The 143923-nt window shown below is 36.3% G+C and overlaps 6 protein-coding genes and 3 long non-coding RNA genes across 19 annotated transcripts in view; 5 read left to right on the top strand and 4 right to left on the bottom strand.

Moving 5' to 3' along the window:
• The window catches only part of LOC126828504 (uncharacterized), an 8347-nt gene extending 2850 nt beyond the window's left edge, over positions 1 to 5497 (bottom strand). Inside the window, exons 1-7 of the mRNA XM_050558295.2 lie at positions 5269 to 5497; positions 4068 to 4254; positions 2742 to 2874; positions 1927 to 2031; positions 1014 to 1190; positions 579 to 739; positions 143 to 386 (exon numbers count right to left, since the gene is read on the bottom strand). Coding sequence (XP_050414252.2) covers positions 143 to 386; positions 579 to 739; positions 1014 to 1190; positions 1927 to 2031; positions 2742 to 2874; positions 4068 to 4254; positions 5269 to 5288 — 1027 coding nt within the window. The 5' untranslated portion in view covers positions 5289 to 5497. The remainder of the gene's footprint in view (positions 1 to 142; positions 387 to 578; positions 740 to 1013; positions 1191 to 1926; positions 2032 to 2741; positions 2875 to 4067; positions 4255 to 5268) is intronic.
• Positions 5498 to 10644: 5147 nt separating this feature from the next.
• Positions 10645 to 43880, bottom strand: LOC126828491 (tyramine beta-hydroxylase). 2 transcript variants are annotated; one of them, XM_056102072.1, is made up of 10 exons: positions 43798 to 43880; positions 37472 to 37658; positions 16441 to 16573; positions 15650 to 15754; positions 14943 to 15119; positions 13753 to 13916; positions 13034 to 13277; positions 11934 to 12030; positions 11193 to 11653; positions 10645 to 11153 (listed from the first exon to the last, which is right to left on the bottom strand). In XM_056102072.1, the coding sequence occupies exons 1-10, from the start codon at positions 43818 to 43820 to the stop codon at positions 11050 to 11052; spliced, it is 1695 nt and encodes a 564-aa protein (XP_055958047.1). In that variant the 5' UTR covers positions 43821 to 43880; the 3' UTR covers positions 10645 to 11049. The 2 variants fall into 2 exon arrangements, with proteins under 2 accessions (XP_055958047.1, XP_055957928.1); XM_056101953.1 differs by having other exon boundaries at positions 10645 to 11653.
• Positions 17771 to 18718, top strand: LOC130013637 (uncharacterized). 2 transcript variants are annotated; one of them, XR_008788870.1, is made up of 3 exons: positions 17771 to 18044; positions 18304 to 18349; positions 18581 to 18718. It is a non-coding gene; the product is annotated as an uncharacterized LOC130013637 (long non-coding RNA). The 2 variants fall into 2 exon arrangements; XR_008788910.1 differs by having other exon boundaries at positions 18578 to 18589.
• On the top strand, positions 18723 to 26245 carry LOC126828551 (uncharacterized). Of its 2 annotated transcripts, XR_008788784.1 has the most exons (7): positions 18723 to 18834; positions 18954 to 19142; positions 19270 to 19545; positions 22641 to 22697; positions 24005 to 24129; positions 24390 to 24477; positions 25770 to 26245. It is a non-coding gene; the product is annotated as an uncharacterized LOC126828551 (long non-coding RNA). The 2 variants fall into 2 exon arrangements; XR_008788813.1 differs by lacking the exon at positions 22641 to 22697.
• An 18482-nt stretch (positions 43881 to 62362) lies between the features above and the next one.
• LOC126828451 (E3 ubiquitin-protein ligase DCST1) lies at positions 62363 to 70649 on the top strand. The gene is made up of 4 exons (XM_050558203.2): positions 62363 to 62398; positions 64357 to 65330; positions 66908 to 67110; positions 67864 to 70649. The coding sequence occupies exons 2-4, from the start codon at positions 64380 to 64382 to the stop codon at positions 69182 to 69184; spliced, it is 2475 nt and encodes an 824-aa protein (XP_050414160.2). The 5' UTR covers positions 62363 to 62398; positions 64357 to 64379; the 3' UTR covers positions 69185 to 70649.
• A 4509-nt stretch (positions 70650 to 75158) lies between these two features.
• LOC126828465 (monocarboxylate transporter 14) lies at positions 75159 to 103876 on the top strand. Of its 5 annotated transcripts, XM_050558214.2 has the most exons (7): positions 75159 to 75310; positions 83599 to 83768; positions 93595 to 93792; positions 95971 to 96114; positions 97396 to 98718; positions 100842 to 100892; positions 103627 to 103876. In XM_050558214.2, exons 3-7 carry the CDS (start codon positions 93597 to 93599, stop codon positions 103755 to 103757), a joined length of 1845 nt encoding a protein of 614 aa, XP_050414171.1. In that variant the 5' UTR covers positions 75159 to 75310; positions 83599 to 83768; positions 93595 to 93596; the 3' UTR covers positions 103758 to 103876. The 5 variants fall into 5 exon arrangements, with proteins under 5 accessions (XP_050414171.1, XP_050414162.1, XP_050414189.1 ...); XM_050558205.2 differs by lacking the exon at positions 83599 to 83768; XM_050558232.1 differs by lacking the exons at positions 75159 to 75310; positions 83599 to 83768 and adding an exon at positions 91545 to 91591.
• A 10313-nt stretch (positions 103877 to 114189) lies between these two features.
• On the top strand, positions 114190 to 125791 carry LOC126820800 (monocarboxylate transporter 5). 2 transcript variants are annotated; one of them, XM_050548933.2, is made up of 6 exons: positions 114190 to 114258; positions 120168 to 120365; positions 121250 to 121393; positions 121936 to 123210; positions 123460 to 123510; positions 124739 to 125791. In XM_050548933.2, the coding sequence occupies exons 1-6, from the start codon at positions 114222 to 114224 to the stop codon at positions 124843 to 124845; spliced, it is 1812 nt and encodes a 603-aa protein (XP_050404890.1). In that variant the 5' UTR covers positions 114190 to 114221; the 3' UTR covers positions 124846 to 125791. The 2 variants fall into 2 exon arrangements, with proteins under 2 accessions (XP_050404890.1, XP_050404894.1); XM_050548937.2 differs by lacking the exon at positions 114190 to 114258 and adding an exon at positions 114374 to 114580.
• On the bottom strand, positions 114240 to 114923 carry LOC126820834 (uncharacterized). Its single transcript, XR_007680158.1, has 2 exons — positions 114831 to 114923; positions 114240 to 114605 (listed from the first exon to the last, which is right to left on the bottom strand). It is a non-coding gene; the product is annotated as an uncharacterized LOC126820834 (long non-coding RNA).
• A 259-nt stretch (positions 125792 to 126050) lies between the features above and the next one.
• Positions 126051 to 138715, bottom strand: LOC126820823 (monocarboxylate transporter 14). 3 transcript variants are annotated; one of them, XM_056098289.1, is made up of 6 exons: positions 138562 to 138715; positions 135102 to 135296; positions 131207 to 131350; positions 129715 to 131037; positions 129099 to 129149; positions 126051 to 128177 (listed from the first exon to the last, which is right to left on the bottom strand). In XM_056098289.1, the coding sequence occupies exons 2-6, from the start codon at positions 135292 to 135294 to the stop codon at positions 128047 to 128049; spliced, it is 1842 nt and encodes a 613-aa protein (XP_055954264.1). In that variant the 5' UTR covers positions 135295 to 135296; positions 138562 to 138715; the 3' UTR covers positions 126051 to 128046. The 3 variants fall into 3 exon arrangements, with proteins under 3 accessions (XP_055954264.1, XP_055954265.1, XP_050404915.1); XM_056098290.1 differs by lacking the exon at positions 138562 to 138715 and adding an exon at positions 135626 to 135749; XM_050548958.2 differs by lacking the exons at positions 131207 to 131350; positions 135102 to 135296; positions 138562 to 138715 and having other exon boundaries at positions 129715 to 131138.
• Between the last annotated feature and the right edge of the window lie 5208 nt (positions 138716 to 143923).

Raw genomic sequence — 143923 nt, 5'->3', positions numbered from 1 at the left:
CATATTTCTCCCCATTAAGTGATTTTGATTTCAGAAGATTATATCTTTCAAATGATATTGGTAACGTGCATCATCGCCCTAAGGTATGTTTCAGAAAAATCCAACTGGGGGCATTTATATTGTCTTTGTTAGAGCTTCTTACCTAAATAATGCATATGGCTTGTCGCGGAAGCTATATACACCTTTTCTTTTACAGCAAGACTGGTACATTCTCCTGGACAAATGCCAATATATTCTGTATGCTTGGTTCGAGGCTGAATATTTAGAAATGAAGCCCCCACTGTCAAAATGCCTGCATCTGTGATACGCCGGTTTGTCGTAAAATACAATACTAATGCTGATTGGTCAATGTAATTCGTGCTTAAAGTTGGATTGTTCCAGTGAAACTGTCGATAAAATAATAACAAATTACCACTTGTATTGCTTATAAAAACAGTGTGTTTGAATGTGTAATACAGGAATGATTCTTGAAATGTTCAAATGAAAAGTCTTTATTTGGAAGAGCTGTTTTACTCCATATTTCTAAATACAACAATTTACGGGTAAATACACACCCAACTTCAGTATGTACCAATTACCTGTAATGCGGCTCTTTTAAACCCCTTTGTTCCAATTCTGAACCCGGTAGAATTGTGAATACAATCTCCACTTAACCCTACAGTCCATATACTGATAACCTGCTTACACTTGCTACTAGGTACCATGTTGCAAGATTTCGGATTAGGTTCTAACTGTGCGTCTGTAATTTAAAATTGAATAATGCAATGTTTGTTAATTGATGATGCCTATGGTATGTTCATGAAGCTATCCGTTTTGGATTGATTTTGGCACATGGATTTAGTGCGTCAGTTAAAGTATTCTTATATTCGAAAGAAATTTAAACGTTATAAGAATATGTTTTCCATAATACCATGTTACAACAAACAATGTTTAGCTATTCTGTCGACGTTCCCATTTACGACACAGTTCTAGCACAGTCATATATTTCGTGCAAACTAATATAAAGTACATACCATCTTCACATCCAAATAAAACAGCATGATGCATTATTTGTATATTGTCGATAATAGGCTGTGTCGCAACCAAATGGTAATCATCATCTTGTGGCAAATCAAATACGATGCAAATATAAGTAGTCTCTGCATTAGGTACTGCAGTTTTAGGAAACTGAATGGTTACATTCGAGATACCTGCAAATATATTGTCTGCTGTAAAACTAAATACAAAGTCTAGATTTCAGTATTAATCATTAACATTTACCGTGTATCATTAAACTACAAATCTACCACTTGTGGCATGAGTCTCATATTTAGCGTCTACGTATCTCAAACTGTAGAAGTAACACCAGTTCGCATAGTTATAATTCTTTTAAATCTCAGGCTTGTTAATAATTTTCTCAGAACCATAAAAGGGAAAGTGCGATCAGCAATAAAATTAAAGGAACATCTTGAAATATCCCCATGGATAAATTTACATGCATAAATTATGAAAATCTCAGATATCTTTCAAAGATACACTTTTATTACTATAAGGGTGTCTTTTGAAAATCATTAAATTTCTATAATCATTTCCTACCTTCAATCAAGTGTGGAGCTGTGGTGGGTCAGGACGTTGGCCCGCTAATATGGAGGTCCCCTGTTCGATCCTGACGTTGATCGAGAAAGTTTATCAGGATTTTTCGTATAGTCGCTCGGATGAGACGAAAAACCAAGGTCCCATATACACATTGGCGTATACATAAAAGTACCATTGGTAGTTGGGATTCGATGTAAGAACGGGTAGTAGCGCCGCTATCCGGGCAAAATTTCCCTCATAGAACACTGTATGGCGAATGCCCATCTTCATTAGCTCAGTCGGAGCAGAACAATATGACGTTAGACCCCATTTCATTGCATTTTTCAATCGAGTGTTATAAAGTACAATTACCTGCCTGGTTTATCGCATCGCAGGCAAATTCCTCTTTTTGACATTCAGACTCTAGCCATGCCAGCTGATGTTGACATTTTGGCTCATTCCAGGGTTCACATACACCTGGAAAAAACAGACAGCGGTGTAGAAAACATACTTTATTTTTAAAACGAAATTAAAATGATTATAATAAATCATAACCATTTTATTTTGTTGAAACCCAGGGGTAATAATAGTCGTGTAGTACAAATCATATAACGTTCATTAATGTATTGAGTCGTTATGCCATATAGTAAATATAGATTCAACAAAAACAAATCTACACGAAAATTCGGCCATGTTATACAAAACTGAATGGATATACTGTAACCAGTTTTGGAATAAAGGTTCAATTATATATAAACTAAATTACTAAAACCTGGTATATATAGACATTAAAAACTGTTGGTTTTTTTTACTAGACTTCCAATTTTGTAAAACAAATGAAGTGGTTGATACAAAATTGAACTCTTCATTACAAAACAGGTGTCTACATATAGCGGTCATATTTTCATCTATATTGCAATACTGAACGGATCCGAATACCTTGATTTTGTTTCCATCAAAACTACTTCCATAAACGTTAGATATGTCTGTAATATTTCCATCGTCAACAGTACAGATTGCATCATTATTAAGAACAATTATTGTTAAAATAAACAGGTGCAGTTTGTTTCGTTTAAAACATTGCAAATATGCACAAGACAAAACTTGCTGAAATAATACCAAATACTTCAATATTCTCTATACTGTTTAAAGAATTCTAGAGGATACCATTTCCTTCATATCTATACCTGGATGAGAAATGTCAGTATTTCGCTCAGGAAAACTTTCTGGGGACCAAATACAATTGGGATCGCCAAGTTCTTGTCCATTCGTTTTACCATCTCCGTCCGAATCTTTCTTGCACAAAGCGTCGGTCCATTGCTAAGAATGAATAATTATAGATCATAGCAATTATTCTCCGTACAAAGCAACAAATATAGATTCCCCACCAGCCTTTTGAAAATGAAAGGAGAAAAGAAGGTCTATAATAAAAAAAAATACTGTACAGCGTTTAATAACTTACGGTAAGGAGGCGATACCTCCACAAGATAATTAAAGGGCAACTCTATGTTCTGCAAGGCTAGTCTAAAAAGTTTGAATACAAGCCAAACAAAACCACGGAGTATTTACTAGGTTTTTGTAGCAGTGACACTTAACTCCACAAAAAATTGTTGCGGGACTCGATAGAGGTCTTTTTCCGTTGACTGGTATTTGGTATCTGTTTTGAAATTTAGAGGTCATTTTATCAGTGCTAAGTTAACATGTAGTTCTAGTGCAACAGAAAATTGAAATGAATGAAATGGGGTTAAACGCCTTACTTTTCTGCACCGACTGGGCTCATAAAGACGGACAGGCGCCATGCAGTGTGCTCTGCGGGAAACTTTGTCCAGACAGTGTCACTACTACATACTTTTATTTCGAATTCCAAAATGCATGTCAAGTGTATCGAGGCCTCGACTTTTTCGTACCACCCGAACGACTATAGATACTGTTCTCTGTCGGGTCATCAGTCCAGGACCCCTGACAATGGGAAACCAGCGGGAATATTTCGAGGAACTTTCTCGGTCAACACCGGAAGCGAACCCGAGACGCAAGGGGTACCATTAGCACACTGTGCACAACACAACGTCAACACTATTTAAATCAAATAGAATGCCTAACCACAGTAATATTACAAACATTGAACATAATCTATGTTTATAGTATGGACACAGGAATAGATTATTTATCGTCAATCTATTCATTGCTACCCTTTATAAACAGTTTAGAGCATAGTTTAGTATAGCGTTTCAAAGCTGAAATATGTAAGCTACCTACATGTAAAGTACTAAATCTGGCAATGCCCAGAAATCCAAATTGGTGGAAATTCGACGATGAGAACATGAACTCAGCTGTTTGTGTACGGGATTTGCGAATAACAGGGGTGTTTTTATAAATAAAATAAAAAAGAGGAGTTCATTCTTTAAAATGCATGTTATACAATTAGCAGAAGTTTAGGCAAAAACAATAAATTACAACCGTATTGGGATAATATGCCATCAGTTGAATATACACGCTGCCAGTAGGATACTTACATGGCCAGCCGAAGCAAAATCTTTTCCAAAGAAATTCAAGTTTTCTTTGCCCAATGCAAATTTGTGTCCAACTCCATGCCACAAGTGATTTGGTTTACAGGGATGTGGTACAATATTACCATTCGGTATATTGTGTTGATAAGTTTCAAATCCAAACGTCGGAATAACCATAAAACTTGCGACTTGGCTGAAACGTAAAAATAAATTGCTTAAAAAGATGATTTTGTTTTTGACTCTGCCAAATTCTATCATCCGCAATCGTAGTCCAACACTTTTATGTTTAATATCTAGATATGAATCTTATAGTAAAAAAGGTTTGATGACCAGGACAGCTGCTTCATTTGATTTATCTCTAATTTGCATCTGAAAACGTGTCTAAATATAATGCCGTCCATGGTAGAGAACTTATATCCATAGTTGAAATATATATATTGATCTTAATATTACTTTTCTTGGCTGTTTAACATTTTATTATCAAGGTATGGCGTAAAGTGTTTATTTAGACATAGCATTCAATTTCTAGTCTATACTAAAGAGAGAGGGAGAAATGGGGTTTAACGTCAACTCGACACAAATTAGGTAATTTCGGGACTAACACGTGTTTCAATTTTATTTCAATAATTCGCTTACGCGTAGGGTTCTTTAGCAGTAGGGGGAACCGGGGGGCTCGGAGAAAACCACGAGGTTGGACAGGCGACCCTACTCTTTGTCACGTACAACCGGGGAATCGAAACCACGCTAGTTGACTCAATGACAGACCTTATGATACAGCGCACACGTGCTAACCATTCGGCCATCCAATCCCCTTAGTCCATACTAAAATATTCAGGTGAAAGAAAAGGGACAAATTGCATAGACACAAATTTTCTTTGTTATGTAGAGCACGAAAACGACGACTATCAAATTCAAACTATTGACACATGAATGGCTATTGCGATAAATGTTGTTTTTGTCATATAAGCCAAATGAATGAAATTTGGGTTTAATGTCCTTCTTTCTGTACTGACTGGCGTGGGCTTTTGAAGACGACACAAGCAATACCTGCTCCCCCTTTCTGCTGGTTGTTAAGGGTTAATATAATGTTTGTCCTAAAATGCCACCATATTCCTCTTATAGTCTCGAGAATAAGCTTCTGGACAATAGTTATCTTCACAGTGATATTAAAACATGCATAAATAATATAAAATAAATATTTACAGACCAGAAGAGAGTAAAGTCCATAGTTTATGCTCATTGTTCGAGTTCCTTGGTAATACTGATTTTCTTTTAAATCCACATTATGACTTGTTTATATACAACATAATCATTGCAAATAGCAGAACTTATAAATATTATTATCCAAATTATGCAACGTGACTTTTGTTTTAGTTGATCAATTCTTTGTTTGCTTTGGAATCTATCCAGTCACGGGACTGTTGAGTTAACCGAGTTAAAATATTCAATATGTTTTGAATAACAGGTATGTCCTATTTAGACAGACCAGACGCGTGTTGTAGTGAATCGATATTAAGACCTTTATCCTGAATAGACATTATATTGCTAGTGTTAATAACCCGTACTTGTATGACTGCTGGCGCAAGCATATACAAGAGACTGCATTTATTCAGTGCAAATAGGAAGGATATGATGTACAGATAGGATTTCTATTTTACCTGTAGGTATTTTACCTATGATTTACAGACTATTAGGTTTATAGAAAAAGTTTGATACCCCTGAAACAATGAACCGTAGTCTTACTCTCTATTGATACTCTTAGCCAACAAAAGAAGGATAACTAATATTCATAAAGAGCGAACGGAAGATGGATTCTGGCCAGTGTCATATAATATCCAAAAAACAATTTCCAGCCATTATGTTTTGTTAATTCTTAATAAATAAAATGAATGTATGATTTAATGTCATACTTTTTTTTACACCGATCGGGATAATGAAGAATGAGCAATTCAAATAAGGAACACGTGTACGAGTTCTCTAGTGGAGTGGGGCTTTTAACTATTTATTATTTGTAGATTATTCCGTTTTATTTTATAGTAACATTATGACAATCGTATCAGAGTACGTATTGGGCATGTCAAAACAATTTCTCACAAGTATGCAAAATAAAATTACAGGATTGTCAGCCATCTGAACAATAATCCACCACCATCGCCCAAACAACCGGTAAATTGCATGTAAAACATTGTCGTGGTGGTGGAACGAACTACATAAACCAACGAACCTTTACAAAATTTAGATGGTAGCGTCAATAACATGTCGAAACATTTCGTATAAAGAGGCTAACAGACAATAATTATAATAGTCGCGGTAATAAAACTTAAGATACAGTAAAGTATATGTTTTCTGACATATTATTCCCCTAGCACACAAATGTAATTATTCAAGAATCACCTAGTCGTCAACGTACGAGAGTCCGGGACAGTTGTCAACGTTTGACGACAATGTTACTGGATAATCAACCATATAAAAAAGCCTTACAGTTCACTCATGGGCAAAGCTATCGATATAACCAAAAATATTTTTAAAAATAATAAGAGAAAAAAAATAACAATAATCCACTTAGTGTGCTGGATAGTTTTGTCGGAAATAAGATATTGAAATAAAATTGAACCATTATGTTAATCCCCTAATGGAATTGTAGAATTATGGAAGATAATGTAAAGGGAATATGCTGAAATATATTTGAATCAAATGTAAAGGGAATATGCTGAAATATATTTGAATCAAATTACTTCACTCTGTGCCGAGAAAACCTCAGTTCAATAACACTGTAGCCTCGTTTGTCATTATTACCGTTGTTACGATAATAAACAAACTCTCGATTTTCCATTTTTACGGTTAATTATGAACCGCCTTTGAACTGCAGATCGGATTCAAATCTGTTGAAGATCTGATGACATCGGAAGTTGAATATGGTCTTGTCTTGTCATGTTAATAAATGTCTAATTAAGGCCTAAAGAAAGACCTGCAATAGGAAGATTTAGATGTTGCATGATGCCTGTTTAATATGTTATAAGCTTGTACTGTGTGTTTAAGAACTTTATAATAAAACTATATACTGACTGGTAGACTAAATAAAGTCGATACTTTGTAATATTTGCCAATATTTAATGTATACAACCGGAATGACATCGGGGTATCTGAACCATAACGGGTTGGTGCAGAACAGCTAGACATTAAACTCCCTTTGAATTCTTTTCTCTTCATTACAATAACTCCCATTACAGTATTATTTAGTTTTTGCCATATTTATTTTAGGGAAAACTAAATATTTATAGATGCTTTGTTTCAGTTTATATATTTGTTAGATCTTTAACCTCGAATCCTATCTGAAAGAAAAGGTTTACAAATATTATAGTAGATATAAGTGGGGGGGGGGGAGAGAGAACTTACATAGGCTCTTGTCTGTTGTTAAATCCTATTCAGAATATCGAATAAATTGTTTATATTGTAAAATACTCTTTATCAATAAATTGACTTTTTTCATAAATATGGAATATTGTCCGTTATGTTTTCTGCATTTTGGTTTAAACCAAAGTTAACCAATACCCTATTATTTGCCGAGGATGAAGGCATCGGGTGCTTTCACCAATATTTGATTTTATGTCAACTTCACAATTGTTGTCGCCCGTCATTCGGTCATCCAACCAACAAGTTGGCGTATAGTCTCGTCACTGATGGAGAGTGGTTAACTTATCGTACTTTCACTACCAGGTACATACTTCAACACCTTTACTGAGTTTGGTCGAGAACATAGATAATCAGTTTGATTGCTGAATACTTTTGAAAACGATAAATGTGCAATTAATCAATATGTGCCATCTATTTATTTTGGGATTTCGGCGGGGGAAATCAGCCTCACGTAGCTTACTGTAGACTTGTTAGTATAAATATAGCATGTACTTGATGACGTTTTTAGTCAGGCCCTAAATCGAGTTATTGTTAACATTTTGCTTGGAACTCCTGACTGCAGGACTAAGTCATGGGATTGCGATTCCTGATATGCCCAGTATTTCGTTTGATTCTCGGGCCATTGTTTCAGGAATATGCCAGTATTTTTGAATCTGGTTCACCCTAATGTGCATCTGAGGTTACTGATTATAGCGACTTATGACCCAATTATAATGTATAATTAATCCATATTTTGCTTTTTGATACAGACCCCTGCTCAGTGATAGATCAACAGATTATGGCGATTTATGTTCTGACATTAAAATGTTTACCATTTTTCTGTTTCATTATAATATATTCTTATTCCATATTTCTTTTTTTTTTTTTTTTTTTTTTTTTTGGGGGGGGGGGTCATATATACCCCTGATTTCCCGGTTTGATTCTCCATTTGGGCACGGTTGCTAAAATGATATATATGTAATTGGGGTCCGTCTAATGGGTGCCATGTATTAAACATTCTGCTCTAGTTCACTTGTTGAAACCCAACTGTTTGTTATTAGTATGAATCATTGGTTTGGGTTTGTAGTCCTAAGACGGAGGCTATTGAAATGAGTATATTTGTATATCTGACAAACGTGGCGGGGCGCGATGATCTATTTCTAATTGAGGTGGTACGTTCAAACATGGTATAGATGTTCCTAAGGTAAATGACTTCGTCGGGTTCGCTGATGAGTATTGAACTGCCGGAGCCTTAGAGTAGAAAAAAATATGCTGGGGCGAGACCTTTTTTGCCCCCTCTCCTCCTAACAATAGTCATATCTAGATGATTCAGTTGCAATATACATGTTCTGGGGAATCAAAAATCTTTGTAAAAGGTCTGTGGACCATTTAGTCATACTGTCATAAGGGCATGCGCACCGACTGCACCCTCCTCTCGTGAGGCCTGTGTACTGCACATAAGGTAGCAAAACAAATAAGGTAGCGAGCCAAAATAAATAGATGACATATTAATTAATTTCACATTTATCTTTTTGAAAAGTATCGAGCAATCAAACTGATTATCTATTCTTAGTAAGCAGAAAATTTTCACGATTTAACTATCTATGAAGTAGATGGTAGTTTAAACCAAAATTATCTTGTCCCAAAATCAACCAATGAAATTGCTTAGATCTGCTTAGCTTTAGCGGCAAAAGTTGACCATTGAACTGAGTTCATGACAATCACCTAATGAACATCAACGCCAAGTTTAAACATTCTGCCTCAATTAAAAGCAGAGTTGATATGTTAAAAAGTCTTGACCAATGACAATGCTTATCGCTACTAAGCCCAGCAAAAGGCGAGTCATTGTGTTCCAGTGTCTCGTCGACCACTCTGATTGAAGTCTCTACTTGGCCTGAGCAGAAAATGCTCATCATCAAAACAGGGGCGGATCCGGAAGGGGATGGGGAGCCTCCCTCCACTCAGCTACATAAAAAAAACATTGTTAAACAACACGTTTATAAGAACAGTGACACGGTCGTGTGCTTTATCATTTTTCATCAGATTGTCGGATGGGATGGAAAATCAAAGCGCGAGATATCACGACTAATGCTTTGTATTAAAATGAGATTGAATCGCAATGTGATCCTATTAATTCACAATAAAAATTGACGTCAATCAGGTTGTTGGATTTCTCTCTTTAAAAAGCTCAGTGTGTATGTATGCCTACGTAATTTGGAGAGGATGAATGAAGGCATTATACATTGTAAACTGTTAAATTTCCTTAACAGAAACCTGACAAACCCTTTCCTGTAAAAATTTCTTGATTCGCCCCTGCAAACTTAGTCAAATTACTGATGTAATGAAACTATACACGAAGTTTCACCACTCTCACTCAATTAGAATCAAGTTTATGGAACCTCAAAGTCTCGGCCAATCAAATTTTTTATCGCTCATGCTTACCCTGAGCAGAAAATGCTCATTATCGAACTTAGTTAAGGTATCGATATAATGAAACTATACACCATGTTATATCACTCGCACTAAATTAGAACCAAAGTCATCGTTTCCCAAAGCATCAACCAATCAAATTGCTTATCTCTGCTTAGCCTAACCAACAATTGCTCACCTTCGAACTCCGTCAAGAGATTCCTCCAAAAATACCTACAACATGTTTGAACAGTCTACTTCAATTTCAAGGAGAGTTGTTTTGTTCCAAATTCTCGACTAATCAAATTGCTCATCGGTCTGCTTACCCTAACCAGAAAATGCTCATAACAGACAGATGGACCCGTTTCAATACCCCCCCCCCCCCAGCTTTCTTCGGAAGGCGGAGGACAATTACAACGCAATAAAAAATACTTACACCATGTTTGAACATTCTACCTCAATTTGAAGGAGGGTTGTTTTGTTCCAAATTCTCAACTAATCAAATTGCTTATCGGTCTGCTTACCCTGACCAGAAAATGCTATAACAGACAGGCCGATGGACCCATTTCAATAGCCCCCAACTTTCTTCGGAAGGCGTAGGACAATTACAACGCAATAAAAATATGACCTAGTAGCATTTTGGGTCAACAACTGTGCATAAAAAAGAGGGGTGAGTTTGAATTTCAGTATGGAATAGCCATAGAACCACAGTTATTGTTATGATTCAAAATCTAGTGGGAAGGGCTAACGAGATTACGGTAACGGGTGCAGTAACGGTCAGTACAGAAAAATACCACTTTATTTCAATTAGTTTGAAATTACAAAGATTTGACTACAATAACATCGTTAGATCTGCTTACAAATAGTAAATACAGTAAATATCAATATTAATTCAATAACAAAAAAGTATATGTCTTAAAAATTAATCAATATGTCATAAAAAATGGAATGTATATTCAATATAAGAAATATAAATATAAATTCAACAGCAAAAAGTAATAATTTTATGTCTCTAAGTTATAAATTTATCAACCGGTCATAAAAAATGGAATGTATATTCAATAAAAAAAATATCAAAATTATTACAAAAAGCAAGGTCATGATTTGAAATAATGGAGTAAAATATCTTTTAAAATATATATTTTATTTTATTTCTAAAGTGATTTAAGTTTTAAAAACATCCAACTTAAAATCTAAGCAGCGATGCTACCAAGGCAAATGACAATATCATCTTTATTGACGAAATAATCTGCTTGGCATTACCATTACCACCAACTGTAGAGGGTGTAGGCCTGGCATTACCATTACCACCAACTGTAGAGGGTGTAGTTGGTTTAAGGGTAAGCTTACCATCACACTGAGAAAACATTCGTTTCATCTCCCTGCCTATATCGGATGAACCATAGACCACGTCCATGTAAGCTCTGGGGTCACCTTTCAAGCATGGATTATTATCCAATAAACGGAGACATTCTGTAGTACACGAGTTAAAGCACGTATTATTCAGGTCAACATAAAAATTATTTGTTTCTGGAGTTTGTCTGGTATACTTGGATACCTCACATCCCTCGAAAACGTTGCCATCCTCAATTGCGCAATAAGGGATGCTTCTAAAGCCCGTACAGAATAATTGTCTGACGTTTTCTTTCGGGTAGTAGGTCATAAATCCATAACACATTTCATCACTTGTTGCGTCTCCCCAATTAGTGACTGCATCTCTGTTCATAGAGTTAAAACCGCACGTAGTAGTAAGAACATCACCTGGCCGAACTTCAATGGGCGTTGAAAATCTGAATAAGATAGAACATTGACAAATACATGTTATTCCTGTTTTATCGACATATATAGTAAGGAAATTGTTACATGGTCAGAAAGTGTGTTCACAAGTGAGTCCGGGGCTGAACACCCATCTCGGGGCGCGAAGAACCTTTTAGATTTGTTCAATGCAAATACTCGCTGTACAAATGGTCTTACACTTTTCGCACGTAACGACATTATAAATATATGTTTATCTCAAATGAAATGAAAAACTGTTTGAAAGCCTGGAACTATGTATGATTGGATACTTACTCATGGACAAGAGGACTGTCGTAATTATACTTTTCATCGTTAGTAATGTCTATTATTCTTTTTCCGTCGCGAAAAAGTTCTATCTTCTGTTTGGCACCTGCAAATAATGTAAATTAACTTAATGATATAACCTTATTGAAATTTCAAACGTGTGCCAGTTGTATAACTGTAGTTTTTGTTTACAAAATGCAGCCTTATGGAGCCTTAAGTTCCCTTTGTATGACATATTTATTATTCATCTGAGGAGAAAATAACAACTTCGTGACACGTACAATTGCTCAGAAGGGAACCTTTAGGCCTTTAAATCATTGCCAAATTAACTGGGAAGATAGAATATCCAACAGATATCAAAAGGGGCACAATTACTACAAGTATTCTACGACCTCAACAATCAAAGCTGTAACGAATAGCTGTCTTAAAGAGCCTTTCATCTTCAACCTGTTTAAGTGCAAATGTGACCGACAATAATATCTAGATTCTAGACGATAATATTTATGATTTTGATAAATAGGCGAGATGCTTCTTCATACAACCCCGAAGTGTAGTTATGTATAAAGAATATCGCCTTTACGGAGATGCACTTTCTGGGTAATACTCGTCTATTTTAAAGGTGCAGTTCGTTCGATCTTTCATTTTCAGTATAACTGATACCATAACTATACTTCAGACTGTATAAGGCGACAAAATATTGCCATGGTAATAAACCACACATAAGGATACATTTTAAAAGGTTTAACAATGTCATCTCATTTTTTTTATCAATATCAAAGATGATGGACGCTGGTTGTAGGGAGGTTTATCTTTGAGGAAGAAATCGTGAAACCCTAGGAAACGTTTGAGTGGGTCGTAGACTGGCGATATGGGGAAGTAATTGACGCCAATGTCAATAGGTTTAAGTCTCGTGCATTCGTGTAATATGCAGCGTTACACCTTTATCTTACTAAGAGAAGTTGTACTGCACCCCGTTGTTATTTCCTTACTCGTGGTCCACGGAGATCCCCTCATTTCTTCACAGATGACTTTAATTATCACTCGGAAATCAATTCTTTTGCTATTCGAAAAATGAATTTTAAAACCGTTTACCTGTTCATCTTGCTCACCTATATAATGCATGTGGTTGAATGCAGACACGATATAAATTTTATCACTAAGCATGGAGCTGGTACAACTACTAGGACAGTAACCAGTTAATTCTGTATTCAGGGTCCGTGGTGGCACAACAAAACGCTCTGGACCAATAGTCCATACACCAGCATCATTTTCACGCCTATTACTTGTATAATGTACAATTATTCCAGATGAATCGGTGTAATCTGTTTTCAGAGTAGGATTGTTCCAGTGAAACTAAACAAAATGAACAACTGTTATATACATATGTGTGTGCATTTAACTTCTTATCGTACCAGTCATGGTCGTTAATACAAAACGTGAATAAATATGTATAAGTAACGACACTGGGGCAATTAAATACAGAATATCATTGTTTTCCGGAACAGGAAATCTAATATATTCGCGACTTTCGGTTTCATGTACAATGTAGGTGCAGAGAGACTATTTTCCATAGCTGTACTTACGACAGTTGGCTTAACAGAAACTATCACCAGCGCGAAGTGAATACATCCAATACGGTCATACGGAAAAATAAACAAAAAACAAACCGAATTATTATAATAACAGTGTGCAAGGACCACAGAAGGGCGGGACGATTTACCCAATACTATCCAATACTACCACATACCACCTCAATATAATGATGCAAAATGGCATTTTAATGGATTGTTTTTAAAACCATAATTGAACGAATATTTAACTAACTGACCTGTAAGGCCACTCTCTTAATTCCATTAGTTCCAATTCTAATACCAACTTTGTCATGTAAACATTCGCCTGAACTTCCAAGGGTCCAGATACTCAAGATTTGTCCACACTCTCTACTGGCTACCATTCCACATTCGTGAGGTGTTGATCTAATGTCATGAGTGTCTGAAGAAGAAACACAATATATATGTTTAGTTTAATAAAGTGCACACGGCCGCGTGAATAGGTCAATTGTCTTGCTACTTATTTGAATTTTTTTCAGTCGGTACGAAATATGCGTTTTGCGTTATATTATGAAATTGAATGAAATGGTGTTTAAAGTCCTAATTTTCTACACGAGGAAAGTTATAACCTGACAGCCACGTTTCTGTCTACTCTTCGTCGATTTCCAACTGTCGAAGGCTTATTTTACTAGCATGTTAACAGTTAATTCGTTCTACTTTAACTACTATACCAGGGGTATAGGCGCACTATATACAAATTTCCGATAACTATGTTCTACTTTAGTCAAATATTACACAACAAAAAATTGTGCGACTAAAAAACATAGAATGAAAAATACATTTAAGATACCTTCCCGCGTACAAACTGGGTGATTTGATGGATATATTTGGACTAAACACATATTCAAGGTAATTATTCTATTAAACTTTTGCTTCAAAACATTATATTTGCTATAAAAGAATATATTAAAAGAAGTCATGTTTATGTCACGTGACCTGGCTGGCGCGAAACCTACCCACGTCCTTTTCCGTGGTTTTTATCTTAGGAACTGTTGTATGTTTAAGTCCCTCACTTTATCCTAATCCGCTCACCATCAGGTTTATCAACATATAGATCAGACATCCTTTGACGTTACACGACCAGACATTCATAACCGTCCTGTATGCGCTCCATGGGAGTTTTTCGGGGAAAAACGAAAATCCAGAGAGAAAATATTTCATAAATGTTTTGAATATCTCACATTATAAAGTAAAACATTCAGTTATTTGGCTGTACATAGTGCCAATTGGTCCACATAAGTAGAATTCTACGACTCTAGTATGAACGGTTAACTATAACATATATTACCAGCAACCATTCAAATAAAATTTTGAACTCTACCAATTTAGAATGGAGGCTTAAATATTACACAATGCGCACGGGAAAAATAAGCAAATATTCAATTCTATGTATTATGTAATGGCTTACCACTTGAACATCCAAATATAACAGCATGGTGCATAACATTGACATTGTCAACAATAGGTTGAGTAGCTACCATATGATAATCTCCAGTATTATCCAATTCAAACTCCATACATATATAGGTTGTTTCTTGAACGGGTACTGGTGTAGATGGGAATTTCATCGTCATGTTCTTTACATCTGTATAGAATAATAATAAAATTATAATGATAAGGAAAGACTATCAACTCTATTTATCAGTAGTCAAAATGCATCTAAAGCATCGTGACAGCCATGATTATTCTTTTATGGCAATTCGGATACCAGACAACGACCTCAATATTACTAACTAGCATGATTAAAGCACAGCATTTTGTTGATCTAAATATATCCCGAAAGCCTTGCAATAAGACGAGGTTAATGTTAGTTTGTTAGCCAATTCAACGCTACCAAGAAGATATTACACCATGAGCATACCCTAACTTTTCGGAATAATATGAGGCACAGTCTCCGTAAGTTTATGACTTTGGTATGTTAAATAACACGTTTTGGGGTGAAGAGGGGCAAGTTGCACCACCCAGTAGATTCTGTTTGGAATATAGAAATAAAATGTTATCGAAATCAGTACAAGATGTGTCAATATCCACTATAATGTTTGAATTTTATTGAACAATGCTCGTTAGATAAAGTAGGTTTTCTTTGGATAGATTAGTTTGAATTAGTTTACTTACCTATTTCATTTAGTGCATTACAGATAAATTCATCACTTTTGCAGGCCTCGGACACCCAGGACAGTTGGTGTTGGCATTTTGGATCATTCCATGGCTCACAAACTCCTGAAATTAAGGCGCTCATCTGTAATACGACACAGAAAATATGATGTTTCTATGCATGTATATGGATTGTGAGATTTTTAGTAGGATATGCAATAAAGAAAACATCAATAAGGAAATCAGTAGGTTTATTTATGAATCTCGATCGACATAATCTTTTTATATATATACAATAATATTTCATTCATAAATGAATGAATAGGATTGAAGAACAGGAATAGGATTGAAGAACAGGAATTGCCTGTGTAAGCCCTTTCCTTGCCAGTGATAGCTATTGTACGCTGACAAATGGAAATAGTCGGGCACTTTGACTTGCTCATAAACTAATTCAAAGAGTTAATATTCCACGAAGAGTATCCATAAACCTTGGTGTCCAGACAAACTTCATCCGTATGTTATTTTCAAAGGGATAAGGGTATTTTAGGCCATAAATGACAACTGGCGTATTGACAAAATAAGGTATAATATCATCCATCCTATGTGATATTTAAAGCGTGTTGATGAGATCGTATGAACTATTCTTATTTCAAATGGCCTTTGGAATATAATTATTGTAAATGAATTGATAAACAGATTTTATATATACATAAGGTCCACCGCGTTGTTTTCTGTCGAGAATCATCCTCTATCACTAAGTCATCGGGAATAAACTCAATAAAAATCTGGTGGCTGTTGATCAAATGTTATACCTGGGTGCGATAAAGTTGCACTTTCTGGAGATGGCTGGCCCGCCACCCAAGAACAATTTGGATCACCTAATTCGTAACCATTTGTTTTACCATCACCATCAGAATCTTTCGCACACAATTCTTTTGTCCATGTCTATAAATAAAAAAACGAGCAAAGAAAATTAAGGCAGTAATCGATAGGGTTCAAAACATCATACGCGGTAAGAAATTGGTTATAAAGTCTAGAGAGTGTGGAGGTGTCCCTAAGTGAGGGGGGGGGGGGTCGGGAAAAACATAAAAAGGGTCTGGGGTTGATTGCCAATACATACGCAGGTAATCAACTAAAATGCATTTTGGTGTAAGTATACGAAAAGGAAACGGGTTTCTTAGTGGAGTACTACTGTAGATTTTATTTGATTTTGATGAAATAATACCATGTATGTATAGAAAAAAATATATCTTGATTGCACCATGTAATGTCGAAATATCTTTTTAACTGTGGTTACATCGAAATCTGTTTTTAACACAAAAAGAATGGACTGTTTGTATGGAAGACCAAACAGCTTTTTATTCAGTGTTCTTAATTCTTAGTTCTTAATTCATCATAGTCCTTAATTCTTATTTCTTCATTTGTTGTCGTATTTCGACATTTGTACACTGAAATTAACATTTGTATTTTAAATTCAATATTTGTTTTACAAATCAGACACTTGTCATACCAGATTTGTAAAATGCATTTTTGTTTAATTTAATTTTATATTAATATAAAGAGAAAATTTATTTTAGTAAATCAAAGAAATAATCTACATTTTCATTTCATCATAGACATACAACGAAAAACAAATTTCTAAATACAAATCTCCAAACACAAATCTTGCAAAACATTTCTCCAAAAACATTTCTTCTTTAACATTTCTACAAAAACATTTCTCGAAATTCATCGAACCGGAACTTTATGACTACTTTCAATTTATTTTCTTTCTCGAAGGCCAGGCCCGATTACACTGAAAAAAAAACTTGTGTTGGATCTCAACACAAGTACTTGTGTGAAAATTATTCTACACAAGTTATGTGTTGTTTTGTATTGCATTAACACAAACTTGTGTTCTTTTTAATGCATTAACACAAATCTTGTGTTTTTTCCATATAATTAACACAAGTAATGTGTACCGTCAACAAATTTTTTTTTTTTTAATTTGAACTCCATACAAAGTCTTAATCCGGGGGTCCACAAGTAAGAGAAAGGTATTTTTTACTCAGACAATATAGCCAGACAGACTTGAATGCTAATTGGTGTTAAGATGTCTGTAGTTAAAATAAAATTGGGCCCAATAAACTGGTAGATCAAAGGCCTGTTGAGCGCTCATGCCCGGTGTGATTTTAACAATTGACTCAAAAAGCGTTGACAAGAAAATAAGTAAAACTGTTATTGAATGTGATTGGTTGATAAAATCAACGTACTATAGGCTACATTTTGTCTGCGATATCATCTCGGTGGAAGCGGACATTAAATGAAGTGATTTCACACAATTAATTTAACATTTAACAACGTGCTGAAATGATTTTGGAGCAGTGATATGTTTGACAAATGTAAGCTAATGGTCACATAGAATACAAGACCGCAGGTTTGTGAATATTTATATAAAAAAAATAATTCCATGTATGTAATTTAGCATCGATATTGTTTCTCTGTATAATATTAGTATTTCGTTTCCTTAAAAAAAACTCCAACAATTTAAACCGGAAGTTCATGTTTATAATATGGCGCGGTCAGGAAAAAAATTTCGGCATGTTATTATCAAATCTGTTCAATTTTTCTGAAATCATGCTTAATTAACATTAGTTGTTCGGCGCTACGATGTTGTTCAAATACTTACATTACAGAATCACATTATGATTAAAGCAGAAACGGCTCGACTTGAACCAGCAGGTAAGAAGAATCTGTTTTGAAATTATATCTTGGGAGGTTGGATTGGCGATGGAGACCCGATTGGCGGCCATTTTGATTCTTGTTTCATGATTTTTTTTATATTATAACAATTTTGCCAAGAGTAGACATAAACGCGGGCACAGACTAGAAAAAAATCTTTTTACACTTTTGTGTTAGTTGAATTGTAATCTAATTTATGTTTAAAAAAACAACCTTAAATCTAATAAGCAGACGGAAGATATGGACGAACAACAAAAAGAAGTTATGGAGGTCCCAACAACTGAACCTATGGAAGTAGAAGAATCGCTTACAGCCGAAACCCGATACGATGTGCCAGTTCCGGTCATGGAGTCCTCCATCTCAGACGATGCCGACGATGTCCGGCAACAGTAATCCAAGATGGTGATACATACCAACCAGGCTTAAAGAACCATCTTCACCCAGCAGAACCCGGTATACAGACGGCTACCAAGATAAAAGTTACAGTAGGTTTAAAAATTATATATCATTTAAATTAAAAATTTATATATGTGTGTAAATAAATAAAATATAAATAAACCAATAATATATTTGTAGTTTAATATGTTTTATCTTATCATTACAGGCAAAGCATGAAGCCAAAGGAAATGTTTTTACCAAGTCATGTTCCTCAATAGCGGAGAGAGTTTTATCCAGTGTCGGTTCTGCAGAAGAACCCATTCATAGCAGACCACCCATGGCAGCACTTGTAAGGTCGCTACAAAGAACCCGACAGACTCTGCGACCAAAAGATCCCACTGACGTGTCGTCAAGCGTAAGTACTCATGCAATTAAATACCCATGTATATAAGAATTTATTAACATGTAATTAAATGTACAATTTTATTTATTTATTAACATGTAATTAAATGTACTTTTTTATTTTTTTTTTTTTGTTTTAGCTTGACGAAGATTTCATTGATCATAGTGCACCGGGATTTTATCAAAAAAGAGTAAAAGTTGGGGAAAGGCGCCATCACATTTTTTGTACTGATAGACAGATGCAACTACTCGCACGCGCAAAAACTTGGTATATGGATGCAACTTTTCGGGTGGTGAACAAGCCATGGTCTCAGCTGTTTTCCATCCACGCCTTCATTAAGACTGGAGAGACCACCCGACAGTTACCATTGGTGTTTTGTGTAATGTCGGGTAAAAGCCAAGACGACTATTATAAGGTAAATAGCACTTACTGATTGAATTACTATTAATAGTAAAAAAGGACTATTATTTGGGACCTTGAAATTGTCACAAATGGGTCGCACTAACAGCGACATTTGTTTCAGGCATATTTGTTTCATCGGTGACACGTCTGGTGTCATGTGAATGCAACGACAACAGCCTGGTTGATTGATTTGTTGATTGGAGTTCAGATGTCTACATTAAAATCGACCACTTTCAGGTTGCCGTATTCACGGCCAGGCAAGACCGACTTGAAATTTCTAGAAATTTTTCTGGGGGAGACAGGCCCCAACAAATCCCCCGACGGTGCGTTTCACGACTTTGGCGCAAGACGGTGACCTTGAAGAGACGTCGAAAACCATTTAATAGACATAGTAAAAGTCATATCTTACGAGATTATCGCTGGTCTTGTCATATGACCAGTTTGTGTTTGAAAAATTTAAAAAGAAATTATTTATTCTCCCACCATTAAAGCACACTAATTACGAAATATCGCTCTCAGAAACTTCATGGTTTCTTTTGCAATTTGTTTGGGGTAAGACGTTATATAAATAATATCAATCTGTCTACCACAAAAATTTAACAGATACAAATGCATGTTATTCCACAGGTAGACAGACAGGGCCTCCTTTGAAGGGACTCAGTGAAGGGAACGCGGTTGGTTTAGAGTTTGTCTGACCCCTTTGAATATTTGCGTCTCATCTCCAATGAAAACAATCATGTTGCTCTCATGCTGTTCTCAACCAGAATCAAACATATATCGTACCCGAGATTTGTTAGCATGTTCCACACAACCCAACATTTATCGGCACCGGGATTAAGGGTGTATATCTTTGTTTCTAACGCTTATTGGGAATACGCCACGGAAACTACAATAAAAACTTATTTACAAAAACATTTTAAAGAGTGAAAACTGACATATTTCAAGCTTTACTGTATTTAAAGAAATAATTTAAATCAGCCGGCTGAAACCCCGTCTCCGCTATTTGTTCAGTCATTCTTTAGGTATAGTGCCAGTTTCCACCGACAATGATATTGCAAACAAGTGTCCAATCTATAAAAGCATACATTCCTACAAAATGTTTCTTTAGTCAAGTGAAACAATAAATTCATAACTATGCGAGGGTGTGGTGAGTAAATTCGTGGTAACAAGTCTGAAAAGGCTAATGTGACATAGAACAAGGTCACATTGATGTTGACAAATACGTAAGACGATATGAACATCAACTAAAAAGATATGTAATGTGATTCAGCTACAAGGTGATATATGCATATATGCAGCATAGATAATTAAAACTTCTATTCAAGTTAAACCAACTGTATCTATTTATTTAAGTCTTACGTCGAGCTGAATACATTTTATGATTTATTGTCATCTATTGGTGGTTAACAGTGTGTAACTAAAAACTAAAATTGGATCTTATTATTGCCAATGATATAATGTACATGTAATAGCAAGTGTATATATATTTTTTGTTCAGTCTGTACACAGTAACATATCTGAGAACCATATTATTATCATTTCTGCCCAAGGCTCCCAGTGCCTTATAGTTAGCAGTGATACAAGGCAATTACCAATTTTCCATGTTCTTGGCCCGAAGAAATAAAATAATAAAAGTCAAGTTTTTATTATTATGCAAGTGGAAAAATACAATTATTCATAGTATGATTTGAATAAATACAACTGATTTGAAGTTGGAATTATTATTTGTCTAAGATGACTGGGCATTTACAAATTGAAATAGCTACTCTTCATCAAGAAAATACATGAATATTTTTCCCAATTCACCTGGATTTTATTGTAGGTCTTTGTACGTAAAATAGCTTTATTTAACGTCCGCTACCACCGAAGTGATATTGCAGAAAATTAACAAATTCGGATTCCCTTTTAAAGGAAATTGACTGCACTATCGCTGGATTGTATTATATAGGTCATGTCAGTTTTTTTCAAAATGGCGCCCAGAACACAAAACAAACATTGCAATTCAAGGCGGACTGGTGTCGAGGCTGTATCCTAAGAATGATTTTTTGAATATTTAATCACACAGAAACACAAGTATGCACATGCAGTTATGATATAATATTAAATTAGCTTACCTCAAATACCTCGAAATATACTGTTTGGTCAGTTTGTCCGCCCGCCATATTTCTATTAGTCACACATCTTCGGCCAATTAAAATGGACGTATATTTTGTTTTAACCGAAACGAAAAATTTGCGTTATAAATAGTAAACGAGCTTGATTGACCGACCACTGCTAATGTTTTTTCGTGAAACGGTATAACTGCAATCAACACACGGCCGCCATTCTCGAAGATTGACAACTCACGTTTTTCCTCATCCACCAAAGAACCGTTAGGTTTCTTTGAACATACTGTAATAACATTGGGATTATCAGTTAATCAGCTTTAATTATCCCGCTTTGTTGCCATTTCTTATATTTTCCACAAAAAAACTTTGCCTTGTACGCACTAATTTATCAATTGGTATTGCCATCTACGACAAGCATGTCAACGTGCAGCTCACGGATTATCGTTAACAATTTCTAGGGGCTTGTAAAAAAAGATTGCATGTCGTGTAAATATTTATTTTGTTTTTTGTGTAGGTCATTTTCAAATAAATTCATCAGCATATTATTCGTTTTAAATAAATATAAAACTTTTATGAGAAACGATGATTATCAAAGAACCGTTAGTGCAACTAATGTTTTATCGTTTGGTTGAGCCTTTTACTAACCACGTGTTTCATGTTAATAAATATTTTCTTTCGTGTTTTGAATTGGCCTATTTCTAATAAATTATCCCGAGTCCCAAACGTCGTTAACCCGAGTCCCAAACGACGTATACCAAAGTCCCAAACGTCGTATACCCGAGTCCCAAATGTCGTGGTCATATTTTTTTGAGTCCCAAATGACATGTAATCCGTTGTTCAACCTCTGTGAGTCTGTGTAATATTTAATATTAGGCCCCATTTTTGCCTGATTCAGTCACAGTTAATAAATAACGGAACTAGAATCAGCCTGTGGAAGTTTCTCTATAGTTTTATTATTTTTTCCAGTCAGTTATGATATGTGACTCTTTCCACCTTCCAGCAATAATTATTGAGAATTTACCAAGGACTCCATTGGCATTGAATCGAAGAAAAACAGGTAAAAATTTCAATTAATTTTTATATTTTCTATTTTTTTTTTTTACCAATGTCCTACAATGATTAGTGTAGGTGAACATACAATCCAAAATAAAGTATTTATATGGCACTTACATGCAACAGAGAGAGAGAGAGAGAGAGAGAGAGAGAGAGAGAGAGAAATGACATATACAAGGCCTTACATGTACTTGTATTTGAAGAATCAAGTAGTCCATGCTGTGCCTATATGCATACCGGTAATCAACTACGACGAGGATTAGCCTACTTCCGTTTCCACCATTTCCCTGCACACTGTCTCATTCTACATGTATTAAAAATTGGTATGTTACTGTAATATTAATTATGCGCGAACCTACATGTAGAGTTGTTGCAAGATGGGTCCTTATATCTACTAAGCCTACAGACGCTAGGTCGTTTCGGGAAAAAGGACAGCTAAGGTTAAATTTAATATGAATAATTCGCTTGCGGGTATGGGTATTTAGCAAAAGGAGGAAACAAAAGGACCCAGAGATTAGAGAAGGTATGCTTCAATTTAATATGAATAATTCGCTTGGCGTAGGGGTGCATGTATTTAGAAAACGGAGGAAACCGAATGACCCAGCGAAAAAACTCAAGAGATTGGACAGGCGACTCTACTCCTTGAAATTGAAACCATGCCACTTAACACAATGACAGACCCTGTGATTTCATGCGCATGCATTACCTACTAGACCATTCCCCCCAGCCCCACCCCATATCGAATAAAAGTATGACTTATTTCAAATATGATATTTACATATAAAGAAAGCAGAGAGACTTCAATCTTACTAGAAAAATACTAGATTGCCTGAAATGAAATGGGGTTTAAAGACAACGTCCTACTGGTCAGCTCCGACTGGTCTAATGCATTGTGCTAAGTGAAAATGTTTGTCTGGGCAGCGACACTATGGCCTACTCTCATACCGAATTCAAACTGCCAAGAGAACTTTTATGTGTACGCCAATGTGTACATTGGATCTCGGGGGAAACCACTCTGCAAAATCAAGATGAGCTTTCTCGGTCAACCCCAAGAGATAACCTGTGGCCTCCATGCTAGTGTGCCAGCACCTAATTTACTCAGTCACCATGGCCGTCTTCTAATTACTGCGACAGTGAAACCATGTGACAAACAAGGATTATTAAGATAGACTTTTACGGCTTAGGTAGTTCCTTGGGATTAAAACTTTTGATACATATAGATACATTAGTTTCAATTTCATATCACACAGTTTGTATATATGGTAAGGTAGCTTTAATCGTAAATTACATATCATGTATTTATTTTTTCAGTTTCAATATTGGATGTATATGCAAATCACCCAGAAAAAGATCATGTAATTACAAAAGAAATTATAAAAGAAAAAAATGGAAGAAGAAATGGCTGGAAAAAATGATGATAGAGCAGCTTTTTCTTGGTGGGTAACTATTCAATTCTAATAGAAAAGATTGTTATGCTATTTTGAAATCTAAAATTCAGTTTAGTATAGTAAAACTGTACACGTCATGTATGAGCAGAGACAGAATCTTAGTTATATGTAGATATCACTGTCTCATCTGTGGCAAAGCAAACCAACACATGAAACAAAACAAATGTAATTAAATTAACATTTTTTTAATTAATCAAAACTGTCTAGTCAATTTAAGCCAACTAATACATTGCCAATTTTTTTTTCAGTTACCCACCTCGGAAGATCAAGTTGGAAAGGGCTATTGATATTGTGGAGACGTTTTCTCACAGATCTTGCTTATCAGACAAAGACTATGTAATTACCATGCATATTTGCTTTTTAAATCAGGAACTGGTTCTATACACTTGGTGGGGGGGGTTGGATGGACGTTAAACCCCATTTCTCTCTCTCTCTCCTAAATATTGAGATTTTTGTTTACTTTTAAACTGCATATATTCAAGGTACCAGGAGCTTTTTATGGCTCCCGTACAATTTTATAAACCTGAAGGACTGTACCTTTTGAATATTAAGCCATCAAATTATTTTATAATTTTGAAAATGAAATGAAATGGGGTTTAACATCCTACTGTTTTGCTCATAAATTGGGCTAATGAAGACGGGCATACGCCATACAGTGTGCTATGAAGGGAATTTTGCCCGGGCAGCGGCGCTACAGCCTACTCTTATATCGAATTCCAATTGCCAAGGAATCTTTTACGTGCACGCCAATGTGTACACGGGACCTCGGTTTTTCGTCCCATCCGAATGAAGACGGGCATACGCCATACAGTGTGCTATGAAGGGTATTTTGCCCGGGCAGCGGCGCTACAGCCTACTCTTATATCGAATTCCAATTGCCAAGGAATCTTTTACGTGCACGCCAATGTGTACACGGGACCTCGGTTTTTCGTCCCATCCGAACGACTAGACAGCTGCCCTTGTCAGGTCCTCCGTCCTGTATCACTGACAAGGTGAAAACACGCAAAATGTAAGTAACATATATATTTGTATTTTTAATCAGGAAGTACTTCTATACACTTGCTTGGTAATCTAGTTATTCTTCTTGGGGAATGCCTAGGACTCTGTTGTTTCAAGTACTTGGCATGCTTGATTTTTGCCAATCACATCCATTAAGTTGCGATAGGCCCTACATGTATGTGTATTTTTACAGTAAATAGCAGTAAAATAATGATGGACAGTATTTTACTTTCAAATAGATTTCAATAGATTTGAAAGGGTAATATCCAATTTGTTGTCAATGGAAATAAAATAAGAATGGGTCCAAAAATAATTAGACATTGCCAAGTAAATAGGTGCTGCCATGATGTAGTAGGGAATCTGGATTTGCAGACAATACATGTATGAAAGGGTGAATAGTTGACCTATTATGAGACTTCAGTCCCAAATCTCAAGACTTTTTTCTGACTTCTAACTCATTTGATTTGAGCATAATAATCTGCCTGGGTCTGTAACTGGACAAGACACAATAAGCATTACGCAAAGTTGAAACGAAATAGAGACTCGGTCTCGATGTGGCAAAATAAATTGTTTATTTAAACGTTGTGAACCATAGAAAGTATTCTTATTGCCTACTTTTTATTTTTTAGGCTGGAACACCATTGAAAGAGTATTTGCTGTATGATAACAACAAGAAAACCCAAGCATCAATTTATTTTATACTTCTGGGAAAGAATGCATTTGACCCAATTTTTAAATATTTATTTTTTGTTATTAATGTTAACTTTTCTTCCAAAACACAATTAGATTTTAATTCTCTTCAGAAATGTATGTATAATATAGCAAGTAAAGTGACATATAAATCACTTAGAATTTGGTCAGAAATCATAAAGTATTTAATAGGCATTACTAGAAACCAAATGTAGATCAAATACACCCGGAATTACAAAAAACCTTGACCTACATAAAGGTGACTTTCCCTTGCTTATGAAATGAAATACGGTTTAGTATCCTACTTTTCTGTGTTCTTAGAGTGATTCTGCCCTACACCCTACTCTTATATAAAATATTGCAACTGTCAAGGGTTCTTTAACGGGAACCCGGGGGGGGGGGAGGCAATGATTAACACGCACACATTTGATCAGGAAGTCTGTCATTGAGTGGGGATGGTTTCGATTCCGGGAATGGGGGAGGGGGTGGTGGATGGCCGAATGGTAAGCACGTGCGTGCGGTATCATACGGCCTGTCATTGAGTCAACTGGCGTGGTTTCGAATCCCCGGTTGTACGTGACAAGGACTAGGGTTGCCTGTCCAATCTTGTGGGTTTTCTCCGGGACCTCTGGTTTCCTCCCACTGCTAAAGACCCCTATGCGCAACGAATTATTGAAATAAAATTAAACCATATGTTAATCCCGAAATGACCTAGTTTGTGTCAAGTGGACGTTAAACCCCATTTCTCTCTCTCTCTCTTTCGATTCCGGGCTTGTACCCAATTATCCCTTGCCATATCCAACACTACTGACAAGTGGGAACTATGCCGGAAAATCCAGTTGAAATTTCTCGGCCAACACCTTATACTCACTGAACCACTGTGGCTTATGACTTGTGATTGTATATAAGTTTTTTGTACATATGATATTTTTTTATTTCAATCCTGTAATATTGATGCTTTGCTTCTTTTATTTACAAAATATTCATTTTGTTTGGGTTTTTTTTTTTTAATGAGGAAAAGGTTTTACATCATTTTATTACTCCTGCAAAATAGTGCATTTTTCTTTTGTTAGTTTTCTGTGTATATTTGTTATTTCTATATGTCTCACTAGGTGGGTAAGACGCTAGCTCGCTAGCCTGGAGGTCGGGTGTTCGATCCCTGCATTGGCCGAGAAAGTTCATCCAGATTTTCCGGCGTGGTTCTCCCTTGTCAGTGATGCAGGACGGAGGGGCTGACAAGGAAAGCTGTCTAGTCGTTCGGATGGGACGAAAAACCGAGGTCCCGTGTACACATTGGCGTGCACGTAAAAGATCCCTTGGCGCTGTCCGGGCAAAATTTCCCCCATAGCACACTGTATGGCGTATGCCCTTCTTCATTAGCCCAGGTTAGGAGCAGAACAGTAGGACGTTAAACCCCATTTCATTTCATTTCATTTCATACATGTCTCACAAATCACTTGTAGTGTGATTTTGTAGCACTTTTCAGTTTTTGAAATTGTTTCAATTTAGTGCATAATTAATCTTAGTGCTTGGTTTGGATGTTATTAAATTTAGATATTATTTGAATTATATATTTTGGAGTATGGGGTAGGGATACTGTGTACATATCTTTATATTCTCAGTTCTTGTTTTGGGGTAAAGAACAATTTATATAGCTATTTTATATTTTGTGATAGGTAAAGTGTGTGGGGTTAAGAACAATTTAAATAGCTATGTTATATTTTGTGATGGGTAAAGTGGGGTGTGTGTGTGGGGGGGGGGGGTCAATATATATAACACAATATAATTAGTATTAGAATTCTCTGTTTTTCTGTTAACATTTCAAATATCTATTTAGTTTTGATGTATTAATTTACTTTTTCCTATGATTTTATGAATAAATAATAATCTTACAAAAACAAAAAAAAATTTTGTTTCCTTCTTTTATCAAACTTTACAGGTCTAACAGAGCAAAGAGATGGGTCCTGCATAAAAAGGTTGCTATACTGTATATAAATTGGGGAAAAACACAACACAAGTTTTTGTGGATGGTTATACACAAGTTTGTATGAAACCACACAAGTTTCAGAAATTTTAACACAAGTTTCAGAAATTTCAACACAAGTTTCAAAAATTTCAACACAAGTATTGTGTAGATTTTCACACAAGTTTGTGTTGTTTGATAAATTTTAACACAAGTTTTGTGTTGTTTCAACATTTAACACAAGTTTTGTGTTGTTTCAACACAAGTTTGTGTTGTTAAATAGAGACACCTTACTTGTGTTGAAAACAACACAAGTTTGTGTTGTTTCAACACAAGTTTTTTCAGTGTAGCCATACCACGCACGTGATTTTACCAAAGCGGTCATCGAGAGATTTTTCTTATTGTTAGGGTGACCCACCATAAATAAATATCTCCATATATCTCGACAATTACGCCACAATATTTATATATATGCCAAGCCTCAAATCAGTTTCAAACAATTAGAGTCACTAAATAAACGATCATGTTGTACTTAATAAGCTATGACCATTAATCACGTATAAATAACAGACTGAAAACTGGTTCCAAGAGTCGTCCATAACATCCAGACACTTTTGAGTAAAAGATAGGTTACGTGCCCTTGTTTTGAAATTAGTCTCGCTTAACCAGTCTATCGACCATTCTACGTCTGATTGACAGGTCGGGATAATCAAGACTACTTTTTTACGAAACATAACAGAAAGCTAGAACAAGAAATTGAATTTAGAAATAAGCACGTTAGGTAGCTCAACAATCGTTTTAAGAAGCTTGTAAAAGTAAAATGAAACTACTGCTAGTATCATGTTCCTGCCTAACCCGAGTGATTCAGAGATATTATTTGTACTAAACCAAAAGATGCCGCTCTTAACGGTACAGTTAATGATAAAGCGATTTAAAAAATGAAACGAACGTAATTTCTAAATCTGCTGTAATAATCAAGAAGCTTAATTTTACTGCTATTCAAAATCGTCAACAATAAATTTTTTACGGCTGTAATAGTTGATAGATTTGTAGAGAATTGCACGTGCCATGGCTATTTATAGTATCATACTGTCAGAAAGTTTGTCTCGGCACGGCGAATGTGCACGCTTCAGTGGTAGTCTCGAACTACCAGCGGTGGACTGTATTTCTGTGAGTACATGGGTCACCCTATTATTGTATATATGCTTGCTCGATTCTCCTTTATTGTATGGTGAATTGTTGTATACAAGGTTGATTTCCGCTCATGTCGTCATAATATTCCGGTTCGATGGATTTCGAGATATGTTTTTGAAGAAATGTTTTTGGAGAAATGTTTTGCAAGATTTGTATTTGGAGATTTATATTTAGAAATGTGTTGTTCCAGATTTGTTTTTCGTTGTATTTCTCTGATGAAATGTAAATGTAGGCTTAATTTTTATTTTCTAAAATAAATTTTATCTTTATATTGAAATATAATCAAAATACATTTTACAAATCTGATATGACAAATGTCTGATTTGTAAAACAAATATTGATTTTAAGATACAAATGTTAATTTTAGTATACAAATGTCGAAATACGACAACAAATGAAGAAATAAGTACTATGAATTAAGAAATAAGGACTAAGAACACTGAATAAAAAGCTGTTTGGTCTTCCATATGTTTGGCTTTTATAAGTAATTTAGCAGATGCCCCCTGTCTATGCTTCCAGGGGAGCCACGGTCTCTAAGTGAGTAAGACGCTGACCCGCTATCCTGGAGGTCGCAGGTTCGATCCCGGTGTTGACCGAGAAAGTTCATCGGGATTTTCCGGCGTGGTTTCCCTTTGTCAGTGATGCAGGTCGGATGGCCTGACACGAATGGATGTCTAGTAGCTCGGATGGGACGAAAAACCGAGTCACGTGTACACATCTGCGTGCACGTAAAGGATCCCTTGGCAGTTGGAATTCTATATAAGAGTAGGTCGTGGCTACTAATTTCCAAAATATAGAAAGCCTGTCAAACACACGCGATGAGCCAACAGCCTAATTTCGAACATATATGGGCGGAATCAGCCATCAAATAACAAAACACATGCCCTTAAAATATGGCTGAGTGAAAATTTAATCCAATTATTTTTTAAATAATATACATAAGGCTTGTTTAAGTGGAAATGAGTAATCTGTCTGTAAACATACAAATTGTTAAATATACATACTAATTTCGAATTTGTTTTTTACTTGCTACCCTCTTGAATAATACCATTTGTTTATATCCCGATACGTTCTCTTACGATGAACTAAAACGAAGTTCACACATGCTGTAATTTGAGGAATTTTTACTTGCCTGTTCTCTACGATGACCCTTGATGGAAGACACTGACAATTTGTTGGCCAAACAAATATTAGAGAAAATTAAACAGAAACGGGTGTGGGATAAACTCCTTATTTCTTGCATATAATATAATATACTATAGCATAATATATACATCTATTAAATTTGAATAGTGTCATTACACTAGATGAACTGTGGGATATATAATCTCATAAATAGAGTTAATCCCCCGTTTTACCATCTTCTTTACCCCGCACATTCCAAGAAGCGTTCGTCACGTATATACAACAGCGTACATCGATTAAAACCCACCTCCTCCCACTAGACATTATCTGTAATTGTTTTGTCCATGTTACTCCTGCTTCGCTTTATATTTTTGAGGTGCCCCGATAGTTTGGCTTCATTTTAAAGACAAAGATTACTTTTCATTCGGCCGGCAATATTTCTACAAGCAGGTGGCAATGGCACGCAAACAAACATTTGAATTAATAACCTTTTCATTCCTCTTAATCACTCGAAATTAATTATTTTGGAACTTATTGTTCGCGGAATTTGCCATATGTGACATATATATGGAAAATTTGAAAATTGTTGATTAATATAAACCGCCAATACTATTCGTATTTTAAAAGTATATAAAAACTTTAAATATAATATTTTGTATTCAATCGTTCTTGTTATAAAATACTAAAGGCAATAAACAAGACTTTTAAGGTAGTTTAAGAAGAGTTATTTACCCCTACATTTGATTATCCCCCTTTTATAAATATGGATCTTATTATAGAAATTAGGCCTAATACTTATCATCAGGTTAATGTTAATTTTTAAATTGATTTTCCGTTTTATAAGCAGTCGTGGGATATATCACCTTTTTATTGCATGCAAAATATGTTAGGCGATTGAATATCGAAAAGGTCAGCTTTAAGGGTCATCAAGCGGATGTGTTGCCCTATAATCTTTAATGACCCCTAGGATTTCATGTATCCAAAAAGGAAATATAACATCTCACCGGTCAATTAATACACTACAAATCATGCATGATTGGTTAGTAAATGGTTAGTAATAAAAAAGATATGACACTTTATAAATACCCCACCCTTTTTAATTTTGAAATTTTGTGGAAAGGGTTAATTTTGTACCCTTTATTAAAACATTAACGTTAGCGTCCGCACTTGCCAGACACGGCTCTACATGATATACCTTGCTGCGGTGGATGCTTGTCACAGTTGTGTAATATTTATACAAGCGGTTGTAATGCAACATACGCCCACATTTTGCAAGAGATAGACAGAGAACGAGCTAAAAAAAATTATGTGCTTTTTGTACACTCAGGGGCCATAATTCAGGAAGTTACGGTCAGATATGCGCGAATATCCGAATGAACCGAGATCTTTTGGTTATAAACATATTTTTAAAAAAATTTTGAAATCGGTGACAATTAACAATTGTGACTTCTAGAGGGTCCACAACTTTGGTATTACACACTTTTACACTATTTGCGTACAAGGACCGACCATTTTTCACGCAATTCTAACTCAACCATCGATAAGGTATAACAGAGATATTTTAAAAGATTTTTAAAATTGAATAAAAAATTGTGACCTATAGAGCGTCCACAAGCTAAAATCGGTTTTTTTCGTATAATCAGGGGGCATAATCCAGGAAGTTGGAGTTTCATCAAAATCGGATAAAAATTGTGACCTTTAGAGGATCCACAACTTTGATATACCATACTTTTACACTATTATGGTGTAACGGTGATATATTTGAACGTTTTTATTAAATCAGATAAACATTGTGACCTCTAGAGTGTCCATAAGCTAAAAACCTGTTTTTTCGTATAATCAGGGGCCATAATCCATGAAGTTGTGATCTGATACATGCCAATATCGACAGGAACCGATATCCTTTGGAGATAAACACTAAACAGCAAAAAATAAATTGTCAGTACGATTTCAAAATCATAGAGACACTTTAATCAAATCATTCTAGAAAACGACTTACTAAATGGATCAAAGCAATTTTTTGTGAACAGTATGTTGACACATTAGTGATTAATTCATCACAATTCTAAGACATTACGAGAAGGTTTATAGTCTGTACACAGTCTATACATCAGTATCTGGTGTGTCCACCGCGAGTGTCAATAACAGCAGCGCAGCGTCTGTACATGGAGTGAACCAGACGATTGATGAATGCCATTGGCGCCTGGAAGCACACTCTCAGAAAAGCCTGGCGCAATCCATCGGCTGTGTTTGGTCTAGGTACGACGTTATTAAGTCTCCTCTGAATTTCATCCCAAAGATGTTCAATCGGGTTTAGGTCCGGACTAAGGGTTGGCCAGTGCATAACGTTGACACCGTTCTGCTGTAGAAAGTCCCAAGTAACTCTGGCGGTGTGGGCACGGGCGTTGTCATGCTGAAAAACGCTGTTTCGATGACGCGTGAAATGTGGTATGACGTCGGGTCTGAGAGCTTGATCGATGTAGCGCACTGCTGTGATGTCGCCTCCTCTCCCTGGACCAAGATTTTGAAACACAACAAGACTCACTCTCTGGTTCAGGTCGATTCCACCTCAAACCATTATACTTGGACCTCCCCATGAGTCTCGTTCCATGACACATTGGTCAGAATAACGCTGGCCACGTTGACGCCATATTCTGGTCTTGCCATCTGCAGTTGGTACGCAATACCGACTCTCATTTGTGAACAGAACAGTTCTCCATTGCCTGTGTCGGCAGTTCTGGTGTTGTTGTTGAGGACTGGTCCACGGTAAGGTCTACGGCAATGGATGTTCTCTCTGGTGAGATGTCGGCGCACTGTATCGGTACTGATGGGTCTTCCGTGTGTTCCCACATGCTGTTTCAGATGCCTGTGTGAAGGGATTCTGCACGTGCTGTCGCACAACATGGCGGTCTTTAGTATACAAATGTCGAAATACGACAACAAATGAAGAAATAAGTACTATGAATTAAGAAATAAGGACTAAGAACACTGAATAAAAAGCTGTTTGGTCTTCCATATGTTTGGCTCTTATAAGTAATTTAGCAGATGCCCCCTGTCTATGCTTCCAGGGGAGCCACGGTCTCTAAGTGAGTAAGACGCTGACCCGCTATCCTGGAGGTCGCAGGTTCGATCCCGGTGTTGACCGAGAAAGTTCATCGGGATTTTCCGGCGTGGTTTCCCTTTGTCAGTGATGCAGGTCGGATGGCCTGACACGAATGGATGTCTAGTAGCTCGGATGGGACGAAAAACCGAGTCACGTGTACACATCTGCGTGCACGTAAAGGATCCCTTGGCAGTTGGAATTCTATATAAGAGTAAGTCGTGGCTACTAATTTCCAATATATAGAAAGCCTGTCAAACACACGCGATGAGCCAACAGCCTAATTTCGAACATATATGGGCGGAATCAGCCACCAAATAACAAAACACATGCCCTTAAAATATGGCTGAGTGAAAATTTAATCCAATTATTTTTTAAATAATATACATAAGGCTTGTTTAAGTGGAAATGAGTAATCTGTCTGTAAACATACAAATTGTTAAATATACATACTAATTTCGAATTTGTTTTTTACTTGCTACCCTCTTGAATAATACCATTTGTGTATATCCCGATACGTTCTCTTACGATGAACTAAAATGAAGTTCACACATGCTGTAATTTGAGGAATTTTTACTTGCCTGTTCTCTACGATGACCCTTGATGGAAGACACTGACAATTTGTTGGCCAAACAAATATTAGAGAAAATTAAACAGAAACGGGTGTGGGATAAACTCCTTATTTCTTGCATATAATATAATATACTATAGCATAATATATACATCTATTAAATTTGAATAGTGTCATTACACTAGATGAACTGTGGGATATATAATCTCATAAATAGAGTTAATCCCCCGTTTTACCATCTTCTTTACCCCGCACATTCCAAGAAGCGTTCGTCACGTATATACAACAGCGTACATCGATTAAAACCCACCTCCTCCCACTAGACATTATCTGTAATTGTTTTGTCCATGTTACTCCTGCTTCGCTTTATATTTTTGAGGTGCCCCGATAGTTTGGCTTCATTTTAAAGACAAAGATTACTTTTCATTCGGCCGGCAATATTTCTACAAGCAGATGGCAATGGCACGCAAACAAACATTTGAATTAATACCCTTTTCATTCCTCTTAATCACTCGAAATTAATTATTTTGGAACTTATTGTTCGCGGAATTTGCCATATGTGACATATATATGGAAAATTTGAAAATTGTTGATTAATATAAACCGCCAATACTATTCGTATTTTAAAAGTATATAAAAACTTTAAATATAATATTTTGTATTCAATCGTTCTTGTTATAAAATACTAAAGGCAATAAACAAGACTTTTAAGGTAGTTTAAGAAGAGTTATTTACCCCTACATTTGATTATCCCCCTTTTATAAATATGGATCTTATTATAGAAATTAGGCCTAATACTTATCATCAGGTTAATGTTAATTTTTAAATTGATTTTCCGTTTTATAAGCAGTCGTGGGATACATCACCTTTTTATTGCATGCAAAATATGTTAGGCGATTGAATATCGAAAAGGTCAGCTTTAAGGGTCATCAAGCGGATGTGTTGCCCTATAATCTTTAATGACCCCTAGGATTTCATGTATCCAAAAAGGAAATATAACATCTCACCGGTCAATTAATACACTACAAATCATGCATGATTGGTTAGTAAATGGTTAGTAATAAAAAAGATATGACACTTTATAAATACCCCACCCTTTTTAATTTTGAAATTTTGTGGAAAGGGTTAATTTTGTACCCTTTATTAAAACATTAACGTTAGCGTCCGCACTTGCCAGACACGGCTCTACATGATATACCTTGCTGCGGTGGATGCTTGTCACAGTTGTGTAATATTTATACAAGCGGTTGTAATGCAACATACGCCCACATTTTGCAAGAGATAGACAGAGAACGAGCTAAAAAAAATTATGTGCTTTTTGTACACTCAGGGGCCATAATTCAGGAAGTTACGGTCAGATATGCGCGAATATCCGAATGAACCGAGATCTTTTGGTTATAAACATATTTTTAAAAAAATTTTGAAATCGGTGACAATTAACAATTGTGACTTCTAGAGGGTCCACAACTTTGGTATTACACACTTTTACACTATTTGCGTACAAGGACCGACCATTTTTCACGCAATTCTAACTCAACCATCGATAAGGTATAACAGAGATATTTTAAAAGATTTTTAAAATTGAATAAAAAATTGTGACCTATAGAGCGTCCACAAGCTAAAATCGGTTTTTTTCGTATAATCAGGGGGCATAATCCAGGAAGTTGGAGTTTCATCAAAATCGGATAAAAATTGTGACCTTTAGAGGATCCACAACTTTGATATACCATACTTTTACACTATTATGGTGTAACGGTGATATATTTGAACGTTTTTATTAAATCAGATAAACATTGTGACCTCTAGAGTGTCCATAAGCTAAAAACCTGTTTTTTCGTATAATCAGGGGCCATAATCCATGAAGTTGTGATCTGATACATGCCAATATCGACAGGAACCGATATCCTTTGGAGATAAACACTAAACAGCAAAAAATAAATTGTCAGTACGATTTCAAAATCATAGAGACACTTTAATCAAATCATTCTAGAAAACGACTTACTAAATGGATCAAAGCAATTTTTTGTTAACAGTATGTTGACACATTAGTGATTAATTCATCACAATTCTCAGACATTACGAGAAGGTTTATAGTCTGTACACAGTCTATACATCATTATCTGGTGTGTCCACCGCGAGTGTCAATAACAGCAGCGCAGCGTCTGTACATGGAGTGAACCAGACGATTGATGAATGCCATTGGCGCCTGGAAGCACACTCTCAGAAAAGCCTGGCGCAATCCATCGGCTGTGTTTGGTCTAGGTACGACGTTATTAAGTCTCCTCTGAATTTCATCCCAAAGATGTTCAATCGGGTTTAGGTCCGGACTAAGGGTTGGCCAGTGCATAACGTTGACACCGTTCTGCTGTAGAAAGTCCCAAGTAACTCTGGCGGTGTGGGCACGGGCGTTGTCATGCTGAAAAACGCTGTTTCGATGACGCGTGAAATGTGGTATGACGTCGGGTCTGAGAGCTTGATCGATGTAGCGCACTGCTGTGATGTCGCCTCCTCTCCCTGGACCAAGATTTTGAAACACAACAAGACTCACTCTCTGGTTCAGGTCGATTCCACCTCAAACCATTATACTTGGACCTCCCCATGAGTCTCGTTCCATGACACATTGGTCAGAATAACGCTGGCCACGTTGACGCCATATTCTGGTCTTGCCATCTGCAGTTGGTACGCAATACCGACTCTCATTTGTGAACAGAACAGTTCTCCATTGCCTGTGTCGGCAGTTCTGGTGTTGTTGTTGAGGATTGGTCCACGGTAAGGTCTACGGCAATGGATGTTCTCTCTGGTGAGATGTCGGCGCACTGTATCGGTACTGATGGGTCTTCCGTGTGTTCCCACATGCTGTTTCAGATGCCTGTGTGAAGGGATTCTGCACGTGCTGTCGCAAAACATGGCGGTCTTGTCGCCTTGTGGTAACCTTTGGTTTACCTGTTCGGGGGCGATCATCCGTTGGTAGCCCGAAAGCTTTGCGGAGGCCTGTAGATGGTCCGAACACTGACCTGGAAGTGATTAGCAACGGCTTGGGCAGTGTGGCCAGCGCCGAGTTTCCCAAGCGCCTGGTTCCTCTGAGCTGTCGTGAGTCGTGGCATGCTGCTGACGTTGTAGGGTGAATGATTCAACCAGGTTTGGGGTTGCATTTTATAAGGCTGGTCCCGGTGAATAGCATGTGCACCATGAGTTACATGAAAATCATGGAGAACACATTACCATCTCAGAAGTCAGGTAGCGTTTTTGGGAACATATCCTGGGTTCAGTTCTGTGTTTGGGAAGGAGCCTTATTGCTTAGGTAAAGTTGGAGATGTGGTCACAAATATACAATAAAAACATTTGACAAGTTTTATGCAATGCGCCTATTTAGATTAACATACCAACCTGACGTTTCCTTTGATGCTTAGTATATATTTCGTCAAAATCGAATAGAAATTGTGACCTCTAGAGTGTCCTCAAACAAATTGAGGGCGGGCGGACGGACAGTGGCGACGACAATATACGTCCACATGAAAATGTGGGCGTATAATAAAACGTATGGTTACGGACGGCAAAATCCTAGTCGGACCTCGCGGTACAGAATTTTTTCGCACGGCATTATGTTCATCGACCCGCCAGTCGTTTCCTCGTATCTCTGTAGGGATGATTTACTGTTTTATGAAAAGAGAATCAGTTATATACTTACTCGTTCAGCAGATGCGAAATCGTCACCAAACGGATTTCTATATCCACTTCCAGCTGATTTTTGGTGACCAACTCCATCCCAGATTGAGTTAGATTTACAAGGATGTGGGACTCTATTACCATTTGGTATTTTGTCTCTGTAATTCCCATAGCCCCGTATACAGGTCACACAAAGTATGGCCAACAAACTGAAATACATAATATGTTATAGTAATAATAATAATAACCTGTAAAAACACGTGGTTTATAATACTACTAATGATAATGATAGGCAGGAATAAGAGCCGTACAACAAAAAGAGCCCTCTAAGAATACTTAATAATAATGATAATAATAATAATAGGAGTCTTATAACAATACGTTTATAATAATAATAAGAGACTTATGTAATGGATAATGGCCGAAGACTGTCCATTATGTAAATAGAAAGAACAACTGAGGGGCGTTAGCATTTTTGTAGCTGAAAAGTGTCCAAAATTGTGTCAACTATCAAGTCCAAAACAAAATAATTCAAAAGTGTCCAGTGATTCCAGGGAAAGTAACATCCATTCTTCGGAAATTTCAATTTATTTAAAATTTTGTAAATGTTGAAAGGGAAATTAGTAATAAATGGACAGTTTGTTTTGATTTATTTTCAGTTGCTTAATATATAATGACTACACTTTATTATTAATGTATTTTTCGCTAATAATGGACAATGTCTAAAAATAATGGACTATTTCCATTAATAATGGATTGTTTTCATTAATAATGGACTGTTTGTTTACACATCAATCCATTCCTCATTATAATGGATTAAAAGAACAAGGGATGACATCATAGCTGTGGTTTAATAGTTGTTTGTGGACTCTCTACAGGTCACAATTCTTACCCGATTTTGACGAAACTTGAAATATAGCTTTATCACCAAAAGATTCGGTTGCTTTCGATATTGACATGCATCGGATCAAACCTTCATGGATCATGGCCCCTGATTGTACGAAAAATTACGTTTTTAGCTTGTGGATACTCTAAGAGGTCACAATTTTCATCTGATTTTGATGAAACTTACAATGCTAATGAAATGAAATGAAATGAGGTTTAACGACCTACTTTTCTGCTCCGAACTGGGCTAATGAAGACGGGCATATGCCATACAGTGTGCTATGAGGGAAATTTTTCCCGGACAGCGGCACTATGGCCTACTTTTATATCGATTTCCAACTGTCAAGGGATCTTTTACGTACACGCCAATGTGTATACGGGACCATCCGAACGACTAGACAGCTGTCCTTGTCAGGCCCTCCGTCCTGCATCACTGACAAGGGGAACCACGCCGGAAAATCGGGATGAACTTTCTCGGCCAATGCAGGGATCGAACACCCGACCTCCAGGCTAGCGAGCCAGCGTCTTACACACTTAGCCACCGTGATCCCCAAAAAACTTACAATGCATGTTTATAACCCAAAGATCTCATGGTTCCTTTCGATATTTGAGCATATCGGATCAAAGCTCGTCTCTCCTATATCCAAAAACCTAACTCAATTTATACTGAAATGGTACATTCATTAATGATACTGAACAAAAGAACTTAAGATTATCTTACGATAATCACATAACAGGTTACAGAACAATTGATGTGTGGCAACACAATTGATGTGTGACAAATGAACACATTGTAGTAAACGTAGCTAGCGGTCAACGTATTATCTGACTAAGTAACTTGACCACTATAGATATGCCAGCCGCTGGGCCTTTGTTAAATTAAACAATGGTATGGTCAATTAAAGGACATCGGAGATTGTATCACACAAGCTGTCATATGATGATTCTAATCTTTATTCGCTTAATCCGGTTTTGATAAAACTTGAAATACATGTTTATAACCGAAAGATCTTGGTTCCTTTCGATATTCGCTTAATCGGATCGTAACTTCTTGAATTATGGCTCCTGATTGTATGAAAAATGGCGTTTTAAGCTTGTGGTCCCTCTACTGGGAACAATTTGTATCCAGTTAAAAAAAAAACGTTTGAATATATCACCGTTACACCCTAGAGACAGTTGAGTTCGAATTTTGTAAAAATTGGACCAAAACTTCCGGACGAAATGGTCGCCCCTCGTACACAAATAGTGTAAATATATGGTACATATATATTTAGGCTGTGGACCCTGTACGATTTAATCCGATTTGGATGAAACTTAAAATTAATCTTTACAATCCAAAGATCTTGGTTCCTTTTGGATTTTCGTACATATCGGATCGTAATTTCCTGAATTATGACCCTTGATTGTACGAAAAATCGCGTCTATAGGTCACAATTTATATCCGATTTAAATAAAACCATTTTAATATATCATCGTTACACCCTAATCACATTTGAGTTTGAATTTCGTGAAAATCGGACCAAAACTGCCAGACAAAATGGCCGCCCCTCATACGCAAATAGTGTAAAAAAAATTATGGTATATTAAAGTTGTGGACCCTCTACAGGCCACAATTTTGATCCGATTTTGATGAAACTTTTAATTTATGTTTAAATCACAAAGACCTTGGTTCCTGTCGCGCATATCCAAACGTAAACTCCTGGATTATGGCCACTGATTGTTTTCGAAAAATCACATTTTTAGCTTGTGGACCCGCTAGAAGTCACAATTTGTATTCAATTTTAAAAACTGTTTACATATATCACCATTAAACATCAATGAAGGTTGAGTTCGAATTTCATAAAAATCTGACTGAAACTGTCGGTTTCAGGTTAAATAAACACGAAAGTCGAAGGACGTAATGTGTGTACTTTTTATTCGGCTCTATATACCAATACATGTTCGTGGAAAGCTATTTGTGACGTCTACATTCAATGTATCTCGTTTAGTTATTTTGTGGCCTTAAGCGTTGATCGTCGGACATGTTTTTCTAGATCTGAAATTGAGCACCGCAAGATGGCGTCCACCGATGATTTGCTACACAGCATTGGATTGGACAGGTACTCTGAACACTGTAACCAAACTACTAGGTATTGTTCATAAATTCCCGACAGCTACGGTGCATCGATCTATCATAACTGCTTTACATGACGACTGTGTGACGTTTGGTGACAAAGAGATCCAAAATAGACTGTTCACACTGACGACAAAGACTAGGAAGTTTGGTAAAAGTAAAGCTGTGTCCAATAAATCTATAAAACCATACGACGATTTTCTTGAAACTCCATTTTATCCTGGTATAGCGGACGAGACCCCGTCGGCAGAATTGATTTAATAAATAGAGAGAGTTGGAAATATTCCAATGTGACCTGGAGTGATTTAAATAGGAAAAATAGGTATTTGCGGTGACTGTCAAGGTGTCATGAAAGAACAATCGTCAAGTTAAAAGATCGATTTTGGACGACTAGAAAATAAATTATTCGCATGAAGGCAAAAATGAAAATAAAAAAAGAATTAAAAAAAACCTGTATAGTGGGGCGACAATTAGATTATGGTGCCACTCTTCTGAAAACAAAAGCTTAAATTCTACTTTCAGATCAGGAGAATATTTAAGAGCACGAATATCAGTAACGACATGATCTCCAACTGAGTTACCAGGTCTGATACTGCTCAAATATGACAATTGGCTATAATTTTTAAAGAATGTATGATCGACATATTTGATCTGATATTGCGGCTCCCTTCTGGCTGATCTAAATATATTTACGTACTCGGCTGGCCAACATACTTCGCGATTTCGGGGCTTATTTTCGATGGCAAAAGGAACGGAGTCCACCTCCATCCAGGTATGACCTTTCTCCAAAAACTTTTGAATTATTGTAACACCAGTTGACACCGACATGTTAAGGAGTGCGTTGGTCAATACAAAATTCAGGGTCTGATAGCAGCAGCCATCACTATAACGAATAATGCTTTTTGGTGGTTTTTCAACATTTTGACTAATGATATGCTGAACCTGGTCAACAATACAGGATGCGAAATTGTTTCCAGTAACTTCACCTTGGCCCTCATGCCAGAAATAGCAATACACTTCCCTAGTTCCTAGATTATAGGTAGTGGAGTTCTGGCACAAGACCTTTGTTTTGTAGCAATTGGCATTTGCAAAAATTCTTGGTCATAGAAGAACCACTTGAAGATCCATGTAAATACCACAATATCACCATCTCTAAACTAAGCTTTTTCATTGTCTTTCTTTTTTTTCTTCTTTAGCCCCTTCTTTTTTCTGTATGTGAAGCTGGTGTTCTTCATCGGATATGGTGTTGTACTTATATGAAAAACATACATTGCATTCGTCTTTTTGGGTTTAGTAATGGCGACATTGTCTTCATTCATCACTTTGCTGAGCACTTGGATAGAAACCTTCGGGTAATCTTTTGAGTCACAGTAACTTTGGAACACTTCATATAACTTTCTCTTTGTGTCAGTTGTTGTTTCTATGTAATGTTTGGATGAATCAGGGCGCGAATAATGTGATGACAGCTTGGGTGATGATTTAAGAAATTCTCTTGCAATACTGATCTTATTTTTGTTGGCAGTTGGTGTGTCTACTGTTTTCGATAGCTGTAACTCTCGTGCATACCGTATTTATCCTTCGCACAAAGGACCCAATTTCTAACAGACCATTCTTTCAGCCCGAATGTGTAAAGAAACATTCTTTTACACACATTAATCAACGCTTAAATTGTACTTAAAAGTTCCGGTCCTGTGCCCTCGGTGAGAAACATGATAATTAACAAGGGAAACTATACCCAGGAAACACAAAACGTTTTGGTAACATTCGTAATTGGTTCTAATATGGTTGCGGTCAGAATGTTTTTTTAAGCACGTTCTCCAAACGTTCGAAAAGGGTTCAGAGATAGACTGTTTAATTTTCTCTAATATTTGTTTGGCCAACAAATTGTCAGTGTCTTCCATCAAGGGTCATCGTAGAGAACAGGCAAGTAAAAATTCCTCAAATTACAGCATGTGTGAACTTCGTTTTAGTTCATCGTAAGAGAACGTATCGGGATATAAACAAATGGTATTATTCAAGAGGGTAGCAAGTAAAAAACAAATTCGAAATTAGTATGTATATTTAACAATTTGTATGTTTACAGACAGATTACTCATTTCCACTTAAACAAGCCCCCTAACTTTCGGGCAAGCTGACTTTTCGGGCAGACGGGAAACGTGAAAACAAAAATTTATTTCATCTACTTGGCAAAATAAAGTGCCCGAAATCTAATAAAACACTAATTTTACGGGCTGGAATAGCAGGAAAACGCGTTTGCGGCTGTCAAATATTCCAACATTTTCTTGCGGGGTCCATACAAGGTCAGTTCCGCTTCTTCGCCTCTCGAAGAAAACCGGCGCCGCTGTCTGTAAACCCGAATTTTTTTCGGGCATTTCTAGTTTTGCTTCCCTTACTGTTATCGAGCCCTAATATAACACTAATTTTACTTATCTTTTAATTGAATGCCACGAATTTGTACAGAGTTGACTATGGATTAAAAAATGTTGCCTGGAGTCACTCTACTTTGTGCGACATTTTTCGGGCATCGATTATTATTTGTGAATGCAGCTGTAACAATCTGATTGGATGGTTGGAATTCAGAGTGGGATTTCGGTTACAAAACCAGTGGATACTTTTGGAGTTTACACGTGCTAGAATAGCAGAAAACGCATTAGCGGTGGTTAAATTTTCAAAATTTTCTCCGGGAGGGTATACCCCTGAACCCAGCGACGATTGATTGGCTGGAATAGCAGGAAAACGCGTTTGTGGCAGTTAAATTTTCAAAATTTTCTCCCAAAGGACCTGTCTTCGTGGACTGTAAACGATTGATTGGAATTCGAGTCAGCCACCTGAGGGGGGGGGGGGGGGAACAAGGTAAGCTCCGCTCTCTTCGCCTCTCAAGGAAGACCGGCGCTCTCTGTAAACCCGAAATTTTTTTTTCGGGCATATCGCGTTCTGCCCCCCTAGCTGTCATCAAGCCCGTACGCCTATGCTGGCGTGCCATAAAACTCTTATTTCATTTCATTTCGAAATGCTTTATTATGTAGTTAATTTAAGAAGTAGACCGTAAGAGAAAATAATAAAAAGTTACATTAATGAACAGGGATCAAAGAACATAACAAAACCATTCATTAACGATCTATGAGAAAGAAACTACTGTGAATTATAAAGGTAAATTAACAGTGTCATCGTTGTATATATAATGGGTTCTCGGCAACGAATGAAATAGCAAATAAGAATATAATTTAATCGTATTCAAGAATTGGGTTTGTGATGCTATGATGTGGATTGGTTGTAAAACAATAATGAGAGAAAACCACCTATGTTGTTTTAAATATATTTCAGAAAACAAGACATAAAAATAGACTCACCATTTTAGATTGTATGTAACCATTTCGTCTAAAACCTGTCCGTGTCGCTTATGCGATATCACTATCTACCCTGCACAGTCACGTGACAATACGCAAAGCTCGCCTCGCCTCAATGATCTCTTCAATGATCACACCAATGTACTGAACTCGGCGACACGAATTGTGAATATACAGGTCACAATTTGTGACCTGTATATTCACAATTCGTGACTCACAATTGTATGGAGTACAATTACTGAGCGACGTTTCGACTAGGCTTCTCTGGTCATTATCAAGCTATGATAAAAAATGAAAATATGACAGGACAATATATACATGTACACAACAATACTTAGTTAATGCTGACAAACCAGAGATCTCCCTTAATTACGTGTACCTAAAGGTAATCTAATTTAATGAAGGCTAATGGGAACATTCAATAATACCAATTAACCTAAAAATTGACTAATTGATTAATGGATAAGTGTTGTGGAGTATATACAATGATTAGTAGGTCAATGATCCCAGCTCTAACCTATATATTTTAATGTGTTCACTTACTAAATGCCGTTCAAAGAACAGTGTATATATATTGATATACAACTGGCGGTAGTTTTTTCTTTGATGTCCATAGCAGTTATATCTCATAACAACCTGTCATGACGTCATCACAGGTTGATATATTCGTTCATATCAACCGCTGATGACGTCATGACAGGTTGATATTTCATATTAACCGCTAATGACGTCATCTCAGGTCGATATATTCAGCTCATATCAACCGCTGATGACGTAAATGATCGAAATAATACAAAAAAAACCACAGAAATAAATTTGTATTCTTTTGACAATTAAAATTTGTTATGGTACAGTTTCTAACATTCAGGACCGAAATAGATGGCGTACTTATCGACATACATGTATTTAGATCGGTTATCCATGTCTAAGACATCTTTCAGAATTTTCTTTTCGTCCACATTGCGATTATTTCTCCACACACTACAAGACTTGAAAGTATTTATCGCCCAAGAGTTCCTTTGTAAAGTGTTTTTGGGTACAGTCCACTTAAAACAGTCGGTCAAATCCTTCTCTGAACATACCGAAAACCTTCAATTATGGTTCACTGTCAGAATTCTTGGAAAAGAATGCCTTTTGGTCCAAATTTTCTGCAGGCTTTGGATAGATCCTCGTCGATATTTGCACTCACATCTATTCCATCGTCAATATGTTGGCTAAAAAGGATTGATTATTCATCTGACTTCGTATTACTATCCATTTTGTTTTTGCTTTCAATTCAATAGTCCAAAATGGCGACATATAAACAAAAACATGCACGTAATTGCACGTGATTACTTCGGTAATTTTCGGTATTTGGCGGAAACAATCGAGCAATTATCCAATCGTTGTTGCCTTTTAATGGAAGAGCCCATTAAATTTAAGGGTGAAATGGCGTTGTGTATGTCGGATATAAACCTACTCTCCCTCGGATTGATATGGTAGAGAACGCAAACGGCAAATACCTGGTGAGTTGCCGACAGGGTATAAAAAAAAGCACACGGGTATTGAACATATGTTATCTAGAGCGCCCTCTCAGTGGCTGCCACAATGTTTTGCTCTGTGTTATTTTATGTAATTTGAGGTGTTTTAGAACTTTCTTTAAACTATTTTATTCGAAACTACATCTGGTATATAACAAAGGTTACTTTTATTGTGATTATTTCTTTAAGTTTGGTTTGTACTGAAGGATATTTGCTGTTTTAATATTTCAATTTCACTAGTGTTGTTGATTTAAGGAGATGTGATGTGTTATTCACCATTGTACCAAACTAACCAACCATTGCAGAGGGGGTCCAGAGGTGGTCGAAATAAACAGAGATCAATTAAACCTGTCATATCTTTCCGAAAAGCTAACTACAAACCATGGTCAGTAAATCGGCATAATTGGATAGATTTAACATGTTCCACAAATAATTATGAACTTTCAACTACTTTAATCGAAACTATTGATGTAGTGATATCGGAACCAATAACTGAGACTTGTAAAAGACAGCAATCATCGATTAACCATAAAAACTTAATCAACGTTAAAACTATCCATAGCAGTATAAAAGTAAACACAAACATTCAAGTTGGATTATTGAATTCAAGATCAGTTAGAAATAAAACAACTGAATTGTATGACTTTCTTTTAGATCATGATCTAGATATATTTGGAATCACAGAAACATGGTTAACTGGTACCAGTGATTCAAAAACAATATCCGCTCTATTGCCATGCGGCTATTCTTTGTTACACGTACCCAGAGAATCTAGAGGCGGGGGTGTTGGCCTGATTTTTAAATCTGCCATAAACGTAAAACAATGTGTTACTGATAAATACAGCTCATTTGAACTTTTAGCATGTGATCTTTGACTATAAACAATCAGTCACCCCACATTGCAACAATTTATCGTCCACCTAATAATAGAAATACTGCCCAGTTTTTCGAGGAATTTTCTTTATTTGCTGATTAATTACTACTGAAGTACCAGAAACTTATCATAATTGGAGATTTTAACTTACATTTTGACAACAGTGATGATTCGCTCGTAAAACAGTTTAATGATATCCTTGACATCAGATCACTAGTTCAACATGTAACGGACCCAACCCACAACAAAGGTCACCTCTTAGATCTGATAATCACTAACCAAAATAGCTCTAATATATCTAATATTACCATTGATGATGTACCTAATCAGATCACTTTCCAGTTTTATTTAACAATGACTTTCATCTAAATATATAACAGATATTGTTAATTGTTGTTTCAAACAAGGTATTTTCCCTACTTTGTATAAAATTGCAAATGTTAAACCCATTATTAAAAAGTTGGACCTGGATATCAATATATTAAAAAATGATCGGCCTGTGTCAAATTTAAATTTTATATCTAAAATCATAGAAAAATGTATCGCCAATCAACTCATAGAATATGTAGATGATAATAATTTACAAGAACCCCTTCAAAGTGCATATAAGCGATTTCATAGTGTAGAAATTAAATGAAATGAAATGGGGTTTAACGTAATACTGTTCTGCTCCTACACTGGGCTAATGAAGACGGGCATACGCCATACAGTGTGCTATAAGGGAAATTTTGCCCGGGCAGCGGCACTATCGCCTACTCTTATATCGAATTCCATCTGCCAAGGGGTCTTTTACGTGCATTCCAATGTTTACACGGGACCTCGGTTTTTCGTCTCATCCGAAGGACTAGACAGCTGTCCTTGTCAGGCCCTCCGTCCTGCATCACTGATAAGGGGAAACCACGTCGGAAAATCGGGATGAACTTTCTCGGCCAATGCAGGGATCGAACACCCGACCTCCAGGCTAGCGAGCCAGCGCCTTACCCACCTAGCCACCGTGGCATAGTGTAGAAACAGCATTAACCAAGGTTCATAATGATATATTGTTGTCTTTGGACAATCAACACTGTGTATTTCTTATTTTGTTAGACTTATCGGCTGCATTTGATACAGTTGACCACCCAATTCTTATTAGTCGTTTAAATGTAGATTTTGGTATAGATGGCTTTGTATTAAAACTTATAACAAGTTATTTAACTGGTCGACAACAAAGAGTGCCAATTAATGATACATTTTCTAACAACAATGACATCTTATACGGAGTACCCCAGGGCTCTGTTCTTGGACCCATTCTATTTACACTATACACTTCTCCGCTCGGCAAATTAGTTCGGGGTCATGGCTTAGACTATCAGCTCTATGCAGATGATACCCAAATTTATATTGCTTTTTAATTGACATAAAAAAAATGGATGTCTGCTAATTTTTTTAAGTTAAATAGTGACAAAACTGAATATATTCTTATAGGATCAAATAATAATCTAAATAAAATATCTGATTGTAGATCCATATCAATTGCTCAGTCTGTCATTATTAATAATGTATGTAAAAGCTGCTATTTCCACATTTACAATATAGGTAAAATTAGAAAATACATTTCACTAGATGCCACTAAATCACTTGTTCATGCTTTTATAACTTCTAGGCTTGATAATTTTAATTCTCCCCTTGCTGGTCTTCCTGTAAAACACCTAGATAAACTTCAAAAAGTTCAAAATTGTGCTGCCAGATTGATAACTCTTTCGAAAAAAACATGACCATATAACTCCAATTTTAGCTTCTTTACACTGGTTACCCATTAAGTACCGCATTAATTTTAAAATACTTTTATTGGTTTATAAATGTTTTAATGACACTTCACCCTCTTACATAAAAGATTTAATCACTGTATATACGCCAACTAGATGTTTGAGGTCATCTAGTGACCCCCTTCTCTTTAAACCCATCTCTGTAAATCTTTCTTCTTTCGGAGAACGATCCTTCTCTTTCCAGGCACCGAGACTCTGGAATAAGCTCCCTTTTGTTTCTAGGTCAGCAAAATCTATTACAATATTCAAACAATCACTGAAAACACATTTTTATACACATGCTTTTAGTTAAAAAGATTCTATATATCTTGCATTTTACCATATGATTTTACATATGCTTTTAGTTAAAAAAGATTCTATATATCTTGCATTTTATCATATGATTATGTCATTCTCTATATGTATGTAATTTTATCATTTAGACTTTTATGTACATTTGAATTTTATATTGATTCAATTTTTGTTTTTGTAAAGCGCCTCTGAGCATTGCTCTGCAGTGGAAGACGAGCGCTGTATAAATATCGTTTTAATAATAATAATAATAATCTAGGGAAAGTACACCCATTAGACATCAAAATTATCAAAAAGTGAAAATCATCTTTAGCGGGCTTTTTCCATGGTGAGCCAATAACTATTTTCTTAAATGTTTACACGGCTAGCACATGGAACACGCTCGTTATGTTTTTCGAATTTGAGAGACATGAGCAAAACATGTTAAATGATCTTTTTTTTTCAACTGTAGTTAAATTAGGTCATTTATACGACCATTTCTTTCAACAATTCTGACGTCATTCGCAAAAAGTCACTCATTCAATTTCGTAAACATTTTAATATCAAATATGACGAGAGCAATACACGTGCATGCTAGTAGTTTAGCTGCGTACTTTGAGTGATTCAGAGGACTGTCGACCCTAGTGGCCAGGTCCCCGGGCTGGTGTTCTGCTCTGGGAAACTCCGATCTCTGAGATCCAACAAGTTGGATGGTGGTTACAAACAAGCGGTAATGTCTTTCGAAAGTTCATATAATGAGTGACTAGGAAAAGTTAATGCTATGTTTGATCGCATCGACCAGTTTCCGGGAAGATATACGCCTGAACCAAATCTCCATACCGGACTTCCCAAAGCCCGGTGTTTTCCATTTAAAACGCTCACGTGATCATTTTGGGGTGGGATTTATCGACTGGACTCCTTCGTTGTGTACACAACAGAGTAAAAATAACCCGATCAAGCACATGTTTTATGTAAACACATTGCATTGGCAAAATGTCAATTTCTGTAACTCCGGTAAAAACGATATATAATATGTGCTAGTGGGTAATATTGCAATACTGAAATGAAATGAAATGAAATGGGGTTTAACGTCCTACTGTTCTGCTCCTATACTGGGCTAATGAAGACGGGCATACGCCATACAGTGTGCTATAAGGGAAATTTTGCCCGGGCAGCGGCACTATCGCCTACTCTTATATCGAATTCCAACTGCCAAGGGGTCTTTTACGTGCATTCCAATGTTTACACGGGACCTCGGTTTTTCGTCTCATCCGAAGGACTAGACAGCTGTCCTTGTCAGGCCCTCCGTCCTGCATCACTGACAAGGGGAAACCACGTCGGAAAATCGGGATGAACTTTCTCGGCCAATGCAGGGATCGAACACCCGACCTCCAGGCTAGCGAGCCAGCGCCTTACCCATCTAGCCACCGTGGCTCCATATTGCAATACATTCTTTGCCATTGTAAACTGTCTTTAGGGTTTCATACTGTTTATCTTTCAAAACAAGGTTAGATACTCCTAAATTTGTCTTCGCAAAATAAAACGCCTCTGTAAAATATCTTTTATGGGCGCCGCCATATTGAATAATTAGAGGACTACTTTGTGATTCGGCTTTGATTAGTTTGACATCTTTCATACGCACAGCGGCTACATAAACATATTTAATTTCATTCAAAATGACAATAGAAGTGAAATAAATGCTTCTAAAAAATTATAAAAGCATACTCAGTGTTTTCGACTAAAATCGTCGATGTAGGGATTTAAATGTCGTTTAATTAGCTTAGGGCCTGTTCTCAGGCGGAGCTAGCTGTAGACAGGCAGCCTATGGATGCCCGGGAACTTAGCCAGTATAGTGAACAGGACTCACAGGGACTTAAAGGCACTCTGAGAGACCGGGGCTTCAGACGAGACATGAAGAACTTAGAGTACACAGCGAAACTACTAGCATGCACAATTGTTTATCGCGCTCGCCATATTTGATATAAAGATGTTTACCAAATGGAATGAGTGACCATTTGCGAATGACGTCAAAATTGTTGAAAGAAATGATCGTATAAAGGACTTAACATAACTACAGTTGAAAAAAAAATGATCATTGAACATGATTTGCTCTGAACACCCCATGACTCCTGAACGCGACAGCGGTGGTTAATTTGGTAAGGCGCTGGTTGGCTAGCCTGGATGTCGGGTGTTCCATCGCTGCATTGTCCGAGAACGTTTATCGGGATTTTCCGACGTGATTTCCCCTTGTCAGTGGTGCAGGACGGAGGACCTGACAAGGAAAGCTGTCTAGTCTTTCCATGGGACGAAAAACCGAGGTCCCGTGTATACATTGGCGTGCAGGTAAAAGATCAGTTGGAATTCGACATAAGAGTAGGCCATAGTGACGCGGTCCGGACAAAATTTCCCTCATAGCACACTGTATGGCGTATGTCCGTCTTCATTAGCCTCGTTTGGAGTAGAGCAGTAGGAGGTTACACCCCATTTCATTTCATTTCGCTATAATTTAGCGCAGATGATAGCGCGGTTGCCTTTTTATCAATCATAATTTTATTTCAGAATTTCTACGACACAATGAAACAATGACCTACTGAAGTCCCAAACATTGAAGCCTTGTAGCAGAAACCTCCCAATGATATATACGTATGCTCATTCTTAAATCATTGCTTAATAAATCATTGTTTATTCCTTCTCACGCACAAGCGAGGAATCTAAACCAGGAGCAATAACCAGGTATAACCGAAATGGACATGTCTGAAGATAAACATATTCCTCCATCGGACTAGCCGAAAAAAATACAGCATAATTAATTTTGTAATGTCAAAAAAACTTAACTTTAACACATTGATTGATGAACACGATAGACGCTGTAGTTTTTAATGGAGCATTGGGGGTCATGAGATGATGAACTCTATTGATATTCAACGTTCTGTGATTATCCATGCTGGATTTATCCCATAACTTATGGAAGGGTATCGCTGCCAATATTAAATGCTCTGCTAAAATGTCTTTTCTATTCATTACGTGTAAAATGTACAAAGTCTTAATACCGGTAATGATAAAGTCAAATTACCTCTAAAACCAAAGTTAAATGTAAAACGTCAAATGAAATGTGTCAAATGTTAAATGTTGTCTTGGAAAATGCTGTTTTTGGCGTGTCTACTTTTGACATTTCCATCTTCACCTTTTACATTTGCGTTCTGCCGCATCTCATTTGTCCTTCACGCTTTCTACACATCTTCGGCAGAGCACCAAGTTTGATATGCAAATGTAGGATATCACTTGAATTAACATATACGGAAACGAGGCCGATATCAACCTGGCACACAAGGTGTAACGGTGATATATTTTAACGGTTTTTAAATCGTATAAAATTCTGACCGCGAGTAGGACCGACTACAAGTTACCGCACTATATGCGCGAAGATTGAATTAAAAGTCAATAGTGTAAATATTTTTGGTTAAAAAAAAGTAAATGAATACAAAGTTAAAATCTGAGAAATGACGATAATAGAGCTAATGGCAATATCGTCATCGAATTACCCTTACCATCAGCTGCACTGGGTGTAGTTGGTGTAAGGGTAAAATTCGTGACATTATCTACACTATCACAAACTTGAATCTCAAAACAGTTGTTTTTGGTCATGTATATCTGTATAATATCTCCTAAACACCTTGCATTCAATCTGTCTTCCAAAGGGAACCAAACATGTCATAGATGATGATGCTTAGGCGTTGGATTTACACCAAAACTGCACTTTCTCCTTATATTTTTTTTATATTGGTGAATAAAGAAAAACGAGTAGCTCGATTTTTGACATTCAAAAAAGAATAACAGATTTTAATCATAATATTTATCTACAGGATGTCTCCAAAACACATTGCATTCAATCTGCCTGAGCAGTGGATTCACATAAAAACTGAACTTTCTCCTTTTTTGTTATTGACGAATGACGAATAACGAGTAGCACGGTTTTTTTCCATATTCAAACATGAATCTCAAAATAGCGGTTTTTCATCATAATATCTACAAAACACCTTACATTCATTCTGTCTTCAACAAGCGGTTGCCATGCAAGATACGCCCACATTTTGCAAGAGATGGACAGAGAACAAGCTCAAAAAAAGAAGTGATTTTTCGTACAATCAAGGGCCATAATTCAGGAAGTTACAATCCGATATGCATGAATATTGAAAGTAACCAAGATCTTTGGGTTATAAACATGTATTTCAAGTTTCATCAAAATCTGATCAAAATTGTGTCCTCTCTCTAGAGGGTCCAAAACCTTGATATACCATATATTTACAATATTTGCGTACGAGGGGCAGCTATTTTGTCCGGCAGTTTTGGTCCTATTTGTACGAAATTCGGACTCAACCATCATAAGGGTGTAACAGTGATATATTCAAACGTTTTTTAAATCGCATAAAAATTATGACTTCTATAGGGTCCACAAGCTAAAAACGCGATTTTTCGTACAAACAGGGGCCAAAATTCAGGAAGTTAAGGTCCGATATGCGCGAATATCGAAAGGAACCTAGATCTTTGGGTTATAAACTTACATTTCAAGTTTCAACAAAATCAGATAAAAATTGTGACCTCTATAGGGTCCACGAGCTAAAAACGTGATTTTTTTGTACAAACAGGGGCCATAATCCATGAAGTTTCGATCCGATACATGCCAATATCGAAAGTAGCCGAGATCTTTAAGAGAAAAACCTATATTTCAAGTTTCGTCAAAATCGGATAAGAATTGTGACCTGTAGAGTGTCCACAAACAAATTGTGGACGGACGGACGGACGACAATATACGTCCACATGAAAATGTGGGCGTATAAAAACGAACCAAAAATGTCATAAATGATGATGTCTGAGCAGTGAATTCACATAAAAAATGCACTTTCTCCTTGTTTGCGAATACTCCTCATAATGTTGATAATATCTACAAGAATATTATATATATATATATATATATATATATATATATATATATATATATATAATATTTATGATACTAAGAATGTTCTCCTTTCTAATGATAATCTTAATAATCAATTTCATGGCATAGATTTAATGAATAGTAAGCGTCAGCCCCCTAGCCTCAAAGAATTACTCACTAAAGCTAAGTTTCAAGCTTCTAGAAATGGAACTTTTTCTACTTCTAAGTGCCATAGCCCACTTTGTAAATGTTGCCAACATATGAATATTAATACTAAATTCACTTTTTCTAATACTAATTATACGTTAAGAATTAATCATAATATGAATTGTAGTTCTAAAAATTTAATTTATGTTCTTGTTTGCAATAACTGTATGGAGAATTACATAGGGGAGTGGGGGGGGGCTGAATTACGCGCACGCATCCGAGTTCATAGGCAACAGAGTTTACAAATTAATCCTGTTTTGAAAGTCTCTAAACATTTAAATACTTGTGCTCAGAATTTAAATATTAAATTTAGTATTTTTCCTTTTTATAAAGTCAATATTGACAATACTATCAAGAGACGGAATATGGAAAATTTAAATGCTTAATTTGCACTCTTCCCACCCTATTAATATTCTAATAATATTTAAATATAATCTTAATAGATGTTTTTACACTTTTTACTTCAACACTAATTAAGGGGATTTTTATCCCTGTATACCTTTATTTCTCTATAATCAGTTTATTAGAGAATAAGATGGATATAAATAAATGTACAGCCTAATTACCTAATTGATCTATTGACATTTAATTAATCTCTTTACTTCTGTATGGTTCTATTGAAATTAATGAAAGGTTAATTTTTATTATAGCCAGATTACATAATTGGTCTATGAACCTTTATTCCATCTCATTGTTCCTATATTGGCAATTGTCAAACTATAGGGAGAATAAAATTAAAGAATCCCCGCTGAACAGAATACACGAACAGACTTGTAGAGTTAGAGGATTGTTGAATGAATCAATCCTCTAAATGAAACAATCCTCTAACTCTAGAAGTCTGTTCGTGTATTCTGTTGAGCGGGGATTCTTTAATTTTATTCTGCTACTCCGCCCCGCCGGTATCATTTTTTGATCCAGTCTCCACGCAGATGTACCAGCCTGTCCAGCTCTAATTACTCTTCAAGGGAGTTATGCCGTACCCTTTTCCTGTTTCCAGTATACCAGGAAGACTATGTAGATTTGTGTCATGTTATGTATTATATACTTTTAAACCTTTTGTTGTACGTTATCTAATATTATTTATATTCCATTGTCATGGAAATCTATTATTCTAAGAATGTATGTATTTGTAATATTTTGTATACATTATTAATATCTGAAGACGCCCATAGAAGGCAGACAGCTAGCTTATATGATTTAATGTATGTCAGAATGAAGTAAAGTGGAGAATTTTTTATCTGGACGGATTTTTTTTATATATACCTCATCTTCGCTGGGTTTGAAATGTTGGGTGCCAGTTGGGCTATCAGGGCGCTACTCGTTTTTATGTGAATCCACTGCTCAGACATCCTCATTTATGATATCTTCATATATGTCCATCAAATCTGCTTCTTGAGATTCAAGATTGAATATCGAAGCTGTTTCTTTTTGTTTTGTTTTTTTGTTTTTTTTTGTATTGTTTTTTTTTAGAGTCTATTTTGAATATCGATAAACGAGTAGCTCATTTTTCGACATTCTCCAATATCAATGAGAAAGTGCGGTTTTATGTGAATCCACTACTCAGGCATCCCCATTAAAATTTATGACATTTTTTACTTAGTTTTAGAACCTGATTTAATAAATTTCTTTTGGAGACAGGATGTAGCTATGCATCCACCAAATCTTTTTTGAGATTCAAACCTGAATATTGAAAAACGAGTAGCTTATTTTTCGACATTCGCCAATATCAAAAAACAAGGAGAAAGTGCAGTTTTTATACGAATCTACTGCTCAGACATCCTCATATATATTGTATCTTTAGTTTGTTTTAGAAAATGTATTTGATCAAATCTGTTAGGGTTTTTTTTTTTCTTTTTCTTTTTTTTTTGGGGGGGGGGGGTAGATTCAAGTTTGGATGTCGATAAAGAGTAGCTCGTTTGTGGACATTCGCCAACATAAAAAAACAAGGAGAAAGTGCAGTGGGGAAGTGTGTTTTGAAAGAGCAAATGAGTGACAATTATAGACCAATGTTGAATCAATCATATTTTATTTCCAACATATTCCTTTTTTCGTTATCTATATTTGAACTACTATAGTAAGCTACTCCAGCTCTTTCCCTGAATCTCGCATAATGAATCTTAATTAATTAGGCCAACCAATTAGTTACGGTGTGTTTTCTAGTGACAAATGTTAGTGTTAGAACGTACGTATGTCATTTCATCGTAATATAAATCTGCTGCGTTTACTTTCTATGTTCTTTTAAATACATCCAACAGAACAAGAACATACTCACAATTTTGGAATGAAATTTGCCATTACATCCAGAATAACTACACCTATATAATGAGATGAAGGCAATTAGCTAACTGTTATATAATATCTATAAAGCGCCAGAGTAGTCATGAGATGCAGATAATTAATTATATACATAATGTGCCTGGTTAGTCATGTGACAATAATTACATCCTATAAAAAAAGCATTGCCTTCATGATCCCATGCACCGAAACGAGGCGCATATATGTCCGCACATACGCTGTCACCACAGATCAACAACCAAACTATACGTTTTTATTAAATAAAGGGAAGAAATTCCCACTAAACCTACTCCATGGCCTAAGGCCGAAAATGGAAAGATTGCAAAATCATATTCTAAAAACAGGAGGAAGCCTTGGCTCTCCCATGTCTTGTCTGCGATATCACTTCTGTGGAAGCAGACGTTAAAGCACCAGGTAGTAGTAGTAGTAGTATGTAGTATGATCCCACCCATAATCTATATTTTTAACCCGGGCATTAGAACATTTGGCGTGTTATTATTATGAATTGTTTGGATGGCGGATCAGGTGATACCGATCGGCGAATTGGATCCGCTATACCAACTAAACTAATATATAAAAGTCTATTGAATTAATATGTATCTCCCACCCTGTTTGAGTCCTAATCGATAGAAATGTATGTTGAAATAATATGAAGTAATTTTGCAATAGGCCAAAAGCTTTGTCATATACTTATACAGTTAATGGCGTTTACTTTCAGCTTTGGCAACGCAAGACGACTTACTATTGACTGTTTAATATAGGATTACTGACTCATTTACTTTGTCATCTGACTTTCAAACACCTGATATTTGTATATAAGTACCATACCACATAGTTTACCTTACTAAATCCTACGACTCCAGGTGGGGTCGGTGGCCGAATGGTTAACACGTGCGCGCTGGTTCAGAAGGTCTGTCATTGAGTTAAAACGAGAATTTCATTTTTTAAGCTATATGGTTAAAATATGTTAAAATAAAGCCTTAAATACATGACATCTATACACACGAGTCCTACCTTGTTAAAGAATAATCCTAAATCCTATAATTCACTATAATTATAATCCTATAATTGGCAAATATATCATTCTCTTTTTAAAGAATGTCCTGCGTGCCGTGAAAGATGACTAAAAGGATCCCTGTAATGGGGTAATGTGTTTGCCGTGTGTTGCGACCCTTGTCGGTGGAGAGTGGACTCCTGGTAATTGGTTGGAGTATGGGATTTTGACCATCGCGAAGAATACACGTTTGCGCATCTAGACAAAAGTGTGATGGACTATTGCAAAACAAGTTCACTACTCTAGATTCCGTCAACCAGTAGCAATACTCTTTTCGCTCGGTGGACAATCGAGTCTACGATGACGTTTACAATTGTCTACGTGACTTAAAGATATAAACCGTAGAAAAACATTTTAACTTGATATGTACAATAGTTTAAAAGATCTCGTTTTTTGCTTCTCCTGGAAAGTTTGAAAAGGTGACTTGGGCCGTTTTTGTGGGTAACCCTTCATTTGTATTGTGTAATTTTGATTTTCGGCACATGTTCTTGCAATCGGATTAAAATACAGATCCCAGTTCGTTTCGTGTTTTATAGTTCATAATTTCGTTTTATTTGTCTTCACTACACTAGAATCTGAAAGTTGTTAAATAACCTGGGTTCGGGTTGATGTGACGAATTAGCCAATCAAATGATGTGTTGAATCAAGCTCTTGATGTCCAGCATAAGGAACCGTGGGTAAACATTCGTCACGAAAGAAAAAAAATCAAGCGCCGATTTGTAAATCGAATAACGAAATCATATAGTCAAAATATTCTCGTATGACCCCTGGCATGACCCCCACTACTTCTTCTATTAGTGTTTAAAGGACAGTCTTGGTGACAGACAATATTACATATGTGATAGAGCCGGTTAAACACATTCCAAATATAATATTAATATGAAAATTTATTGACATGTACAGTACATTTAAGTAAAACATGTTTAAAATATGTAATATTTAAAAACCGCTTACAAAAATACATGTATACAGGTGTAGGCCTACTCATAACAAATCACATAATTTCATCAATATCATCATCACTATTAAAATCAATGTCACTGTCAGCATATGTTTGGCTGTCACTTTTATATTCGAACAATATAAACAAATCCATACAAGAAAGTTTTCACTTGTAACAAGTACATGCAGCTTTTTGACTGGGGATGCAAGGGCCGCAGCGACATTTTCAGCCAGGAGAATCATGCGGAAATAATTCATAGGCCTACATATTTTTTTCAAAAATAAAAAATGCACTGTGCACTTGTTGTACCAACTTATCTATTTCGGTTCTATTTTTCTCCATAACAACTTGGGTATGAGTACTGCACAATATAGGCCTATTTCACTTCAATGGTGACACAGTCTTTAGTCCATTAGTGGTCTTCTGTCTTTGACTGAGTGGACTTCTATTGGTCTGAGTGGTCTTGGGCCGAGTAGTCCTTGGTGAGTAGGTCTGGGTTGTCATGCATTTTAGGAGAATGAATATCTTCATCAGCTTGCATTTGCAAGAAAATGAGAAAATGTTAAGATATGATCCCTTTAACAAATTAAAAAGACCTATTATTCTTTTTCTTGTTTTGCTCCTTGTTTCTAAACATCACTTTCTTCAATAATTTTGGAATCGTGATAATGTTTCATACACAGTTGTGTTTACGTTGGTAACATGGAATGTGAGAAGTCTGTATTTATAGAGCGGGAGCCCAGGGAGATAACCTAGCTGAAAAGTGTACCAATTGTCTCCTATATGGTATCAATGTATGTATATCTGGTATCATCAGAATGTAAGTCTGCCGGGTTTCTGGTGGTGGGTGTGGTATTCCACGCCCAAAATGCCATGCCCCCCAACTAGTCTAGATTAGCTCAAAAGTGCGATTTTCAGGTGGTACACTTTTGAGCTAATCTAGACTAGTTGGGGGGCATGGCATTTTGGGCGTGGAATACCACACCCACCACCAGAAACCCGGCAGACTTACATTCTGATGATACCAGATATACATACATTGATACAATATAAGAGAAAATTGGTACACTTTTCAGCTAGGTTAACCCCCTGGGCTCCCGCTCTATAACCTCACATCTTGTTTCCAAGCTAAAAAGAAGTCTGATAAAAGGAAATCCATTTGTGACTCAAAAACTTAACCCACATTGTGGGTCAACAACATCTTTCTAGAACCAATCTGATTAAAAAACAGATCTATATTTCATTTCGTTTTTATACTTTCGATGGCCTACACTACAAGAAGATCTGACAAGTTGTACTATAGGGTCGTATCAGGGGTCGTACGAGCGGCATTTGATTAATCGATCATCGTTGACGTTTCTAGTGGTTTACCCACTGTTCCGTGCATGACAGCCAATAAGTCGCCGTAACAGACCGTTTAATTGGCTTATCCCTCACTCCAACCAAAACGGCCTGTCCAGCCTCGTGGGTTTTCTCCGGGTCCTCCGGTTTCCTCCCACTGCTAAAGACCCCTACGCGCAAGCGAATTATTGAAATAAAATTAAACCATATGTTAGTCCCGAAATGACCTAGTTTGTGTCGAGTGGACGTTAAACCCCATTTCTCTCTCTCTCTCTCCAACCAAAACGCCGTTAATATAAAAACCCTTCCAGGTCCTAGTGTAGTGAAGACAAGTAAAACGAAATTTTGAACTATAAAAAACGAAACGAAATAGGATCCGTGTTTTAATCAGGTTGTTCTAGAACCTTCTTGTCTTTTAGAAGAGGACACTATTTTTCCTTAAAATCTTGAAAATGTTTAAAATTTTCTCCGGACCCCAGTGCACCTATGCGAACCCCTACGAACTGCTAACGAATACAATGCATGACAAACTTTCATGTATGTACACCCAAAATTCGAAACACGTCAGAAACGTTATCTCTTTTCGGAACATTGTGACAGGGGCCAACGGAGGTGCGGATAACTTAATATATATATATAATATATATATAATATATATAATATATATATAATAATCTATTTATAAAGCGCTGAATATCCAACAAACTGGTTGCTCAAGAGCGCTATCTACATAAGACATATTTAAAAGATGAAAAATAACCATGATACGATAAACATTTAAACACAAGGAATGAACAAAATAAAAAAACGCAAAACATCAGAGCACAAAACACACACAGCTGCCACTAAGGCGCTTTACAAAATTGAGAAGCGGGTCGCGGTGGAAGGTTTCAAGTGAGCAGGACTTCCTGAATAATTTTCTCGGTTCATAATGGCTTGTATTAATAAAATTTCTGGGGAACAATAGAGGAAAAGTAATCAACGTCACCAAAATACTGAGATAATGACTTTCTCTGTTTATAATCAAGTGTTTGCCGAAACACTTACCGAAACGGAAATATCTAAATACATCCGTTACGCATTTATCAACATAATGTCATAAAAAAAGTCACACATTGTCGTGCACATTAAAGATCCCTAGGCAGTTGGAATTCGATATAAGAGTAGGCCTTAGCGCCGCTATCCGGACAAAATTTCCCTCATAGCACGCTGTTTTGCGTATGCCCGTTTTCATTAGCCCAGTCGGAGCAGAACAGTATGACGTTAAGCTCGGTTCATACTACATCCGTATCTGTAAATACGTGCGTGAATGTACTGGTATACTTTAGTCATTTTTAGAGAAAGGGTTGAAATAGAATCAAAACAACTACCGGATTGATTGCTCCCAGAGCGTATTTTTGTAAAGTGTGTCCGGCATTTCGGCTAGTGAGCCGAGCTTTAGCCAATCAGCGAGTACTTTCCCCTTATTACATCATCTCCCCAAATAGAAACTCAATCCATTTCAAGAAAAGCCTGGCCTTGTGTGCTGTGGATTTGTGTAGTCTTGTGAAGAACACAACATGGACAAGACAGAGGAAATAATCATCCTTGTGGAGAAGAAATCCCATACTATATTACAAAACCGAAAGACTTCCTCTGTGTCACTGTTAGACTCCATGATTGCAAATGACAATATGTTATCTCTGACGGACAATTCAGCCTTGAAAGCCGGACGTTTTCTATTTGAACGGCAAAACGCGGATATGGATGTTGGTGCGGATGCGGATACGTTTAAGGATACGTATGTAGTATGAACCGAGCTTTAACCCCATTCCATTTCATGTCATTATTTACTGGGCCATCGTGGCTCCCAAGGTACTGTGACTACAAGAGCAAACACGGCCAACTGTAAAGCGTTTACAAGGATTTGGTGACGGGGTGTAGTAACTCCGCTAAAAATCGTTGCGTTAATATAAGAGACAGACCACCAAATATTTTCCAACTGACATTAAATTAACATGAACTCCAGACCACCATTAAAGATACCTTCCCGCGTACAAACTGGTTGATCTGATGATATATTTGTCCTAAAAACATATTTAAACTAATAATCTATTTAATTGCCAGGCTGCCAATTAGTGGCACCTCTTATTTTGGTCTTGTGAGTGCACTATTGCTGTTTTTCAGTGAATCCAGTATTTTTCTAGTAAGAATCGGTGTCTCCACTTTTCATCCAAATGTTTATTTGAATAGCCACCCGATAAATATTTTTGTGGGAAGGTATCTTTAAGTTCCACATTGACTCAAAGTCAATTCTGTTCCAATCTAATTAAAATACAGGGCCCTTATTCACGAAAACTTATACTAAGATACAATCGAAATTTTAAGAAATACTGCAATTCGATTGGCTGGCCAGTAAAATCAATTTGCATATATCCAATAAAGTTGCAGTTTTTCTTAAAATTTCGGTTGTAACTTAGTTTAAGTTTTCGTGAATAAGGGCCCAGATCTATACTTCGTTTCGGTTTTTTTTTATACTTCCGATGGCCTCTGCTACATGAAAAACTGGCCAGTTGTAGTGGGAGGTCGCGTCAGGGGTCATATGGGCTACATCTGACCCTATGATGTCAGATATTTGATTAACCAGTCAGTGTTGATGTTTCTAGTAGGATACCCACATTCGCGTGCATCGCATGCCAATGGCTAATCCCTCACATCAATCAGAACGCGGGTTATATAACAACTCTTCCAGATCCTAGTGTAGTAAAAACAAGTAAAACGAAATTCTGACCTATAAAAAACGAAACGAAATAGGATATGTGTTTTGATCAGATTGATTCTGTTCTCAAACTTTTTTCAAAATTTTAGTTGGCCTGTGCGCTGTTCAAAACAGACAGCAACAAGTGGCCATGTCTTTGCTCTAACTTGCGTAGGAGGTTGATCACTGAAATTTTGAAATGCACAAATATGCCTCTAAGCAAGACGTTGCTCCATCGGTGGCAGAATTCCACCCAACAAAACTTTGAGAAAAGCCAGTCAAAGAGACGAAAATTAACTAAGAACCCGACACAATTATAAAACCTAGCAGATTTTAAGCACACGAGTTCCCCGTAAAATATAAAATGCGGAGAGAGAAACATTAGTCCCGAAATTATCTGCCTGTAGTTTGTGTCGAGTGGACGTAAACCCTGTTTCTCTTTTTCAGAGAATTATAATATATGTTATTGTATTTACTGTGCATGCTAACCAACTGACCTGCCCATGAAATAATTTATTTAACGGATATTAACTCATTTATACATAATCAGTATTACTATATAGCGTCATTGCCTGCCTTTCCCCGCAGTAGTTGAAGTTGTAGACAGATGACTAGAGGAGTAAGTAGAAAGCTATATAGATAATTAGTTAACCTATCACGTAAGGCGACAAATTGAGATAAAACACATAATATGTATTTTCTTAAAGAGGTTTTGGAATCTGTGAATAGGTCGGTTAATAAATTAAAAAGTCGAATAAAAAGAAACATGTGCAAAAAAGTAAATGTAATCTTGGAAAAAAAATCTAAACTCGCTGCTCCCGGTGGAAACAGCAACTTTATCTTATATAAAGATTGGTCACACACAAAAATATAATGATCATATTCACCAGTTTTATTTCAACTGCACTGGTTGGTTATTGTTTGAGCGAAATACTTTTATTGACTTTTAAACGTTTAACGATATGGCACTTATAAACATTCTAGAACTTTACGGTCATCCACTGACATTTTTTCATTACTGGAAAAAAGGGCCAACCTTTCAAGTTATGGAGGGAAAACTTTTTCGTTTTAAGTACGAAAGCAGTTGAATTCCACGCCCTTTAGCACCCGCTGTTGCGCCGCTTGAACAACTTTTAAACCTAAACTTAGAACTATTTTATTCCAAGAGGCTTTTAATTATTAAATTAATCCTAAATCCTACCCATTGTCTGTATTTTTCAGCTTTTATAAATATTTATATTTAACTAATTTACAGATGTTTATACTTTACTGGTTTCATTGATATTTATACTTTACTGGTTTCATTGATATTTATACTTTACTGGTTTCATTGATATTTATACTGGTTATATCGATATTTATATTTTACTGATATTTATTTATTTTTTACTGATTTTATAGATATTTATTTATTTTTTACTGATATTTATTTATTTTTTACTGATTTTATAGATATTTATTTATTTTTTACTGATTTTGTAGATATTTATATTTCCAATATAAGCGCACCTGAACACGTATGTGAACGATAGTGCTATATAAGTGTTATATAATAATAATAATAAATAATAGCAATTTAATCAAACCCAATATTACTTTATCAGAAACGTAAAATGTTACACTGTGGCTTTATCAGTTTTTGGACAAAGGCATTGACGATGCGTGGATGAAGAAGATTGTTCATTCTTTTTAAGCTTTTTAAAGGGTTTAAAAAACTTCTCGAAATCGTGACTGAGTTAATTTATTCGATTATTTCATAACTTAAATCGCCCTTCCGAGTATTTTTAAATACCACGAAGACTATTCTGGTGTTTTTTATTTAGAACCAACTGGGATACTGAAACTGACACGAGTGAATTTTGCCAGCACAGTGGTGTGTCTGCCTACTCTTAGTTGATGGCAACAAAATCCGAGGTCCCATATACATACTGGCATGCACGTAAAAGAACCCTTGACAGTTAAAATTCGAAATAAATGGTATGAAATTGTATGACTGCGATACAGAACTTGAGTTCAGCAAAATTTTTTAACAAGCGGCTGTACAGATATGAGCACAGTTTGCAAGAGATAGGCGGAGAATGGAAAAACAGAAGGTGTCAAACCCATTCTTGATTGGCGTGTAAAGAACATGCTATATTTGGGGCGGTATTTAGAATGGAATACATTTTGTGGCTTCTAAACGTGATTAGGGGCCATAATCCAGAAAGTTGCTGTCAGATGCGTGCCAATTTGGAATCCATACGACAATTGTGGCGTATAATAAACATACATTTCAAGTTCGAGTGAAATCGATTATTCGTACAACCAGGGGAAGTAATATATGAAGTTACGGTCCAATAAGCGCCAAAATTCATATTTTTAGATTTAATAAAAATTGTGACCTCTTGAGTGGCCACAAACAGGTTCGATGGCATAATGTGGCGTATATAATCTTGTCCATAATAGAATTTAACTTGAATTCCGAAGAGTTATATTTCTATTTCGCGGTCACAGTTTTTTTTTACTGATTTGGGTCTTGCATGGGTGACACTGCTGCTGGTGGCCGTAATATGGGCTTTGTTTTTTTTCTCTTTTCAGACAGGAGTTATAGCAAAACGACCATGTATCTGGCTATTTATGATTATGAAACTCAAAATATTGGAGACATCGCATTAACGAAAGGGGATCAAATAGACAGGGTTAAGGATGTCGGGTGTGGGTGGATGATCGGTCACAATATTACAACTAATATGACGGGACATTTTCCAGCTGCTTATGTTCAACTGTCTTCTGAGTGGAAAAGGAGATTGACCTCGATTACTTCTAGAAAAAAGAATTCTCCGAAAAACGACACCACTGCCCAAATGCCCAAGAGGACAATTCCAGTTCCCGTGAACGAAAAACATAACATGGAACCAATAAAAGACCATATTATGTTAAAATCATCAGAGAAGGATAATCTGAAAAGAAGATCAGACACCAAGTTAGTTAAAGACAAGCTTCATCCTTTGGAAAGATTTCGGAAAAAAATCACACCACAAGACAAAATTAAACGTCGCCGACTGAATGTGGCTTTAGGATTTGGTACCGGATTACTTTTAGGAACAGTCCTCTTCTTTGCATTGTTTTACAGTTTCCATTACACTTTGCTGGTATCTGGAATCATAACTGGAGTATCTACTTTTCTTCTTTGCGTTGGGTTGGCCTTTTCAAGTCGGTGTCGGTGTATCATTTTATTGGTATTGCCAAGTCTCGCTACTGGAAAGGGTCGAGCTGCATTCTTGTCCCTTATAACTGGGTTTCTCCTCATGGGACCAGTGATGAACATTACACGGAATGCCAATGAAGTTGCTGCTAGTATGGCATGTATTACAGAACTAGCCTACAACCAGAGTCAAGTACTACAAGATGCACTCAAGAAACCATTAGAAGAAGTTGAGGAGCAGGTAAAAGAGGGCGTTGAAGTCGTAAAAGCATATGCTTCTGAGATAACACGGGAACTTGACAAAGCAAGAAATGCATTAATGTCTGCTGAAAATACCGTGACAGATGTGGTAAATGGTTTTAAAAACGTGAGTTACTTTCTCTAATTCAAAGAATTGTAAGTTCTGACAATGCAATATATTCCCCGCATACAAATTAACATTAAATTTGAATCACATCCCGAAGTTTCTCCGTGGTAATTTTGGGAAATAATATATGCTATGTGTGCTATCAAATCATCGACATGTTATTTATAGCCAACAATAAGATTAATCATATTAATCACCCTATCCCAGTACAATGAAGTTTCTCCGAAATATTTGTTGCAATTTTATGTAATAATATAGATTATTTGTGCTTTATCAAATAATTGGCATTATTAATTAGAGCTAATATTAATATTACATTTGAATCAAATAACAGCTATCCATTAAAGTTTCTCAGAAAATATTAGTGGTAAATTTAGAAATTATATATGGTTGTGCTGTAACAAATAATTGGCATTGTAGTTATATCTAATATTTTGGTCCTAGTCTTGATATTTTTGTTAAAGCGTATAAAGGCAACATTATATTATTGTTCCAAAAAAGGAAATCGTAAAACTGACAATTCCACGGCCCCTTCGCATCTACCATTTATCACCAGAAGGTTTCAACCTCGGATCATTCAGGTATACCACTGAATATGTTTCGCATACTATCTAATACAGCCAGGACAGAGTGTATATTGTTTCATGGAAATTATTATTATTGGCAGAGATTTTAGAGCCAGCACGGACAGCTCTGCTGTTGTTCAGCATATTATGGCGCTGACAAGCCCTCGTATATGTTTTCCGATCTGTACATGACCTTGTTTTAAAATGATTTGAGTCTCGAAATTCTTTAAGAAATCGACAAGCTTTACGTAACGTTATGAGAGAGCATAATAATTATGTCAATCAAACTAATGATCAGAACATACTTTAATATTCCTCTACTAATCAAAGTCACCTGGTGTGAAATTGCAATTCATTGAAAAATATCTGTCGGGCATTTTATTGCTTGTATCAAGATTTCCTTCAAGTTTTTGATATTGTAACAATGAAGTAATTAATTGTACATGGCAGTGAGGTCGGCATATTTTCCCTATCCTATCTTTGTGGAGATGCCAAGACCAGTAAAGAGCCCCAAAATGTTTCGGCTTGGCTGCGGTCGGCCTCACAGACTTCAGAAATTGCTGTATATTTTGGATAGAGCTAGCTCTGTTGCTCTATAAATGACGTTATCCCAAATTTCACAGAAAATATACCAGTTATTCCTGTCTACGACTCAGATCAAAAAGGCTTGCTGGAATCCAATTTTTGGAGCAGCGGTGGCTGAGTGTTAACTGAGTATTTTCTGTCGTGGTTTCACCAAGTCAGCGGTGCAGACCGGCGGGCCTGGCAGTTAAACATGTAATCGTTCCAATGGGACGAACAACCGTGGTCCCGTGTACATATTGACGTGCACGTAAAAAAAATTGACAGTAGAAATTCGAAAAAAGTAGGTGTAGTTCCACTGTCCCGGCATAGTTTTCCTCATAGCACACTGTATTAGCCCAATCTGCGCAGAAAAGTAAAACGCTAAACCCCATTTCATTTCTGTTAAATTTTCTTAAAACATTATATTGAATTGATCTTATATTTTAGAAATGTGTTTCGAGTGTCAATTCCGGATTAAACGAGTGCATGAGAGGTTCTAAAAAACTTAAACAAGATTGCCACCGTTCTCTTGATCCCTTCAAAATGGCAACGAAAGATGTTAAAAATCTTGTCAATACAGTAACGGACTTTTTCCGTGGACGTCGTCGAAGAGATGCGTTTTCTACAAATGGTTATCTTGACCTTAACAGGTATGAACATTATTAGTTTAATTATTAGTTTTCATTTATCCACTACTATGTTCGTAGATTTATGCCAATCAAAGATATATTCTCTTGGAAAGGGAGGCTATACTGTGGATTTATATATCTATTGGCGTGCAGACATGGCGTCAAACAGTAACTCGGGTTTAAAAACGTCATATTCGGGCTCGCACAGTCTCTTGATTTGCCGTTCGTTTGAAACTGGTAGTACCGGATCTAGGGGTGGCAGATTAGGACACATTTGGGAGTCTCATCATTTTGGGATACAAGACTGTGAATTGATATAGCATTTTATTGTTGATTGTTTGCATTTAAGTTTGGAACTTATGTTTTAATACAAAAATTGTGCAATATTTATATTTTATTTAACTTGTGTTACTCGCCAAGAATCAGAGCGCACCAAATCCAATTGAGTCGTATCGTCTGAAGAAACCCAATCGAAAGTTAAATGTGCGCAGATAGTAGTTGGCTAGGCATGAGCGAGAATCGGCTATTATACATGTACTTTTCATTCGAAGCTAGCCATACATTGGTTGCTTTGGATTGTGTCCGCCTACTTCTGGAATATTGTGGCGCCTCTACTGCTCATGTTATCTGTTCTCTATTACTCTTTGACCGCGACAAATCGTTCGATACGCTTCGCAATACCTACGAAAAGCTATTTTGGGCGTATTTCTGTTGCTCAACAACCTCTTTTTCTGTTTTGTTTATTGATTTTTATTTGATTATGTGTCATTTCAGAACAAAGCGTCAGTCGGGTGGTATTGGACGAATATGTGATATATTTTTCGTTGGTGATCAGATTTGTGGCGCGTTTAAAACTATCAATGTATGTTCAATCGTATCATTTCCAAAAGATATAATTAGTGGCGCATTTCGAATTTTTAACGATGCATTTAAGTTTTATGCCGAGTTGCTCGACGTAGATTTTATTAGTTCTGGGCAGATTGACAGTGGGGCAAATGCTTCACAATCAGCCGCCCAAATAATCAGTAATATCCGATCTGAGTTAAAATCTAAAATAGATAAGGCCACATACTACATCAATATTCTAAATAGAGTGGTATCATTATCCGTAATTCTGCTTATTATAAACGCCTTTCTGTATGAAAGGCAGTACCTATCCAAAATATCATTTGATAATTTCTATATTACATCTTATTTTAAAATTATTGATCGGCAACGAAAGGACAATGGTAAAATATCCATATTGCCCCTAAAAAAGAAAGAAAGAAAAATTTACACTGAATCGCGATCCTTTAAGATGTCTTCAATTGAATTAACCAGATGCAAAACGGGGTTAGCCCAGGTCCTTCTGCATGCTGTGATGTGTGTTATGTTGGTGCTCTTTGATTATTTGCTTTATTATATACTAGATCTTCTCAATCGTCATGGCGATGTTCAGTTCGTCTTTACTGGGCAGTCCAAACTCAACATTCAGATCACTGGAAAAGGACCGATTGCTTTGCTATTTAAGACTCTCACGGGCGATATTCGAGTATCTCAGACGTACAATTCGGTCGTTGATATAAATACCTGCCTACCCAAACCCAAGGATCCGAATTTCTCTTTTCTCTACGTTTTTGGGGGACTTTACATGGCCGCCCTGTTGCTTGTTTTCCTTCAAGGTTATGGTAAACGATTAATGTATTTTATCGCGGCCTTTTTCTATCCCGAGAAAGAACAACAGAGGGTTAACTACCTCTACCGAAGAATTTTAGTTAAGAGGAAAGTCTTCCTTAAAGAAGCAAAACAGATGATTCTCTCTAACGCAGTTGGTAGCAATTTTGATGATGGACATAATTTATGCGGAGGGCTTGCTTCTCGATTTCCATTTTGTAGAAAATCGAACAAAACCTGTACTAACTGTGAAGTGTCAAGTGAAGATATCAGTGCTTGTAGAAATGAGAAATGTGGCGCATTTTATTGTGAGGAATGTTTTGTAGAATTTGGCAGGAGTTGTCCTTTATGTACAAATGATGAAGACGATGAAGATGTATATGAAGTACTTGGCCTACGTGAGAAAACAACTAGGGCGGTGAAATCACCGGATTTACCATGAAGTAGGGGTATCCTGTATTGTAAACGATTTTGATTATTTGGCGCTAGGAGTAATAGGATACGCCTACTTTATGAGGTTCACTCACACCTGTCAGACCATAAGATAACTAATTCTGATAATTTCAAATGAAAAACATTTTTAAAGGAAAAAAAACGAACCATCAATTCGCCGATGTATTATTATATGAATACTATTTCAGAGAAACAAACTAATATACTATTGCATTTGCTTTCGTAATTATAGGCCTAATGCATTTTATCTGGTTGATGTTAAAGAACCACATTGCCCTTTAGTATCGATGTTACACTATTTAATCCCAATTGTAACCATAAAGTATGTAATGTTTAAACTTTTCGATTGATATTTATGTTGTTATTGCTCTTGCTTCATTAATTTTGTTCAATTTTTGTTATTTTCATGCAAACTGGATGAAGTGTTTAGCCCAAGTGGATGAAACTGGTAGTGGTTTTATCACTAAGATATGGTTCCATATTTAAGAATAAAAATAGTTAGAACTCATTGACATTGAATACCGCTCGGGTTATTCAATAGTTCAAGAGCGAATATCCCTGCGCAAGTATTCCACGTTATTCACCAATAACGTTAAAATTCATCATAGGTTCCGCCCTTTTTTATACGCCCACATTTTTATGTGGACGTATATTATTGTCGTCGCCCCTAACCCCTATGAAGGTTGTGGACCCTCCAAAGATCACAATTTTCTTCTGATTTTGATAAAACTTGAAATGTAAGTTTATTACCCAAAGATCTTGGATTCTTTCGATATTCGCGCGTATCGGATCGTAACTTCCTGAATTATGGCCCTTGATTGTACAAAAAAATCACGTTTTTAGCTTGCGGTCCCTGTAGAGGTCACAATGTTTATCCGATTTTAAAAAAAACCCAAGAAACGTGTGAATATATCATCATTACACACGAAGATCTTGGTTCCTTTTGATAATCATCACACATATCCGAACGTACCTTCTTGGATTATGGCTCCTGATTATTTGAAAAATTGCATTTTTAGCTTGCAGATTTTCTAGAGATCTCAATTTGTTTCGCCGATTTTAAAAACCGTTTGAATATATCACCATTCCACCATAATGAAGGTTGAATTCGGATTTCTGGAAAAATCAAAATGAAACTGCCCGACAAAATGGCCGCTCTCTGTAGGCCATTTGTGTAAAAGTATGCAATACGAAGGCTGTGGACCCTCTAGAGGTCACAATTTTTATCCGATTTTGATGAAACCAAAAACAGATCTTTATTAATATATCACAAAGATCTCAGTCCCTTTTGATATTTGCGAATTTCATACCATAACTTTCTGGATTATTGCCCCTGATTGTACATAAAATCCTGCTTGACAGCCGTTGTTTCTTTCTTTTTTTAAAAAAATTGTAGTTTGATAGTAGTGACGTCATTACAGTTTGACGTAATTCTGAAAGTGACGCCATTCATTCTGGACAAAAGTAATACGTGTCCAAGCCACTGAATACAACCATAGGTTATTCAATGGCTGTATTCAAAGACTATACAGACATTGAATACAGTCATTGAATAACCTATGGTTGTATTCAATGGCTTGAAAACGAACTACTTTTGTCCAGAATGACGTCACTTTCAGAATTATGTCAACACTAGGCAACTACAATTTTTGGTTTTCGTCCAAGTACATGTACAAGAAAGGGGATTTGCGAATCATCACTACAGATGTACGGCCCTAAATTGGTGCGACAGACATCAGTCCCTCGGACTCCGTGCGTGACCTAGGAGTGATGTTTGATACAGATGGAATGATGGCATCTCAAATTTCCAATACGTGCAGTGCGGCTTCGTTTGGCTTATGGCGAATAGGGAGAATTCGAAAACTATTGGATCAGTCTGCTGCTGAGAAATTGGTTCATGTTTTCGCGTAGATTTCTGTAATAGTCTATTGCATGATCTTCCTGACACAACACTGAAGATACTGCAAAGAATTTGAAAATTCTGCAGCACGGCTTGTGACTCGGACACGTCTCCTACCCCCGTTCTTCGAGACCTTCATTGGCTTCCCATTGTACAAAGATGTCGCTTTAAAATTTTATGTTTAACCTTTAAATTAATTTCCGACCCTTCCGCTCCTGCGTATTTAACAGAACTTATTTGCACGCCAACACCGAAAGATCATCAGAAGCTGTCAGACTCAACTTGCCAAATATGAAGTCCAACAAAACATATGGGGATAGAGCATTATGCACAGCGCACCTTAGGCTTGGAATGAATTGCCTGTTAAAATTTAAAATATTGAAAAATATGAGTCCTTTAAAGCGTCGTTAAAAACGTTTTTGTTTAAAGAATGTTACAACCAATTCTAAATGTTTAGCAATGTTGAAATAATTTGCTTCAACATTCTGCCAACAACATTGTAAAGCGCGTTGAGATATTATTTGTATATTGTAATGCGCCATAAATTATTATTGTTATTATTAATAATTCTACACTATTATTCTAGTCAACTAGATATAGGATTCTATTATATAAATTATTTTTTTTTCCATAAACAATAAATGTTGTCTTATGAACCATTACTGATCTTCCTCAGGCAGAATATATAGAATAAAGTTGTTATTTGACAGCGAATCTGTTGAATTAATAGTTCTTTTCCTTTTCCTTTTCCATCTCCGGTAAATATATACCGATTTTAAGAACGGTGTTAGGGTCAGTTGTAAATAAACAAAATGACAGATCTAGTTTGTGGGTGGAAATCCGTTTCGCTGATGCGTTTGTCAATGACTCTTGACCTGTGGTTTATCAGACTTATTTAATGTATGTCATAATATACTCTCAAGTCATACTAAACGGTTTCATTGGGACTGTTTACTTACTGTTGTAAGCAGATACATCCGACAAACTATTTAGTAAAACATCTAGGTGGTCAAAATTATACCAAATGATTGGAACATTCTTAGCTTTTTGTACGTAAAACAGTATAATCCAAGGTATACTAAATATATATATATATATAAAAAGTCATTAGCTACCTATCTAGTATATTCAGATGTTATAATGCAAGAAAATAAGACACAAGTCATACAGTTTTATAATGAATGTTTAAAACTGCCCTTGTCTTTATTCGCCCGGTCATTGTAGAGAACTAGGCCGTTAAACTATATTTCATTCATTTATTCATTATAAAACTGTATGCCTTGTGAATAGGTACGGTGTAATAGTGGTAGATTATATTTTTTTTATGTTTATTCATTGATTTTTATGTATTTTTAGATATGTCTATAAACAGCTTACTTTAAACATTGAATTCAAATTGAACTAACACTGATATTATCTCTTCGTATGCAATTGCCGCTAAAATAAATAATTAATTTTCCCTTACTTTGTCTCAGCATTTTTGTTCTAGAATTTGAGAAAAGGAATCAAATTTGCAAGTTTATAGCAATATTATTCATATTATAGCGAAGGGGTTGAGGATGTAAACTGTCTTCGGGCACAGTAATCATTGCGTAGGTGGTTACATTTTGACCCCAATCAGTATCAAATCCTCCAAGTAAAGAACTTTAAATGATCAACCCCCTTTTATATTTTGACGAGAAGACAGAACAATATACTATTTGCATATAAAAATTAAAACAAACGGAATGTTGGGAAAAAGTCATAGCATATAATATGATTATATAACAACGAGGCCAATGGAGGCAGACTATCATTAAATTTCACCATCAAGTTCCTTCTATTAATAGTCTATCTTCTCATTTCTCCAATATAGCTTCGGGTCCCCATTGCCAATGGTGCGTGGCGACAGAATTAACAACGAACAGTGTCCAGTCGTTCGGATGGCACGATAAACCGTGTACAAATTGGCGTGCACGTAAAAGAACCCTTGACAGCTGAAATTCGACATAATAGTACGTCGTGGTGCCGCTGTTCGTGCAAAAGTTACCCCATAGCACACTGTATGGTGTATGCCCGTCTTCAATAGCTCACGCGGTTCAGAACAGCGGGTCGTTAAACTCCATTTCATTACATTTGTCTACTTTGTTATGGCAATTTGTGTTGAATCTTTAGCCTAGAATTGGTATTATTGATGGTTTAGAGCCAACAGGATACCTTAGTTGAGAGGTTGTTTACTCTCACAGGTACAGCGGATAGTTACATGTTTTAATATGCTACTTCAGATTGTGTATCTCAAAATTTCACTGGTCAACCACATACAACCTTTGGAGTAAAGTCATGACTAGTTTTCTCTCGGTAATCAGACCAACGGAAATTTGACATTAAATTGAAATCAACATCAATGGAAATTTAATAGTGGTCTGCAACCATCGGTGGAAGTCTAGTTGTCTCCCTTCCACCAGTAATGAGGAATTAAGATGTACCGTATTCTTCCCAAAGAAGTTGAAAAAGAACTGAAATTTTTGAATCTGAAATTTTTAAGTGCACCCCCAGCTGACCTGAACGCGTTTACCCAACAAAGTCTATCCAACTGAATTATAAAAACCTTGAATAATTGAGACTCAAACACATCATATTATGGTTTTCTGTGTTCGAAATTAATATGTAATTTCGGAGACGAGACGGAAAATCCCCTCCCCTATATGACAGATCCATTGTCTTTGATGGGCACCAGCCAAACTTCATACTTATCAAATTTCGTTGAAATCAATTCAATGGTCTAGAAGATGTCGAAAATACCTGACAATTTATAAATTTGCACTGAACATCCCCAAAAATATGTAAATTTGCCATGAACATACCCGAAAATATCTCAATTCGCCCTGGCCACATCCATATGGCTCATTTGATCTAGCAACGCCATTTGAACTAATCCGAAGAAGTCTTCCCAGCCCCTATATCCCTACCAAATACAGGTATATAAAATGCTGTGTGTTATCCTATTTCTTTCCAGGTCAAAGTATCTTTATCGTTATCTATATTTAGATAAAATGCAATGTGTTGTCTCATATTCATCCAGTACGTGGCTATGAATTGTGGTGTTAATTTCTTCTTCAAAGCAATTCACATTTCACATTTGTAAAGATAATCATATTTCCATACTACTCCATGTAGCTATGGAACGATGGTCTTATCATTAATGTTTAATCGACAACGCAGTACAGCTGACCAGCATAACATAGAACAAACTCTACGTACATACAAAAAGCCAATCTAAAAGTTGCATTTGTTTTGGTAAGTTCTTTAAACTGTACGTTTTAAAATTAACTCCTGAATTAGAGATACGTACTCCAACCGAGAAATTGAAGGAAATAAAAACTACCAGAAAATTCTATCTGGATTCAATCCATTAAATCATAATTTAGATCCTTTTTTGCCCATTTTGTGTGATTGGAATCGATGTAACATTGTTGGAACTGAAATTTTCTATCCGGTTATGGTGAACATTAATGATTTTGAGATGAATCTGGAACTTAATAAATAACATTTCTACTGAAGGTTATTGTAACCCAGAAAGCGTAAAACAAGAGTAAGCTCCCAATTAGTAAACTAGTAAGTGTGGCCTAAATAGTAACTTTTGTCATTAACGCTTTCGTGCCGATTCCGCGGGTTTTTTGGTTTGTTTTGGGTTGTTTTCTTTTTTTTTTTTGGAGGGGGGGGGGGATCAATAATTCAAGTCTATATATATTATATAAATTTGTTCGCAAACCTTTTTATTCTCTGTATAAGTCCGTACCTATATTGATAAATTGATTTATGTCCAGTACGTGTGGCCATATTAACGATATAGGCTGTGTTTGCATTGAACAGCTGATCGAAAGCGTGTAACTATGTTTTCTCTCCAGAATCAATATTTAAACTGACCATGTGATCAACGAAATCAGTTTTCGAGTAACAACCAAGAAAGCAACGCGCGGCGATTTGTGTATGGAGAAACGTGTCAGTCAAACATTAAACTATTACAAACGTACAATATTCATTTTATTCCATTCTAGCACACCATAGTAATCCAATACAATGGCACGCGGCCTATAGTTGAACATTGACTAGCTATTTAAAGAACCGTGGCTTGTAATTGTAGGAAGCCAACTACGTTGAATATATAGCTGTTAATGGTCAATATATATATATAAAAAAATATGCACGATGGATCTATAATTATCAGTTAAAAAGGTAAGACTTCTACAGTTCTTTCATTGAAAATAGAAAATCTGATTATGCCCATTCAAGTATGTAATGACCCCATTCTTCTCGTAGACGCTTGATGTGATGAAGCATCGGTTCCTTTTGTTGACATTTTACTGCTTGTGTTACAGCTGTTAAGGATTAGAGTCCGGCTACTGTAAAGCTTTTACAGACATGGGTTAAAAATACTTTTACAATAACAAAATGTCTTCTAGTTCAGCACCAATACTTTGGAACGGTTCAGAGCTAATTACCATTAATTAACCGAACTGCATTACGGCTAGTACGTGTCCCTCAGCAAGAAAATCCCATAGCATAATAAATACAATGGCAGTTTTCTATATAGAAAATCAATAGTTTGTTTTTTTGTTGTTTTTTTTGTTAGATCCTTCTATTCCCTAGATGTATTTTTTATTACTATTATTGTTATGTAACGTTGCTTCTAGAGAGACTGGGGGGGATATACCATTTTCTATTAGATTGCTATATATAGAATTTGGGGAGTGCCATGGAGGGGGTTGGGTGTAGCTAACATCGCTGCCAAATATTTTACAATATCTATATGGACGTATGCTGTAGTCTTTCTCGCAGATTTATGAGAATATTTACAGGAAAATATTCCAATATTTGTAGATAGATAATTATGTCTGTGAGAATGTATTTCAATGATATTTGTAGCATTCTATTTGGGATTTAGGTCCAGTGCATTTTGAGAGAGAGAGAGAGAGAAATTGGGTTTAACGTCCACTCGACACAAACTAGGTCATTTCGGGACTAACATATGGTTTAATTTTATTTAAATAAATCGCTTGCGCGTAGGGGTCTTTAGCAGTAGGAGGAAACCGGAGGACCCGGAGAAAACCCACGAGGTTGGACAGGCGACCCTACTCCTTGCCACGTACAACCGGGGATTCGAAACCACGCCAGTCGACTCAATGACAGACTTTATGATACAGCGCGCTCACGCTAACCATTCAGCCATCCAACCCCCCCCCCCACTGCATTTTGATGTAGGGGAGATATGGCTATATAATTCTATTGATTTTTATTGATTTTTATTTTGTAAAAATGTAGAATTGGCCCATGATTTCTTTGAAATTTGGGACGTCATTTTTTCTCTCAGTATAGATTTGAATTCTGTTGTTGGTCAGAAGCTTGACAGGTTTACTTCATATAACTAAAATATAAGGAAGGCAAAATAGTTAATGAAAGAAAAAATCACATATTGAGCTTGAGTTGATATTGTTATACAGAGAAAAATAATAAAATGCACTCATATTTTTAGCTTTGATCAGAGACTGAACATTATTGTATAGCCTTCTTTTCATCAGTTTCTTGTTTAATCATAACTAATTTTATTCAATTACAAGTACTATAAACATGGACAAGAAACCGAGCATGATGTCATCACCGCCATCTTGGAATTGTGACGTCATATCAGAAACCAATGCCTGGCAAATGATGCGCAGTTTTAAGAGAAACAAGCACGACAAGTTTCATGTCGATTGTATTTGATTGCCTTAGACTATTTTTCGAAAATAGTCGGCCCCGCCCCGCCCCCTCCCACCGCCGCGAAAAAGATGAGTAGCGCCTATTTAATTCTGAAATAGAAACAGAATAGACTTGTGCGATTCACGAGCCATGGTATGCTTACCCTTTTGAAACACCTGATACAGCCATTCAAATTATATGAATCGATTTTATGTTGCCAAGTCCATAACAACAGTTAAACTGTTGAATTGATTATTTAACTATTGATTCTTTGGTTACGATGTTCGTTTTGGTATTCCCGTATTTAACATCGCGCCAAAATAATATCCTGGGTCATTCCAACAATGATATTTATAAAAATGCAAAAGGTATTTAAATTTTCGACATCTGTGGTGTGTGTAGCCTAAAGGAGAGCAAATAAGTACAAATACCTTGGCAGCTGTCTATTTATCTTAAAGAGAAACGTGTACACCTACGTCACAGATGTAAATAGCACATTTTATGCAATCTAATGCAAGCTAAGTACGGAAAGTAGCCTACATCTGACATACGACAGATTGATAATACGTTTTAGAACATTGATGAAAATGAAAACGCGTCGGTTTATCGGGCGGTTAGCATAATGAACACGCGACCAGAACGTCCCGGTATCGAATCTCTAGAGAGTTTTCAAAACCTCGATTACATTTGCCAAGTACAAAATGGACTGATATTGCAAAAATGATTAACCGGGGTATGCATGAAAAATTTAAAAGTTAAACACTTCATCTAAAGTCTTGATTTTAAATTTCTCCATTTTAAAAGTTTGTTTATAAATATATTTTACCTTAAGTAATGAGACTATCAATTATTTTCAATATGAGTTCAAATGAGATATTTAGAATTTGACTTTTAATATTTCGGTAATGTCGGACTTATAGAGAGAGTCCACTCGACACAAACTAGGTCATTTCGGGACTAACATATTCTTTTAATTTTATTTCAATAATTCGCTTGCGCGTAGGGGTCTTTAGCAGTGGGAGGAAACTGGAGGACCCTGGGAAAATCCACGAGGTTGGACAGGCCACCCTACTTCTTGTTACGTACAACTGGGGATTCGAAACCACGCCAGCCAGTTGACTCAATGAAGGCCTTATGATACAGCACGCACGTGCTAATAATTCGGACATCCACCCCCACCCCCGCGTCGGACTTAGGCCTATAGTCCCGACATTCAAAAATAAAGGTTAGAGACAAGAGCTGAAGAACATGTACACAAGGAAACGTACTTTTATTTAAAGGCACAAGTCTGGTCGTTCGAATATATGTTAAAAGTAAAATATGATGTACTAGTTTAATATGGGGATTGATGGTACTGAATAATTAAGCACGTCTGAGTAAACAAGTACGATACCAATGGACCAGGATCCGAGGATGACGTCATTGTCGCCATCTTGGCATTGTGACGTCAAAAATCGAGATCCGTTATTGGATGCACAATTGTCGAAGGAACATGCCTGCAAAGTTTCAAGTCATGATGTTAATCGTCCATGAATTGGCGGTGCCTTGGACTTTATTCGAAGAAGAAAAACAAGAAGAGTAGCGCTTGGGGACCTGTAATAGTTATATTATTGGTATTTCTAATTTGTCACCCAATAATACATTCTACAGTAGATATCGCTTGTGTGAAAAATTTCATAATCTACTGCGATATCTGATATCTCCTCTTTTTTTTATTACAAATAAACTATTTTTATTTAATTGACCTTGAAGGAAACTCTGGGTCAATATAAAGGTCTTTGCAATGGTAATGTAATCAGGTTCAGTAAAATCTATCTTTTATCTATAGTGAAATCTATCTTTATTTATTTGTGTATGCAAGAAAGGATTGGGTGATAAATAAAATCTCCTACTCGTCTTTTCTAATATCAAAAAATATCAACACTCGTCGATAAAAAAAAAACTAAAAAAAAACTTAACCCTGAGTTTGTTTTACTTTATCGACGAGTGTTGATATTTTTTTGATATTAGAAAAAACGAGTAGGAGACTCTCTATTTATACAATGGTCATGACTGTGGTTAGACTTCATCGATTTTAATAATTTTTAGATCTAATGTTAGAGGTCTATTAATTAACATATGTATGATCATAAAGCTACATTTAACGTTTCATCATAGGAATGTTGCTAAAAAAAATATTCAAATCCATGAATTATAACTTTAGTTATGACCATTTAAAGCTTCACTTGATTTTTATTTATTTCACACCACCATATTGTTGTGTCTTAGATAAGCAAAGAAACAATAAGTCTGCTACCTTTTCGCCTAAGTCATCCCGTTGTTCACGGTGTGCTTATTTACATAATAAGAACAGTCGTCACATAAAATAATACGTTTTTTCTATATGTAAACTATCGGGATTGTTTGTAAATATTGATGTATCAGAATTAATATATTTGAATTTTAGCAATTATATTGAATTTAAACTCGATACTCATATTTAATTAAAGTAGGACTGAAGCAAAACTAAGACTGATGTATACAACCATTGTAGATACAAGCCATATACCTTCTTAATCGCTAAGGTCATGACTAATCCATGATATTATATTAAACTATGAAACAAAGGGTGGTAGATTGACCGATTACAGAGTTCACGATAAGATTGTACGCAAATACCTTAACAATGGCATTCGGTTCATCCAACATTCACTGTATAGTCGAAGGTGAAGGTAATTATGTCAATGACTTTTTTGACTCGATAAATTTGCCGAATACACCTTATTACGAACAAATGGGGACATGGCTTATCACAAATGAGGACGTGACAATCACAAAATGAGGACGTGACCTACTTGATAAACCTTCATCTTCATCGCGCAGCTAGGATACCAACCACAAACCCCTTAAGAGATTAATGATTTTGTTGGGTCAATGTATTTGAACTTCGAAATTGTCAAAATAAATTCATTCCATTCTATATATTATACGACATTGTGGATATAACGTCAGAAAATACACGAAATTTTTTCCGGACGTTCGTCCCGTGTTTCAATACTTTGTTTCTAATTTATTTGAATCATGTTTCAATGGATGTTTCAATGAATCATTTTTATGATTTAATTAAATGTTAGTTGAGTTGGTGAATTTAAAAAAAAGCTATAATTTGGTATGGATTGTAGGGGTCTAATTAAGCCAGACTGATGAAATTTGGTGCATAGTTTCATTACATCAATGCCTTGACTCAGTTCGATAATGGACATTTTCTGCTCTGGGCAAGCAGAGCAATAAGCAATTTGATTGATCGAGTTTTCATCACCCGATATCATTCCATTCAGCTGGGATGTTTGCTTATCTCTAGGAATGTCATCTAAGGCAGTACAGTTGTAAGTTCGAGATAAAGATTATTAAGTGTAACCACTGACTACAACAGCAGCAACAAGCCGGCAGTGAGGCTGATGTCCCCCGTGGAAATGCAAAAGTAAATAGATGACACATATTAATAAAGTGATTATTTATTCTTTTCAAAAGTATGGAGCAATCAAACTGACTATCTATACTTAATCTAAGCATACAAGGTGCTTTGAGGTACCTGGTAGTGAAACTAAATACTAAGTTTCATCACTCTCATCAGTTAGAATCAAAGTTATCTTGTCCCAAATCATTGACCAATTAAAATGCTTAGCTCTGCTTAGCTTTAGCGGGAAAAATTAACATTAAACTCACTTAAGGCATTCACCTAATGAACATCTACACCAAGTTTAAACATTCTACCTCAATTAAAAGCCGGGGGGGGGGGGGCGAATGGTTAGAACGTGCTGTATTATTATGGAAGGGGATCGACGCCACATTAAAAGACATGTAAACACGAGTAGTAGTTACTATGTCAGCATATGAAAGTGTTGTTTTGATAATTTTTCCATGTTCGATTTTACAAAATAGAAAAGTATTGTCCACTAACGAAAAAACACATGTACAAATGCGCCTTGTAACGTTTGTATTTTCTACATCTGATCTTTCAACTGTTGTAATTTCTACTAGTGCATAATCGACATATGTAACTTCGACATCGGTATTTTCTTCCAATGTAATTTCTCCACATGTCACATCCATCAAGGCGTGGTTCCGATTTTAGCCGAAGCTTGCGTCATAAAAACAAAACCTCCCTTCAAGAAGTCTCGGTCATCCATACAATATGGCTCCTCCGCGATAGCTCCCTCGACTAACGGGCTTGGATGACCGAGGCTACCCTTCGAGGAAAGTCATTCCTACTACCAGAAAGTTGCATGGGGAGCATCAATAATTTTTAACGGAAGTTAACACTAACATATTGTTTTATGCTAAATTTTAATACAACTTTTAATAGTTTGCTTTCTTTGTTATTTTTATGTGTCTTGAATTCACCATTTCTGGTGTTCATGTCGTTAACATAATTTTGAATGCATAGTTATAGTTTCGAATATAGAACCGCCCCTGTCGGCCCTGTCGTCTGCTCCACATTGGTGACATCGTTCAATCGTAGCCATGGACAATAATAATCAGGTATATTTATGTTTGAATATCTTCCACAAAAAACTTGTTCTTAGAGCACATAAGCGTACAAATATACTACATAAGTGACACAGGTCTTTCTTCTTTTTTTGGTTGTCAGATGATAGCACTATCTACACTACAGTTCTACACTCGTTCAGTCGTTGAGTCGTTATAGTTTCACGCGTAGACGCCGTAGATACCACATGGTCAATGAAATGGGGTTTAACGTCCTATTTTGATGTATTTTTTGTATTGGCTAATGAAGACTGGCATATACCATGCAGGGTGCAATGAGGGAAATTTTATGTGATTGAGTGTAGTTTAGCTTTATTATAAGATTATAGTAAACAAACAATATTTTCGAGTTTCTATTAGATGGGGGTTGTTTTGAACATAACATGTATTACATTGGTCTAAAAAAAAGGGTATCAAATTCCTGTCCTGACAAAATTTCCCTCATTGCACCCTGCATGGTATATGCCAGTCTTCATTAGCCAATACAAAAAATACATCAAAATAGGACGTTAAACCCCATTTCATTGACCATGTGGTATCTACGGCGTCTACGCGTGAAACTATAACGACTCAACGACTGAACGAGTGTAGAACTGTAGTGTAGATAGTGCTATCATCTGACAACCAAAAAAAGAAGAAAGACCTGTGTCACTTATGTAGTATATTTGTACGCTTATGTGCTCTAAGAACAAGTTTTTTGTGGAAGATATTCAAACATAAATATACCTGATTATTATTGTCCATGGCTACGATTGAACGATGTCACCAATGTGGAGCAGACGACAGGGCCGACAGGGGCGGTTCTATATTCGAAACTATAACTATGCATTCAAAATTATGTTAACGACATGAACACCAGAAATGGTGAATTCAAGACACATAAAAATAACAAAGAAAGCAAACTATTAAAAGTTGTATTAAAATTTAGCATAAAACAATATGTTAGTGTTAACTTCCGTTAAAAATTATTGATGCTCCCCATGCAACTTTCTGGTAGTAGGAATGACTTTCCTCGAAGGGTAGCCTCGGTCATCCAAGCCCGTTAGTCGAGGGAGCTATCGCGGAGGAGCCATATTGTCTGGATGACCGAGACTACTTGAAGGGAGGTTTTGTTTTTATGACGCAAGCTTCGGCTAAAATCGGAACCACGCCTTGATGGATGTGACATGTGGAGAAATTACATTGGAAGAAAATACCGATGTCGAAGTTACATATGTCGATTATGCACTAGTAGAAATTACAACAGTTGAAAGATCAGATGTAGAAAATACAAACGTTACAAGGCGCATTTGTACATGTGTTTTTTCGTTAGTGGACAATACTTTTCTATTTTGTAAAATCGAACATGGAAAAATCATCAAAACAACACTTTCATATGCTGACATAGTAACTTCTACTCGTGTTTACATGTCTTTTAATGTGGCGTCGATCCCCTTCCATATATTATAAGGTTTGTCATTGAGTCAACTGCCGTTGTTTCGATTCCCGGGTTGTACGTGACAATGAGTGGGGTCGCCTGCCAACCTCGTGGGTTTTCTCCGGGTTCTCCGGTTTCCTCCCACTGCTAAAGACCCCTACGCGCAAGCGAATTATTGAACTAAAACTGAACCATAAATTTAGTCTCAAAATGACCTAGTTTGTGTCGAGTGGACGTTAAACCCCATTTCTCACGCTCTTTCAATTAAAAGCCGAGTTGTTATGTTCCAAGTCTAGAATGTTCAAACTTGGTGTAGGTGTTTATTAGGCGAATGCCTTGATGGAGTTCGAAGATGGGCATTTTCTGCTTAGGCTAAGCAGAGATAAGCTGCTTAGGCTAAGCAGAGATAGGCAATTTGATTGGTTAATACTTTTGGACACGATAACTTTGGTTCTAATTAAGTGAGAGTGGTGAAACTTGGTGTATAGTTTTATTACAGCAATGCCTTGACTAAGTTCGATGATAAGAATTTGCTGCTAAGACTGAGTATCGATAAGCAATTTGATTGGTCAAGACGTTGCAACATAACAGAGAGATATAGGCGGCGGGCGGGAGGGGGTGGAGGGTAACGTCCACTCAAGACAAACTAGATTATTTCTGGACAATATGGTTCAATTTTATTTTAACAATTCGCTTGCGCGTAGGGGTCTTTAGCAGTGGAAGGAAACCACTAGGATGGAAGGAACATAACAAATCTACTCTTTATTGAGGTTTTTCTTTGCAGAACAGTAGGACGTTAAACTCCATTTCATTTAATTTCATTTTATTTCATTTAATTAAGGTGGAATGTTTACATGGTCATCAGATGAATGTCTTGAATGAGTTCAATGGTAACATTTTCCTCTAAAAAAGCAGAGCTAAGCAATTTCATTGGTCGATGCTTCGAGACAAGATAACTTTTATTCTAACGTATGGAGAGTGATGAAACTTAGTGTAGAATTTCACTATCAGGTACTTCAAAACTATGACTTACTATGATATCTTCGGCGTAGACTAATTATAGATATAATCAGTTTGATTGCTCGATACTTTTCAAAAAGATTAATGTTCAGTTAATTAATATCTGTCATCTATTTATTTTGAGATTTCGGCGGGGGACATCAGCCTCACTGTTGGCTTGTTTTTTTTTTCTAAATTCGTTCACTGGCAAAATCTATGTAGTTTTTGTATAGTAACGATTTTGAACCAAAGCAGTGAACCAAGGAAGCCAAGAAGCCTCTTAAATTTCCACAATCAATTATTTGTAGAGTTACGACCCTCGTTTACTTAAGGGAGGGGGTGGAAGGCATTTCGCCCTTGCGATGCGGTGCGGTGCGGCTGTGTGCGATTGGCATGGTGCAACTGAATATAGCTAGGAGATGCCAATCTGTTTTACAGACCTAATGCGACATCCGTCTTTTATCTCTGTCCAAGATGACTGACCTTTAAAAGGTCAAACCGCTGTAGTTCTAAGGGTGACGTCACATCACAATGTTTACCAACAAAGCAAGATGGCATCGATAACGCCAAAAAAGATTACTTCTGTGGCTTGTTTTTGTTGTTTTAAAACAAACACGAGCAGGTCAATCAGATTAGACGGTAAAAAATGTACTTCTGAAACAGAAAACAGAAAAAAACGTCAAATTGATGGTCACACGTGCGTTGTTTACATCGAACGTAGTAATATGAACTGGTACGGGCAGAATTATATCGTTTTACCCACTTTACGCCTCCGCGTACTATTTTCTGTACTTATTTACGCTAATTATGGAATATTTTTTGTCAAGATATACTTCAAACACCTTTATTTATTTTTCTAATACTAAAAAAAAATGTTTCAGAATTTAATTTGTCGAAAGAAAAAAGTTAATATTTTGTAGTCATTAAGTCGCATCGATGTCATCCTTATCAGTGATTGTAGCGGCCAAGCGAATATTCACTGCGGATCAGTGTGAGGAGATGCATGAAAAGGCGACATAAGCTATAGGTCTACTGTAAAAGACACGCAGGTTGCAGTTTGCAACTAGTTGCGGCGACATAAGCGGTTTTGCTATTGAATGCAACTTGTCTTTAGGGAATGTTTAGGCATTCGGTGTATTTAGTTCTTTTGATGGGGGTCTACTCATGTCATTGTCTACACCCCAAGAGTGTATTTGTATTCAAAGAAAGGCTTATACCATGTAATAGCTAATGTCGATCATCCAGAACCTAATAGTCTTCAACGTACGGAGGGTCTGGGACCGTTGTCAATATTTGAAGAAAAGTTCCGTTGCCCATGTATAAACAAACATGAATCGTGACGACGAACTGGGATTAATTTTTAAAAAAAAACATAGATTATATGGCCCATGAAGAGAGAAATTTTACTATAAAAAAGATTAAGAGTGTTGGATATTGAACTGGCAATACTATCAAATGGATTTTCTGAAATGGCATGGGGGGGGGGGGGTGGATGGCCAAATGGTTAGCACGCGCGCGCTGTATCTTACGGTCTGTCATTGAGTCAACTGGCGGGGTTTCGATTCCCCGGTTGTACGTGACAAGGAGTAGGGTTGCCTGTCCAACCTCGTGGGTTTTCTGGTCCTCCGGTTTCCTCCCACTGCTAAAGACCCCTACGCGCAAGCGAATTATTGAAATAAAATTAAACCATATGTTAGTCCCGAAATGACCTAGTTTGTGTCGAGTGGACGTTAAACCCAATTTCTCTCTCTCTCTCTCTCTCTCTGAAATGGCATTCTTAAATTAATTTCATGAGCGTCAACATCTTGTTTTAGGACTAGCTATCTCCCTTAGACTTTGTTTATGATAACGTAAAAGACCGGATAATCTAGCCAATGACCTATTATTCTCAAGTGTTGACAACGCATCCAGACTAATATTCGTAGAATATTTTTCTGGATGATAGACACTATGTAATAGCAGAACCTACTTTAAATTTTAAGAAAGTTATTGCTAAACTCAAAGGACAGCATCGCCATTTTGTATTGGTTACATGGCCGTCATGGAATTCATTTGACCTTATTTTGGTGGCAGCGGGATCAGTTGCATACAATCATAAGTCCTCCGACTTTCCGCTTGAAAGTAATTCGCAGGCGACATAAGCGGTCGGCATTTCCAGTAGCACACAATCACATCGAATTTGAAGAGGCAAAAGTGGGTGGGTGGGGGTCATAAGTTGGGCTTTAAGGATTCACAATGCGACAAACTTTGTTGTTTGTAAAGACGACTTAACTGTTCTTGGCCTATGTTTCATTGCCCGGTATGTTCTTAAGATATTAGTCGTCAAGCCCCTGTGATGTGGGGACAATTATATATAAAGCCACGTTATACCAAAAATTAACCAGGTCACATTGATGTCACGTATATAAGTTAGATCATTGTCGGGTTTACAATGTTAATTAAATTGTCAGTAAATTATTGTCCAATTTGTTGAATAAATGGGTAATCCCTGAAATTTAATTCACAAAGGCAGATCCGATAAGGGATTTTCAGTAATATAATACGTACTAGATCAAGTTGGGTATATCTTTATTTCAGTTACTAATTTACCCGCTGGGGTGTTTATAATTAGCAATGGCAAGATACCAGAATAACTGAGGTTGACAGACGACCCTACTCTTTATCACATACAATCGCAAGAGCGAATTAACTTTCTGTGCCAACTACGAACACTTGAATAGATGACATAAATTGTCATATGTTATTCAAGTTTTTGGTCAAAAATTAAATCATGACCATCCGAGTGTCTAGATAGCTAATACCTAATTAATAATTTATATAACATTAAATTGAAGCCTAAGAAAGAACTTCATTAGGAAGATTTAGCTCTTTCATAATCAATCTTTAAAGGGGCTATCCCGATTTGAACAGAGTCTCAGAAATAAAAGTCTGTGTACGTATGAAATTTAAGCCCCAAAATATAGAGGAATCGTGTATTTACATTGTATGAGGATTTCAGCTCAGAATATTGAGTCGTTTGGACGTGAACGTCAAAACTTCTTATCCTGACACGTAACCCTTTTAAGATTTCAGGTCAGGTTTTTCGTTGGGTGACCTGATAATTAATTCCCTTTCCTTTAGAGGTCTATACAATGAATGACCGATGTGCTGTACTTGATAACGAAAGGTAAATTTCACCTACACATTATTTTTATAAAATAAAAGTCTAGTTTTATCAAGACACCGCATAATACAGCTTGGGACACCGGTCTCCATTTCCAGATGAAGACTGACGGGTTTAAGTTGTTTGAAAACGTATCACATATATTGAGTTAGTTCCTCGGGCCTAGGGTAGAGGATTTTAACACAAAATTAGGCAGTTTTATTCTCTAAAATATTATCGGGATTGGCTCTTTAAAGATATTTCTTTTGGCCCCCAAACGCTATATGAATTATTAATTTCAGCAATTTCCGTTTATTACTTCTAGGGTCGTGGCCCATGTGTCACTTTGTTGCACCCCGGAACGCTCTAACATCTATAATTATCTGCCGATCTGTATGAAATTTATATGCGTCATTTAAATTAGTAAAAAGAAGAACCCTATTGAATTTCAGCAATTTCCGTTTATTACGTCTAGAGGCATGGCCCTTGTTTCACTTGTTGAACCTTGTGAACGCTCTTACGCCAAATATTATCACCCGATCTTTGTGAAATTTATGTGCATGATTTGAATTAGTGAATCGAAGAAGCCTATCCAATAACGGCAATTTCTGTTAATTACCCCTAGAGTTATGGCCCTTGTTTCACTTTGTTGAACCTTGTGATAACTCTAATGCCAAAAGTTATCAGATGATCTGTATGAAATTTATATGCTTCATTTAGGTTAGTGAAACCACAAAGTCTATTGAATTTCAGCAATTTAAAACAATTATTTCTCGAATTATAGCCCTTGTTTCACTTTGTTCAACCTTGTTAATGCTCGATTGATGAAAGTTATCATCAGATATGTATGAAATTTATATTCATCATTTAAATTTGTGAAACGGAGGTCTATTGAATTTCAGCAATTTCCGCCAATTATTTCTATAGTTATGATCCTTGTTTTTATTTGTGAACCTTGTGAACGTTCGAATGACAAAAGCTATCATCCAATCTGTATGAAATTTATATCAAATTTCAAAATTTTCTGCAAATTACTTCCATAGTTAAGGCCCTTGTTTCAGTTTGTAGAACCTTTTGAACCCTCAAACGACAAAAATTATAATCTGATCAATATGGAATTGTATTGTAAATGCCCCCAATTAATTACAAAAGAATAAATATGCAGCAACCCTTGTCGACCGACGGACGACTTAGCTGCTGTTGGCATATGTTTCGTTGTCTGAGCCTGACAACCTATCTTTTCTGGAGTTAGGCCTTGTTTCACTTTGGTGCTCCTTTTGAATACTAAACTATAACACATACTTATGGAAGAACAATTACTGATTTATTTCGGCGACGTTTCGAAGAGTATTCTCTCAACTTGCTTGAAAACGTTGGGAGAATACTCTTCGAATCGTCGCCTAAGTAAATCAGTAATTGTTATTCCATAAGTATGTGTTATAGTTTATTGCTCTATCCAGTTACTAAATGCCTCTTAAAGATCATTTTTGAATACTCTAACGACAAAAGTTATCAGCCGATCTATATGATATGCATCATTTGAATTAGTGAAACGAAGAAGTGTATTGAATTTCATTAATTTCTGTTTATTACGTCTAGCGTTATGGCCCTTGTTTCACTTTGTTGAACCTTGCGAACGCTCTAACGACAAAAAATATCATTTGATTTGTATGGAATTTATATGCATCCATTTAAATTAGTGAAAAAAGAAGCCTATTGAATTTCCATCAATTACTTCTAGAGTTATTGTCCTTGTTTCAATTTGTTGAACCTCGTGAACGCTCGAACCCCAAAAGATATCATCCAATCTGAATTAAATTTATATACATCATTTAGATTAGTGAAAGAAAGAAGCCTATAGAATTTCAGCAATTTATGTCAATTACTTCTCGAGTTATGGCCCTTGTTTTACTTTGTTGAACCTTGTGAACATTCGAACAACAAAAGTTATTATTCTATCTGTATGAAATTTATATGCATTATTTAAATTAAAAAAACGAAAAAGTATGTCGACTTTCAACAATTTCTGTAAATTACTTCCAGAGTTAAAGCTGGCCTGAAAAGGACAACGGTGCAGTCGTTCTGATGGGGAAAAAACGAGGTCCCGTGTACACATTGGCGTATGTTTCGTTTGTGTATGCCCGACCCCCTGGGACAGACCCATGCCCAATTTTTTTTTGTCTGGCTGTGCGTCGCCTGGTGAATGCCCGACCGCCATGGGCAGAGCCACTCATTTTTTTCTTTGTTTGTGTGTTTGTTGCCTACAGTCCACAATTCTTAATGGATCGTCTTGGAATTTGGCATGTATTCCTTATAGCCTCAGGACGGCAACTATTGATTTTGGTGTATGCCCCAACCACCAGGGACAGAGCCACGCCCAATTTTTATATTTATCATATACAGGCCACAATTCTGAATGGATCATTTTGGAACTTGGCATATGTATTTCTTGTAGCCTAAGGGCGGCAACTATTGTTTTAGTGAGTGCTCCGACCCCCAGCGACAGAGCCACGCCCATTTATTGTGTTACCGTCTGAAAGCTACAATTATTCTGAATGGATTATCTTGTAACTTGGTATATACCCTAAAGACGGCAACTATTGGTTTTGGCGCATGATCCGCCATAGCTGCAATTTTACGCCGTGATAATTCTTATCTACGGCTGCAATTGATACACCATTCGAGGCTTTGAGCAAGTAAAATTAGGTTCAATTGCAAAATTTTCAACACATATCTTCACAGTTTGCATGGAAATAAGTAATTATAATTTACAAATAGTGAAGAGTAGAACACTGAAATTATAATCTTATCTTACCGAACAGTTTTTCGAGTGACATGACACCCCGTGATTCTGATTCGGTGGCCATTTTAAACCGAACAGAAATTTCGCATAGCAATTGGGTTTAATCAAATCATATAATTATACGGCAAGTTTTCACCATTATTTCAATGGGAATTGCTTTATTATATGTTAAGCTATGTTCAGTACAGTTTGGGGTCGATGTTATTGGAAATTAAGCGAGTTATACGCCAGTAACTTTTTTTGGTCAATTGACTACAAAACTTGCTCAAAGAAAGTGGAACCATTTCTAGATCCGCCCCGCTTGAGCATTGCCACACACATTTTTTGTAATTATTTTGTCTGTAAATAATCTACAGGTTGCAATTATTAACAGATTTGGACCCAATTCGGCATCAACTATCATAGTGTTGTACCTACTTATATTGTTCCATATCCAGCCCCCAGGGGCCGAGCACGCCAATTTTGGGTGTTTATCGTCTACAGGCTGCAATTCTGAATGGATCATTTTGGAACTTTGCATATTTATTCCTTATACTGTAAAGACAGAATTTTTTTTTTTTTTTTTTTTTTTTGTGCATGCCCCGTCTCACAGGAATTTGGACGTATATTGCAGCGGTACTGATGCTCTTGTTAATTTAAGTCATCAAAGATGGGTGGTTATTTCCAATAAAAGTATGGTATGGTAATTTTGGTATATATGGAAAGTAGAGATATCAATCTTACTAGAAAAATACTGGATTGCCCGAAAAACACTCATGGAGTGTATACAGGACAAAAATGTAAGGGTTCCCCTAATCAACAGCCCAACGATGTACAAGTTGATAAACTTTATTAAGAGTTAGACGTACAACACTTTCTGAGATAAAAATGACGGAAAAAGACGCGGGTAGTGGATAATCCGCGAATTTAATTAGGATTCGATATTTGTAATAAATAGTAAGGGATTAAAGACAACATCGTCTTATGTATGCAATGAATTCTCCTCACATAACGTAAACATGACCTGGTTTGATCGAATTTTTATAGAAGGACATTCCTTCGCAAATACAATGTTTGAGAAGGATTTGAAGCAAAGTTATGACAAATTAATTAGTTTGAATATGTTTTTAGTCCATACGCGGGAACCCATCTTTAACTGTAAATCGTATTAAAATCTGTTGGAAATCTCCTGCATTCGATTGTATCGAGAGTTGATTATGCTCTTGGGAAGTTGAAGTATATTTCATATAACATAAAGGCATAAAGAAAGACTTGCAATAGGCAGATATAGCTCTTGCATAACACCTGTGTGACAATTTTTAAACCCTTTACCCTGAAGTTAAATGAAGGTTTGATAAGATAATGAGGTCTGTCATTGAGTCAAGTGGCGTTCTTACTTTACCAAGTTGCGTTCTTTACTTTAGGGTCGCCTGTCAAACCTAATGGGTTTTCTCCGGGCCCACCGGGCCCCCCTAATGCTAAAGACCCCGAATTATTGAATCACAAAAATTTTACCATTTTTTAGTCCCTAAATGACTTAGTTAATCCTATTGTGCTGCAAATAGTTATCTGGTCCATAACTCAATATCCTACTGTCATTGGTGCGTTAAGCTTGATATATTTACAAAACTTTGAAGACACGATATCAAATTTTATTTGAAACACAATTTACTGATCTTGACATAGCAGGGGATAGGGCCACAAGACACTCTCCGTCCGTGGAACCGGTTTCAGCAAGAGTAAAGATTGCGTGAGTGTTTACTGTTTGTTTAACTTTGACACGTGATGTAAATGTCATCTATTTATCGGTTTTATTTACTTACGAATCAGATGACATTTTTCAAAAAAAAAGTGTGATTTTCAGACACAAAAAAGCCGTTGTTTTAATAACAAGCATACGCTCACCACTTTGTAAGTATATAATGGTTTCTTTTTAATTATTAAAGATGCATTATGTAAGAGCTAACGCTGCCTGTTGCAGGTCTTTTTTATAGCTTCAAATGTTATATAAATTATTATTTAGCCATTTTAAGTCGTTCGGATTGGACGAATAGCCGAGGTAGTGTGTAGGCTACATATTGGCGTGTACGTTAAAGATCCATTGGCAGTAGGAATTCGATAAAAGATTAGGCCGTGGCGCCGCTGTCCGGGCAAAATGTCCCGCATAGCACACTGTATGGCGTAATCTCGTCCTCAGTAGCCCAGAATAAAGAAATTTGATTGACATTTTCAATATATTCATTGGTCAGTATCTATTTTTGAACTATTACAGCAAAAACGACAAACTTTTTATCTAAATATTGCATAAGTTATCTTTAAGTACAAAGGGACTGTGTAAACTGTAAAATGCGGAACAGTACCGATCGACAATGTGGTCAATATCACCAACTCCTACCAAGAAATGTTCAATATATATATCCATTTTCCATTATCTATTTTTGAATTATTGTTGCACGAAAGACCGACTATTTAACCAAATCCTACATATTGAACCTTTTAAAGGAGAAATCTATATCCTCATACCGGTGTCGCAGTTTAACTCGACTTTTCATCCACCTCCACCAGTATTATTTTCTAAGTAAGTTTACATCGAATGTCAATTAAAATGGTGTAAAATTTTAATGTCACGACACATTCAAACACCCACTTCCAGCCCGGTCCCACCCGAATATAACCAATATTATTTTATATGTAAGTTTACAACAAATGGTAAGATCCGAACAACATTAAATGTCAATTGAAACGGTGTAAACTTTTACAATATTATAGTTTGCCAGGGCTTCATATAACACTCATATACTTTCAAATAACCTTTTAAAACTGGGTACAAAGACGTCTTGCAGGATTTCCTCATACATTTGACATTTAGAATTGTCACATCATACATTAATTACCTTGCAGTTACTCTGTAGTAGTACACCTAATATCCCATGTAAAATTTATATTAGAACATAGACCATAAACTGCATGTGTATGTAAAATGATTTATATGGCTATTAAAACGGTAGGATATTTTAAGTCGTCGGATACATTGTGGTTGTATTTAGGCGATATATTTAACCCCCATTAATATTCTAATTGTGGTAACTTGACATGTCTAGTCACTAGTTAGGGGTAAAGGTTCCATAACCAGAAGCTTCCTGTCAGTGGTGCGTGGGGTAAGCAGCCTTTAAATTATAGGACCGGGTGGGGAATCGGAGGGATTCCCCTCCCCCCACCCCCTTTTGTTCCAGATTCATTTTCAAGTATACCTCCTGTCTAACACCCGTAAAAACTCTACCAGGTTCCCACGTCACTGTCTGTTGTGCTTCCGTCCTAGCGATGTTTTAGCTTTTGTCAGTGGTGCATGACGGAGGGCCTAGCGAAGAGCAGCATCTGTACGTTCCCATGGTTCCGAGATTTCATGTGCACTCTGGTGAAATGTGGGGGAAGAGATGGAATTAGAGGAGGAGTAGGCGAGGTGCGCCGCTCTCATAGCACATTACATGACGTATGCTCGTATGCATTTATATGGTTTATAGTGAACTACAGCGATTTTGGATAAAAGCTTCAAAGTGACATGTCACTTATAGGCTGCATACAATCTTTTAAACACTAGAATGGTTAAAGCTATTATTCGATCTATTTGATATTTCGATCAGTAAAAAATTACGATTTTCAATAATTATCGACAAGATTAAGTCCTACACCAAAAGTTAACATTTGAAATTGATACACACTCTAAATGTTGGTTAGTCCTTCATGAAAAGCTATGTCCCTTGTTTTCCATTTCAAGCCTTTGGTATAGCTTTATGTTTAACGTGCTTGTAAATAATATCATTCAGTAATTGTTGCCTTTGTTTCACATTTTATAGGATTTGTATTTAAAAAAAACTCATTGGGACTTATAGACATGGGATATTTATATTTTTCAGGCATGGCGAAGAAATCAGATATAGACCAAGGATGGGCTTGGGTCGTATTATTTGCAGCTTTTACAAGTTCGGCACTCTACGCTATGGAAGCTGTGTCCCAGGGTATATTCCAGTTGGAATTCTTGGAGACCTTTGAGGGATCTCGTAGTTATATTTCTTTGGTTTGCTCCATTCATTTAGGGTTGCAGTTATTTTTAGGTAAAAACAAACTGCAGTACTCAACATCTTGACATTTATAAACTATGAATTTCGTAAAAATGATCCCTCTATTGCTGTCTCGAAAAAGAATATATCAATGCGAATGCGAAAAGAAGTGGTTTTACTTTACGAAAGTTGACTTTACTGGGACCCGATGTGAGAACTTGCAACCTTAATGAAACCCCAGCATGATCTAAAAAAAAAAGTAGTATGTTAGTATTGTGGTCAAATTGTCCCCGGGGTTTCCATTGCATTTGTGTATGGTAACAAGCCAATTTTATTACGTCACCCTCTCATAAGTATTATAATATGCACGCAACATGTGGTGTTTACAAGTCATGTGAGTAAACTACACATTTAAATCCACCCAACTCTATCAAGCCCAAGTTTACATTTTATCTATTTATCTACCGTAAACATAGAAGTACTTGTACTGTATCTGCTTTAATCTAAACAAATGAATACATAGCTGTTATAAAAGGTCAAACCAGTGTATTGTTTAGTTCTTCTAGGTCTTGTTTAATATAGGGGGGTTGGATGGCTGAATGGTTAGCACGTGCGCGCTGTATCATAAAGCCTGTCGTTGAGTCAACTGGCGTGGTTTCGAATCCCCGGTTGTATGTGACAAGGAGTAGGGTCGCATGTCCAACCTCGTGGGTTTTCTCCGGGTCCCCCGGTTTCCTCCCACTGCTAAAGACCCCTACGCTCAAGCGAATTATTGAAATAAAATTAAATCATATGTTAGTCCCAAAATGACCTAGTTTGTGTCGAGTGGACGTTAAACCCCATTTCTCTCTCTCTCTCTCCCTCTCTCTTTGTTTAATATATATACATGTATAACCCACTCAATTCTTGTGTACGATGTTTTGTTAAAATTTCAAAACTTAAACATTTATAACTAAAAGCTTTTGATAAAAGCAACTAAATTATTATTGTTTTGCTGGAGAAATTGGATGCACCGTTGTTCCCGAAGAATAGAAATGTAAATTGTTGTGCCCTTAACGACAAGTTAATATTTTTAGATCTATCAAACCCGGGGGTTGGTGGGATGGGGTCAGAGTGGTCTAACATGATTTCGATCCAAGAAGTAGGGTGGCCTGCCCAGCCTTGTAAGAATACACCGGGTCCTCCCGTTTTCTCCCAGTTCTAAACACCCCTACCCACAAGCGAATTAATGAAATAAAATTGTTCCGTATTTGAGTCCCGAAATGACCTAGTTTATGTCAAATGGACGTTAAACCCCATTTCTTTCTCTAGCAATCGGAAGTATATAATAAACGATAAACAAATATTAAATTCCATATGCATGGGGTCTTTCCATGTCAAATCACCCAATGGGGTAAACCGTGCACCCTTTGATTTTGCTGAAATGGTTTAAATAGTTCTTTTAGCTTCAAAAGCTGGTATTCCAAATGTATGCCTAATCGGAGTAACGGTTCTTAGATGTGACCTATTGAAATTTCTCATTTTTTTATTAAAACGGGCGTGGTCGCCAATAGTCAAATGTCTGTAGCCCTGGAACTGATCGTTCAAAATTGCTAAAATAGGTTTTGGTGGAAGGGTAGTTTCACAAGGATTTCTGATAATTTCTTAATGAGTTGTTACTCTTAATCAGATTTTAGTGTATGGTAAATGTTTCATTACCGACAAAAGAAAAACCTCGAAGAATTCACGGGCGGCTTAGCTGCTATGGGCGTATGTTTCTTGCCTGGCAGCCTATCTTTCAATTGTTTTGGGTGATTCGACACGGAATGGCCCTATACACTTTCATCTCGACTGGCTACCTACACTTTTTTATCAGCCATCTCATTTATTGCCTTTGTGTGTGTGGGGGGGGGGGCACGGTGGCTCAGTGTTTAGGCGTTAGCTCGCTAACCTGGAGGTCCCATTTTCGATCCTTGGAAAGAAACAGCGTATAGTTGTTTGGATGGGACGAAAAACTGGGGCCCCGTGTACACATTGACGTGCATGTAAAATACCCCTTGGCAGTTGGAATTCGATATAAGACTGGGCCGTAGTGCCGCTGTCCAGGCAAACTTTCCATCATAGCACACTGTATGGCGTATGTATGCCCGTCTTCATTAGCCCAGTATAGGAGCAGGACAGTAGGACGTTAAACCTCATTTCATTTCTGTTTTTTTTTTAATTATTTTTTATTGCCTTTATAATTTCTTACAGGCATAGTTGCAAGTGCTATTTGCAATGCTTTCTCTATACGAGTTGCAGCAATGTTGGGTTCCATTCTCTTCTCAGTGGGTTTATTACTATCATCGTTTTCTACAACATTTGAAGAGCTGATGCTATTTTATGGAGTAATAGCAGGTAAGTACATTTTTATTATAATACTCGTTTTATTAAAGGGGGATTGTCAGATATAACAGCTGTGCTTGATGGTGATATTTGCCGTGGAGACAAAAGATAACATGTCAAAACATGGCGAATTTTGGGGAATGAGCGTCTCTATAAACTTTTAACTATGGACAGATATGGTTCATGTAATCCTGACCGTAAACACTGCCGATAACGGTTGAAAGATTTGATATTTTGATCTAATATACATATTAGTGTTACTTCCATTAAAGTTTAGAGCCTGAAAGCAATCATGAAATATCTCAAATATTTCAATTTTCAACTGGTGTTTATTTCTATCTCATGTTTTCATTGTAATGTAGTGGTACATTTTCCAAAGGCTCAAGTTATGCATTGCATATATTCATAAACCGGAGGGCTATTGATTTATGATAATTACTTTCAAAGTTAATGGCCTAGATCATATTGGCGCACTGGAGGTTAACGTTATTAGCCTTTTAGATATCTTTGAACGCTATTGCCTTGTTAGTTATCACTCCATCGAGATGGAATTGATATACACGGTTGCACTGTGTGAGACACATATGCTGATAGATTTTTATCAATCTATGAGCACATTGCAAAATATAGTTGTGTTTTGCAGTAGAAAGGTTTTGGCGTTTATTTACTTAGGGACTCACGACAAACAGCGTTGCTGCTCTGGTCAAATCTTTCAAAGTATCACTGCCCATCTTTCATTAAAAGAGAACACCCTTATGTTTTGGACAGCGATCGCAGGGACTAGAATCTTCATTTGCAAAAACATTCCAGTAGCCACTACCCTCTTGGGATAACAGTGACACCCAGAAGAAGAAGCAACCATTTCTAGTCTCCGTACAATCATCTGACACATGATTGATTCGCGCATGGTACCGCGAATCGTAACTGGGAAAATATCCTAAGGTCAAATCAATGAACTTAACCATAGTTTTAAAAAAATATTAAAAACGCATCTAATTAAACAGAGCTGTTATAAGAATGACATTGAATGTAGTGTTAAATTAAATCTCATATGATACCAATAATTTCACATCATTTGATACCGTTTATTCAACCACGAACTTGTTGTTCTTCTTGTTTTTTGTTTTTCTTAATGCTCCGCATGCTTGTTTCTCAGACGTCACAATTTCAAGAGGGCGACGATTACGCCATGCTCGGTTCCTGGCCCACGTGGTTTTTTTACAGAGCAATATTCCATATGTTGCCACTGACAAGTTCACATCCTTAACATTGTCTTGTACTTTCGTATTTCAGGAGGTGGTTCCGGAATATTCTATACATCAGTGAGTGTCATAACAAGTCATTATTTTCACAAGAAAAGACTTCTTGCATGTGGTATAACATTCTCTAGCCCAGGGATTGGCTATATTTGTGGCCCGTCGTTCATTCGCTACCTCATAGAAAGTTTTGGCTGGAGATCAGCTTTGAGCATCTTGGGGTGCATAGTAGCACAGACTTGCGTTTTATCAGCACTGTTCTTCCCAGTTGACGAAACCAGTAACTGCTGTACTGCGTTGTGTATTAAGAAAGACACAAATCAAAGCTCAAAATCAGACAAAGATGGTGGGGTTGTAAATTTACCGTTACTTAAAAAGTATAATCAAAAACTGAAGTGTGATGTCCCAAAAGAGAACCAGTCTGATGTATGTGCTTCTAAAGTAGCAGGACCCAGCCCTACGCGTCAAAACAATAACATGTCGAAATTAGGTTCTATGTCTGAACTGAACAACCTCCATAATTCCAAAGAAAGTATTCCTACCGTGCCAAACTCTCCACAGGAAAACAGATCGCCTACGCCACATATGAATAAATCTTTGAGCAAGAATGGTTTTAAGAACAGTGTGACTTCCATTAATTCCCGTAATATTCATGAATATTACTCTATTATGAAAGACGGTAGTTCCATGTCTGTGTTGAAACCCGAGAATCGATTCATTACCAGTATACAATCACTTTCGTCCGTATCTCGTAGACATCTTCAAGCATCTACAGGAAACTTGATGTGGGAGTCCCATTCCAGTATTCAGCATCTTGGTACTTACCTGACTGAAGAAGAAGAACGCGAAGCAGGCATTGTTAAAGAAGATTCAAAAAAATTCTCGTGCAAACCCGATGTTAGTGTGCTCAAGAACAAAGCGTTGTGGTGTTTAAGTTTAAGTCAGTTACTTCTGATGTTTGGATATTGTATCAACTTCATCCATTACCCGTCCATGATTGTTTCGAAAGGGATAGATATATCTGTGGTACCTCAGTTATACATGACACAGGGTGTTAGTCTTATTGTAGCTCGTTTAATTGGTGGACTATTCTGTAATCATCCGGACATTAACATCCTGCTAATAAGCTTTGGATGTCAAGTGTTACTAGGAGCTCTAGTGTTTTGTATGCCCTTTCTGGGCGCCAATATATGGGCTTATCATTTGTGCCAAGTATTCTTTGCGTTTTATTATGGAGGAACCTACGTTGTTCTTAGTCAAATTCTGATAAAATTGTTAGGTCTTCGGCATTTAGCTACCGGCTTTGGTATTCAGATGATGATGAGTGGAATAGCATTTTTTATAACACCAACATTAGCAGGTAGGTACTGAAATGTTAAAAATGATCTGTGATGGGGGGGTTATCGATTAAAGTAAAACGATGGTAAATCCCACGCAGTATTAAGACTAATTTGTCGTTATATTGTACAAGTGTATTTAGGGATGTTTCATTTGATTTTGCTGTAAAAAGTCTAATAACTACAATTAATCTTAAATAATTATAGTACATCTCATTTTGTGTCATGTTCAAGTTGTTCATAGATCAGTGAAAAAAGTCAGTATCTGGGAAGGCCTCTGCCAGTCTGGATCACATGTTGAACTGAACTCCCCTGCTTATTGACTGAATTAGACGTTGGATCTGATTCTGCGTTGGTCTGAACCATTCCGGATGTATGTCTGATCCAGATCGTCACGATTATGCACTGATAAGTCCCTCTAGGCTGTTACTCTGTACATGCCATGTTTCTACGTCTCCATATCCATGACCAATTGATTGCTCGCAATGAAGCCACATTCCAATAATGACGTGCCCGGCACCATGCTAGCCGTGAGAGGCCTTATGGGCACGTTACAAAAGCGGTCGTCTGACAGGTCTCTTTGCACCATATCAAGCCGATTTGAGCTGGTTACGATCAGTTCTGTAGGATAGGAGACGGCGAGGTAGCCATTTCAAAATAGTGCATAGTGCAAAAGGGTAACGTCGCAGGAGTCTCAAAAGAGCTGCATCTTCTCTTGTCGGTCTTTAACGTCAAGTTGATATTTTCTCAATAATCGACAGAACTGTCGTGCATTCTTTTCGCTGGAGTGCATTATCGATGTCCGATTGTGAAATACACACAGTGAACACGACGTTTAAAACTCCCCTCAATGGAAAACCTGCTTTTCAAAACAAACTTTTCATAATGCAAGAGGTTCATACTTTCTTGCCCCGTAGGTATGTTAGGTGCTGCATTGGCAGATTTCACTGGTTTATATGGAGGACAGAATATTTAGGTCATACTTTTTCTCTGTGTATAAATTCACCTAATTATCCAAAAAGTTAAATAATTTCGACGCGCGTCCGCTGAACCAATAGTGGTTTTTTTTTCCATGCCATGATTTTGCAGTTCAGTTACGCCAGGAAGTTTACCAATTTGGTTACATGCAAAATTTGATACGGATTTATCCCTTCATCGCTGAGATATGGACATTAGTATATTGTGGAAATATGGTATATAGTCAAAAATTAAACATCACATTAACGCCACATTAACATTATTGTGTTTGTCACAGTTCAGCTGTTTGCTCATTTAGCACTGTTTATGTAACATGCAGTGTCAGTTTATTGTAACATGGGATCTAAGAGCAAAGCGACTGTAATAACGCCAGCTTGTGAGAAACATTCGCAAAATTTTAACACTTTGCGTCCAAACAAATACCCTGTGCATAGATCTCGATGTTGGGAGCCACGGCGGCTCAGTAAAGTAAGACATTATTGGCTCGCTAACCCGGAGGTCGAGTGTTCGATCCCGGCATCCGCCGAGAAAGTTCATCGGGATTTTCAGGCGTGGTTCCACCTTGTCAATTGCGCAGGATGGAGGGTGACTGGCAAGGGACAGCGAATAGTAGTGTACACATTTGTGTGCACGTAAAAGAACCCTTAACAGTTGGAATTCGAAATAAGAGTAGGCCGTAGTGTCGCTTCGCGGGCAAAATTTCCCTCATACCACACTGTATGGCGTATGCCCGTCTACATTATCCCAGTCGGAACAGAAAAGTAGGACGTTAAACCGCAATTCATTATATTATATTTCAGATCTCGATGTAAGTCCCATTTCGTTTCATTTAATTTTTGGTTTATTTTCGTATTTGTTTTAACTATTTTAAATAACCACACAACATTCTTGTTTTATAAATAAATATTTCACTGAACTAGCGGGCATGTCGCATTGGTATACACATGTAGGTAAGGACACTAGGTCGTAAATGAACCTTGCATTGGTGAGCGATATTATAACAGACATTTGATAAGATCAAATTATGTACATGTATATAATCTGGGTTTAAAATACTTTATACGCACGTCTCGTACTAGATATAAATGTGCTCAAACACGAAGTTGGTTAATCGGGCATTGGCCTGGTTTAAATAAATCTATCGCCAAATTACATTTGTATGTTTCAGGTTGGCTTTATGACATTACAGAATCCTACAATCTCGCTTATCATTGTGCTGGTAAGTCATGTTTTGAAAAGAGTTTCTAACATTTCTTTTTACAAAGGCAGTTCAAGGATGACTGTTTTGACAAAAATGTGGATTTAAAGTTGTATCATTTCATGAGGGCGACACGTACTCTCCATATTTGGATCCAGACCAATAAAACATGAATAGCGATAGCGTATGGATGGAACGAAAAATAAGGTCCCATGTACACCTTGGTGTGCATGTTAAAGATCCCATGACAGTTGAAATTCAATTGCAGTTCTACGTATATTAGTGGGGTTTTATATTATTTTTATGTAATAATATAGCAAGAAATCGCAGCTCGGGTCTGTTTTCCTTTGACAGTAAGACTGATCAGTGTTATAAACATCAGTTTAGGTCGAATCGAATTTAAACAAAATGTGACAAAAGTCGGTCTTAACAACTACTGCAATTTTTATCAAGCTTTCTGAACTTCGATAGTGACCTTTGTTAAATGTAATTCAAAAAAGGAATCGAGTCACTGTAAAACGCAAATCGACTGAATAGTGATTTTTGTTAACAGTTTGACAAATGGGGGTTCAGTTAATATAAACGATGGTGTAGACTGCATCGAGTTGATTGTTGTATTGATTTCTTCAAATATCTCGCCCACCCCACATGTGGTATCAAATTAACCAACATTACCCTGTGAATGTTTTAGGCAAGATTTAGGAAGGTCAGGATCATTTATTAGTTTAGCAGAGCCTAAAATGTATGCTGGACTGTTTTACTGCAATTAACAGAAGAACAGAACAGAACTTTATTCACAACTCAGATCAAATACATGACATGTGATAGGTTATTTACATATTTACAAGACGGGGGCTTTTAATTTCTTAGTCAATGGACATAAATTTGTTAAGTATTATCTTTAAAAACATACATAATTTTATAATTATTGATTGTTTGCTTGAATTAAAAAAATTATTATATTTAAAATTATTAGGTCTTGTATAATAATATCTGGATATATATTTTTCGCGTTCTTTAATAAAATAAGTACAATTGAAAAGGGCAGTGATATTCATCGCCGACTGTATTTACTTCACATAAAGGACAAATTCTTTGTTCAAAATCTACACTCGTCCATCTCCCGACCTCAACAGGGAGTCTATGGTTACATGTTCTATATCATGTAAAAGTATATTTATAATTATTCGGCAATGAGATAAGATACTGTTCTAATTTAAATTCGGTCTTATAGATTCTATAATTAACAGATTTATTCGATTTCTGGATATTTGACGACCAGGTTTGAATATACTGATCTTTTAGTCGTTGTAACAATTCATATTTCAGTTTAACTGGATTTCGCGCAAGTTGTGAGTTCCATACATAACTATATCCACATTCGTCAAGAGTATTTTTGATAGTCATTAGCCATTTATTAGTACGATTTACATCATTTTTTAACAGAGACTTATATAATAACAAAGAATACTTGCCAGTTTTACCACTTGTCATTTTAATCCAAAAGCTAACCATTCTATGCTTAATATAAATATTTAAAGGGTATCTCCCAGTTTCACCATATAACATATACTGAGGGTATTTCTTAAAAACTTGTTATGGATAGTTTCTATTGGGGGGTAATTCCCCAAATCCCCACATTTCACAACCGTACAGTAAAATCGGCAATATAGTATGATCAAAAAGTTTAAGTTGACAGTCAATTGGCAGATTGAGATTATGGATCCTCGAATACAAGAGGTATAGAGCTTTAGAAGCCTGCTTTTTAATTATTTGTTGCGCTTGCGCGAAGCTCCATCCTTTAGAGAATACAACGCCCAGATAATTATATGAATCACATATTTCTAAATCATGATTTAGTAAAGAGAAAGTTGCATTAGACTGACCTCTCGATCCAAAAATCACTACCTTGGTTTTATTTATGTTTACATTTAGTTTCCATAGAGTACAATATTCACCAAATATATTTAGCAATTTGTTCATATCATTTACATTGTCAGCAAATAATAGTATCATCAGCATATAGAAGTACAAATATTTTTAGATAGTTTAAAAGTTCATTTTCATAGTATTCTATTTGAACGCCTTTACAGTCATGTTTTAATAAAAAAAAAAGATTCGAGATCATTTAAATACAGTGCAAATAAAAGTGGGGTGAGATTTTTTTGGGAAAGGCTTCAGATATTTTGTTTTTATATTTCACAGAGGACTTTATGTCTTGATACATGTTGTAAATAGCATTAAAACATTTACCATTTATTATGTCAATTAAGTGTAATAATAGTAACGGATGATGTAAGGTAGCGGGAAAAGCGTACAAAAAAATGTCGAGGAAGCCGGGTTTCGAGCTAGTTATTAATAATGCAGAGGATGCTTTTATAGCTGATATATAAAAAATAACGTAATCCAAGGGAAGTAACTCCTTCATTGCTGCTGAACTGAAACGTTCATTTATGAAAAAAATCCCACCCCCATCAGTTATGATCTTGCGGCGGAAGGTTAAGGAAGTAAACAAACATGGGCTGAAGAAATCACCTACAAAAATGGCAACAGATCCGAAAGATTTCTTTAATCGAAAGTAGCAAAAAATGGATATGGTCAACACCCTTCGATATGTTAAAGATTGTGACATGTTGGGCTTTATGTGATTATAAGAATTAAGAATATTCACAAAAGGGTTATGCGCCACGAATAGGTATGGACTTAACATGGAAAGTCAATGTTTGTCGTAAATTATATATTCCTTTCATTCCAGGATTTGTTATTTTTGCTGGGTCATTTTTTGTTCTTATGGTACAAATTTTGGAACCAATGTCTTTCACGAATGAACTTTCTCCGGAGCTAGTCGTAGAAATTGAAGAAATAAAAACTGATAAAGACAACTGAAGCCTATATATGAATATTTGTTTTTATACATGTATATTATATAAATTTTGTTTATTTTTTGAACCCATCATTCTGTTATATTTGTGTACGAAAATGCTTAATAAAATGAATTAAACATATGTTGTTATTTGCATAATCATTATTATTAATTTTGAATTAACTTTAATGATATTAGGATGCTTATCCTATCTCGAAAGCCTGTTCCCGTTCTCGGGTATCTACTACCAGTAGCTTCAGCTTTTGAAACCCAGATACTGTTAGTGTTAGCTATAATTAGTAATGGATGTCCATACCCAATCTCACACTTAACACTGCTGTAAAGGAAGCAAATTTCTGTTCCAAATTATGACTGGTCAATGGTCCGATTAACAACCAATAGCTAACTGCGTAACAATATCATTACGCTTTAAACAGGGCTCCCAGTTGGACCAAATATGTTTACATAACGTTACGTCATGACTCACGATTTTATTATGCCCACTTAACCAGTGCATAGCAAAATATTTCAGAAAAACTAATTGCATGACAAACGAGGCTATCAAAACGAATACAATGTGGAGACGAACAACACTTTCACCGTTTTTAATACCTTAAATCACTGTCCAGAGTTTTAGGGAAGACCCCAGATTAAACGAAGGGCTGTCATGTTGCTGCTGTACTTTAGATAGATTTGATTAAACTGGAAGAATAGACACACTCCCTCAAAAGTATCAGAAGGCAATCCAGCAATGGCCACAGAGGGATTTCTCGGGCCATTGCTTCAGAAATATGTGGATATCGTACATGCAGCAAGGTATGCTTAATCTTTCACACTGGATCGCATATGTTCCTGTATCTTCTAATATTGAAGTGGCATACATTGATACCGAAGCTGACAATGCAATCAGAACTCTTCGGCGGGGGCGTACATAACGATTTTGTTACTGAGTGGGAGGGAGGTAGAAGCAAATATGAGACCGATTGATGGCAAATGCTCCTAGTACGAGTGACACGGTCTGGAGCCGAGATCCATAGGTACGGGTTTTCTAGGGGCCAGAAGCGGATCTAGAAGCTGAGAATAGCGGGTGAGGCGGCGGTTCCAAATCTAGGACGCCATCCACAATCCCACTCCACAATGAATGTCAACAAAATAATGGCTATAACACTTCGCGTCCCGGTACAACATAGATAGTATTGCCTATATAGTTGTTCGCCAATCGTTATCTCACCGGAAAACAGTTTGATTTAAGTTGACATAAAGTTCATGGCATATATGTTGATTGTTATTCATTATATTTATGTGAACCTTGTATGAATATAATAGTGCTGAGACAGTATAAGACAACAGAGGAGTGGAAAAATGACATCATAATGAAATCTGTTTTGTTCTTATTTTAATAAGAATTACTGTTTGATTTACAAAGCACTAACTAACTTGGCCAGGCCATGTTTTATTAGTCTAGATTAACCAATACAGTTATTACATCACAACTGTGACAGTATGATGTAACTTGACCTAAATAGAGAGTACTGTAGAAGTTAAAGGGCTACAGACACTTAGTTGCTTTCATGCAGATTCTATACCATTACATCTCCCTTCCTTTAAAGATTAATAATATTCATTACATAAACTATAAGCTTAGCTAACACAACATGGTTAGATTGATTTCCTATTAATTAAATATTAAACATTCAAACTCTGTAAATAAGAACTCCAACAATAATTTTTTAAAAACAAATTGTCTTTATAAATTTTACAGTTCCTCTGTCAGTCTTCTTGGAGCACGGACGTTTCTTTAAGACCTTCGTGAAACATTTTCGTTTCGCTGTTGCGCATTAACATTTTCACGTTCCAAATTATTTGGCATAGGATTTGGATTATTGAATTGAATGAAATCATCATCATTATCAAAATCATATTGAACTTTATCGCGAAACACAAATGGTTTACGGAATTCACATTTTAATAGATCTTTTCTATTTCTACGATATTCTACACGATCACTTGTCAAAACAATATATGACCTCGGAGCTACTTTGCGTTGCACTATAGCTCGCATTGACCACACTTTATTCACATTGTCACGCATGTGCACACTATCACCTTGAATCAACTTTGGCAATTCTCTTACGCGTTTATCATAATTCATTTTCTGCTTCCCTTTCCTTTCCTCCCTTTTCTTTTTGAAATTCTTGGCAGGTTTCGGATATAACAGTTTCTCTTTAATTGGTAAATTTGATCTCAATCGCCATCCATATAACATTTCACCAGGTGATTGACCATTTTCTAATGGAGTTGATCTGTATATGTGTAAACCCATATAAAAGTCACTTTTATCTTCAACAGATTGTCTGCGATATCACCTCGGTGGAAGCGGACGTAAAATACAACTAACTCATCAATAGATTTCTTTAGCAGAGTTTTGACAATACCAACAGCTTTCTCAACAAGCCCATTTGACTGGGGAAGATGAAGTGAGGACGTTGAAATTTTAAATTCATAGCTTCTAGCCAAGTCCTTATACTGTCGACTACTAAATTGAGTACCGTTGTCTGAAAAACTTCTCTTGGAATAGCATCATGATTCGAAAAAGCGCGCTTTTATTGCCATTGAGTTTTTACCAAGGACTATGTTCAAATTTTACCCAGTCGCCCCAGGGGCAAGAGAAAAACAGAGAACAATGACAGAACTTTATATATTATTCTTATGAGTCCAACATAGAATTCTTTCTCATTTCATTGATTAGGTCGTCGTGCTAGGCTGGTAGCGAACTCACAATACTCGTATTGCGCGTTGATCTGGACGCCTGTGGAGGAGACGTGCGTAACAGTACACTTACTTACCGGAAGTTGTGTAATGAGGTGGCGTGCATGCAATTTTCAATTCACTATAGAAAGATTATTTGAAGAAATTTAAAAATTATATGATTTTGAATGAAGAAATGATTTTCCGCGTGTACTTTTTGACATGACAAGTATTTCCCAACTTTTATAGTGCGACCTATACTCTCGGCGGATTAAGACTGATGGCGGTAAACTGGTGATGATAAACTCATCTACACCTACGGTATCAGTGAATGGCAGTACGAAAGTTCACTTTCAGTATAAAATCGAGGATGAATACTCAGTTTGATAAATGATGAAATTTATGGGATAATTAACAGTCATTTTCTATTTATCTATTTAAAGAGAGACCCCCACCGAACGTAGTAATAGCACCCCCCCACACACACACACACACACACACACACACACACCGCCGTCCAAAAATATTAACACATGTTTTATATATTTTAAAATTTGAACTTGATAAATCTATTCTTAATGTTCAAATTTACATTCACTTGTACAGGGTGACCCCAAAATAACAGAACACATAAAATTTTTATTAAATGCTTCAGATGTCCAGCAAATTACCTCCCAATTACCTCCCTTGTTTTCCTATTCTCCACCATGGAATAGCTATCTTCAAATTTGAAGTTGAAAATGATATTTTTGCCAATTTCTCAACTGGCAATAGTGAATTATAGGATTAATAGGATTATTCTTTAACAAGGTAGGACTGTTTATAGATACCATCTATTTTAGGGCTTTATTTTAATACCTTTTAAAAATATAACTTAAAAATATGAAATTGTAACTTTAACCGTATGATTCAATGCACAAGACTTTCCACCAGGAATGACCTCAAATGCTAGGATATTGACTCAATTTTTCAAAATTTTCTCAGGTTGCTCAGTGTTATAGGCACAATCATCATATATGGCATAAACTTTGTGTCAACTTAAATAAAACTGCTTTCCTACGAGACAACGATCGGCGAACAACTATATAATTATACAATACTGTCTATGTTCTACTGGGACGCTTAATGTTATAGCCAGTATTTTGTTGACATTCATTGTGGGGTGGGATTGTGGATGGCGCCCTAGATTTGTCATTTTATTTAAAATGAATGGTAGTATAAATAATGTTAACCTTTTGGCTTTTCGTAATGTCATACACTTTAAAGCGGCATATTATGACATTTATTTTACAAATATATCGCTAAGTAGTATTTTTAAATATGAACACTACGAGTATATTCAATAGACTGGGGAACACTGACTAAAGTGGATTATTAAATATTGAGTTATTTATTGACCGAGCGGTATACCTATTTGCTATAAACCGTGTTGGGTTCACCAATAGGCTTGGCAGGCTAAAGACTGGGGCCCCAAGATCTAAGGGACCTCCGACTAAAGTGTATAATATGTTTGACACTGTCAAAACACGCTTTCATCTTCCTATAGTCATGAGGTTGGGGGATTTGGAGGGGCCTCACAAGTGGAATAATCTAGGGTCTCTCTAGATCTAAATCATAATTATAAAACATAATGTGTTAACTGGGTCTAACATAACAAAGATGCAGCACAATGCAACACAATAGTTTGAAATTTGAACGTTAAGTTATATTTAAAGCATAGTTTTCACGAGTTAAAGAGGTTAACAACAGAGACCGTATGAATCGTATTATATATGACTTGTAACATTGACACCTGCTCAATATGCTCGCTGTTACTGCACAGAAAACCCCACCCCACTTCTCTATATGATTTCAGCTAAAACTGGCGTAAACCAGCAAATGTGTGCAATAACATTGAAAATGTCAAATTATCAGGGAAACCAAAGGAAGATTCCTTGCCCATGATTATCATTCTTTAGCACTTTACATCTCTAAATAGTGCTCTTGGATAACCGTTTTGTTTCTTTGCAGATGTACAAAACTATAGATTAATCTTTTACTAATCTATATTACTAATCTGGAACGTCTGCTTACCCCCCCCCCCCCCCCAACCCCACACAAAACAAAACAGTTATCCAAGAGTGAAAGATGTAAAGTGCTGTGATAATCAACATTACCACATATCCACCCCATTGGACCGACCACACCCAAATCCCTACCCGCATATCTCGGCAAAACCCCCTTATTCCCAAAATGACCCATCTGTCTCTTACCACTTGATAAGGTCGTCTGTCAAACAAGGTGGGTTTTCTCGGGTCCCCCGGTTTTATCTCACTGTTAAACACCCCTTCGCGCAAACAAGTTAATGGAATATTGAACTATTATGTTAGTCCCGAAATCACCTAGTTAGTGTCGATTGTTTGTATTTATTTTAAAATTAAAATGTTTATATTCATTTTTTCATGTCAACTATTAAGTTATTGCGTATTTACTTACTGCGCGATGTTTTATTTTAAAATTAACGAAATTGCACATGTTTCTTTCCAGTGTGTAATTCTCGACGCGACACTTCTCAGTTCATCAAAACTATCATTTGCGGCTGTGTTACAGCTCTGTCGGTTTCTTTGATAATATAAATAAACCTGAACTTGATTACCCAATCAACAATCTTAACCCCATTGATTAATTGTTAAGTCAGGTGGAATGTATATACGAGTAGAGCATTACACATTTGTAATAAACATGTGCATTGTAATAAACAAATGCAATTTCGTTAATTTTAAAATAAAACATCGTCCATTAAGTATATATGCAATAACTTAATCGTTGACATGAAAAAATAAATATAAACATATGCATATGTGGGAGGAAACTGGTGACCGTGTCTATTCATTTAGGTGGTAATGGACATGGCCGCGACATCGTCACCTGTGGATATATGCCGTAGAATAATTAGAATTTGTTCAATAGTGACGATATTCGAAGAATCGGTGAAATTTTGACAAGAGGGGCTTTTTCAAGGGCGACTAGTTTGGAACCGGAATCATTTAAAAGACAAAGAATGCGCGTTAATAGGTCATTAAAAGACAGATATAAAAATAATTTCGTGTGCTTTCCTGACATATTATACCCAATTTGTTTTTACAGGAACGCGTGCACTTGTAGACAGCGTGTTATAAGATGAAGAAATAATTATAGTAGAAGAAGACTTTTGAGTAGGCCACGAGACCGTTAAATGAACATTTTTAAATCAACCCCTAAAATATTATTTTATTCGGATGTTTGGCTGTTTATTTTATAAACCGATTTTATTTTGATGCATTTTTTAAATCTTTGTTAACTTCTTTTAAAACTCTTTTTTGTCTTGGAAACAAACTGCAAAGTTCAACAAGATGATTAATCTGAGTAGCAATCTAATATCTACCTGCCGATTGTAAAGGGAGATAACTGCGAAAATATTTTAATTTTCTGTAAATTATCGAATATTCGTTGCAATTATTACACTGATGTGCTGCTAATTGACGATATTAGGTTTGTATTTTATAATATTGGGTAGTATTTAGTAGTATTTGATAAGTATTTGGTAGTATTAGGTTATTATTTGCTTGAGTTGGGTGATATAGGGAGGCAAATGGAACAGCCAGACATCGGTAATCACATTCGAAGTACATTTCCCACGATATATCTCACTATTTTTGAAAAAAATCAAGTAATATGCTCATTAGGCACCATTATGTTGTAGTATTGGGTTGTATGTGGTGATATTGGAGTGCTATTCGGGTGGTATTGGGTAGTATTGGGTAAATCGTCCCGCCGCCTTTCACCCAGAATCGAAATCTACACACACAAAAAAACTGCTCTATAAAAACGTGGTCTTATAAATTCTTCTATTACCCCATTGAGTCACCGGACTATTATTATCAAATCCAAGGTTTGCTGCACTCTGTATCATATGGTCTTTCATTGAGTCAACTGGGGGGGGGGGGGTCGAATCCCCGGTTGTACGTGACAAGGAGTAGGGTCGCCTGTTCAACCCCGTGGGTTTTCTCCGGGTCCTCCGGTTTTCTCCCACTGCTAAAGACCCCAGACGCCACTGACGTCACAGTGACCGAATGCATATTCGGAATATTTATTCCTTAATTACCTATATACAGCCGGCGTGTGTATTCTTTAACGCCTGAAGGATTCCTTAATCCCCCTAATTAAATAAAACAATTGAATACGGAATAATTTGTTTTGTAATTCATTTTAATTTAAGATCCAATTTAGAGTGCCTACAACTTTTAAACTTTGAAGTCCTGAACTCTTAATTAATTTTTTACAATATGGAACTTATAGGACGAACACTTTTAATATGTAAAAAATATACGGGTCCAGTTATGTGGTTTTTACTGCGAGCACTTCGCTTTTCCACATAAAGTGTAGTGTCGTTAATATCTGTCATTAATTAATCAATCCGACTATAAAAGTTATACAGGCATGGGTCATAAATTAATTTCAAGTTGGTCTTAGCAGTGAGTATTAGTGGGATTAAGAATGTTGATTAGGTAATTATCTTTTTTTACGCCGGCCAGATCAAAGACATGACTGTGAGTGGAACGTGTGCGTAATACCTCACGAACGAACTAATGGTAGAATCATACACACACACATTAATTGTATAAAATAAATTAAGTTTTACTAATAAGTTGTTTAAAATTACTATATACCCAATAATTATTGCTCACCGGTGTTTTTGTAATCAAGTAGCCTCATATTGTTTGTTGATTAGGGTTTAAACAACATTTAATTGATGGATGGATAAACGTTTTTGATACGATTAGGTTATAATGTGTAACATCGGTTATCTTCTTTATAATAAAAGTATTTTACAATTGCATCTCCTATTTTAACTTTCATTATGACAAAGTGAGAAGATGACCCGCCCTCTCTTCCCACGACAACGATTTTCAAGCCATTTTTAAAACCGTGTTTTAAAGTGATTTTTAGATATACAAGAACTTTTAATTATTTTAAATCTGTTTTAAAGTGACGTTTAGATATACAAGAACTTTTTATTAATTAGTGTTTTTACCTAACTTCTATTTTTTATTTAAGTAAATAACTTAATCAAATCAACCTGTCCATAATATCATGCATTATGTATTGGACGTTAAATTTGTAATAAACAACAACAACAACAACAACAACAACATTGACAATAACAACAACAACAACAACATTGACAGTTTAATCACTCACCAAACGGCACCAGGAACTCCACGAATGATCCCGTGCAATTTTCGCGGCGAAGTTTAACCTCATTTACTACACCCGTAGTACATGGAACGGTACATGATAATAAGATACCAAACGTTGATTGGCAGAGAAATGAGTGCGATCTATTATACATGTTATGCATAGTCATCGGAAAATTCCATATTCACTGTAGTTGTTCTTTATGTTTAGAAATGGTTATTATTATTATATATAGCTAATAATAAATATATCGACAAATGACTGGCACCATTTGTATTTCTGTACTTAAGTTTGGGATATCAAGCATTACGGGGTTATCCAAATTACCGGTAAATGCGCTAATTTCTTGAGTCATCTTCATTTGACACGTGGCCTATTTAAACAAAGGCAGCTTAAATTGCTTTACGGCATGATGCGACATTTTAAATTCACTCTAAAATATTCCAATCACAAATGTCTAATCTATACCAATGAAAGACGATAATTCGGCGATTATGATTAGGCCAGTCACGTGGTAATTGGACCGTCAATAGACGCTTGCCCAGTTGCCGTGTGTATTGATAGTGCTATATTGTACATACGGTGAGATATTGTATAGATAATGTATATCCTATGTGTAGTGCCTGTGACGTCACCAGCTAATCAACCGGATTAAGGTCGTAATTGAAAAATCGAAAAGCGTTTTGGCGTGTCGGATACTTAAACGTTAACAGCGGACTTAATTTTAATCAGATTGGTGTGAACTTGCCGTAAAGTTGATATAGTAACCATGGGCTATACATACATGCAATTTAGATTTTTGATCTTACGTGGTCTTTAAGTTTAAAGGCAAAGAAACAGAAATCAATTCATAATATTTTAATTAATCTTGCTATTCTATTTTTTCTTTTGCAACCAATACATAGATAGACTACTAACTGATGATTGGGGTGTAAATGTATGAACACATCGTTGTTGTTGACTTCGGAGTTCGGACGCGCCCATGTGAATCCTAAAAAAACATGTTGAGTTTTCGTTAAAAACAAACCTACTAAAACACTCTTTAATTTTTACTTCTGCACAATTAATCATCATTTTGGACAGTATTATACAGTATTAAGCAAAACCAAAATGCTTACAAAAACTACGAAAATATTGAAATCGATCATTTCACAATTTTCAACTGCTGCATTTGGAAATTTCAAACTTCTAAACTGGAGAAATTCGTCACTACCGGATAGGAATACTTATCGGGTTGAAAAATTACCATGTAACTATAAGAATACCGTAAATTCTAAAGAGGAGTTCGAGAAATTAATCTGTATAAAATCCTGCAATGTCAAAAATCACATCGCTTGATTTGCCATTGACATTGAGATCTCACTGTGTCTCGCGCGAGAGGCAGAGAAACCAACCAACGAGACTCGTTGCCTGTCCATCTATATACGGTCCATGGTATACCTACACATGTAATGTAAATGAAATGGGGTTTAACATCCTACTGTTCTGGTTCTAACCTGGGCTAATGAAGACGGGCATACGCCATACAGTGTGCTATGAGGGAAATTTTGACCGGACAGTGTCGCTACGGCCTACTCTTATATCGAATTCCAACTGCAAAGGATCTTTTACGTGCACGCCAATATGTACACGGGACCTCGGTTTTTCGTCCCATCCGAACGACTAGACAGCTGTCCTTGTCAGGCCCTCCGTCCTGCACCACTGACACGGGGAAACCACGCCGGAAAATCTGGATGGACTTTCTCGGCCAATGCAGGGATCGTACACTCGACCTCCAGGCTAGCGAGCCAGCGTCTTACCCACTTAGCCACGTGATCCCCGTATATATCGGTACGGGAAATTTGTTTTATAATAGGCCTATATAATAAAGTACATTGTTGTAGCCTAAGGTGGTTTTTTTTGGGGGGGGGGGGGTATCAGACATTTTTGGCAGATAAAATACCCCAGTTGGCGGAAAAAATATGAACATTTTTTTTATATAAAAATTATTATCCATTTTGACGGAAAAGAACGAAATACAGTGTGAGCCCCGATTGCACGTATTCAAATGCGACCTGGAAAACTGAGACTACAACAACTTCCGAGGCGAAAAGTCGAAAATCGCAAATAGCGTGGTGTGTTAATTTCCTAATTTCTACTTTTCGAGTTGCATTTTGGCTTGGTATGCGTGTTGGCGCTTTCTTACTGACATCAATAAATACAAAAATATGACTAAGTCGAAAGTCGACAAGACGGTATACAAGTCAAAATGCAAGTCGAACATAAGAAATTAGGAAAAAACGAGGGGCGCTATTATCGCTGTGTGTTATTTCTTAATTTCCTATTTTCGAGTTGATTTTGGCTTGTATACCGTCTTGTCGCCTCACATTTTGTCGTAACTTCTACTTTCGTGTTCTGAAGAGGCGAAAAGTAGAAATTATGAATGGTAGTTATAGGCTTCCATAGTTTTATTCCCATTAAAATGATGTGAGAGTGATTTGAAGTAAACATTTGATAAATTAGTTGAATGTGTGTTAGTACAAATGAATCATCAAACCACGCGGAAAGGAATATTTTATTGTAAGTACATCTCACATAAGCAAAACTAGCTCAAATAATATACCTCTATAAATACCTACAAGCTGCGTGGTGTTACTATGGCCTTGACTGCATATTCTACAGCACATTCATTAATCCATTCATTTGATCGCGTTGCATGTAAACGGACTACAAATATAACCCACTGGGTTAATAAACTATGTACATTAAAATGTATATACGTTTCCTCTTGACTACGTTGATTCGGTTCGTGAGTATTTCTGAACAGTATGACCGTGCGAAACGGTTCTGTATGGTTGGGTGGATTAACATTGGAAATATTTGAAGGGTAAACAGCTGTCAGGTAAATCGTATTCTATGTTGGTAGACTGCAAAATACATATTGGAAATACCTTATTGTGTACTATGTTTGGTAAAAACCTATGTTATATACTATATATGTATAACTAGATATGACCGAAATGTGTTATTTTCCCAGTATACCGATAACTAACCAGTACGATAACAGATAGAACAGGGATTATTGATTTATGTGTGTAATTGGACGACATGGTCCGATGAGATACATACATTATAATTGCGTATAAACAAACCTTAAAAGAGGACCATAACACAAACATACGTTGTATAATTATATGGCGTGACATTACGTCGTGGTGTCGCCCCAATCACCTAGATTAAAGACACTGTCGTGCCTTTTGAAATATAGAGCCAAATGAGCTAAATTTAGTCGAGGGATGTGTTTTAAAATTAAAACCATTGTTCACGAACCTGACACTCGGCAAACCTCGGCAGATTCCGTTACTTTACATCTAGCCTCGGCTGTATGACGGTAAGTGATATGTACCTACACCTATGCAATTGCGATGCGGCACCGGTTTACTTATTAGGAAAAGTTGCCGCTTTTAAAAAGAAGTTATCAAAATTGCGTCGTTCGAAGCGTGTGTAGAATTTTTAGTGAAAAGTTGTCCTTTTTTTAAAAGAAAATCGGATAAACTTGAAAGAAAAATAGCTTCAGACTTTGAAATATGCGACCCTGACTGATGGTAGACAGGTGCTCAGGGGCGTAAATGTGGGGGTGGGGGGGAGGTACACCCCCCCCCCCCCCAGGAAAAAAAAATAGTCGGTCGCAAAATCAGTGCAGTCGGTATCAAAATCAGTGCAGTCGGTATCAAAATAAGTGCTGACTGCACACGTCACGCAAAACTTTAGTATAAAATAACCTTGTCAACTTATTGTGTTTCACTCTTATTCTGTTGTGAGTATGTAGGTCTAAGAACAAAATTTCCCCCAGGGAGAAAAATAGTCGGTTTCAAAATAAGTGCAGTCACTGCAGTCGGTCTCAAAATTATGCATCCCCGTCTTAATGAATTAATGAGGTAAACAAATAATGCCAGAATAGATCCCAAATACTAGTCGGTCGCAAAATCAGTGCAGTAGGTCGTAAGATATGAGCAGTCGGTATCAAAATAAGTGCTCACTGCACACGTCACTCTACTCACGCAAAACTTTAGTATAAAATAACCTTGTCGACTTATCATGTTTGAAAGAAAATGTTTTTCACCCCATGGCAAAAAAATAGTCGGTCCCAAAAAAAAGTGCTCACCGCAGTCGGTCTCAGACTAAATGAATTAATGGGGTGTTTTCTGACCATCAGAATTCTGCAAAATCTCTCCCCAAAGTCCAGGGCATTTCAGAGATCAAGTAAGCGCCCCATTGAGGTAAAGTGCCCTCAGGCCCAGTCCATTATGCCATCATTCTTCAACTCCTTCTCTGACTTTTACTATCTCATCAATATCGTATTCACAGTTACAGTGAATCGTCCAGTTAGTAGTACCACTAGTGAGTGAGTCGTGGGTCAAAAGACTGTAAAATTGTTAGTTCTACTCTCACAAAACAGGCGACATTGACAGATAGGCCTCAAGATTCTGTCCCATTTCTTATCCTCTCGTTAACGAGAATTGGGATCCATTTGCCATGACATTGACTAAAATTGTCAGGCCCATTCCCAAAAATTAAAAGCTCGGTTACACATCTCAAATTTTTTCGCGCCTGCGGCGCTCGATTCCATTATAACATCATTCTTCCACTCCTCTGTTGTCTTATACTGTCTCAGCACTATCATATTCACGGTTATACTGAACTGCTCAGTGTTATAGGCACAATCATATATGACATAAACTTTATGTCAACTTAAATAAAACTGCTTTCCAGCGAGACAACGATCGGCAAACAACTATACAATACCATCTATGTTCTAAAGGGACGCTTCATGTTATAGCCAGTATTTTGTTGACATTCATTGTGGGGTGGGATTGTGGCTGAGGTGGCGCCCTCGATTTGGACCCCCCACCCCTATCTAGATCCGCTACTTCACATGGTGCTCGGTTCCTGACTGCGTCACTCGTACTAGGGGTATGGGCATCAGTCGGTCGCATTTTCGCTAAACACCCCCCCCCCCTCAAACAAAATCGTTATGTACGCCCCTGCAGGTGCTGGCTGATCTACAACGGGATAATACATTGTAAAGCAGCGCGCTGACTGTGAGAAGAACGACAGGGCCAGGAGGCTTATCTTATCTATACAGCTGTCATATATTTTATATTGAAGCAGAAAGCGGAGCTTGTTATTGTAAATTTCAATTTTAAACAGCGCCATCTGTTATCTTAATGAGAATTTGCACCGCATCTTGTCACATTTGTGAAAATGTTTACGGGACTAAACAGATTACAATAACAGGGGCTTGTTCGTATAATCGAAATTCGGGGCCATTTAACCCATACGAAACCGCTTCTCAATCAGTTAATGATTACTAAAGGTAGGAAACCTTTTAAAGTTTCTCTAATTTCAAATCGAATTGGTCAACACGTTTTTTTACGTTCGAATTAATCAACACGTTTTTTTTACGTTCTCAGAATTATTGTAGTTTCTAACTAGATCGTTTTTATTTTTAAATTGTTGCCATTGATTACATCTTTGTATGCTCAATCACTTCGGATAAACTCTTTCGTGTTCACATCCGGGCGTAGACGGAAAAGAAACTGTTAGATTTTTTAAAGCTCTGTCCTTCACTTGCAAGAGGTATTGATGTAGGGCTGAGAAAAAGGTGTGCATAGTAGGTCGGAAGAGACGAACAAATGGAGTGCATCTGTGTACATATTGGTGTCTACATAAAAGAACCAGCGACAGTTGGAAATCGAAGAAGTGTAGGGGAAAATTCTCAAGCTCGCGCTATCTGCGTAAGCATAGCAGTAAAAATTGCAATGCTTTTGTCTCAAAATAACAGAAGCAGTTGACGGGGCATTAAAAGCCAATTCCGTTCCCTGAATTATTCTATTTGGTTGGATCTGAGTTTCTGTAATATATCATTTTATAGGTTTTGTTAGTCACCCGACCCATTTTGGACAGTTTCCGCTAAAATTCAAAATTGCGACAGAAGTATTCCTTCAATACCGATAGCAACTTTCAAGTGTGATATGTCGTTTCGGGGTTTGGGGAGGGGCGAGGGGGACAAGAAACATGAATATGCCATTTCCAAGCTGATAGACCTAATTTTAAAGGAGATGCCTAAGGGGTCAATGTGGATTCTGGAGTCTGTAATGCAGCATAATGTAGGATTGATATTTAGCGCTTTTGACCTTTTGCCTTATACTATTACGATCTTGTGGTAAACGTGTGGTACACAAAATAAATCGTATGCTTCCAAGTTACAGAATATTTTTATTTTCAAAATATTAGTAACCGCTTCCGAATTGGGGCATTTATAATATTTATAAACTGTATATATGTAGTCACATAACTCCCAACACATTTAAGGGTTAAATAGAAGTTATATTGCCAAATCTGAGTAAATTTTCATAATGGCGGAATGGGTATCTCCGAAACGCAGTAAGGGTCGCACTCAGATGATAAGTCTGAAATTAGTTGAAGAATTTTGATAACTGTTACTTGTTGAAAATTAGTCTACTTAAATTGCTTGATCCCAAAGTTTTTGGTGAAGGCACCTTGATTGCACAAATTTTGGGCCCCTCGTAAACCCCTTGATTTGTTTCAACTAAATTTGGTAGGTATGTTGTTTGAGTGGTGCTTGTCCAGATCCGTTCATGCGCCAGACATCCATTTCATGGGGAATCCACTCAAAGAGTGAACTCAAAATTAAGTTTGTTGAAATTTGAAATTATCGCTGTTACCATTGTTGTAAAAGGTTTATTTCATCTGATTTTATATAATTGTATGAAAAGTTTCTTTTCGTACATTTCTCGGTAGTAGGCCCAATACTGGATTTGCGGTCGGGGCAAATAATGACCTCCGGCTTCATCAAACATTGTAGACTTCTTGATTCTCCTAACAGTCAAGATGGGATGCAGCCTAATTCAGAACCTATTGCCAGGATTATGCTGGAGCTGCTTTTAACAGAATAATTTGACTAAATATTTCAATACAAATTTATCTAAAAACTGGTCCAGCATAATCCTGGCAATAGGTTAGAAATTTATCTGCAATCCATTATGACTTTTAGAAGATTCGCCATCTCCCCTCCCTTCCTCCAATTCCACGCCTCTGGTCCATTGCCTGCCCAGTTGAAAAATATTGGACAAGCATATCTACTAAATTTTGTTTAAAGGGTTTGGAGGAGTTGAAAATTTGCTGTATCAAAATGTTGTTTCACCCAAACTATGGGATCCAGCAATTGCATTCGATAAGTAACATTCATGCCAATAATAGTTATCAAAATTCTCTAATTTCTCTCAGACAAACTCTTACCTTTATCATCTTAGGATGATTCTTACCACATTTCAGAAATATTCATTCAGCCATTATGATAAAGAAACAGATTTTGTATAAAATATCTTCTTTTTGACCTTAAAATGTGTTGGGACCTGAGTGCCTATACCCTTTCAAACGACTATGAATGCCCCAATTTCGATGCGCTCAATATTATTCGAAAAGAAAACTATTCAGTGACATGGAAGCATACATTTTGTAGGATGTGCCACGTGTATGTCACTAGATCGCTATAGTTTTATGCAAAAGGTCAAAAGAGCTGACTGTCTACCTACCCTACATTATTCTGCATTACAGACTCCAGAATTCACCATCTCCTATTAGGAATGTCTGGAAAGTAGAGAATAGGAAGTGTTTGTCTATATGATACACACCAGATGCTCTATGTCTAGGCGTTTAAAACATCTCACTCTGCTGAGTGTTTAAGTCTCATAGATGACTCAAAATTCTCAGACTTGCCGCAGATTTGAGAGTCACAGTGCGGAATACATTAAATATTGCATTATAATGTATTATGATAGCGACAATTTATGCCATATCCTTTAAAATTGGTTCTATCATCTTGGAAACGGCACATTCGTGTTTCTCGTCCTCCACGAACCTTGAAACTACATATCACACGTATATGTTGCTATTGGTACTTTTGGATCAAATTTCCGTCGCCATTTTGGATTTTGGCTGTTATATTGGATCAAGCGTTTTTGAAATGAATCGGAAACTGTCCAAAATGTGTCGGGTGACCAACAAAACCTATAAAATAATATATTACAAGGGTCATTTTGCCAACAATGGTTGTCAAGGTCAATTTCAAGCCAATTTAGCCGCCATCTTGGATTTTTAGCCCTCCTGAAGTTTGCCTGTAGATTTCAGAGGTAGCAAGCTACAAATATCTTCACTAGGGTCCCCTCTATCAGAAACCATCTTCAAACCTTGTTCCCCGACAAATGGTCAAATGTAAACCGACTATGTGTTTATTACGCAGTTTAAGTCTACATTTTAAATAACATATTTGCCCAATGAACGAAGATGTTCACATCAATATCTCTCTCTCTCTCTCTCTCTCTCCCCCTCTCTCTCTCCGTGTGGGTGTGTGTGTGGATGTATGTGTGAATGTGTTTATGTAATATGTATTATTTATTTTAAAGATATGGCAAAAAAGAAGGACATAGATCAAGGATGGGCCTGGGTTGTATTGTTTGCAGCCTTTACAAGCTTAGGAATCTACACGATGATAACCTTATCAACTGGCATATTTCAGGTGGAATTTTTAAAGGAATTTGAAGGAACTCGCAGTAAAATATCATTAATTGGTTCTACTCATATAGGATTAAATTTATTTTTAGGTAGGTAAAAGAACTCCCTTTCATGGATACTACCTTCACCTGCCTTATTCAAATAGTAAATATAGCCATATAAATACGCCCACACAGCAGCTTTGCCAACACTGTAGCTTATCACAAAGAAAAGATAAAACTTGGATGTTGAGCAAATTGGATAAGGATCTAGGGTTCATCCTTTTATAAACCCCATTGCTTCCAACCAAATTTCAAACAAAAACAAATCTGTTAAAACCTATAACCTATATAGCGTTCAGAGGGTTTTCGGCAACGTTCTTGTACTTTTCCTATTTAGCTTGCATTTTAAAGATATATTGTCCCGAAAGTCTGGCAAATTTGGTATGTATATATATGGAAAGTATAGACACTCAAGTAATCTTACTTGAAAAATACTGGATTACCCGAAAAATAGCCATGGGGCAAACACTGTGCAAAAATGTCAGGGTATCACTAACTGGCAACCCGACTGTTGTCTGCCAGCTTATTGTGCTAGCTTGACTGAGGGAGCGGTTGTCAAATTTTAAAACGGCGGAAAAAGAAGTTGACAGAAAATTTAAAACGGCGGAAAAAGAAGTTGACAGAAAATAATTAAGAATTTGCTTAGGTCTCAATATGCACGATAAATGGACAGTAAGTAATAGAAAATACGGTCTGAAAAATGGACCCTCCCACAATGAATTGAGTTGACGGCAGTTTATTTATAGCTTGTGGTATATCCCCCACGAAAACAAAGTTTTGAGAGGGATTTGAAGCAAATTTTTGAATATGTTTTTAGTCCAAATATATCATCAAATCACACAGTTTGTACGCGGCTACGATTACAAACACGATTGTATAATTCTTTGGAGATTCTAACAATACTAACATTTTTGTCTAATTATATATTTTAGGTATATTGGCAAGTGTCATTTGTAATATTTTCTCAATACGATTTAGTTCAATGTTAGGTGCCGCCATTTACACATTTGGACTCATGCTATCATCATTTTCAACAACATTTGAAGAACTGCTGCTGTTTTATGGAATTTTAACAGGTAATTATATATTATTCCAGCGTGCGATATATTGGCCTACTCTACTCTACTGTCCATACTGTGCTGTCACTGAGAACTATTACGCTCGTTACACGCCAAGGGCGTTGCTACGACGTTTCAATAGACCCACGGTGCATTCTTATTACGATCCACATCCACTAGCTGCGAAGACCGTGATGATGTAGACGACCATCCTGGACCCCTACCTCGTCTTGTGGACAGTGGAGCCGTCCTTATGTGACCGTAACAAACAGACCAAGAACTTACTGTAAGCTAGTGTAAGCTACCCCGTTTCATGGATTTCACAATTCAGCTTGGTTGAAATATGTTGAAAGTCAGGGTGCGCAAAGATATGGACGACTGATCGCAGTAGAGTATGATATGGAGCTAAATGAAACCATGAGAATATTTTTAAAAATATATATTTGAGACAATGATCAATTTATATTTTTAATTGGAATATCTTTCTAATGAAAGTCTACTGCGAGCAATCTCTGGTGCAAGTTATTGTTTACGGGTAACTCTCCTTTTGTATGTTTCAGGTATTGGATCTGGAATATTTTATACGTCAGCAAACGTCATCACCAGCCATTATTTTCACAAAAAGAGACTGTTCGCTTGTGGTATAACATTCTCTAGTCCAGGAATTGGGTACATGTTCGGTCCTACATTAATCAGATATCTAATAGAATTGTATGGCTGGAGATCAGCTATGGCCATAATGAGCTGTATTATGGCCCACACTTTAATTTTAACAGCGCTCTTCTTCCCAATGCATGAAGGTAATAAATCCAATTATTGCCCCAGTAAATGTATAAAACGGGACACAAAAAGTAACAAAAGCTTAAAAGTAAGTATGCAAGATCCCTTGAATAGCCATCCATTATTGCAAAACTCCAATCAGAACTCAAACACTCATCCTAAAATTGAGGACCACGATAGTCTGCTGACTGGGCCACCAATGGTACAGATATGCCACCGCACGTCAGAAAATGATCGTACATACGAGAGGAACACCTGTCGGAATGCCACAGAGGATAGATCTCCCGAAATGCTCAAATCGCAACAAGGATCCAAATCACTTCCATTTAGAAACGAGTTCAATAATAGTGACAGTTCCATTAATTCTAGCAATATTCGTGAAAACATCAAAGATAGTGTCTTGATGCCACTGCCCAAGACAGAAAACATACTTCTCAACAGTACACGATCGCTTTCATCCGTTTCTCGTCGACATCTTCACACATCTGACAACTTGATGTGGGCGTCTCACTCCAGTATTCAGTATCTAGGTAATCAACTTGCTGACGAGGAGAATATACCAACCACTAATAAATCCTCATGTAAACCTAATTTGAGTGTGCTCAAGAACAAAGCGTTGTGGTGTTTAAGTTTAAGTCAGTTCTTTATCATGTGTGGCTACTGTGTGAACTTTATTCATTATCCATCCATGATTCTTTCGAAGGGAATAGACATATCTGTGGTACCTCAGTTGTACATAACACGGGGTATAAGTCTGATTGTAGCACGAATTCTAGGCGGTTTATTTTGTGGAAGTTCAAACATAAACATTCTTGTGATTAGTTTTGGATGTCAAATGTTATTAGGAGTTGTAGTGTTCTGTCTACCATTTCTAGGTGATACCATTTGGGCCTATCATCTCTGTCAGTTCTTATTTGCCTTTTATTATGGGGGAACCTATGTTGTTCTCAGTCAAATTCTGGTATTAATATTAGGGCTTAACAATTTGGCTACAGGATTTGGTATTCAAATGATGATGGCAGGAATCGCATATTTCATTACACCAAGTTTAGCAGGTAGGTTAGATTTTTGTGTCATTTAATTATACCAACGGGGTCACAATTCAGACCTGCTAAACAAACAATTAAAAGATAGGTCTCGAGTGATTTTAGATTCTATATTATTATTTAAAAAACTATTACTTATATTTTCTTAGTGATACTGACAATGTATCTTGTACTTTTAAAATACCATTATTTACGTACGCTTTGCTTTAAATTCTCCAAAAGTAGTTCCTTTCTTTTTTGTTTTTTTTTTTGTTTTAGGTTGGCTATACGATATTACAGATTCTTACGACCTGGCATACTTTTTTTCTGGTAAGAGAGTTGGAGGTGGGGGACAAAGGGTCTAAAAATTAGGGGGGGGGGGGGTCTTTGGCTAAAGACGTGCAATGATTTTCTTACACACACAATAGTCAGTCTTATCTTAAGCATACGTCATCATCCTTGGCTTTGCTCAGTTGTTGTTAAACCACATAGTTCATCTACTTCTAGTCGTGCGGTTGAGGGATTGGGAGGTGTCTTGTAAGTGGAACAACCTTGGACCCTTCTTCATCTGAAATCGGCATTGCATATCCTACGTGTATTTCCAACATTAATCAAAATTTGAAGATATTTTGGGAGACACAATAAGTAAGTTTTTTTAACAGATGACTATCTTAGTGTTGTTGGCCCAAGACAACTTGACTTTTTTTAAGAAGACACCCCAAATATATTTTAGTAAATGAAATCGGCGGTAAAGACATTTATATCACACATCAGCCATACCTTCTTCGTCTGAAACCGACATTGCATATTCTACATGTATTTCCAACATTAATCATAATTTGAAGATATTTTGGGAGACACAATAAGTAGGTTTTCTTAACACATGACTATCTTAGTGTTGTTGGTCCAAGATACTAGACCTTTTTTTAAGAAGACACCCCAAATATATTTTAGTCAATTAAACCGGCCGGAAAGACATTTATATCACACATCAGCCATATCTTGTCGACAGTAGCTTTTCGAAAAGAAAACTTAGATGTTGACCAAATTTGATATGGAAAGTATCCTTCAAGACATCTGATCTCTATGGTGTGCACAAGCTCCAAAGAACTATAGGCTGTTCAAACTCTAAGCTGTGTCCTGTTCTGGAAGGGGCATTACTCTGGTGTTTCTCCCTGTTGTTCTTTATCAATCGCGCTATTGAAGACGGAAGACACTTATAAACCTTTAGTCCACATACCTGCGGCTATATCTCAACTGGTTAGCCATGCCATTATGGTTCCCGTAATGTGATGGTTGAGATTATCAGGTCGTTTAAGCAATGGCCCAGATGTTTCTAATATTATAAAATCCAAAACGCCCCAATTCATAGACAAAATACGGTCATCCCCTTTAGAAAATTTAGTGTAACATGTTTGTTCCATGTGACCAGAATTTGCAGAAATGGGTTTAGTTTATTCCCAACCTACAATTTCCAACAAATATAAAAAAATACCAAGTCAGAGAGGATAATATTTTTTGAATGCTGTCATTTTCTTTTCTTTTTTTACTTTTGCAGGGTCGATTATTTTTGCCGGTGCATTTTTTGTCCCGATGATACAGATTTTTGAACAAAACTCTTTCACCAATGATATAAACCAAGACATCGAAATAGAAGAGGAGTAAATAATTATAATATTAAATTTTTCACAAAAGATAACGGTATTTACTTTATTATGTGTAATATCAATATATAATCTATTGATGGATATGGATGTTTTATGGAATCCTTGCTTTTTGATGACATCAATTCAGGTTATGTTTTATCTCCAGATTTTATAATTCAGGTTTCTAGTCCGTATAAGACACATAGAAATAGATTGCACAAAATTAAAACACTTATATACTACTTCTGGAGTTTATTAACATGCTACGTTTCATTACACATATAGCTATCGTTAGCAAGCAAATTTTCTTGATAACCATAAACTTCCGAAGTAGTATAGCCATATAAGTGATTTACTCAGATTGCTAGTGTTTGAGTACAATAAATTAGAATATTTGACGTTTCTAATGTTGGGTGTTTTATCGATTCATGTCTTTAAAAACGAATCATGATATAACAAGTTCTATTATGTGACGTAAATGTGTATTATTACTTAGTATTTAATTTTATATAGCCAAAAGGGGAGATAACCATTAATTTGCCACTAAGATAAAAGGATGAAATGGAATAATGTGATTTAGTGTTCTGCACCACAAGGATAATGACGACGTGAATGTGGTATCCAGATGAGATAAATGTTGCCGAACCTTCTCTTCTTTCGAATTCTAACTGTCAAGGGTTCTTTTACGTGATTGCCAACGCGTACACGGAACCTCGGTTCTTCGTCACATCCACACGACTAGACACTTGTCAGTGCCAGGACTTCCGTCTACACCACTGACAAGGGCCAACCACATTGGAAATCCGAAGATACTTTCTCGACCAACATCGTAATCGAACACCGAAATTGAGTCAGCGCCTTACTCACTAAATTCCCTTTGCCCCCTCCCCCACACAATTAGAACAAATAAACAGCATAACTCTAAAATCAACCAACATTTGTTCATCACATACATACAAAATGCCCCCAGTTTGGCATGTTTAGTAGCTTAAAGATACATTATGGGAGATTAGATGAAGAGTTGGCAGTTCTCACTATAATAGTTAAAAACTAGATAATGTAATGGGAATTTTTAATTTCAGTTAAATCGAACCACTCTGACCGAGAATTTAGCGATTGAATTTTTGGTCCAGCCCCGATCATCATTATGATTACTAAAGTCGGTACGATAAAAAAAAACAGTCTCGATTATCCATTTTATGATTTAATAATGAATGAGCGTTGAGCAGAAGATCGAATCCTAATCCAGTAAATATCGCAGTCTAGCGATGACATCGAGGGTTTATTATGGTCTGGATAAGTTAAGTAATGTCTAATTAATAATTTGTCTAATCAATAATGCATGTTTAAATCAGGGGCGATTTTGTTACTTTGTTTTAACGCGATTATGTACATATTTTAACATGAGCGCATTATATGGCATTTTCTATCAGAACACCATTTTAGAGATAGATATATTCACATTTATATTAATCAACAAATATAACATAATACATACAAGTACATTGTTTTAACCATGGCAGTGGATTGCTTTTCGTGCCTTCTACACGATACTAGTTAACTTTACCCTTGCATTTATAATATCTAAACAGGGTTCAACACGAACAGGTACACAGAGATATTTTTCTGACCCCCTTATACCTTCCAAATTCTATTTTGTATGGAAACTTAAGGCTATACAGTTTCCTTCTATATGATGGACAATAATGATTTCATATAAACCTGTTCATCAAATACATAATGTTTAAAGATACATCCCCACGACAATACTTATCATGTAGTTATTTCCAATAAAAGTTTTAGAAAAACATTAATTCACAAGAAACACATACGAATTATAATCATGATTATTTCAAATTCGTTATTCAAGTCGTTCGAATGTGTCCATTTCACCTTTAATTGTTGGGATAGTCACCAAAATATACATTTAAGGCAGGATTTAATATTTAGTTTCATCGAACTCCTAGACAATCAAAATAGTCACCAGTTGGGTTTTTTTTTATTTTATTTAAAAGGGTGTGTATCAAACTAACATTTGACACCAATTTTGAAGAGACCATGCATAATTACGTTGAAAAATGGTGAAGTAGGCAAATTTTACCAGACAGAATCCATAGAGGGAGTGGTGTCCTGTCTTTGCACGAATGGTTTTTAATTTATTCGTTAATTCTACCAATTTTCAGTTCAATCAGTAATTATAGATCCAAGTTTAATATAAACCGTTTTATTTATATATGTGACAGTCAATGTCTACAATCAGGCAATGTTAAACCTGTTACAGTGTATATGTTACAGTCAATGTCTACAATCAGGCAATGTGTACAATGCCTTTGTAACCCTAACCCCCACCCAACCCTTACCCTAACCCTAACCCGAACCCTGCAATGTACACATTGACTGGTATATTTCAGGCATTGTACACATTGCCTGATTGTAGACATTGACTGTAACATATACACTGTAACAGGTTTAACATACCAATATCTAAGCATTATGCAACTGATATTGTATGAAAAATCGTTAATTGCCACACAAGGTTAATATAAACGTGTCGTGATACATATATTACATATTTTAATTGGTAATGTACATATAACAGAATACATATATTATAATGACTATCTCTCCATTCGTATCTCTAGAAGTACATTTAGAGCCCAGTAAATTGTTTATTTGACACATAATCAAACGTTTTGCTTTCAAACTGAAAGAAATTAACAGCCCACTATAATATGGTTTCTGATTTCGAAGCTTCTCAAAGGCATCTCATGCCATACATGATTGTGTAACAAATAGTACAGGAGTGATTAATAAAATTCAGAATGCATGAACGAAATGGGGTTTACCGTCCCATATTTCTGCACCAACCGAGCTAATGACGATGGGCACACGCAATACAGTGTACCATGTTGGAAATTTTGCCCGGGCAGCAATTGAATTCCGACTTTCAAGTGAAAAGACGGACCTCGGGTTTTGGTCTCATCCGAACGACTAGACGCTGTACTGCATCACAGCATCCACGTCGGAAAATCCAGAGCCTTACTCGCTGAGCTGTTGAATGGGTGGACACCCGGACGCGGAATTAAAGAACTCGTTGTGTGTCAATATATTTATCACCCGGTTAAGTGTACAGATACAATCATCATAACTTCGACGTTTTCTCATTTGAATAATAGCGATCGTCTTAGGTATTAGTTAACACCAATACCAGCATCGGTCATCATTCTTGTTTCTCTGTGTTTATTTCTTCACTTCCTATTACAATCTCCTCAGGTGGCTCGTCCATAAATGATACTGGATCGATAACTTGTATCATCAATACAAAAAATGCACCACCGAACATAACTGCACCTGAATTGTATTACAACAATATAAGATCATGTAATCATCTGAATGGATAGGCTAGGAATGATCACGTGTGCAATGCTAGAGGACATATTGTGCTCGGACAGTGGCCTTTCTGTTTATTTCTAATAACCAAGGTTTCTTTTACGTGCAATGCAGTTTGGACACGTGTTCGTCCTAACCGAACGACTAGGCACCACTTTCCCTGTGAGCAGCACATGCGCTGTCCATGACAATTCCCACGGTGTTTCTTGAACCCAGGTCATTCTGCCCTGTTCCCCTACCGCGGCCCCAACCCCTACGTACAAATTGTACAAAATTAGAACTACCGGACATTTCACAACGAAAGGGAATGGGGTGTAACATCCTACCTTTATGCTACAGCCGGGCTAATGACTAATAAATTCGCCTATCGGTGGTTGTATTGTTCATCGTGAATATATTTGTGTTTTCTTTTGCTTAATTCTGACCCACTGAATAAAACAAAGCAACACGGCCGTTGGCGTACGCGTAAAGAATTTAATTGCTGCCCGGAAAAAATTTCTCTCATCGCTCACTGTATGGTGTATGCTCGTCGTCAAGCACGGTTGTTGCATGTAGGACGTCAAACCCAGTTTTATTCACGTAAATTCGCTTCGTTTCGTTGTTTTAACATTCGGTAGTTCTAGTTATTAGAGCGAGAAATTGTGAATCAAGATTTTTCGGTTTACCATACTTCCTATCGGGTATAAATGATTGATTGATTAACCTCATGCGATGTAAAATGTTTAGGTTGCCTATGTTTTTATTAGCAATTTGAACATTTAGCTATGCCGGATTTGATTGTGTCGGCTGAATATGAGTGGTAACGACGTGGGGATAAAGTCACTTTGTTGTTCACAGACGCTTATGACGGATATGAACGGCGTGAAAAGAAAATTATATTACCTGCAAAATGGTATGCAAAAGCATAAGATTCTGTAATGTCATAAAGCCAACCTGAAATGAAGATATTTTTGTTTATCATTAAAGGTGCATTATGTAAGATGTCGATAAAGAGCTGGCAGTTCTCTTTATAATAGTTAAACAAAGGAATCCTTTGAACATTTCAGTCAAATTACTTCACTCTGGGCCGAGTTATCGCCGTTAGAAAAACGGTGTAGCCTCAATTGTCATTGCTACCGTCAAGATAATAAACAAAGTCTCGCTTTTCTATTTTTAAATTAATAAATGTTTAATTTTATATAACATTTAAGGCATAAAGAAAGACTTGCAATAGGCAGATTTAGCTCTTGCATAATGCCTGTTTTCAAAATTCAAATACTGGTATCTCTTGCATTCTATCGACTAAGATACATTTCTCCGACAACCGAGATTCTAATTAATGAGAGATAAAACATAGTTTGCCAAATACATGGACAGTTCAAGATGTCTGAACGCAGATGCTATGAATAATAGGCCAATGCGCCACGTACGGCACAGGAGCAACGCTACTTCTCGCAACACTAACACTTTCAAAACAAATTACGTAACCGCGAAGGAGACAACATGGGGAATATCTTACCTCCTAATGCTGGTGTTATAAAAAATGATGTCCCTGCCATCATCATTTGCAGTCCAAACCCAGTAGCTAAGTGTTGTAATCCTAAGATCTTGATCACAATTTGAGTAAGAACTACATAAGTGCCTCCATAGTACATTGCGAAAAAAATTACGTACAGATGATACGCCCATATATTACTACCAAGAAAGGGTACACAAAACACTAGTGCTCCCACGAGCACTTGACAGCCAAAACTTACAAGAAGAATGTTAATGTCGGGATGACTAGCGAATAATCCACCCATTAGACGAGCTATTATGAGCGCAACACCTTGAGTCATGTACAGTTCTGGAACCACAGATATATCTATTCCATTAGCTACTACCATGGAAGGAAAGTGAATGAAATTTATTCCATATCCACATATAAGGAAGAATTGACTTAAGCTAAGACACCACAAAGCTTTGTTTTTGAGAACACTAAAATCAGGTTTGCAAGTAGATTTTGGGGAATCTTCTGGAAGAATCCCGAATTCTTCAGCATCGTCAGCTTCGGCTAAATAATTACCAACGTGCTGCATACTCCAGTGTGACTCCCATATTAAACTGCCGGAAATGTGTCGATGACCATGACTAAGCGGAGACAGGGTTTGAATACTTGTAATAAATCTACCGTCAGGTTTTGATATCGAAACCCCATCCTTTACAGTGATATATCGCTCATGAATATTATGTGAATTCACAGAACTTAAACTAGTATTAAATCCCTTCCTGCTAAAGGGTTTATGTGCAGATAGAGTCGGCGAGTTAAATCCAACTGGTAAGGAATTTGGCACTGTAGGATAAGAGAGACTTTCATTTGAATTATTATAGTTGTTGTATTCCGAATTACAATTGCTTAGGGTCATATTGTTATTTTTGTTCTGTTGTTGTTCATCGGACTTGTTATATTTCGGTATTTCTAAATGACTTTCACTTTTCAACTCCTGAATTCTCTTTGGACTAAAATCTCTTGTTAGTGGAACGCCCACCGCCCTATCATCCTTCCGGATTTTTACATTTTTCTTGTTTCTTTGGCAGACTGATTTACATCCGTTTTTGTGTTTTTCGTCTATTGGGAAAAAGAGAGCCCCTAAGACGCAGACCTGAGAGACGAAACATCCGATGATACCCAATGTGGACCTCCAGCCTACGTTTGTGATAAGATATCGTGTTAAAGATGGACCAGCGAGGTAACCTAAGCCAGGACTGGCAAATGTTATACCGCACGCTATGAGTCTTTTTTCATGAAAATAATGACTAGTTATAACACTAACCGATGTATACATTATTCCGAATCCGGAGCCTGAAAGTATAAAATATTTCCTGATTTGGATCACAATAAAATATGAATTGGATTGTCTCTATGAAACAGTAATAGTCTAGTAAGTCCGTTAGTTATATTGCTGATATATTCCAAATTATATACATTTACAGCAAAGCACTGTATCAACATTAATTTTGAATATAATCACCTGCGATTACACCAAAAAACAGCAGCAGTTCTTCAAATGTTGACGATAAAGATGAAAGTACTAGACCTAGTGAAAATACCATAGATCCGAACATGGCGCCTACACGAATGGAGAATGCATTACAAATTATACTAGCAACTGGTCCTGGAATAAAGCAGAAACATAAATTATTACCAGGTTCGTTTTGGTTTAATCATTGGCAGGAAAGACTGTAAGAAAAAGTGACCTAGTGAAAATACCATAGATCCGAACATGGCGCCTACACGAATGGAGAATGCATTACAAATTATACTAGCAACTGGTCCTGGAATAAAGCAGAAACATAAATTATTACCAGGTTCGTTTTGGTTTAATCATTGGCAGGAAAGACTGTAAGAAAAAGTGATACACAGTTTAAATTTATAACAATATTATATTTTAATATTCTGTCAGTATTTTAATGCAATGTTAGGCCATTAAATGGGGTAAACCAAACATTACATGCGTTATAAAAAATTGTCCAAACCAACAGAAAATCCTAATAATATTGTGATAGATGAAATCTGGTTCATCGAGGTACACAAACATTTAGTATGCTTCTCGAAAGGAATGAATGAACAAAGTGGTGTTTTATGACACATTGGGTATTTTGCGCCAAACATATTATGGAGATGAGAAACATATCGCAGAATTTTAAATAAAATAAATAATAAAAATTACAACTTCAAGTACACAAATATTTAAAAATGAAAAAACAAGATTATATATAATTTTTGGAGGCATTTAATAATTGGATAGAGCACGTTTCAAAAGGAAGAACCCTTAAAGATATCCTTAAAGCCAGTGGTAAACGTCCTCCAACAAAACAACCCAGAGAACGGGTTTACGAAGTCGTCTACACCTGTGACAGCAATTGGAGAAACGAGACAAAGGAATCTGCCAGCATAAATCCAAATTCTTTACTACCAACTCGGATGTAGCACAACACCTACAACCCAATATAGAACACAGACTAAAACTCTGGCAGCTAACCTTCCTATAGAAAAGGCCTGTAATCTGGTTGAGGCCATATATGTATATAACGGAACAGTCTAGATCTAACTTTATCTTTTTTATTCTATTATGCTCTTGAATAATGATAAACGTGTGCACAAGTCGTGTGCACTTGAACCCCTTCCCACACATATCCTGAAGAACTGTTTGTCTGAAACAGTACCAGTAATTATTGATATAATCAATTCCTGTATAGATACTAGCATTGTTCCGGGTGTATTCAAACTTGCCTTTCTAACTCCTCTAATTAAAAAGACCTACCTCGATTGTAATGTTTTGAAAAATTATAGGTTTGTTTCAAATTTAAGTTCCAAAATATTTGAAAAATGTATGGAAGTCAGTTGACGTGTAATACTGAATATATGTCTCTGCATGTGCCCATATAAAACTTTTTACCGTACTGAAACTGCCTTAACTGGTGTTTCAAATGACATCGTTTTAGCTCATGATAACAAAAAAATATATTTTTATTATTATTATTAGACCTGACATTCTTTTAAATCGTCTCCGTTTTAGATTTGGTAGAAATGATTCTGCTCTTAATCTTTTAGAAAGGTATTTACTTGGTAGGCAGCAATGTGCTGTTTTAAATGATACATATTCTTTGCATTGTGTTTCAAATTTTGGCGTTTCCCAGTGTTCTGTCCTTGGTCCTATTTTATTTCCGTTATACACCTCACCACTTGGAGATGATATAGATAGAAAATATGACTTAGAATTTCATTTTAAACGCACATGACACCCAAATATATATTTCATTTGCACATAAAACTCCAGATTCTTATGTCAGTTCAAAAGTTGTTATTGAAGAATGTATATCTGGAATTATATTGTGGATGTCAGGAAACTTTCTAAATCTAAATGATGATAAAACTGAATATATGTATATATTAATTGGTTCAAAAATTGACTGTAAATCTCCCTTCTTAATTGGTAATAGTGAAATTAATCCTTCGTCACCTGCCCGTAATATTGGTGCAATATTTGATATCAATATCTAAGCCCAAGTAAATTATATATGTATATTGTAATATAGACTCCACAAAAGCGCTAGTTAATGCTTTGCGCGGTCACTTCTAGATTGGGCAATTTTAGGCCTTTATTAACTGGTCTATCCGCCAAACTTTTAAATAAATCATACGCATTACAAATATGACTATATTACCCCAATTTTAAAAAAAAATACATTAGATATTTAGTATGTATCAGTTTTAATTCTCACTTTGCCAGCTGTTCACATTGTTCGATATATATATATATATAATGATGGTAATAAACTATAACTAACTACCTATTTCTTATAGAATTGATTTTAAAATTGTATTGTTAACTTTTAAATATTTGAACAACTTAGCGCCTGTTTATTTATCTGAACTCTTACATATGTATATACCAGGGCGATATTTAAAGCCCAAACATTCAACACTTTTTAACTTTTGGTCAAAGATCTTTTAGTGTTCAAGCACCTGCTAATATATGGAATAAGTTACCATATCACATCAGGTCCTGTAATAATGTGAATAAAACTAAAACCCCATTATCTATTTCTTCAAGCTTTTTAGATAAACATGTATATTGCAATTTATATTGAATGTGTAGGTATGTTTTATTTAGTATTGTACATGTATTGTTTAATTTTATGGTTTCATAATTCTATATTTGTTCCATTGTAAAGCACCCTTGAACACGTATATTCTGTGAATGGGGGACTATAACACGTTTTTAATAATAATAATAAAATTGTGTTTTCATCACATCGACTCATTCTTTAGTACTGTCGAATTAAGATTAGTTGTCATGATTAATATATATTTTTTTCATTTTTATTATTTTCAACGTTATAAATTATATCATCTTCTAATATTTATTACTATCAGTAGTAGGTTTACCCTTGTTATGATTGGTTACTATTATCACCTTATATCATAATAGTTGTTTTTAAAAGTTAATTACCCTGTTGTTACTTTCCTATATGTGGGTAGTCTATTAGCCATAATCACGGCTACTATTTACATAAATAATACTCAATGGCTTCACTAATCTCTTGTAAGTAGATTATCACCCTCTTGAACCCATGTTCATTGTACTTTGATCTTGTTGTCAAGTATGGTTTCATGATGTGTTGTTATAGTTCTTCCATATTTTGTATTATTGTATTAGCTTGATAACATTAATAATAATAATAATAATATGAATATTTGTATAGCGCCAATTCCACATTTAACGTATGCTCTATGTGCTTTCTACACACAATTTTAAATTAAATATAACGTTGAAATAGGTATGTTTTAGGTCTGGATTTGAAACACTCAATAGAAGGTGCACTTTTGATGAACACTATGAACTAACAACTCTTGCCCCAAATGTTTTCATTCTCTTCCTTGGAATTACCAACTGTATTTGGTCACATGAGCGTAAACTCCGGGAAGGCTCGTAACTTTGAATTAGTCAGTTAAATAAGATGGTGGGTGCTATGTAAGATAGTGCTAGGTTATTAACACATCGATAGGTCACCGGAACATGAGAATGTTCACATTCTCGTTGAGGCTCTCGCTTTCCAGATGACATTGAGTTTTAAGAAGCGTGACCTATGCGAGAGTGACACAACTTCATTCCCCCTGGGACTCGAACGGGTCTTCCTGATTACTAATCCTAGAAAGAATTCGAAACCATTTCTTAAACACTGTAACATACAGCTTTATTAAAATAATTAGCAAATAAAAAAAAATATCAGGGTCAAACAAAATGTATGGACACGAGTGTATAATTATATAGATGATAAAATGAAAACAATACCGCACGTTGTTCTGAAAGAGGCATATGTGAATGAATGCAGAACAATAGCTCATAAGTATCCACTTACCTAAAAATAGTTGTAATCCTGAATGAATTGAACACACCAGAGTTATATAACTCCTCGTTCCGTCAAAACTCTCCAGAAATTCAGCCTGGAATATTCCTATAGATGCTGTTGCCATGGAACATAATCCCAAGCTAGTAGCGGCTGCTACCAGAACTACCCAAGCCCATCCTTGGTCTATATCCTTTTTGGACATACCTTGAAATTAAAGATAATATAATATACTCTTTGAAACACGGAGCTCACATCCTCTAAGTATGAGCACATATGGTTTGTGATTTCTGGAAGGTCTTCCACAAGACCATAATGTTATGGACAATTTATTAGTGTTGTGCATGATCAAATCAATAACTAATTTTCATTTTAAAAAATACTTCTACAAAGAATACCAGTTCTGGTTTTTGCGTCATGTAACTGATAGTCGGCTTAACATCTAATATCCAAATGCAATCTTTAATGCAAACGAATTTTAACATGAAACAACAATCGAAACTTATTTATGTTAGATACTGTTGCGATTAAATCACCTATCTATTATTCGCCTGGTAGATATCTCGAATTCTCAACACGTTTAAATGGTTTTAGTGATAAAATACTGAAAGTGGAAAAACGGACGAGTGTTTGTAATTTGAACAAACCAGTTCATTCTAGTAAGTAAGTAGGTAAGTCATCATATGAATATAAATGTAGCCAATGCAATGGTTATAACCTATACAATTTGTGTCAAAATAATAGAAGGGACTAGAGTCTGTCAATGAATCGTCATTGGACGACATTAAAGTGGCATTCTCTTTAAATTTCATTATTAAATGATACTTAAACTAAATTGTATCCAGTGCTCAACATCTGGAGACGTCTGAACTCTGATATAAGCCCTAATGGGTAGTATAATGACAAGGGGGTCTCAGTCTAATAGGGGGGGGGGATATATTTGTTGCTCGTCATATAAAATCAGGTGATATTTAACTTGAATATAATATTACCTAATCTTAAACATGCATTATGCGAGAGCAAAATCTGCTTATTACAAGGCTTTCTTTGGGCCTGAAATGTTATCTAAATTATCAATTAGACATTAATTAACTTATCCAGACCATAATAAACTCACGATGTCAAGGCTAGCCTTCGATGTAGGCTGGATTAGATTCCTATATGCCGCTAACGGCCAAAGATAATTAAATCAGAAAAAGTGGATAATCGAGACTATGCTGTTTATATTAATGATTTTAGCAATGATGACCGAGACTATGCAAAAATTTCACCCGCTTCTTTCTCGGCTCATAGTGGATCAATTTAACTGAAATTTTCAGCAAATTACCTTTACACTATCTAGTTTTTAACTATTATAGCGAGAACTGCCATCTCTTTATCTTATCTCCCATAATGTATCTTTTTAAGTATAATAGTTTAGTGCCCTTTATTTATGTTTGCATAAGAAGTATTTGGGAATTTATTTTGATAATAATATTTAAAATTTAACCTAATGAATAAAGACAATAAACAAAACTTCAATTTGAACGAACTGGTATGAAAATTAAAGATGCATTATGGAAGATTAAATAAAGAGCTGACAGTTCTAAATATAATATTTAAAAGCTAAATGATGTAAATGGAATATGCTGAAAATTCAGTCAAATTGCTTGACTCTTAAGTCGAGAAAACCTTATTTTAAAATCTTTGTAGCCTCGTTTGTCATTGTTAGCACTGTCAAGATAATTAACAAAGTCTCAATATACAGGTATTATCCAGATCGGATTCAAATCCAATGAAAATCGGACAGATACGATGGCATTGAGAGTTGATTATGGCCTTTTCATGTTAATTAATGTCTAATTAATAGTTTATATAACATTTCAGGCAATAGACAGATTTACCTCTTGCATAATCTATATTTTAGTAAAATCTATAAAATTGGCCGATGTTTGATTTTTCTGTATGCCCACATTCTCCTGGTTTGACACATTTGTACGGGTCGCAGTTCTTTCAAATGCGGTTATGTGTGTCTTTCCATTTAAATTCGGAGTGCCAGTAACAATTAGAAAGTACTATGAACTGGATGTAGTTCTTAAATTGGAAGAATTATGTCTTTTTTTAATGGCAGATTTCAAAAGCAAATGACTGCCTATATCTCCGTTTGCATTTTGATTGTAGCGGCCTAGCGAATATTCACTGCCGATCAGTGATTGACAGTGAGCCTGTTATGGCGATACGAGACAGACTGGGCAAATCTGTGTGCGGTATGGAAGAAGTGGAGTTTGAAATGTTCGAATTTAATCGCTAACAAATATCACATTTAAAGTTTATACTTTATCTCAAATTGGTGAGATGTATTTCTAAACCTACGAACGGGGAAAGAATTTACAACCTTATTTAAACATGCTTTATGTAAAAGTTTTAGATAATGAGCTAGCAGTTCTCGCTATAATTGTTCAAAACTAGATAATGAGAAGGGAATATTATTATTTACAGAAAATAAGTCAAATTACTTCATTCTTGGCGACGATAGGGCTGTTTGGAGAATACCGGAGGTTCGAGTGCCATTGCTAACGTTGTTACGATAGTAAACAAAGTCTCGATTACCCAATTTTAAATTTAATCTATAACCGTCAATTGTGTTTAAATCCTTTGAGAATCTAGAGCATCCGATGGCATCGAGACCTGATTATGGCCTTGGCAAGTTACTGAATGTCTAATTAATAATTTATATAACATTTAAAGTCTAAAGAAAGGCCTGCAATAGGCAGATTTAGCTCTTACATAGGGCCTTATTCAAGAAAAGCCACGTCTTGAAGTTAGGGCATCTCATAGTTAAAATGTAATACCTCAGAGACTATACGTATCAAACCATAACAAGAGTCGGTATACATATAGGTCAATGTCCCAAGACGTGTCATCGCGTTTTTATTAAGAAAAAAATGATGAATACAGTTCAAGTTACGTATTGATGGGATCACGGATTGTGTTTACTTTCCGAGTCACACGATATCTTTCCGGTGTTTCAAATTTCTGTATGCCCTTTTGACGTGAATGGGGTTTTTATAACCAAAATTTCTGGCTACTGCCAGATCATCCGGCTAAAACTGGTGATTGCCGGTTAGAAAGTAGTTTTCAAAGGGTATTTCTTTTATTAGCAAAATAATGAATTGACATATGCGTAAATATTACCAAGATAGTAGCCTACTTGAAAAGTAACAACGCTGGTGTAATGAGCAAGTGCATTCGGGTTCACACAGGGTCTCGTATGCGCTAATATATTAACACCCAACCCTCCTATCTATAAGGTCAGAAGTATTTTAAACACATGGAAATAAGTACAGATATAATTAAATTCTTGATAAAAACAAATTTAAAGTGTCGTGAAGAATTTTGGCATTGCTTACTGTTAACATTTACAGCATACCCCAACAAATATAGAGCCCAGTAGGACGTTAAGCCCCATTTCATTTCATTGAAGTAACCTTACCTGCAAAGTACCGACGATTCGCTACCACTTGGGCATGAGTGGTATAAATCAAGCACAATTGCTTAAAAGTCAGAAAAAATTCCTTCTAAGCTTACTATGGCTACATTTAATTCCCTCCTGTCCTGGGTTATGGCTTTAACAGTTTTAATGCAACAATGCGCGGACGATTTTGATATAAATAAATGCGGGTTTCATATTTATGTCTTTATTTAGTACACGATGTAAGCGATCATGGGTTTGTGTGAATCAATTTCCGTGTAATGTCGGGCAAATGTACAAAGATCGAGTGACTATTGCTGAAGAAATGTTAAGGTGACACCCAAATAACTGAAAACCTGAAGTGCTTAACATTATTTATTTATGCTTAATGTATATTTTTCAAACCATAGACCTGTTTTTAATTTAATTTCTCTGAATCCTGGCCATACTTTGCTGAATAGCAAAACTTACCCTTTTGTAGATATCAATGTAACGCATTTATAATGTAGACTTAGTGCGAGACAAAGCAAACATAACCTAAGATATAATACCCCCGTCAGACTCAGGGCGGGATGGCGTCCTTACTGCGCTGCTACGGCGAGGGAAAATGGTCTCATAGCGCATCAAGATCGCCATGTAAAAGCGTGGTGGAAACGCCATATATAGTGCTGTACTGTCTTGCAAAAGTGACACGGTGTCCAGTCGACACAAACTAAGTCAGTTCTGGAATAACATATAGTTCAATTTCTATTATTCAGTTTCAATAATTTGCTTCCGTGTATGGGGTCTTTAGCCGCCGGGAGACCCATGGAAAACCCACGAGGTTGGACAATCTACCCTTTTGCATGTCAAGTACAAGCTCGAGGTCTAAATCACACCGCTCAACTCAATGACACACCTTATGTGGTGTAAATGAAATAGGGTTTAACGTCCTACTGTTCTCCGACTGTCCTAATGAATACGGCTTATGATCTAAAGCGCATGCGTCAAACCGTTCGGCCACCCAACCCCCGTATTAATGTGACAGTGTAAAATTTCCCAAATAGCATAATGCATGGTGTATGTCCGTAACCCCAGCAAAGTATTCTTAATAAGTGAATTTTCCGTATGGGAATGACCTGCTCAAACGACCCGATCTCCCCATCCGGCATGGAAAATGGACAACATCATAACAGATAGTGACGTAAGGGAAATCACTCTCTTAAACATTCGAGAAACAAAGCTGATTTTGTTTATTGTATTCTTTATACAAGGGTTATCTGAATTTATTCTGGAGGATATTCCCGAATATCTATCAGAATCAGACAGACCAATACCTGAACGAACTTGTTTTTGAATTTCTAGAAGGGGATAGCGATAAAATACTATAAATAGAAAATAACAAATTTGTGTAATAAAATGTGAAGTTTAACAATGGAAGGGTCGAAGTGGACAACGTTCAAATAGTAAAAGAGTATTAGATGTTCCGGACAGCATAAGCATACCCTGTCTTATACTGCTATGTATGGACCATGGGACGGGTCAGTATATATTTAATAGGAACAAAGTTGGGGAGCCATTTTGCTAATCAGTGTCTAAAATATGGTTATTCTATGCGGATGTCTTCGGATTTTTTTTTTAAAGAAATGACGCCAGGTAAAAAGGTCTTTTATCGTTCTCAGGGCATCGAGGTTGATTTTTCAGGTTCGTCACTATGAGCTTTGCTACCATTTAACAATAACCATATATCCATGCCATAGTTCTGAAAGGTTGTTAGTGCCACTTATGATCCAAAAAGATATTTTTGCAAAGAATCAATAATCACATGGGGGGGGGGCGTCCCTATGCAAATTGCTTTTAAAAATGTTTATATCCTAATTGCGTTATTAAAATTGAAGTATAGGTTTTCTCTCATATCTCGAAAACTAATCCAACATTTTTTGGAAACTTAACACCTTTGAGAACTATGACATCGATATCAATTTCCTTGATAATTTATACCCGTCTTCATTATCCCAGTGGATGCAGAAAAGTAGTACGTTAAACCCCATACCATGATCATTTATATTTGAAATTTCTAATAAAGATATCGCTTAACAACTTCAAAATCTAAAACAGTGGACTTGAAATATTCCAATCCAAATTACTGACATAGAAAACAATCTTTCTCCCATCTTAAATAGGAATCGAAAAACAGAAATATGAAATGAAATGGGGTTTAACGTCTTACTGTTCTGCTCCTAACCTGGGCATACTGTGTGCTATGAGGGAAATTTTGCCCGGGCAGCGGCGCGACGGCCTACTCTTATATCGAATTCCATCTGCCAAGGGATCTTTTACGTGCACGCCAAGGTGTACACGGGACCTCGGTTTTTCGTCCCATCCGAATGACTAGACAGCTGTCCTTGTCAGGCCCTCCATCCTGCGTCACTGACAAGGGGAAAACACGCCGAAAAAATCTGAATGAACTTTCTCGGCCAATGCAGGGGCCGAACACCCGACCTCCAAGCTAGCGAGCCAGCGTCTTACCCACTTAGCCACGTGATCCCCATTTGAAAACATAATCAGAAATTAAAGTTACAAGGTCGGGTGTTGTTGTGGGTAATTTCAGCATTATCAATCATAAGGTACAATTGTAACTTACTGGTACATAAGCCTAAAAGTAAGAAGGTTAATTATCAGGGTTTAATCAAAATCTTAACAATAAGAACATTCACTGGTTACAATTCTATGGAATACAATTCCTGCTTATTAATTACTAATCGTAGATTTCTCAAGTCCCTTTCAAGCCTAGGGATTTTAAGTTAGTTCAATTACTAAATAGCAGTGAAACATTTTAATAAGGAAATCCTCCCCCGGAATCCCACAAATCTGCCCAGAAATGCCACTAATACCATCGCGTGTATTATCATACTATATCTGTTCAAACAGAATAAATGTTATTCGTGTTGCTGATATTCAAAACAATTTAGTTATTATGAACAATTTTTGTAGAATAACTGTATTCTATAATACACCCACACTTCCAAACAATTATCCTACCTAAAATAACTATATGAATACAATGATTAACATCACGTGTCAAACTGATACATTACATTTCTCACCTAAAATGATAGTATTTGCGCAAGAGGGCGTTGTAATATTTTGAATGGTTTTCTGGTTGTATACATCCCTTTGTTCAGGATGCAATCGCCACACAGCTTAGCTCTTATCTCTTTACTTTTCATAGGATAGAAGTTAAAATGGCGACACGTTAAAGGGACTGGCGTAATTTTCGAGATTGAGATAGTGTGGGCGTATATGTCGTGGACCGTGATAGAGGCTAAAGTTTTTAAAGTTTTTTTTTCAAATGATTGTGTTCATGAGAGGACAGGTCTTATCGGTATTAAGTTTTATGTGATCCTCCATTTTTTAACAGTGTCCATTTTAGCAGTCCGTGAACTTCACATCTGGAGTTACCTATCGATTTCAAGCATTCCACGAGACCACGACCTGTTTAAAAGTCATGCCCCGTTTTCCGGAAAGCGATATCGTTTTGAATGAGAATGAACTCTGTTAAATTTCGGCATTTTAGGACTTTCTGTTCCATCAATAAACTACGTGTCCGGAAAAACTCGGAACCGTTCCTGTCACGCTAAATGTGGAACTCCTCACATAAAAGGTAATTTCAGACACCTAATAAGCTAATACAGTGTGCAACCGAATTCCAACTGTTAATGGTTCTCTAATTAGCCAACGTGTCACCCGAAATGAATATCTTGAAAATTTAGAATTGTAAATATATTAATCCGTCCAGCCTTATTTTTGTGCCTTGAACATTCACCCTGCTATCTATATATATTTCAATATACTCCTGTAACTTAAAAAGGCATTGGGTTGGGGTTTGGTTGGCTTTTTTGGTAAACTGTTTTTACGCATGTCCGACAACGTTTAATGAATCATAAATGATTACTATTTATAACGTATTATAAAAGCCTCGTAACCTCAATGTGACCCCTCTGATAAAGTATCTTATAATTAGTTATTGTCTCTAATGTATATTGTTAAGCCTACCTACATATGGTTCATTCCCATATCGCCGACTCGCCGAGTTTTAGGTGAAAAATTTTGGTCGGTGTTAAGGGGTTGAGTGGCCAAAAACAATAGACCCCTGCTGAAGGATAAAACTAATTAAGCAGATAATATTGGGAGCATTTATTTTTTAAAAATTTATAACAACCTTTAACACATAACATCTATCTATCTATACTAATATTTGTGACTGTCGTTGGTCTGTCTGTTTGTTTGTCTGTCTGTCTGTCTGTCTGTTCGGGGTTGGCGGCTACACTAGGTCTGCCCCGAGTCTGAAATTTGGGGTATAGGGGTAGCTCGGACCGGGGAGTAAGATAGGCCAGGTGGCGGTAGTCTACCACTTCCGGTTTCGGAGTTATGACCCCCGAGGGAAGCCGGGCATTCTGCTAGTAACACATAATTTTAATAAGTCCAAAACTTCTAACAAATTCATTCTTCCTTGTTCATATCTATGTTTCGAATGTGGATTGAATTCTGACAAAATTCAAGTTCATGTACTTAAAGTGAAATATATTCATTTTATTAATTAGTGAGTGAGTTGAATTCTGATAACAATCAATTTAAGTGAACTATATTAATAATGACTGGTCCCAAGCCTCATGAACGCTTTTAATCAGTTTTTAACCCATTAAAGAGTGCCGCGGTCGACTTTCCAAATTCTGAAGAGTCGACGATATGGGAAGACCCCCTACATATACCAACACTTGTATTTCGTTATATACGTCTTGGGAAACTCGGTATTTTTTAAATATTAGGTTATAATTTAATACTATGAGCAAGAAATAATGATAGCGTGTTATTGCCAAAGATCCTATTAGATCAGAGACACAATCAAAATGATTCGAGATTTGCCATCTATTTCTTAACGTTGCTAAACCGTTTTGGTAATTATTTCAAGTGGGTTGGATAATAGGCTATCAATAAATGAGAAAATGTCTACATCTGCCTGTTTTGGAAGTCTAGCAACTACATTTCATAACTATTGGCATATGCAACTGAACGGCAACATTCCTACAAAATGCTTATCAAATGTAATATGACGAAAATATCACAATTTTAACCATAAAGATATCCTGAAACCCCAAGAGGGCCGACAAAACTGTTAGAATAAGCCCGAATAATCACAACCCATGCAATAGATCTAACAGATCTAGAATCCATTAAATAGTTTAGAAGCAGAAGTGGAACATTTCTCAATTTGCCGCTTTCTCAAATATATATAAACAGGTCTGCATATAACCGTTTTCATACTTATTGCAATCTATATATACACAGAGAAAAAAAAGTATCGCAACACCCGAATGTTTATGCGCTTGAGAAAAATATAATA

This window comes from Patella vulgata, chromosome 1 (genome assembly GCF_932274485.2).
Source record: "Patella vulgata chromosome 1, xgPatVulg1.2, whole genome shotgun sequence".
NCBI classification, from domain to species: Eukaryota; Metazoa; Mollusca; class Gastropoda; family Patellidae; genus Patella; species Patella vulgata.
This window is presented reverse-complemented; position numbering and strand designations above follow the sequence as displayed.

Excerpts from the sequence above, each read along its gene's own strand:
- LOC126828465 (XM_050558205.2), top strand. The coding sequence starts at position 93,597 with ATGGCGAAGAAATCAGATATAGACCAAGGATGGGCTTGGGTCGTATTA. Across the intron at positions 93,793-95,970 it reads AGGGTTGCAGTTATTTTTAG|GCATAGTTGCAAGTGCTATT; the intron begins GTAAAAACAAAC and ends AATTTCTTACAG. Across the intron at positions 96,115-97,395 it reads ATTTTATGGAGTAATAGCAG|GAGGTGGTTCCGGAATATTC; the intron begins GTAAGTACATTT and ends TTCGTATTTCAG.
- LOC126828491 (XM_056101953.1), bottom strand. The coding sequence starts at position 43,820 with ATGGTTACATACAATCTAAAATG. Across the intron at positions 13,917-14,942 it reads TATATTTGGATGTTCAAGTG|ACACTCATGACATTAGATCA; the intron begins GTAAGCCATTAC and ends TTTCTTCTTCAG. Across the intron at positions 13,278-13,752 it reads TTAAGAGAGTGGCCTTACAG|TTTCACTGGAACAATCCTAC; the intron begins GTCAGTTAGTTA and ends CATTTTGTTTAG.
- LOC126820800 (XM_050548933.2), top strand. The coding sequence starts at position 114,222 with ATGAATCATCAAACCACGCGGAAAGGAATATTTTATT. Across the intron at positions 120,366-121,249 it reads AGGATTAAATTTATTTTTAG|GTATATTGGCAAGTGTCATT; the intron begins GTAGGTAAAAGA and ends TATATATTTTAG. Across the intron at positions 121,394-121,935 it reads GTTTTATGGAATTTTAACAG|GTATTGGATCTGGAATATTT; the intron begins GTAATTATATAT and ends TGTATGTTTCAG.
- LOC126828451 (XM_050558203.2), top strand. The coding sequence starts at position 64,380 with ATGTATCTGGCTATTTATGATTATGAAACTCAAAATATTGGAGACATC. Across the intron at positions 65,331-66,907 it reads TGGTAAATGGTTTTAAAAAC|AAATGTGTTTCGAGTGTCAA; the intron begins GTGAGTTACTTT and ends CTTATATTTTAG. Across the intron at positions 67,111-67,863 it reads GGTTATCTTGACCTTAACAG|AACAAAGCGTCAGTCGGGTG; the intron begins GTATGAACATTA and ends GTGTCATTTCAG.
- LOC126820823 (XM_056098289.1), bottom strand. The coding sequence starts at position 135,294 with ATGTCCAAAAAGGATATAGACCAAGGATGGGCTTGGGTAGTTCTGGTA. Across the intron at positions 131,038-131,206 it reads GTTTTTTGGTGTAATCGCAG|GCTCCGGATTCGGAATAATG; the intron begins GTGATTATATTC and ends TTATACTTTCAG. Across the intron at positions 129,150-129,714 it reads TATAACACCAGCATTAGGAG|GTTGGCTTTATGACATTACA; the intron begins GTAAGATATTCC and ends TCTTCATTTCAG.